At 35.0% G+C, this 144,179-nt stretch overlaps 1 protein-coding gene across 1 annotated transcript; it reads left to right on the forward strand.

The window, feature by feature from the left end:
• Positions 1-43,842: 43,842 nt before the first annotated feature.
• Positions 43,843-98,512, forward strand: Smc2 (structural maintenance of chromosomes 2). The gene is given in 27 exon segments (XM_026380117.2): positions 43,843-43,974; positions 44,780-45,009; positions 45,571-45,720; positions 47,826-47,948; positions 49,333-49,371; positions 50,757-50,867; positions 51,046-51,090; positions 51,891-52,124; positions 59,688-59,837; positions 68,414-68,647; positions 69,460-69,619; positions 70,107-70,224; positions 70,819-70,957; positions 72,379-72,498; positions 74,104-74,308; positions 76,990-77,125; positions 79,057-79,181; positions 80,992-81,185; positions 82,129-82,272; positions 85,577-85,648; positions 85,650-85,698; positions 85,701-85,771; positions 87,978-88,178; positions 90,014-90,130; positions 95,015-95,175; positions 97,260-97,407; positions 98,315-98,512. Coding segments are annotated over 26 exon segments (3,612 nt in total). The 5' UTR covers positions 43,843-43,974; positions 44,780-44,841.
• Positions 98,513-144,179: the final 45,667 nt, after the last annotated feature.

Consider the following 144,179-nt stretch of genomic DNA (forward strand, 5'->3'; position numbering starts at 1 on the left):
AGCTCCCAGCAAACTGGGAGGTGCTAATCGAAAGTGGCCCCCAGCCCCTTCCTGACCAGATTACTCCTCTGGCCCATCTGCCCCTCACCTTTTGGGTATTCCCACCTACATTCCATCACTGCAAGATAACAGAACATGGACAAAAATGCAGGGAAAGCTGAAAGAAGACCCTAGCTATAAAAGAGGGAGGATCTTGCCCTTCCGTGGATTCCACCTCTTGGGTCCCCTTCTTCCTCCGGGGTGAAGTCTTTTCTGCTGTCCTTTAATAAAGCTTCTACTTTCCACTCTAAATGTGCCTCAGTGTGCTTCTCTGGTGTTATACTTCAGCATTGGGGGAGCAAGGACTCATCACCGGTAAACAATAGTAAATAGTTATATATATACATACGGTAATGATGTCTGATTCATTCAACTATCCTTACTATCTCTTTTCCCACTCCCCTCCTTTCTCTCCCCTCTACATAATCTAAAGTAACTTTATTCTTTCCTATCCCTCCCCCTTATTGTGAATTAGCCCCCACATACCAGAAAAAAATATTCAGCCTTTGGTGTTTTGGAATTGGCTTATTTGGCTTAGCACAGTATTCTTCAGCTCAATCAATTTACCTACAAATGCCATAATTTCATTTTTCTTTAAGGATGAATAATTTTCCATATATATATATCACAATTTCTTTACCCATTCATCTGTTGAAGGGCACCTTGGTTCCATAGTTTAACTATTGTGAGTTGAGCTGCTATAAACATTGATGTGGCTGTGTCACTATAATATGCTAATTTTAAGTCCTTTGGATATAAACCAAAGAATGGAATAGCTGGGTCAAATGGTGGTTCCATTCCAAGTTTTCTGAGGGATATGCATACACTTTCCATAACGGTTGCACCAATTGACATTCCCACCAGCAATGTCTAAAGCTTCTTCTCAGCAAAGGAAACAATCAATAACATGAGGAGAGAGCCAACAGAATGTGAGAAAATGTTTACTATATGCCCCTCAGATGAGCATGAATTTCCAGGATATGTAAAGAACTCAAATAAACTTAACACCAAAAAAAAAAAAAAATCAATAAATGGGCTAAGGAACTGAAAAGACACTTCATGAAAGAAATATAATCAATCAACAAATATATGAAAAAATGTTCAACATCTTTAGCAATTAGAGGAATGCAATCAAAACTACTCTGAGATTTCATCTCACCTGAGTCAGAACGTCAATTATCTAGAATACAAGCAACAATAAATGTTGGTGAGGATGTGGAGAAAAGGTACACTCATAAAATAATTCTTAAAGTCTAATGGATCCCCATGATTTCTGCTTTCATTGGACCTTCAACAGTGTTCCATTATTTCATGAAGTACTCTTCTTTCTTGGCACCTACAATACCACTTTTCTTAACTTTTCTTTTCCCTGAATAGTCCTTCTCTTGATCTTCCTCCATTCTACCATCTTCTCTTCTTTCTTCTCTTTTGCTAGGTTGTCTCATCTTAACCCAAACCTTACTGCCCACCTTTGGCCCCATGAATCTAAACCCATTTAACCTACAAAAACTTAAATACAGGTGGCTAGGGTGTGGCTGTGGTAGAGCACTTGCCTTCCACATGTGAGGCACTGGGTTCAATCCTTAGCACCACATACAAGTAAATAAACAAAATAAAGATACTGTGTCCATGTATAACTAAAATATATTTTTTTTAAAAAAACTTAAATGCATGTTTTCCCCATAATATTTATCCTTCTACCTTTCCTAGCTAAGAAATTGGCATGACTACTCACCCAAGTGTTCAAGCCACATGTCTAAACATCACAATTCCTTCTTGTTCATCTTTTATAGGAAGTTTATCAACAAACACTGTCAACTATAACTTCAGAATATAACTCTTCTTCTTCCTGTCTGCCACCATCCTGGAGCAGATAGCCATTACCTCTCACCTGAATAACTGCAATACCTCTTCTACTTATTCTTATTTCCACTTAGTCTCCAATGCATTCTTTACTCATTATCAGCAATCTTTTTTAAACATACAGTCAGGTTATGAGATAACTCTGCTTAAAACCCTTCTGTGTATTTACATTTAATTTATAATGTACATAATTTCTTGATGGCCTACAAGGAGCACCATGATCTTGTTCACATCTGCTCGCTCATCCCCAGCCATTCCCAGCCTTGCTTGCTTTACTTGGGCCAGATAGACGGCCTTCAGTTCGTGAAACCAGCTACCTCATTTCTGTTACAGTGCCTTTCCTCTTCCCTAGAATGTTCTTCTCCTTGATCTTTATGGGGATAAATGCTTCATCTTCTCAAGTACTGCTATCTCAGAAAGAATCTTTAAACATTAACTGATCATCTAACTAAACAGCATTACTCCCTTCAAGTTTGTCATAAAAATACCCTTTCATAGCACTTTTTTTCATTTGTTGTATTTGTGGCTCAAGTTTATCAATGGATTTCCATGTTGTTAATCCAATGAACATTTCTTAACCATCTAGCTCATCTCATCAGTAGCATTTGGCACATTTTATCAGACCCTCTTCCTTGAAATACCTTATATAACCTTCAAGGTATGGTACACTGAAGCCCTCTTTGCAATAGCTAACTTAATTTTCTTGAATTTTCACAATGGCTGTTGTTGAATAATTAGTAACCTAACACCATTCTACCATGGTAAAATATTTATACTACTTACCATTATATTATCAACACAAGACATTTTTCTTAGTTTTCCTGCTTTGCAAAAACATTTTCTTGATCATTCAACAATGAAGTAGCCCAATTTTTAGACCCTTTCTCTTAAATTAAATCTGTCCTCATTCTCCAGGGAATCTCATCCAGGCCCATGGTTTTAAATATCACTTACTTATCACTTCTGAATTTAGGTCGCTAGCCCCAACTTTTCTGTCAAACATCAAATTCCTTCCAATTGCCATGTGAATACACTCATGTCAGTGTGAATCTAAGCATCCAAAACTTAATATTCAGATATGATTTGGTTTGCTCCCTCCCTCCAAATGTGCTCTTTCAAGATTCCTTTCCCTTTGGCCAAACTATTGATTCTACTCCTTTCTTGCTTTTATGCCCCATATTCAATCCATCAACTTTTTTTTTATTCTACTGCAAAATATACGCCTAAATCTTGCCATACATCACCATCTCTAATAGTGCCTTCCAATCTCAAAGTGCTATAATGTGTTGTCAAAATGTTTACAATAGCCTCTTAGTATCCTTACTTTATTGAGAACTCCTGCCTTCCAACAATTGATTCTGCACTCATCAGCATTAAAAAAAAAAAAAAATCCACATGGCTTTCTGCATTACTCAGTGCAAAATCTGTGATCACCAGGACCCATAAGTATGTATCTAATTGACCCTGGTTACCTGTTACAACTTTGTCACCTGCCACTGTCCTTCTCATTCCCTGGGCTTGAGACCCACTGACCATATTGCTGTTGTTGCAGGTTCCAAGAACCCTCCAGTAAGAACCTTTACTCCTGCTGTTCCTCAGACCATAACCCTATTTGTCTAAATATCTAGAGGATTTGTTTCCTCCAATTCTCTGCCAATATGTCTCCTTATTGGAAGAATCTCCCCTACTTACCTAAACACTTTTATTTTTCTTCTATAGCTGTCAATCAAAATATACAATAATATATTAATTATTGTGATTTCCTCCAGTAGTTCCAAAAGAGTGGAGATATGGCCTGTTTTGTTTACTACTGAATTCTGGGCTCTTAGAGAATTCTGACTTTTTGTACTTATTTGTTAAGTAGATGGTAAATTGAAATTTTTTTCATTTACTTCTACTGGATTAAAAACTTCATGAGAGCTTACCAAAAAGATTACACAGCTAATTAAATTATCACAGAGACTATTGAAAAACACTTAGTATACCTGCTTCATTCTTCCACACAATTTTCCCCAACAGAATTAAACATGTCAAAACTGAACTTGTCGTTTGCCCACTGAACTACTAAGTATTTCTAACTTTACTATTTCCATTAATGCAGTGTTATGCTCCCCACATGCAAATTTAAATATTTAAGATCACTTTCCCCTTTTATTCTCTCTTATTTTTGTACCTTATAATCAACAGATGCCAAATTTTAAATTACTACTTCTATAAGAATTCTTTGCCTCTTTATTTCCTTTCCCACTGTCATGTCACTCTGTTCTAATTATCTCACTAGTTTTTACCTCTGGATTTTTTTTTATAACAGTATTGACTAATTAATCACTTGGAATCATAGCTCTCATACTCAAATCATTAAAAGTCCATTAGAACCTATTTTAGCTGTAACAGCCATATAATTATTGTCCAAATGGGCACACTTTTGATAGCAGAAGGGCACAATTATTAAGTACATTGAACCTGCAGGTATGAACTAAGGGTGAATTGTCCAGGCAACCAGGATGCATAGATATTCTTGCACAGGACTATTGTTTGCATACTTAAAAATCAGCTCTCCCTTCTTTTTGAGACAAAAGTACTTTTTCTGGAATTCACTCCTCCTTATCATGATTTGTGGTAAAATTGAATTGTTTTGGCCAACATGGACATCTCATTCCTCTTGTCAGTAATTGATTTTAAAAGAAAGTAAGTGATCTAATTTGAGCCTGTGAAATGTGATGAGGAATCTGCTTCAGGAAAAGAGATTTATGAAAAGTTTTTCTGTATGTATGTAATGATCATTTTGATTTCTTGTGTTGGTTGATGTCTTGTCTCTATTGGATGCATGGAACTTCAGTAGCTAGTTGGCCATCAGGAAGTGAGAGAGCAGAGGGCAAAGGTAATATCCTAGCTTTAGCAGAGAGAGTAATGAAAATAACTTGATTCTCTGATTATATCATAAGATACTTTACTGAACAAACCTGAAGATATTCTGCATCCAAAAGCAAGATACCATTTATCTTGTGTGAGATAATATGTTTTCCTTATTGTCTGAATGAGTTATGATATAAACTAAACACAAATCTCTTTCTCTCTTTCAAGATCATTTATCTATGGCCTTTTATTCCCCTTCATCTAAAACCTACTTCAACACTTATTTTTTAGTCATATTGAAAGAACATAATCTCTTTTTAAAATATTCTTTATTTCTCATGATCACATCTTTGTAGGCTGCCCCTCATTTCAGAAATACCATCTGTTCATTTGCATGCTAAAACTATTCAGACCTACTCATCTCAGATATTACCTCTACATGAAGATTTCCTGATTCCTGAAACAGTACTAGGGACTGAACCGAGGGCACTTAACCACCAAGCTACATCCCCAGCCCTTTTTTATTTGTTTATTTTTAAACAGGGTCTCACTAAATTGTCAAGGTTGGTCTTGAACTTGTGACTCTCCTGTCTCTGCCTTTGGAGTCACTGGGATGTACCACTGTACCCAGCTGCTTCTCTCTTTTAAACCCATGCTGCGATAATTTCACACTTCTCTCATGATGTCAATTTGACTCATGCTATGGTTTTAGGTACAATTCCAAGTCTTTCCCCTATAGTTACTCTTCTTCCTGAGCTTCATCTAACACAGGATTTTCTCATTCAATACCTAGAGTTATCAGTGAGTTAAGTAATATTTTGCTACAATTTACAAGGCATCATACTTGGTTTTTTTCCTTCCTCAAATCATGGTTTTAAATTATAAAATAGAGGAAAAAATAGTATATAGTGATTGGCATATCTTTTTCCCTTGGCAAACACATTTCAAAAAATATGATACTTCTTTTAACACATCTGCCCTAGCTAACTAGCTGGCCACAGTGATTTTATCAGCAGTGTATTTCTACAATGTAAGGCAGGCTCTTTAAAGAGATAAATGGAATCTTGCCATATATGATGCCAAAATCAAAACCTCATTATTTATTGAATTTAAAGGAATCAGGGGAAAGACAGAGAAAGTAGTTTATGGTTCTACTTCTTACTGAGATAAAATGCCTGCACTTTAATGTGTTAATATTTCAATCAGACTTGAAATTCGACTATGCCTGTTCCAGTTCCTTTACTTTAAAGAATTGGATTTAACAGCAACAGAAAAGAAAAAAAAGGAAAAAAGAGTTAGGAAAGGGCTTAAACTGATTGAATGTCTAAGGTATGCAGGCATCATACTCAGACCTTTGCATACATTATCCTAAGAAAAATCCCACAAAGTAGGTAATATTTTTAGTTAATTAATCAATTGGAGATTGGAAAGTACTTTACATAGCTCTCCACTTTATAGTTTTCTGAGCTATCAGAAGCACAGAACAGTGATTAATAGTTATAAGATAACTAAAATTTGAAACCAAGTAATTGGTCAACTACACCCAGGTCACCTTTCCCAAATATACAGATATCTTATTATTTTGGATTAAGTGTTGAAAGCTATGTTTAATATGAAATATGAAATTTTTAGAATGTAAATTAAGGAACTCACAAGTTAGTAGAAGAGGCAAATAGCCATAAAAAGCAGTGGGGGGCAGAGGTGTCTAATAAGACCATAAAGAGTCCCAAAATGAAATGCTATGATGTCTGAATTTAGATTTCCCTAAAGGACTTGGGTGTGCATAGCTTATTCACAAACTGAGGGTAGACAGCACAAGTGAGAGAGTTCAAAGAGGGATATAGGGAAGAGCAGAATGTTAATAAACAGTGCATTAATATACAGAAATTACTATGGGCAACTGACGCTTATTCCCACTGGAAGCTTCTTAGAAATAAAGTGAAATTCACTTCAAAATTCCTTCAACAGTGACTGAATGGGAAAGCTGGGTTTTTATCTACCCATGCCCAACTTTCATTGATTGAGGATTATCTCTGGGAGTGTTATATCCTTTAGCATATAGAAGCTTCCCAGCATACTATGCCCTGCATTGAGGAAAGCCCCGTGGACAGAGAAGCACAGATGTAAACAATGCAATTGTGAGAAATTGCCAGATTGCATATGAACATATTTAATGCCTGTCCATAACTCAGAGGAAATGAAATGAGCAACAACACAATCAGCCATGCTTGGGAATGTAAAGAAAAGAATATTTAAGGAACACTGAGGTAATCAGAACGGGAATCACAAAGGAGATGTTTGTACTGGGCATCAAAGGATGGGTAGAATTTAACACATCTATGTCTGCCAAGAGGTAAAAGAAAGGCAGGAAGGAGAATGGAGTTTTGCTCAGTGTAGACCTACCTTGACCACCCAATTTAGAATTGCACTCTTCCTCTGCACCTTCCCTCACCACAATCCTGATTGCCCTCATTACTTGTTCTCCCTAAGAATTTCCAACACATAATATAATTGACTTGCTTGTTGTATTTATTGTTTACCCTTTATACTACCTACCTCCACTGTAATGTAGGTTCCAGCGCATCACAGATATATCCCAAATGCCTAGAATACCACCTGACACTCCAGAGTCTTTTAGTAAGTATTTATTGAATGAATGGGTGAACTTGATCATTCAGCCCTTGAATTACTGAATGGCTATCGATAAGACTAATGAAGATGAAAAATCTGAAAAGAGAAGGAAGCATGAAAAAAAATTTAATGAATTCAGATTGAATTCACCCAGTCGAATGCCAGGTGCGTTTGAAGCATCCAGGCATGTTTCAGGACCCTGGGGAAGGAGAGGACAGGGAATCAATGCTTGGTTGGCACTCCATGTCTTGGCTGTTTAACTTGATATTCAGCATCATACAGTCGGTACATTTTCAAAGATCTTTTCCTCAGGAAATCATCTATATTTATAGTATTAATATACTCTGGCAGGCACAATAATCTCACATTTTTCTGGCATCATCTATTCTCAAGGGCCTGTAGGCTTTTGTGCTGAAAAGTTATTTCTCTTGTAGTTTTGCATTTACCTCTTTAAACTGAGAGCATCTGTCACAGGAGCTGATTCTGCTTGGCAGCTCCCACGCCCTCATCAGTCCCCCAACATCACAACAAAACTCAGAAAACTGCTTTCCCTGGGATTCACTCCTCTGCCCTCACAGGGCACTGCACACACTTGGTGGCAGAATGAAACCCAGCGTATTTAGAAGTGGTCACTGTCCTTTGACTTTGTGTCATAGGCAAGTTTTAAAGGCAAGATTATTTTTTTAGCTAGTACTGGCAATAACAGTACTTCTTGGTTGATCAGACAGAAGTAAGAAAAGCTAATGTGACAGCCAAGTCTGTTTTGACATTTAAAATTTATACTTGTTTCAAACTTAGATAGATGAAAACAATTTGGATATTTTTTTTAAAAAATTCTGTTGAAGTTTACAATGTGCTAATGATGAAGAAATGGTTTGTTAAGCAGATTAATAGAGCAAAACCACTGTGAGCACAATGCTTAAAGTTGTTGACTAACTCAAAGAAGAAATTAAAGAAATCACTTTTAGACAACCTCAAGTACTTGGGAAGCATCATTTGCATACAAATACCTGGAATGATAGGCTAATAACAACTGTTTTATATATATATTGTGGAAACTATTTCCTTAAAGCATCCTCTTAAAGTAGAATTTCCATATTCTATCACCAGATTTCCTTGAAAGTAAAACAAGTAGAGTTGTTTTAAAATATCATATTCAATCATTTAGATTCATATTTAACTCTGCTTATATCCTTATACCCAGTGAATAAGTTTTGCCAGCAATGTGTTCAAGCAATCAGATTCAAATACCAAAAGAACAAATGGTAAGTCTCAGCATCAAGAAATTCCAGATTTTATAGATTTGCTTAAAAGGGAAGAATAAGTACTGAGTGAATTTTCTTTAAACCAGGGACTGCAGAGCCCCCTCATGCTCAACACAGTGGGAAGTGCCAAGGCCTAGTTCTGATTCCAGGTAAAGCATGCCTTTGAAAGGACCCTTTAGGTGGTCAAGATGCAAGCACATAAAAAAATTACTACCTTTGTGTGACTTTCTTCAATGTCTCATTGTCTGACCATTTTACACTGCTTACTCACTCTACAAAGTCTAGTGTCTTTTCTTCCTTGTAATATAAATGGTAACTTTTATTAGTATTGAGGGGCTCTGTTTCTGCCTCCAATTATGATCCAGAAATCCTCCATATTTTTCTACCTCATGTTAGATATTGTTTGAAGGAAACTTGAAAAATATGTCTTTAGTGTTTCTCTAGTAATCATTGGGACACTTTTAGTTTTCTTTAACTCTATAACTATATAATACTACCTTATGTTATATAAATTCAGCAAATGAGTTTTCTACTGAGAATAATTACATATACTGTAAGGGTCCGGCGGAGCGTCGGAGGGAGAGACCACACAAGAGACTGGCTCCATGCAATTGGCAAAATGGGATTTATTGGGGATCCATTCCAGCGCGCTGGGGCTCCTTGCTTACTCAAGAAGGGAGAGCAGCCCAGAGCCCCGAGATGAGGTCAAGCAGAGCTTAAGTACACTTTCTGGAGAGGGCGGTGGGCTTTGCATACATCAGAACAAATCATCATGAGGCGCGGGGAAAATTGAACAACAACTCTGAGATGTGATTAGCACATTCATTGGCGGGAACCGGCTGGCGCGCGGGGGTGATTGGTCACTCCTAAGCAGGGTACACATTCAAACTGATTGGTTTGGGCCCTGTGACAAACTGCACAGGGCCCTAGGCTAAATGGCCAGTAGGGTGTTGTCTTAACTATCTCAGGAATCTGGGTGTAACAGAGGAATTTAATAATACCTAATCTTTTACATTCAAGCTTTCCAGCTTAGAAACTTTACCCTTTCATTACCAATTATTCTTTACTGCACTATTTTTTAAAATTATTTTTTAGTTGTCAATGGATTTTTTACTTTATTTATTTATTTATATGTGGTGCTGAGGATTGAACCCAGGGCCTCACACATGCCAGGCAAGTGCTCTACCACTGAGCCACAACTCCAGCCCTTTATTATACTATTTTTATTCCCCAAAGAAAATTGTTTGAAAACCCAAGACAACTGGGAAATTGAAAGACATGATAAGGATGATTATGGACTGGGACCCTGGAGTGGATATAGAGGAGCAGAAATCGGTTAAGCTTACACAGGTCTAATCCATTGTGTCTATGCCCAGATTAACCCCAGAATCCACTGAACAATTGAGCAAGGCAATTCAGTAACTTCTGTTTGACTCAAACTTATCTTTACATCTTCATGATGTTGCCTCACCACTGAGATCTCTAAACAGCCCAGAGACTGGTTCTGCTTTCCAAAAACAGTATTTGTGGTCTCCTGTAGGGTGTAGGGGAAGCAGTAATTGCTCTTCATACACGTTTTCAAACCATTCCCTCTGTTTCATTTAGCCCTTCAGCTTTATCCCTCCAGAACTTTTGTACTATCTTATACTTCTGATTCTTTAGGACTTTCCAGGGTTCTATGAAGAAAAAAATCAGCTTAATTCTCAGAGTGTCTTTCTCTTTCTTACTCTGGGAGTCCTTAGATTTGATTTTGTTTCATTTTGCTAAATCAGATACTATTCTACTACCATTTCCACGTTTCATTATAGCATTAGAGCCATTGTCTAGAATATGGGTTTCTGTGTTTTGTTCCATGTCGTTCATAAACAATTGTTCACAGGGAAAAGGAATTGAAACCTAAAATCGAATGTAGTTTCTTCAGGATAGCTGAAATTAATCAAAACAGAAATGGGGGCAATGGCATTCTGAGAAGGGGAAAATATGGTTTCTAAAAGCTACTGAAGTGTACACTTCTGCACATGGTAGGAAAACTAATTTCTCAACCCAAAGATGTACATATCCTAATCCTCAGAGTCTGTGAATGTTACCTTTCATGGCATAAGTGACTTTCAAGATATGATTAAGTTAAGGGTCTTCAGATAGAAAGATCTCCCTGGATTATCCAAGTGGGCCCAGGGTAATCATAGGATCATTTTAAGGAAAAAAAGGAAGAGGCATGTGGAGGGGTGGAATAGGAGATGAGCAAACATAGAGATCAGACAGGAGAAAAACTGAAGAAACCACTTGACTGGCTTTGAAGATGGAAGAACGGGCTGCAAGTCAATGCAGATGACCTCTAGAAGCCGGGAAGACAGAGAACCTGATTCTCCCCTTGAGGCTCCAGTGCAGTCCTTCAAACCCACTGAGGACCTCTGACCTCCAGAATTACACAAGAGTAAATGTGTGTTCTTTTACACCACTAAGTTTGTGGTGTTGCTTCACTGCAGTAATAGGAAACTAATACACTGTATATAGCTGGAAAGGGGAAAGGGTGAACACATGGAGAAATGCAAGTGAGTGACACACCCAGTATATCAATTAAGGCATTTAAATTTATTCCTAAATGATACTAAGAATTATTCAAAAATTTCAAAAGGATGGATTTCACAATTAGCTTTGTACTTTAAGACAATCACTGTAACAAAATTTGAATCACAGATCAAGGAAGAGTCAAAACCAGAAGCAAGTAAACCAGTTTGGAGACTCTCTCCATAATCCAGTCAAGAAATTCTGTGTTCATGAACTAAAATAATCAATGGAAAAGGAGACAACAACCAAAGAAATTAACTTGAAAAGGGGATGGGAATATATAGACTTACACATTTTTACTTGGAGAAATGTCTGACATGACTCTTAACCTCATTTATACCCAAGAATTTAACTAATATTTATAAATTTGCTATTCCAAACATATACCTCTCATCTTCATAATTTCCTGGAGATCTCTTCTCAACTATTTTCTGAACAGTGCCCTCATATTTAAAGGCATCAGTATCAGAAACTTCAACATCATCTTCAATAACACTTGCTTTCTCTTTTACCATGTCAAATTCATCACCGGATCCTGTCAACATGACTCCTCAAATACCTCTGGAACACACTCCATCTTCTCTAACCTCAGTGTTTTTTTTTTGTTTGTTTGTTTATTGTTATTATTGTTGTTCAAACTCATATAACAACCTTTTACTAATTAGTGAATCTTCTTTCCTCCCATCAATTTACTGCACTTGCAAAAGAGACAGGATAACATGATTTTTGGCATCATGTTCACACAGAACACTTATTAGTCAAGAAAGAGCCACCTTTTTTCTCTTTTTAAGTCAGGAAACAAACGCCTTCAGAGGAGGCCTACCTCTATGAGCACCTTAATGGCCAGAAACAAGTCACATGCTCATCTTGTTAACTGCTAACAGGGAAATGTACCTACCATATAAGTTCAGGCTTCTTTAAATGGAGGGAGAAAGGACAGAGTGGATAAACCATGGTTAGTAGGCAATAACATCTGCTGTATCCAGAAATCATGAAATGGTGAGATGATAGCTTTTATTCAGATAGTGGGGGGGGCAGTGTTTTAAATGCAAGAGGCAAACAGTGACATGCAAGTCTTTATTTTTAGGAATGTTCTTTCAGTACTTACTTTGAAAGAGGTTTGAAAAATATGCATACTGAATTCCTAATAATTATATTTACATAAAAATGTAGAAGAATATATCAAGAAAGTAATGCATATTTTATGTTTCAATATGGGAAAAGACATATGCATACATTGGGTATGGATGTAAGCTCACCTATAGAGACCATTTGTTATCGCATGACACATATCCAAAGGGCAGGCATGGTGCATACAAATAATAACTTCATCTCCATATGACAAGTTGTGCATTTTAAATTTGTTTTAGAAGCATAACCTAACACATTCTGATTTATGTATTGATACCATTTATCAACCTAATGGCAATGCAGCAATTATAAAACCTCTGATATCCAAATAAGACTCAATATATCCCAATAAAAGAGGAAACAATATCAGGGTCTTTAAAAACTCAAATTTCAAAGAGTATTATTCCTGGGCACATTCTAAATGTTATTGGCCTCTGTATAATGGTTTAATAGTTCAGTCCTAAGCTGGACCTCATTTTATGTTTCTCAGCCAATATGCTATCTTGTTAATTATTTTACTTTCATGTAAAAGCATTGAACACACTCAACATCTTTGCATGTAGATTATCAATAATAATAAAGCACTATTAAACCAAAAGTGTTCAGTTTTGTATAGCAATTTAACAATACGATCTAACCAGTGTTCATTATTCACAATCATTTTTCTTCATATGCATTTCTCTTGGGTTTGTCTGTCCCAGAATTTATGTTGATAATGAATTATTGAAGACTGATTTTATGTGACATAGGGTCATACTTGAAACTTTTTATGAAAATAACTGGAGATGTAATTTTACATAAACCTCATCAATACAGCTGTCTTTAATCTCTGGGGATAAATAGTGACAAATGAGGCTTACTTTTTGACCACTTTAGCGGCTTCTAAAACAGAGTGGGTGTTTTAATGGAGCTTTTAAGTGGATAATAGGCATTCAGTGAACATTCTGAGGTATGATAATGAGCTCTATGTATGGATGCGGGACTCTATTTTTCACTGTGTTTCTGCACAAGAAAGTATTTTCAATTTATAAAAGAATCAGAAGTCTATTTACATGGCCACTGGGATATGTGCTGATTTCCTTATGCATTTAAATATCCCTATTTTCACACCCACTACAACCATTATTTAGTTTGCATATTCATTTAACTGTATGATGTGGACTTATTAACTGCCAAAGAAATCATGTCAAATTAGGTGTGGATTTTTATTACATAAAAAAAGAGAAAGTACACAATAATACAACATGATCAAAAATGTTTGAATCACAAAATGGTTATTAGAACAAAAAAGTTTGGATAAAAATCTTTCATCCAAGTCTTAAAATTATTGTATTTAATGTGAATGTATTTCAATTACAGGAAACACTAGCTGTGTTTTCAGCATTGGTTTGATAAAAGCAAATCTGGATTCTCAGATTGCTAAACATTACAGAACACATACATAAGGACAGCCAAAATACAGGAGCCATGGAATCCTGGCAAATAGTCAGAAACCCTTGCAAATCACAATGTAGTTAGTGCAAAAGAAAGAGAGGGTAATCAGAGGTAAAAGTAAAAGGTTGACTGCTCTGACAATAAAGTATGCTAATTCCCTAATAAAATCAACAATTCATTTCCTACAGATTAGCTAATGTGAAAGCATATACAAGAATGAAAAATTTATGTGTGGGAAGCCATTCTGACACGTGATTGGGTGGCTCCCGTTAAGGGTCTGAGGCGTTCTGGCTGTGTCTGAACTTTCCCGGCCCTTTCCTGATGAGAGAACCCATCCGTGTGGGGGTGTGCCTGACCACTGACCCTGGGGGGCCCAATCACTGACCCTGATCTTGGAGTGCAGTCCCCCCTCAACCTTCATTGGATGGAATTCTCCCCTGAATCTCTTGTTCCCCAATAAAAAGCTACTCCCAGGCGTGTTCACTCTGTCTCTCTCCTGCTAGCCCTGAGTAATCCTTGCTGCCCTGCTGGGCAGTTAGAGGAGGGAACCAGAGAGGGGAGCCGTCTCTGACCTGGCAATAGAAATAAGGTAACTGAGTCTGTGTGTTTTATTTCAACCTCTTCTAGCTAACTTTTATGCCAAGAACCTCATTAATGAAACCATTGCGCTGGCTGCATGGTGGAATAATGCATTGTATTTCCCACTGTATGTACCTTGTAAAAGGTGGGAATATAATTTATTTAGAACAATACGAACTTTTATGCAAACATCCAAGGATTCTTACCCTATCTTGGGCACTTTCTAGCTATGCAACTATAGACAGAATTTATCTCACCTTTATTCTCTATTTTCTCATTATTGAAATATATCAGGGAGTGAGCTTCGGATTCAAATATGAACCAACTTTATTTTTAGCCCTATGGAGTTCAGATATTCCGAAGAGCCTTTTAAAAGCTTAATAACTAGATCTTCTATATGTGTGTAAAATTTAATACCTACCCTGTTTTTTAAAAAATGACACTAAAACAAAATGTTTTAGTTGTCCCAAGTACAAATTCCACTATTTGGGCTACTATCAGAAGATTATACCTTACACCAGGTGCAGAGAGGAAAGGTTGAAACTAAGAATCCCATAGTAGGTTAAAAAATTTCAGAGAAAGCTGAAATGACTACACATTGGGTAATGGTGTCAAGCTACCAGGGAAAGCAAATGTAGATTGATTCTAAGGGAAGGCATACCAGGAACAGGCACTCAGGATTTCCACAAGCTAAGATCAAACAAATAGGAGCTCACACTCAATGATAATAAAACAAAAAGGTGACATGAAAGAAGATCCATAAAAACAACACATTTCAAACTCATTTTGATGCCAGCATTGTTTATGACAAAAAGAGATAAAAGACATTACAAGAAAATGATAAACTGAAATTCCTGAGCATAGACTTAAATAGCAAAACATTAGCAAAATGAGTTTGACAATATTGTATTATGGTGTCCTATATATATATGTACAATATACATTGTATTTTATATCCCATATGCATATGTATTTGTGCCTAGAAGACTACATATAATTAAGACATCAGTTTACGCCAATTTTATCTCTTGACTCAGTACACTCCCAAACAAAATCTCAACAAGATTTTCATAGATATAGACAAGTTAGTTCTAAAACTTACATTAAAAAGCAAAAGCACTATATGATAGCCTAGTATTTTGAAGAGTCAAAGTTCATATACTCATACTACTCAATTTTAAGATTTAGCATAAAGCTGCAAAATCAGGACAGTTCATAATGATAAAAGGATATATCAATGGAACATAATAGAGATGCTAGCTTCAAATATATGTATAGGTAGCCTACTGATTTTGACCAGAAGGCAAAGAAAATTAGTGAGGAAAAAAGGAGTAAAATCTGGAAAGACTCTGTAGTTTAACATTCAAAACTACAGCATATAAAAAGATGGAAACCTGAAGGAGAGGCTAAGAGAAAAAGAATAGTGTAACATATGTCTAGTCACAGTTATGGAAGGAGAGACTAGAGAATACATATTTGAAAAGTGAATAGTGTTTTCTATTGATAAAATATGAGTCCACACATATATAGGGAAACATATATATTCAAACATGCTAAGGAAAAGACATATATTTTGTAATGAAACTACAGGACACTAAGTTAAAACAGGATATTATAAAAGCAGCTGGAAATAAATGATCACAAGCAAACAACAGCAATCAGTGTGACATAAGACTCTTTAATAGTAACAATGGAAGTCAGAAGAAAGTAGAACAATGTCTTCAAGGTGGAGTATTAAGAAAAAAATGGCTCTTGACATATCTGGTTGATATAATTGACTGCCAGATTTCTGCATGATACAACCAATTTTATCTCTTGATAAATGTATTAGAATGGGAATACAGTTTATTTAGAAACAACATGAACAACACCAAACAATTCCCCCATACTTTAGTTTATAGAAGCAAAGTTTTATATTTTGATTGCATTACATATGGACTGTAAGTTGACATATTGTCATCATTATGTGATCCATACTCAAGGGGAAAATCCTTATTTCATGCATTTCTCATGACGGAAGGAAAAGAGCAGATGAACGAATTATCTCTTAAAGTGTCAGCTAGGCCTGGCGCACATCACCCCTGCTTGTATTCTAAAATTCTAAACATTCTATTGATTCTATTGGCCAACAGATCTAGTTGAAAATATGGATATCTGTAGGATAGGGAAGTATATTTCTCCTACAGGGAGACATAGAGCCACAGCATTTGTATGGCAATGAGCAAGGATACACACACACACACACACACACACACACACACATATGTATTCTCTCTATATATATTATATTTTTTGTTTTTTTATATATAGTGGCTTTGTCTCTTGTCTTCTATTTCATTGGTCTTCAAATAGATGCATTATTACCACAAAATTATATTTAATTCAACTCCTGTTTTGCTTTTCTTAGTGTGACCACTTTGGCAATATTAATTCTGCCCATCCAAGAATGCAGGAGGTCTTTCCATCTTGTAAAGTCTTCTTCAATTTCTTTCTTCAGTTTTATTGTAGAGATCCTTCACCTCTTTTGTTAGATTGATTCCCAAGGTTATTTTTTTTTAGGTTCTTGTGATGGGATATTGTTCTTAATTTCTTTTTCAGCAGAAATAGAAACATAATTGATTTATGAGTGTTGCTCTTATATCCTGCTATTTTGCTGAATTCATTTATCAGCTCTAGAAGTATTCTGGTGGAGATTTGGGGGTTTTCTAAATATAGGATCACATAATCTACAGACAGATAATTTGAGTTCTTCTCTTCCTATTTGTATCTTTTTAATTTTCTTCTCTTGCCTAATTGCTGTGGCTAAAGTTTCAAGAACTATTTTGAATAGAAATGGTGAAAGTGGGCATCCTTGTCTCATTGTTGTTTTTAGAGGAAATAGTTTCAGTATAATGTTGGCCTTGGTTTTGTCATAGATAGCCTTTACAATGTTGAGGTAAGTTTCTCCTATCTCTAGTTTTTCTAGTGGTTTAAAACATGAATGGGTGTTATACTTTGTAAAGTACTTTTTCTGCATCTATTGAGATGATTATGTAGTTCTTGACCTTACCTCTATTTATATGGTGAATTACATTTATTGATTTCCATATGTTGAACCAACTTTGCATCCCTGGGATTAAAAACCTACTTGATCATAGTGTGCTATACTTTCAATGTATTTTGAATGCAGTTTGCCAATATTTTATTAAGAATTTTTTTTCATCTATGTTAATCAAGAATTTTGGCCTGAAGTCTTCTTTCATTGATATGTCTTTGTCTGGTTTTGCTTTCAGGGTGATACTGGTCTTGGAACACAGAAAACTCAACACCACAAAAGCAAATAACCCAATTATAAGATGGTCAAAATAACTAAACAGACACTTCTCAAATGATGAGACACAAATAGTCAACAAAAACTTGAAAAATGTTCAATATCTCAAAATCTGACCCCAGTCAGATTGGCCAATATCACAAATACAATAATACGTGTTGGCAATGTTGTGGGAGAAAAGTTACACTCATACATTATTGGTGGGACTGTAAATGAATGCAACCACTCTGGAAAGCAATAGGAAGATTCCTCAAAAAACTAGGAATAGAAACACCATATGACTCAACTATCGCACTCCTCGGTATACATCAAAAAATTTTAAAACCAGCATACTACAAAGATGCAGCTGCATCAACATTTATAGCAGCACAGTTCACAATAGCCAAGCTATGGAAACAGCCAAGGTGCCCTTCAACAGTTGAGTGGATAAAGAAGTCATACACATACACACACACACACACACACACACACACACACACACACACAAACACAGAAGTATTACTCATTCATTAAGAAGAATGAGATTATGGCATTTGCTGGCAAATGGATAGTACTGGAGACTATCATACTAAATGAAATAAGCCAGTCCCAAAAATTCAAAGGTCAAATGTTTTCTCTGATATGCACAAGTTAATCCACAAAAAGGGGTGGGGGAAGGGAGTGAGAATCTCATCAAATAGAGGAAAGAGCAGCAGAATAAATGAAAGGGATTGAGAGGGTAGAAGGAAGGTCAGGAAAAAGGAAGGCTAGTGGAATGAATGTGACCAAACTTTCATATGTACATACGTGAATATAGCACAGTGAATCCCCAAATCAAGAATATCCACAAGAAACTAATAAAAGAAAAAAAAAAAACTAAATGAACTGCAGAAAAATCTGCAAAGTAGAGGGCTGGGAACAGTTTGAGAATAAAGGAGGGAAGTGCTTTTATAATTAGAGAAAATTATAATCCATGCTTTTGTGATTATGTCAAAATGTATCCTAATGTTTTATATAACTAAAAAGAATTAATTAAAAAACAAGGAAGATAAAGCATTTCTGTAAATAAGCAATTACACTGATATTAGTAAACTATAAAGAATCAACCTGTATATACCTCCACGTTTTGACACAGGAGTAATGATTCTGTTTTTTTGTTGTTGTTGTTGTTGTTTTCTGTTTGTAGCTTAAGAAACATCATATCAACAATGAACAAAAGAAATAGAAAATTTTGAAACAGCACCACCTCAATAACAAATCTTTTGATTTCCCATTTTATGTTCTACTGATCATAAATTAACATGTTTCTGTGTTTACAAATGTATATTTTAATGTGTTTTTCTTTACATATTATAAAATTTTTTTATATATTTCCATTTTTTATAAATTTTTTATTGGATGGCTTATAGTTCACAAATTGATATTCTGTTAACTACTGAACTATTACTCGGTTTTCAAACATTAAGTTACTTTCAGTTTTTCACCACTAAAAGGAAGTTAATTATTGGTATTCTTGCATGAGATTTTTTTTTCCATTTGGAGCCTCTACAATAGCAACAATAGGTCAAAAACCTGAACAATTTCAATATGCTTTGCAATTTTGTTTTTTAGATTATTAAAATTTATACTCCCAGTAGTATACAAGAATGGACCAATTTTGACACACTCACTTATTCTTGTATGCTAATTTAATAGTTGTAAAATGATACTTTACTTGATTTTACTTCTTTAATAGTCACATTGAATTTTGCTCCATAAGTGATTGTTTGCAGGTGAACTCATTATTCTCTTCTAGACTATATTTCTCTCATGTAAGGACTCCTAAAACAATAAATAAAGCATGAGGAAAGCTGATAAGTTAGTAGGGGGGCATCCTACTGCTCTTAAAGTCACTTTCCAATGTTCTGGTTCATCTTCAACTATATATGAAAATGATTTGTATTACACTTCATTCTTAACACAAATTCACTTTTGTGATACTGAAACATGATATCATTTTTGCATCTCATAGGGGAAATAGGAATAGCAATTAAGATAGGGAGGGTGGAACTTCAGGCTCCATGATTGTGTAATAACACAGGTGTTTCTATTTAATGTACTAAGAAATCATATAAATACAAAGAATCTCTGAACTTGTTAATGAATCTGTTCTTTTTTTTTTAATTTTTGTTTTTGGGTACCAGGGATTGAACTCAGGGGCACTTGACCACTGAGCCACATCCTTAGCCCTATTTTGTATTTTATTAGAGACAGGGTCTCATTGAGTTGCTCAGCACCTTGCTAAATGGCTGAGGCTGGCTTTAAACTTGCCATCCTCCTGTCTCCACCTCCTAAGCCGCTTCATTTTTAATTGCTACTATGCATTAAGTATGTCAAACATTTTTATATGTCTTATCCCTAAGTCTCCCAACAATACTACAAAATATATATTTACCGTCTCAATCCTATAGGTAAAGAAACTGAACTCAGTGACTGCTAATAAACTCAGTATCTTATGAAAGTCCATGAAGTAAATGACTAAGCTGAATTTTATATCCAATGTTGTCTTAAACATATGACTATTCACTCATTTAATCATTTAATTTTAGTCATTCTAAAAGATAAGTATATTTACTTCTCTAAGCACTTAATTTTTATAGACATTACACTTGACATTAGTACATTTTAATCCAAAACATGAATAAAGTATAATCCAAATAAGCAAAATACTCAACTCCTGGTTTCTGATTGAAAACAAGGGTTTTATCTTTCTGTAAATTTTCATCCAAATGAGTGAAAGACCAGTATAAGTGGAATTCACTTTTTGAGCCCAATACTGTGATGTATCAATTGTACTTTCTGAGTAATAAGTTCATTTGCTGTTCATCAAGCATGATTTTCACCTTCTTCTTTCTGATCCTTAGTTCATTTTCAACTGCAACCTCACTCTCCAATAATTAAGGGTCTGGTGCAATAGATACTTTCTTTATGATAGCTTTCTTAGTTACTTCAGTCAAAGTAACACCAATATCTATGGAATAGTTGCATGACTTTGTTTCATGCTTTTCTACTTTATTGTTTGTATTCCATGTAGTATAATAAAAATAGCATGGGTCTTGAAGTCATACAGGTGTGATTCAGCCCTAAATTATGTCACATTTCTAAAGATTGGTGTGGCAGGTAGCTGTTGCTGTGTAACAAATTACCCAAATTTTAACAAAACATTAAGTATGTTCATTGCTCCTAAACCTGTAGGTAAGCTACATGGTTCTTCTAGTCTTGGCTGGGCTTAGTTGAGCACCTGCAATCAGCCTTGCATTAAGGAGGCAGCACTGCTGATCTTGGCTAGGCTCTTTCATGTGCTTGGTGGTTGACTGACAATAAAGACCTAGGGTGATCTTAGAACAATGCAGATGTTTTCCATATAACTTATCATTCTGCAGAAATACAGTCCGTGCTTTTTCCACATAGCAGTGATAAGATTCCAAGAGAAGGTGAGTGGCTTCTCAGGGCCTAAACTCAAAATGACAGTCATTTCTGCCACATTCTTTTGGTTAAAAAACTGATCGTAGCTCATATCCAAGTAGCAGGAAAATAAAATTCACCTCTTTATAATAGAAGATGTCAAATATCAACATAAATGCTTATCTAAGTTCCTCTATTATTATGAAATTAAATGGAATACTTGATTACAACATCCTTAACAAATGCTTTGAATTTAATACAAACTCAATATTTGCTAAATTATGTAGATTTTTGCCAATAAAGATTGTGTGGGTCTCTAAGAAATAACAAATTTATGGATTATAAAAATATAGACTTTATAGGAGGATTTTTATAGTTCTACATAAACATTAGGCTTCATTTTGACATAATTATAAAAGCATGGAATATAATTTGCTCTTATTCAGTCTCCAGTAGTTCCCCTTTCCTCACCCCTGCCCCCTATTCCCTTCTCTCTATTCTATTGATCTTTCTGCTATTTACTTATAGTTTTTGTCTTTTAATTAGTGTCTTGTGGATGTACATAATGGTGAGATTCACTGTGGTATGTTCATATATGTACATAAGAAGTTTAGATCAGATTCATTCCACTATTCTTCCCTTATCCTGTCCCTCCTCCCTCCCACTCAATCTCCTTCCTCTATTCCACTAATCTTTTTAGAAAAGGTTTTGAAACAGATTTTTAAAAACTTTTAACACAAATATGCAAACAGATGCATTATTACCACAAAATTATATTTAATTCAACTCCTATAAAATATATAGCAAAATAATACTGATGCTAAAAACCATAGCAACTTTAACCATTTTCCTTCAAACTAGTGAGTTTTTTAATTTATATTTTTAGTCATATATAAGAAGTGGATACTTTAAAAGGAGACATTTGATCATATTCAATATATAATTTGTACAGGACCATTATTTAGGACAATAGATTTTATTTTATCAGAGTAAAATAGAGCATATAAATTCTGTATCACATGCTGGGAGAAAATCAGTATGGCTACACACTTCTCATGCTTCAGGGATTTTTACTATAATAGAAATCTATAGGAACATAACACCTTCGAACTTCAGTACCTCAATGTGTCATAGCAGACATGGTGAGAATACATTCCCCTGAATTTTTACTTGCTGAAATAAACCGCATACACTGTGTACTAGTCAAATAAATATGCTGACTTTATGTATAATTTTAGAAGCCACTTTTTCTTGTCAAAGAGCTTTGAAGTAATAATCTGCATAAGCCAGTATGTCCACTTTATAAATTGCTAAATTAGAGCAAATTAAGCAGACTTATGTTTCTCTATGTAGTAAAATTCAGAGCTAGGATTTGGGTCATACAAAAATGGGTACGATTTCTCTCATTCAATGAGAGAATATAATGTTCTGTGATAATGAAATAAAAATTTCCTAATCTATTACAATTTCATATGTTTCATAGAGCCCTGAAATAGTATTTCAGTGCTTTTAACATTTAATTGGTATTTTACTTTTTACATATGTCAAAGGCAATTTTTTTTCTTTTTGGAACCAAACAAGAGATTGAATCCAGGGGTGCTTTGCCATTAAGCTGCATTCTCAGCCCTTTTAATTTTAAAAAGACAACAATATACCCTGGCTTGAATATGCTAAAGATAATATTTAAGCTTTGAAAATCAGTGTTGCAAAATTATAAAGTAGTTCATGAAACTAAGACAACCATATAGAATAATATGATCAAAGTCATATTCTCAGCCCCTGTGATTCTCATATTATTATTCCATACCTGTTTAAGCTATAGTTGAAGTTCTAAGTCATTTGTATTTTCATTATCTTTGCTCTTTCATAGAAGTAATCCACTCTGACTAATTCAATTATTGTAATTTATAGTTAGGTTTTCTAATATTTAATATTTTATTTATCTATAAGTGACATATATTATTTTGCTAAACTTCTAATAAGTGTTATTATTTTTCAAACTGCTTTGTTTTATTTAACTTTATATATGTAAGCTTCATCTATATTGATAGGTGTTTCTCTGGTTTGTTTATTTTGACTGCCTTATTTTTAAAACATTCTATTTCATGCCTACATCACACGATTTATTTGTTCTTCTGTTGATGGGTATTTTAAATGCTTCCAAGTCTTCTCTTTTTTAAACAATGCTGCCATAAGCAGTTTTGAATGTATTTCCTTTTGTATGCCTGTAAGTTTCTCTGCTGAGCTGTAGAAGAGATAGATACATTTTCAACTTTAATTGATATGACCAATATACAATTTATTAGCTGTGCATGAAATATTATGTTATCCACATTTTACCTTCTAAAATAAGTTATATACTTTCTTGTTATATAATGATACCTATAGCCTACTGTGATTCTATTTTTCCCTCTGGACTCAGACCTCAACATAGTACTATACTGTGATACCTGTCAGATTCTCTCCTCATCTACATCATGAGTCCTGATTATATAATAAACAGGAAACTTATTAGCTCCTCCTCCATGCTTCAAAGCAAGAAAAAAATTTATTTTGTAGGAATTAGAAATCCGGAAGGTTGGGCTGGGGATGTGGCTCAAGTGGTAGCACACTCGCCTGGCATGCGTGTGGCCTGGGTTCGATCCTCAGCACCACATACAAAGAAAGATGTTGTGTCCGCCGAAAACTAAAAAATAAAAGTTAAAAATTCTCTCTCTTCTCTCTCTTTAAAAAAAAAAAAAAAAATCCGGAAGGTGAGAACAGGCACCTCTTTCTGCTCCTATATGAAAGAAATATTTGATTAAAAATTGACTATTATATAGGTAAGTCCTCTGCAAATAGGCATAAAAAGTTCAAAGGGCAAGATTCTTGTTGTCTCATAGCCTGAGATTTAGTAGTTAAATATCTTTAGCTCTCTACCATAAATTCTTCTAGAAAGCCTAGATGGGGGGAATGGGGTTGTGGTTCAGCAATAGAGCACTTGCCTTGCACGTGCGAGACCCTGGGTTTGATCCTGAGCACCCACATTTAAATAAATAAATAAATAAGTGAAATAAAAAGGTATTGTATCCAAATATATATATATATATATATATATATATATATATATATATATATATATATATATATATGAAATCCTAGATAAGTAGGTAGGTAGATACATACATCCATACATATGTACTTACATACATCCATACATATATGATAGATAATAGAAGATAGATAGATGACAGTTAGATCTTTCTATTTCTTTATCAATTTCTGTATGTATACTGTACCTATTTCTGTATATATACTGAAAAACTCATCTTGTCTTTAGAATGAGCTGCCTTTAGTCTTTGAGATCTAGCTTAAGATCTAGCAATTTTTTGCCCTGCTCCACTATTTTTCTCCAAAGTGATAAAGTTATTTGTGCCTACTTCCATGATTCTGATCTTCCATGTAGCATCACGTTTGCCTAGCATGGTAGCAAAATAATAACCTCTCTGATTCCCAAGTGTTTACTTGTTACAGCAGAGGCAACTATGAATCAAAGAAGGAAAGTATTTTCTCAATACAGCTAGAAAGTAGTAAAGGTTAGAATGTCACTCATTCTTTCTTCTTCTTAGCAAAATGTTCTTTCTACATACAATTTACTCTAAATGATTCCTTTTAGTTTCTCTAGTTTTTCCTCTTAGGTTTTATTGGTATTTGCTGGACAAAATTGGAGCTCGAAATGCATTCCTAGAAATAATGTTATATAAACATGAACTTTAGCCTAAGCATTATATTGGTCTTCTAAACACCACATTCTATTCAGGGAAACATTCTTCCCGCCTGTTGAGTCTCACAGCCATAGAATGTCAGAATAAACACAGGCCACCACAATGTTGGCTCAGCATTCCAAATGAGACAAGGTCGAACTACACAATTTAAAGAGGTTGTTACTTACCCAGCATCCTGCTGCTAGTGAGGTGTAGAAGCACTATCATACTAAGGTTTCCTGATCGTAACAATAAACATTAGAAGAAAAATCAACCACAAAATCCTATCACACAGAGATACCTAATCGTAAAATATCATTGTCTATTCCTCTAAGTATCCATTAAAAAGAAAATGGATAAATTGTGGTATTAATTCAGCAAAAATTACCATAGTCGTCCTGGGTTTAAATTCAGTTTGGGCATTTATTAGATATTTTACATTCGGCAAGTTCATTACTCATCCTGGGAATCAGTTTTCCCTGTCTGTAAATAGGAGGAAATAGAGTTGTTTCCAGGATTAAATGTTGTAATATATCTAAATTTTTCTGCCAGGTATCAGTTTTTAAAATGGTATAGCTATTATTCTGTCTAAATAAGTGGAAATATAATTTGTGCTTCATTTATAAAAAAAAGGAAATATGTATTTTATATTTTATAGGTATTAAATCCTATTCTATTTATGCGCACGCACACACACACACACACACACACACACACACAGATGTATATGACCTAATTTTTAAAATATGTGTTACATAGGAGAATTTTGTGCTTCTCTTCTCTTTTTTTAAAGAAGATCCATCAGATCAATCAGAAATTTGGGTTATGTTGATGAAAATCTTATCTCAGAAATTGACGTCATATAAGAATGAGTAATCCATCCTAGGACAGTCAATGCACTGGAAGCATTTACATCACATATGCACTCACTCCCTCCTTAGTCTTGTGTCATCATATTCAATATGCACATTACAAATCACAAAAACTGACGAGGTATATAAAATATCACCTTATTGACATGTAAAAGAACATTTCTGTTTGAATATTAACAATATGTAATGTACAATCATTTAAATTGGGAGAAAATATACTAGAATGTTATCACTGTTTCTCTCTGGTTTTTTAAATATACTTTTCTATATTTTATGAATTCCTACAATACACAATAATACCATCACAACCAGAAAGTTTATCAAAAATGAAGAGATGTATTCTTCCTTGTAGGAGTTGTTTTTATCAGAAACTAAATGTCTTATTTATTTATTGGTACAGGTGGATCGAACGCAAGGGTGCTTAATCACCAGGCTACAAACCTAGCCCTTTTTATTTTATTATTTCATTTTATTTTGTTTTGTTTTTAAGACAGGGTCTTGCTAAATTGCTTGGAGCCTCTCTAAATTGCTGAGGCTGGCTTTGAACTTCAATCTGCCTACCTCAGCCTCCTGAGCTGCTGGGATTACAGATGTGCACCACTGTGCCCTAAATATCTTTTCTAACTGATGACCAAGACAAATCTTAGGGTGTCCAGTTTAGGCAGAATCAATGCATTATAGTTTGTCACAAGTTAGACCACATCTCTCTGTTTTTGCTTGTGTTGCTCTGACTGCCTGGTGTCTCCTTGTCTCTCTTGCCTTCCACCATTCCATTATCACCTAAACATATTTCTAGACACAACTTGTTTCTCCTCCTAAATTAAAACTTTATTAACCACTCCTATTTTTAGGACCCATTATAGCTTGAACATATATTCGTCATAATCCTGAAGCATTTTTCCGTGATTCATGAAAAAAGATACATATTTTTCCATGTGTGCAACTGTACCATGAGATTAGAGGCTCTGTCTTATTGTCTTTGTTTAACCGCTACTGAATAAATAGGTGCTCTGTGAATACGTGTTGCAGATAAAAAGGAGGGAGAGAGAGAAAGAGGGAAGGCAAGAAGGAAGTAGGGGCAGTTGGGGGAAAGTAGGAAGGAAAGGAGGGAGGTAGTAGGAAAGTAAGGGAGGGGAACTGGAAAGTTGGAGGAAATAACCAAGTAAATGTTTGGTGTTGTATAAATAATACATCCATCTCATGTAGATTTGAAGCAACCCTTTGAAATTATGTGGAGCAAGTTTACCAATATTTTTCTATTCATAGACATAATTGCACAAAAAGCTGAAAAATTAGAATTAAGAAAAAACAGGCCAAATCCAAAACATTGTGAAACTAATTGTGGCCCCTTTGTCCTAATATAATTAGTAGCATCAGTGTAGCATTTTGAAATGTCATAGTGATACCTCTGGTTATTGGTGGCAAGTTTTGTTTCCTCACATGTTGAAGTTTGAACATTAGAGAAGCACTCGGAGGCAAGCATTACAGCAGGGTTTATTTTAAAAAGGGGTGACAGACTTCTCCCAGGAAGGAGAAGGAGGCCATAGCTGGTACCCTAGTATCCCAAGAGACTGGTTTTCTGCCCTTTTTATAAGTCTTAGGCTTCCTTTGTTCTGCCCTCTTCTCCTTATCTCTCTCCTTCCTGCATAGTAGGCCTAAGAAATGTTCCTGGGATGGCCAAAAGATGGGAAACAGGTGGGCTGAAGGGGGAAGGGCTAGATGGTGCAGCCAAGGACACATTAACAATCCTTTAGCTCCCTGTAGGGAAGGTCAATGCCTGGGACAGTTTACCTTGGCAACCGGTTGGAGCAGGAACAGGTTTTTTGTTTTTTTTTTTTTTAAGAGAGAGAGAGAGAGAGAGAGAGAGAGAGAGAGAATTTTTTTTTTAATATTTTATTTTATTTTTTTTTTTAGTTCTTGGCGGACACAACATCTTTGTTTGTATGTGGTGCTGAGGATCGAACCCGGGCCTCAAGCATGCCAGGCGAGCGCGCTACCGCTTGAGCCATATCCCCAGCCCAGGAACAGGTTCTTAATAAGGGTAGAGGAAGGGCTCTGAAAGAATCAACACTTCAGGGGTTGGGGAAACAGCTCAATTGGTTGAGTCCTTACCTAGCATGCACAAAGCCTTGGATTCAATCCCCAGCACTACTTTAAAAAAAAAAAATCAATACTCTGGGGACTTACTCAAAATTGGCCTCCTGACCTGATTTTACCTATCTTTGCTGACTTCCTGTCTAATTCTGGCTTCAATATTACTTTCCAAATATATTCCTTGCTAAGTCTTATAGGAACCAAATGACCTAAATATATTAATTTCTAGTTTAAAGATGAAAAAATGTGAAGTTCACAAATGTAAAGTGACCAGCTTATTTCACTTAACATGGTAGTCTCCAGACCCATTCATTTGCTGGCACATGCCATAAAAACATTCTTCTTTATGGCTGAGTGATATTTCATTGTGTATATATACCACATTTTCTTTATCCATTCATCTGTTGAAGGGCACCTAGATTGGCTCCATAGCTTAGCTTTTGTTAATTGAGCTGATATAAACATTAATGAAAATAACATGGTGAATCCCACTAATATATACATCCATAAAAATGAGATCCTAACTAGAATAAGATATATTCCATTCTTGTATAATTATATCAAAATGGATTCTGCTGTCACATATAACTAAAAAGAACCAATATTTAAAAAAAAGAAACTAAATTTTAAAAAAGTACATAAAAGAATAAAAAAAGAAAAGTTACATTTCTGAGTTTATACAGCTAAAGATGGCGTTTTGGTAATATGTATCTCAGTTGTTTAATACAAATCAATCTTATTTCTTACTTGTTTTTTCATTATGTATTAGCCAACAAAAACCATATATTTTAGATTCTAAGCAACCTAGCTGATAGAGAATCCATCATGTGAAACATTGGGTAAAAGGGACAGAGAGAACAAAAGTATTTCATGCCCTCAATGAAATGTTCTACTTGCCACTTTTGACACTTGCCACTTTTACTAAACAAATGTTTTAGTCAGAAGTATTCACATGGCCCCATCCAACCACAAGAGGGCCGAGAAATACAATGTTACCATGTGATTGGAAGTGGGGAGAATTGGAAATATTTGGCAGTATTTCCACCTAGTATCTGCCATTCCTGAATGAGAGAACTCAAGTACCTTCTTGGTTCAAAAATATAATTAACATACTCTTAGAATTCCTAAGTTATGAAAGTTCCTAAGATAGATAGCTAGATCTCAAAAAATATATATGTATGTACACACACACACACACACATATGCATATATGTGTGTGTGTGTGTATATATATATATAAATCAAGTGATATGTATCAAAAGAAAATTATGTCTGTGGTTTAATTTGATTTCTTATTCAGATATCAGCCTGTCTAAAGCAGAAAATTGTGCATCCTATCCATCTGTATGTGTTTAGTCCAACTCTATTTACAGTTGGAGTTAAGATACACACACTTCTTCCAATAAAGTAGTGTCAGACTATAGAAAGGAATGTTTGAGCTTTTGCAAGAAATTTTCTTTAAGGAATTTGTACAAAAAAGAAACTGGACTCTTTCCATATGAATTTTTTAGTTTTATTCATCCCAACCCAGGTATGATTGTACACAGGTTCAGGGAGAATAAATTAACTGCTTTGGAATGCTTCTTTTTACAAATGCACATGCCATGCTTCATAAGTGAAGAAGAGTTTTCATGTTGGCAGTGATGCTGGCTCATGCCATTATAAGCCACTGGAAATAGTGCCATTATGATATCAAATCCTATAAGTAGTTCTGGAGGTTTTCTGCTGGGAAATCCCAATCAGATTAGTGACAGTGGATGTGATATAAGCAAAGTTCAAAAAGGGGCTGGTAAAAAGTAAATAGGTATGATAGATAGAAATGGATTAATTGCCAATCATTGACAGCCAGTGAATGCAGTCTCTACTTAGAGCAGACTGTTATCTTCTTGAAGAAGCAGCATCTCTGAAGAACGATTGAATTTGGTGGCTATGTGATCCTGAATGGGTTGATACAATTAATTCATTAACTAATTTCTTCAAAAAGTCATTCATTATGAATATACTGAGTCCCTATTCTATGCAAGTTGTGGTCCTAAATTTTTCTAGGTGTTGTAGAACACTAGGTAAACAAATGAATTTTCTGCTTTGACAGAGCTAAAATTTAGGAGGAGGAAGGAGAAAATAGTTAAGTAGATAAGTAAATAAATCACATAATTTCAGGTATTCAAAACTAAAAAAGATCTGAAAGAAAAGAATCAAGGATGACTTTCAGATTTTGATGCATGTTGGTGCCATTTAATATGGAAACCAAAGGGTTTCATAAAAGCACCCAAATCAAGTGTTTGCTTTTAGAAAAGAAAATTCTTTAGATGCTGACAAGATATTGATGGAAATGTGGATTAGGTAGTTGGACACAGTAGTCTGGAGCTTGATAGATAAGTTGGAGCACAGTAATGAGTCTGCATTACAACAAGCACTGAACTGGGGGTAGGGGTATTGATAGTGCCGCCTGGAATAAAAATAAAAGCAGGCAGCCAGTGATTGCCTGAGTTGATTTTCAGTACATATATCCCATCTCTTAGATAGTACGGCTGATGTTTAAGGGCAGGCTGCTCCGAAAGAAACTAGAATTGTTGAAAAAGAATGGGAGAACTTGAAGCTAGCAAGAATTGAATACTAATGTTGATGTGATTTCATTGATACTACCTATGAATTAGTAAGGTCTGAGATGTTTGGATAACAGATGCACAAGCAAAATGCTGTACGATTGCTTAACAGTGTCCCAATGTGATTATTGATAATTTTCAATTTATAATTTCACAATTAAAACTTGTTGAGTTCTAAGGATTTGTGGATACAGTAAGGTATAATGGAGAGCACTGGATTTAGAACTAAGGGTGGTGATCCTACTTCAATGAAGATCTTATTGCTTCAAGGGCTAGAAGTCCTATTGACCAACAACCTTCAGGTGTCAGCGCCCCCAGGATTGACTTAATTGTAGAGATTCATCTTTCCAAGATCACATCCCTTCTGGAGGGGCCCCATATCCAATGATGGATTTATGTGGAAATGCAAATGCTGGGGCAGGCAGGTCTAATCTGAGATCACTCTGCAGGGTTGATTGTCATTAGGCCTGGATCAAAGCTCAGCTTGTCCTTCTGCTCAGGCCTGCTGCCATGCTCACCTTCACAGGTGTTGATGTCAAGGGCAGTCCTTAATAAACATCCTGCACTCCGAGTTCTGTCTCTGTACCTGCTGTCAGGGAGCACAACTCACAATATGAAAACCAGAATTCTGTTTCATTATTGATTGCCTGTAATCAGGTGAGCAAACTTTTTGACACTTCTTCTATCAAAAGGTAGAGTCTTCATCCCCACCTGTAAAATTAGTGGGGCTTTATTATTGATTCAATGAACAAAGAAATGTGGCAGAAAAGGATTCTGTGTGGTATGCGACCTCTGAGGCTAGGGAATAAAGGGCATGTGACTTCTGCTGGTCCCTTTTGGAAACTCACTCTGGAAGACTTTTGCTACCATGTAAGAAACCCAGCTGCCATGTAGCCTGAAGCTTTCACAAAGACCTTGTTGTGAGACCATAAAGAGGGCTGTGCCTGAGGAGCTCCAGCTGTTCTAGCTCCCAGATGTTCACATTATTCTGGGCCATGCACCAAATATGTGGATGGAGCCTTTAAGGAACCCTCAGCGTTAGCCAGCACCTGCTTTCAACTACATAAGAGACCCTAAGCAAGAATTGACTAACCAGACCAGGCAATCCTCAGGTGAGTAAAATAAATAAGTTATTTTTTAAAGCCCTTATTTTAGGGTGATTTGTTCATAGCTGTAAATAACTGCAGCAATGATTAAATTAGTTTACTTCTTTCTGTCTCAATTTCTCTATGATATGGAAATATTTTACCAAAACCTCCTGAACTCCTCTTACTAGCATATTATGGAAATAACATTAACAGTATATGTAAACTTGCTTTATAAGCTGCAAGAGGCATTAGAGGTGCAATTTATTATAATTACTGCCATAAATCCTCATTAGCTTGAACAGATTGTATAGAATACCAAAAAGCACGGTTGCTAATCTCAAGGAATAACGATATTATCTCTCAGTTTATAATAATTTATCCTAACCATAAAATGTAAATAGAAGGGTCTAGAATGGGAATGGGAAAATGGAAAACAAGTGGATTTAAAAGCAATAATATAATATTTATCTTTCTTGATCTATCTTTTCTGTACAGCTCATATCAAGTGGATATGAGTATATTTGTAGAAGTATATTTGTAGAAGGCATAACTTGGTCCTTTCTCATTCAAACATAGAAACTTGGTTCTTAACAATGATCTCTTTTACACACATTAAACATTGTCCCTACCCTCTCTTCTCTTTGTTCTCTGCTTTATATATTTTGAGTATCTGTATCTCCAACTAGTATAAATGTCATTAAACAAACAGTTCAGGAATTCTTCATAGTTATGCCTTTACAATACTTTGTAAATAGAAGATAATCAATACATGTTTATAAAATAAACTCCAAAGAGAGCAAATAAGTCTTGAAAGATATCAGAGAACCAATGATTATATATTATTAAGCTATTTTTAAATTTAATTGAATATTGAAAACTTCACTACCAATTTAACCTGATTTTTCTCTTCATTTTTTTTTCTAAGTTCCAAGATTTTCCCTTGGTCTTTATTAGTGCAATCTGTCACATATTCCAGTTCCCTCTACCCCTGCCCTTGTAGACACATATTGGGATTAAACTTTCTGAGCCCCTTGTGATGAACAGTTGTGGTAAATTATAAGTTTAAGTGATATCTGTCACTTTGGGTGGAGCATTAAAATTACAGTTTTAAGCCCTCCCAAAATTCTTGTTCTTTATGGAAGTGATTTGCAAGATACTAAGTAGTAGTGGTTCCTTAGTCTGGCTTCTTTCATGACTATAAGCAAAATTACCTTCTCCCTCTTCTGACCTGAAACAGACATTTGGCATCAATAAGAAAAATAAACTATGATTACTTTTACAACCTTCAGATATGTTCATGCCCCCTAAAGCATAACTTTCTGAAATAGCCTTACTGATAAGGCTATTTAGTGGCCAGAACTGATGGAGAAGTTTGACAAGCTTGAGAACAGAAGAATCATAGCTCAGGCACAATTTCTCTCCTTTCCAGCGCTTTCTCAGTAGAATCTAAATTGCTTTAGTAATTCAGCACTTAAGTTGAAATACCAAATTGTTACCATAGAAACCACAAGCCAGCACTTCTAATGACTGAATCATATGTACTCTTTAAGCTCTTCAAATTCCACAGTAAGTTCTGTTAAAATTGTGTCTCAAGTTACATTCTAGAGTTGTCATAGGTAAGTTCCTCAGAGAAAAGATTTCGAGGCAGACATTAGTATGTACAAAGTTTAATTGGAGTACCATCCAGAATACTTGTGATCTAGTTCAGAAAACATAATTTGTCAGAGGGGAAAGCTGAAGCATGATGCAGTCAGAACAAAGGCCTCAGTTGATGGTGTAGGGAGCTGTTAGGAGAACCTTATTAGCTGTCCTTGTTGAAGGTAAAGGCTTAGGCTTTTGTGTCTCTGCTTTAACCAGTTATTGGATATGGGTTACCATAGGAGAGCCATGAAACTCATATAGGCAGCCTTCTTCAGTGGAGGGCAATGCCTGGGAAGGGAGTCATTGGTGGGTGACATCAGCAGCCAACACACCTGCTACCTAGAGGACACTTATTTCTGTCCTGACGATGATTCTACATAAGGGAACACGGCACCTATTATATAAGTAATATACATTTCCAAATAAAATTATGGGCAACTTTCGGTTGAAACCATTATTTCAGTTTTTGTTTGCCATGATCTGTCCACTTGAACTGCTGTTTCTGTTTCCAACTATTAAAAGCGTATCTCACCTTAAGGATTCAGCTCAAACATCATCTAAGAAAATCCTCCCAGGGTGTTTCTTCTGTGGACATTCTTGGCACTATACACTGATTCTGTTTTATAGGCTGCTTTCCGTGAGGACAAGATCCTCTAAGTGGATGGCTGTGGGGCTGCTCCTCAAATCTGAGGCACCGAGAAGCTAAGATGGAAGATGGTAGGGTCAGAGAAAGGGTAACCTGAAGGATGAAGATAGGGACACTGTAGGTCTCTTTTCTTTTTCTGGAGTCCCACATGGATAACACCAGGATTCTGAGTCCTAGAGTATTTTATAGTCCCATTAATGTCTTCTAAGCCAGATTCTTCCTCTTTTCACAATACTTTATAGATTATTTCCCCACTATTATTCTTGAAGCTTTAGTAGTTTTTAAGAATCCTATTCTTGTCATGACATTGCTTCAGAACTTTATCAGGTCATTTCAGTTTCTTCTCAGAGCTTTTTTGTCTCCTGCCCTTGACTCTATCCTCATTCATGGCTGAAGTCTGCATGGTAGTCATAGTACTAGTTTTTGAGGAACCTCACCAAGGGAGAAGGCAATATTAGGTAGTCAGAGTCTGGGTTGTCAAGTCTTACTGTTATTTTCCACAGAGTTTATCTCTACTGTTTCACTTTTCATTTTTTAGGGAAGCAATTTCTTTATTCATTCCATTAAAATGATTTGTACACAAATTTTATTTCTCATTAGACCTTTAGTTACTAGAGATATAACGTAAATTTAGGAAAATCACAAGAAACCTTAATTTGCCCACTTGCAAATTGAGTGGCCATTAATTCTGCCAGTGCCCCTTCATCTGTAGAACTTGATAATTTTATGGGATGTCTCAATTTTGTAAAGGTTGAGAATACCTTATCTCTGGTTTCCATATTAGTTTGCTGACAGACATGCTAAAATACCTTTTTTGCTACCATCAAGTAAAATTATTACTCTGACAGACCAGAATAACTCAAAGTAAAACAAAGAGAAATTTCACAAAGGCAATCATAAGGAACTCAGGGGCAATTTGACTTAAAGCAGCTTGAAATTTTAAGAGAAAAAAAAAATGTACTCTGTTTTCTCATTTGCTTCCTGTTTCCTCTTTAAGCACGTATACTCTATCTCCCCAAAGATTTCCCTCTAAACAGAAAAACACATTACACAGCTTGACCTGTAATTTAAATCCCAATTAAGCTTCCAGTTAGGATATGTCTTCATCATAAATCTGTTATGAGTCCCCTAGTGTTTTGCTAAATTCCCTTATCCTCTTAAACAGCATGATCCCAGTTTTCGTTTCCCTACACATAAATGCTGAATTATAGCTTATTTATTAGTTTCATGAATAAGACTAATTTGATTGCCATTTGCAGAGAAATTCTCACCAGGTTATTATACTCCTAGATCCCATTAACAAATAAAAAATATACAAAATAAAAATTACCTCAAATTAGTCTTCCAAGTAGCATTGTTGGCAACAGTTCTTTGTATAAAAAAAAAAGATGCCACTAAACAGAACTACAAGAGTGCATTATAGTTATACATAATATTGGGGTTCATTTTGACATAATTATATATGACTGACATATAATTTGCTATTCTTTAGTCCCCAATACTTCCTCTTTCCCTCCTCTCATACCTCCCTATGTTCTTCCTCAACTCTACTGATCTTCTATTTATTTATAGTTCTTTTTAAATTTGTGCTTTACAGATATACTTAAAGGTGAACTTCACTATGATGCATGCACTCTTTCTGTTCCCCCTGCTCAGCACTGCAACTTATGCTTAATGCAATCTGTTTTAATAAATATTTGCAAATCTGCCTTTTTTCCTATTTACTCCTAATGGTCATTGATTTTTTGCCGCAGTCTGGCTGGGCACTGAATCACGAGCCACTCAAGCAGGAACAAAACTTTATTTTTGAAAATGCCGCCAATACCCAGTACACGTCTGGGAAGAAACCGGTCCACCCACGCGGTGGTGTTCTACCGGAACCGGGGACCAGTACCTCCCCCGGAATTCCCTCCTACTGTACTTCCCCAACCAATGGGAACTCTCCAGGAGTCCCATAGCAGGCGGAGGTGAACAGCAGGAGTCCAATATCCATATGAATGCAAATCTTAACATAATCATATCATCTCAATGGCTAGCTGGCGTCACCTTACAACCCAAAGTGCCATGCATCATATTACTTGGCTGTGGCTCTTAGCAATTTTTCACTAAGCATTCACTCCTTATGAGTAGTACTTATAGAGGTTCAAATTTCATGTTTTTGCCTGAAACCTGAGTACCTACTATAAATCCAAACTTGACTGAGAATATCTAAACATCTGTGAAATGGGTCAGCTGGGGTTTCAATGACTTAAGGGCTTCAGGAATCACATGGGAAGGACAGTTACTTCAGGCATCAAGACTGATAGCTACTCCTATACAATTATTGTATATGATTACTGTAAAAATATGCTTCATAATCAACAAGAGCTGATATCTACTATAATATAAGCTGCATACAGCAGAAATTTGAGGTGTTGTCCACTAACATTTTAAAGCCTCAATGATTTGTTGAATGGATGGACTTTGCTCCTACCTCTGCTTTATGCTTAAAGTCTAGTGTCAAGATCCAACTTATTTATCTATAATAATAACAAACTTGTATTTCATGAAGTAACTCAGGGAAAAATGTAGAATTTGGTACACCATATGTCAATATCTTAATCAATAAAATCATTACTATTAATAATAATCTCAAATAAGATAACTCAAGTTAAGTTTAAAATAAAACATTATTTTAGATCCTTGAAGAGCAATGAAAGGGAAACTGTTTAAAATATGTGTGCATTGTTCTTTCCCCTAAAATGTAAAATGCATTGTTCTTTTCCCCCTAACTTTTAGGCACAAAAAGCCTTGTTTTCACAAAGTCATCTGAATGGATACTCAAGTTTATACAAACATACAGAAATAGTTCTCTGTTGCAGTAGAAATATTCTAGTCATGTAGCAGCAAGTAAACCACTTAATATTATAATATATTGGTTTTAGTGTAAATAGTTGTAGTCTATTTGTTTTAAAATCACATTTCTTTCTAATCATTTTTTTTTAAAGCAGTGCAATTCACAAAAGCCACGTTATGGAACCAGCCCAGATACCTGTCAACAAATGAATGTATAAAGAAAATGTGGTATATATACACAATGGAGTTTTATTCAGCCATAGAGAATAAAGAAATTATGCATTTTGCTGGTAAATGGATGGAACTGGAAGAACTTCATGCTAAGTGAGATAAGCCAGACTCAGTCAAGGGTTGAATGTTTTCTTTTGTCTGTAGAAGATAGACCAAAATAAGATGGTGTGTGTGTGTGTGTGTGTGTGTGTGTGTGTGTGTGTGCGCGCCTCTCGCATAAATCCCATGAAAATTGAAGGGAGATCAGTAGAGTAGAGGAAGGAGCTTAAGGAAAAGGAAGGATAGATAGAAAAAGGGAGAAAGGGTGAAATGAAATTGTCCAAATTATTCTGTGTGCATATGTGAATATGCCACAGTGAATTTCATCTTTATATCTATAAAGCACTAATTTAAACAAACCGTAAATAAATAGCAGGAAGACCAGTAAATTAAAGGAAGGGGACCAGGGGAAGGGATGAGGGAAGTGAAAGAGGAAATTCTTGATATTAAAGTGGAATGACTTGTATTCAACATGTTATAATTATGTCAAAATGAACCCAAATATTATATATAACTATAATGCACTAATAAAAACATTTAAAAATCACTTGTTTCTTATGTATGTATCTAGACCATACTGTGCTTATATATTATTACTTATCTTTATAAATTATGTATTTTCCTTATAAATTGTCCGTGGGAGATTGGGAGAAGGTACCTGAAAATGGCAGAAATATCTTTGACATGTGATCATCATCGCCTATAGATAAGATACTTAAAGACAATCAGACTTGGATTGCTGAAGTCCCACCTGAACTCCACAGTGAACAACCCATAAATGCCAGTTAAGAAAAAAAAAAATCCTCAATCTCTTGGATATGTATAGATGCCATCTATTATGGTCTGTAAGACCCTTGGGACTCAAAGGAAAAATCAAAGCCTTAGGGATTTCCAAGTATAGGCAGACTGGAAAGCAAAAAGTAACAGACAGCAATTTATGAATTTCCCATTGCTCACCTACCCATAGTGAAGTGGAAATCAATGTTTGGAGAGGACAGAAAGGAAAAGGGAAGGGAGTTAGTAATCAAGGTAATCCTTGAGTTTCTATTCATGTTAATATATTTGATGGAGTATGCAAGTAATTACTTAGGAATTTAAATATAACAACAAAAAAATAAATAACAACAAAACGATTATCAACTTTTATCTGAAAAACAACTTTCATCTGAAAAAAATTGGAGAATGGGTGTCTTCTGGTTTGTAAAGAAAAACCAACTCTATATTTGAATGTTCTTGTAGTCATTCATCCTTTTAATAACACTGATGGAGCACAGCTGTGTTGGGAACTGGACTTGATGCTAGATCTCCAGATACTAGGAAGCATTGAGCAATGATGTCAAGATGCCTGCGGTGCAGACAGGCAAACATGAATGAGTGTGTGTATGTAATAAAGGAGCACAAAGGACATTGACAGCAACTAAGGGAGTGATACCTGAATTCTAGTTTTTTCAACTTGAAACTAAAGTTGCTCCTATATCATATCAGAAGCTTGTTTGTACTTTATAGTCCAACAACAAAACAAACAACAACAACAAAACATGAAACACAAACAAATGAAAAAAACATGACCTGAGAAAAATTATATGGTGCTGAGAACCCTCTGAAGCATAGACCTGAAGATGTATTTCATGGTACATTCTTCAGCCTTATGAATTTCACAGTAGTAATGGTATTAGATACAAACATTATTTTTCTTCAAATTGACTTCTATTATCATGTATAACTAAAAAGAATTAATAAAAATATTTTTCTGGCAGTTGTTTTTAGAGTCTTTAATGTTAGACTAATGAGAAATGATCACTCCCATTGATTTACTGAACCTGAAAATATTGATTATTTCTGGAATATATTGTGCATCCTAGCGTTCAGCATTTTTAAGTCTTTTTTTTCATTTCTATACTGTTTTTTTTCCCTTCAACTTAATGAGAAAGTAGCAAATGAACCCACTGAGCTTATTCATATTCAACTAATATTTATTGTCTGCTATGTGAGGAACTGAGGTGTATCACAAAGATATGTCACAATAGGAATAGAGGTCAGAAAAATGTGGATAAAGGTTAAAGAATTACAGAAGAGACTATAATTTTTCCAGAATGGGTCAGACTTTGGAATTAAAATAGAAATAGAAATACACATGGACGATGTGGAAGAATGGATGAACATTTCAAAGTGCAGAATGTGCAAAGGCAGAAATAAATGTTTCAGGTGTAACAAAGTTAAGTTACACCTTAGAAGGTTAAGATGATAAAGTTAAGATGACTTCTGGGCATCTCTTGGACAAAATTTTGCTAATTCTTGCTTCATTAAATGTTATTTTCTATTCCATTTTCTGTGCAATCTAGGCTAGATTGCCTTTCACTTTTCTCTTTCTCTGGTTATTGTCTTCATATATGTCTTTTACATTCTACTCTAAACTGCTTGGAGACAGGTTCAAATAGTATTTCTCTATTTGTCTTTGTGTATTTATTTATCTGGTAAAAGCTGGATTAGGTGAAAAAAGAAACCAATTAGAGGAGGATCAGACATGCATACATGTTTTTGAAATAAAAAATAATTAGGAAACACTATGACAGTGTGGACAACGACATGAGAATAAAACTTGAATGAGGAGCTAATAATCATTCCCATAAAAGAAAAGGATAAGACAAAGCAAAAGAGAGAGAAAATGGGTAACTTTGGCTATAAGCCAAGGATAGCTGGAAAAACTGAAAGAATAAATACTATATACATAATAATATGAAGATGTTTCACGAATAGTGTACAAAAATATTTTAAGAGCTGGTACTAGACTTCTTTAGAGAAGTAATTACTGGTTTTTAGAAAAAGCTACTTTGAATATAGAATGTGAGAAGTATAAGCAAGAATCAGCAGGAACAAAACAAAGATCATTGATACTCTATGAAAAAAATGAGAAGATCTCCTCTAATGTGGTTGATTCGACCTCCCTTTATAAACTCAGAAATGCTGGAATAAATGTAACTATTGTTATGTAAACTATAAACCTAAACTACTAAAAAAACAATAAAAAAGGAATTGTCAGTGACAGAAGAAAATTAAAAAATTGGGAGTAGAAAACAGAAATTGACACTATGGTGGCTTTCTAAAGCATTTCTCACTATGTTATGAGCCTCAGGAGCTACCAGGTGAGTACTGACATTTTTACTGTTGCTGTTGTTTTGGTGTTGAGGATTGAACCCAGAGCTTCTTGCTTTTACAGCTCAAGTACACTCTAAACAGCTAGTAGCCAGGCTTTATGTTCAAACACAAGTCCTTGAGCATTGATGAGGCAGAGGAATTGCAACCAGGCCCTAAAGAAGTGTCAGCTACTGATATTATAGATATGCTACCTATTTAGCCGAGATAAAAGGCAAAGGACTTTGTTACTTCAGATAGGGAGAATATCCTCTAAAATGTACCTGTGAGAATACAAAACTTCAAAACTCTTGCAACTCATCTCAATTTATAACATCTGCATAATTCAGAAATCCTGAGCTGAGAACTTATAATTTAAAAATGCTTCAGGATCTTTAAGAGCCAAAGAACCTTGGCAGAAATAAATGTACAATTTCTCAAAAGGGATTCTTTCACAGCTCAAGGCATCAGAGATTTCCATAAACAAAACAACCCCACCGAAGATCACCACATGAAGAAATAAATCACTATGAAAAAGATTCAGAAAATGTTGTAAAAGGGAGATTTAGGAATTCAAAAGCCAGGAATAACAGAACCACCTGAAAAAGAAGACTAAGTATTTAAACCTGGTTAGAGAGGCAAAATAGGCAGCTTCACAAAGAGCAGAACACATAGTTTTATTGAAAATAGTATTGTCATTGAAATTAAAATGCATGGTTCTAATCAGATCCCATGTGTTAGCAGATATAATCTCCTCCTTTCCTATTCCTTATTTTAAATTATGCTTCATTGTGTTTCTTTAAAAGTTTGTCAAGTTATTTTTGAAGAACCAAAGGTCAGACAACATGGTAGTAGAAATGAAATATTCAAAATGTGCTAATCATTTCACTTTAAAAATATGAACTTTCTATCATTTAGCAATTCATCCCCTTGAATTTAAATATTCTCTCCACAAATGCAGCAACCTTTCCTTTTTCTGCAAGTCCTTTCATTTTTTTTTCTTCTGTGTTAAGTTTCAGGAGGAGAGGATTGACTCCTGACCATATAAGAGCTGCTTCAGTACTCTGAAATTATAAAAACGTATTTAGGGAAGAAGGGAATCCCTCCTAATGCCCTGGAGTAGAAGACCAAATTTTTCTCTGAGGTCCTGATTTATAGCTTTATCCAAGTCCTTGTAATTGCTGCTGACTCCCACATAACAACTAAGGCTCCACTAGCTGCCCAGATTTCTTGACAGTTTAACTACTGCCTGCCAGTGTTGAGGCTTTCAAAACTTTTTATCCATGATAATGAAACAAGAACTGCATCTATTTTACAGTCTGTTTCTACCCTCACTCCAGCAGGTAGCACTGGCTTTGTGCCTTTGTGTTCTTTACTTACCTGTAGATATCTGAGGATCCAGTTATAAGTCAGCTATTAGTGATTTCCTCAAGTACCTCTGTACCATATTTAGCAGAAATTCCTTAGCATATCTAGCATGTACTATATGTAAAACAAATAGATATCTCTTTATTTTAAGCAATTTTAATAGTTTTGATGGGAGCATTTAGATGTGTGCATTCTTAAAATACACAAAAGTCCTTATCCAGCAAAAGTGCATTTCAGTATAAATCTTCATCCATTTGACTTAAGGAGATCAGTTACTATTAATCTACCAAAATAGTTGTAAAGGCTAATAATGTTTGTCTTGATTTATATTTTTATCCCAAAGGATAGTTTATTTCACAATATTAAAATCTATATTAGGATATGCTAGTAGGTTTAAATTCTTTTTTCAGAAAAGTAATAAAAAGGTACAGAGCTGAAAGTAGATGTATAAGATTCAATAGAGCCAATATAAGTGAATAGGTGTGGAGATGCAAGAATCAGGGAGGACAAAGTGAATTAAATTGATATTAGGCCACTATCCATCGTTGACATTCTAGCACAAGTGGGTAGTACATCAAATTACATAAACGAGTTATTTCTTTTTATTTTTTGGTAGTTGTTGGTGCATAAAATGCCTTTGTTTTATTTGTTTATTTTTATATGGTGCTAGGGATAGAATCCAGCGCCTCACAATTGGTAGGCAAGTGCTCTGGCACGGAGGCCCCAGTTCCATAAGTTCTTTTTAAAACAAAAAATCATAAAAATCTTATTTTACTTCTTTAAACTGAAAAACAATTTCAAAACATAGGCTCATTTTTGGTAGTTTGAAACTGGTTGAGATTTATTGCAAAGCCATTTCAGGGCTGAGAAGGCAATTTAATTCATGTTCTAAAATACATGGTCTAAATAAATGTGTTGTCCCTCCCCCCACAAGTCCATATATTGAAATTCTGACTTCCAAAATAACAGTGGAAAGTGCACCAGTGAAAAAGACTGGAAAGCATTCCTCACCACACACTGACTATAAGTTCCTAGTTCTTGACTTCCCAAGCTTTCAGAACTGTGGGGAAATCAATTTCTGTTGTTCATAAAGTAGCTAATTTTGTTATACCAGCTCAAAAGAACTAAGGCACTCAAAAATAGTATGTTGGCCATTTTTCTGTACCTTGCCTTGAATAGCACCATAACCATTTTTAATCTAAGCCCTTTCTAATTCGTTAGCGTCAATGTGCTCAAGTGAGTACAGCTGAAAACCATGCTTTTTGTTTTTAGTAAAGAACAGTATACACTTGTAACAGTATCATTTACCAGTAGTACTGGATTCTGTAAATATTTAAGAACACTTGCTCTGCAGCTAGACTGCCTGGGAACAAACCCATTTCTCGGTTAACAGTTGACTAACCATTCTGCGACTGTTTACACATCTGCAAAATGAGAACAATGTCAAGCTGGCACCGGTGCAGGCCTCTAATCCCAGCCACTGCGTCAGGTGCAGCAAGAGGATCACAAGTTTCAGGCCAGCCGCAACAATTGAGACCCTCAGCATCTTAGCGAAATACTGTCGAAAATGCGCCCTGGGATTCAATTAAAACAGTTTCAGGAATTGCATAGAGTCGCTAATTCGTGTTTTTAAACGCGGAGGATCACGGCCTGACACACTGAACTCAGTAAGCGCCAGCTGTACTGAAGGACCTCCAATAAGACTTCCTGAAATGCTAGGCCTTCCATTGTTTATGATGACATAGTTTTTCAGGGTAAGGAGATGAACAGTAGGCCTAGCACCTACTACCGCCTCGTACAATTTTTCCGGGCTCAGAGCGAGTCCGTGAGCACTGGATTCCCCAGGAGACTTGGAAAGTTCAGGTGAAAAGGCTCGCCATTCAGAAGTCAACCAGAGGCCCGAAAAGATCAGCGCCTCCGTGGCCCAACAAAGTACAGCTTCCCTGTTCCCAGAAGCTGAGCAATCGGAGGAGAAACTAAGGCTTGTAACATAGAATGACAACAGACGATTCACTCTCCTGCGCCGCAGCTCTCAGACTTAAGCACTACAGAATCCCGCTAAACTCCGCTCGCAGAAGGCGGAGTCTGCAGGAGGCAACTTTGGGGCGGAAGGGGCCTGAGGCGGGGCGGGGCGGGAGAAGCATGAGGCCCCCAGGCAGAGGCTTGGGGCTGCCCAGAGTGCGCCGGACGCCGGTGTGAATATACACCTCCTTGTCCTGTAATTCCCGGGCTCAACGACTTTGACGAGCCATAAATTCCACTATCGAGATTCTCTTTCCTATCGCCCTGTCACTTTGATCATTCGAGTGGAGGAAAAAGGTGAAACTCCAAATTCAGGCAGATCCTAGCCGCCAGCAGAGGAAATAAACCGCAGAGATGGGGTCCTTTGCTCGCGCCGAAATTCAAAGACTTAAATAGTTCCGGCGCGGGTGCTGTAAAAGGCTTTGGGATAGTACCTGCTATGGTAGAGTTTGCCTCATAGCATCCAAAGCCTGGTGCGGTTATCCCCTTTCTCCGTCTTCGTGACCCGAGGGAGTTTTGGTGGCGCCCCAAGCACAGGCGGCCTGAGGCAGTGCCGAGGTAGGTGCGTATGCGCGGCCGGTTGGGCCCGGCCTGGTATCCTGGGGGGAGATGGAGCAGGAGGAGGGCGAGTGGCCAGAAGGGACCACAGCGATAATTAGGGATAAAGACTGGTTCCTATCTAGGCTTGGAATGGGGCTAGGAGGTGCAGAAAAAAGCTGTCGGGAGGAGAGGAAACAACCTGAGTAAAAGCAAGAAGCTAGAAGATGCGAGATTTATCTACCCTGTTAAAGTAAATACTTGTTGATTTTCCCGACCCTCAGAGTCAGACACTATTCGGAAATGCAGTGATGGACTTAGGCGAACATGCTACAGAACCTTGAATTGTGATTAGTTGGGTAAACGAATGCTGTTTTAAATGTTAACTGTAAGTGCTATGAAGGAAGAAGAAAGCCTAAACAGGATGGGTAGAGGTGCTCTTTTACATAGGAAGACTCCACCCAGCAAGGTAATATTTGTGCATGATGGCAGTAAAGAGCAGAGTGAACCATGCCACCATCAGAGAAGTATGTTGTGGGTAAAGAGAATGGGATGTGAAGGATGTGAATCAGTAGTCCTTGTTAGAATATGATGAAAGTGGAAGGCAAGCTGTAAAAGTAAGTACTAGTGGTCATTAACAGCTTAAATGGTTTAATTTCCAAGTAGAAACTATCTTTTAAAGTAGGAGAATGATACCTTTATCAGATAGGGTGGTTTGACAGCTGTTTTATTTCTGTTACCCTGTCATACCTGTTTTAGTTTCTCTCACACATTATAACTCTAGATTTGCGGTTCACTTAAGTGGTGTTATTTCTGTTTTGTACAGATCTGGTTTTGTTGTTTGTTTGATGCATCACAGAGGTTTACTGGCTCAAGACGGTATTGAAAATGCATATTAAATCAATCATTCTCGAGGGATTTAAATCCTATGCTCAGAGGACTGAAGTTAATGGTTTTGACCCCCTCTTCAATGCTATCACTGGTTTAAATGGTAGTGGTAAGTCCAACATATTGGACTCCATCTGCTTTTTGCTGGGAATCTCCAACCTGTCTCAGGTAAAGTGCAAACTTTCTGATTTATGTGAATTTAAGTTTGGCAAGGGAATCCTCACGCAACTTTGGAGACTCTTGCCAATGTTTTCTTCATTTGCGTTGTTTTACTTAATGTGAATTATATCATATGTTAGTGAAGCCCCTTCAGGAAAGCATTATTACTTTGTTGGAAGAGAAAATGGAAACTCAGGCATTGCTTAATGTGTTTGGTAGTAATACCCAAACTCAGGCATTTTGACTTTAAGGCAGTATCACTCCAAAATCTCTGTTTGTCCCCTCTAGTGTTATAATGCCTTTTAAGGACATACTAATGGATTGAATGACAAGTGAAATTCATAGGCACTGTCTTCCCTTCAATCTTGCAAGTTAACTTTTGTTAAGAATGAATTAGAAAGTTCAAAGAGTTCAATCAGGAAAGGCACTCATTGAGTTGTTGCCCATTGTCCTTCCTTTCCTTGCCGGTGTATGCTACTGCCTATCCTTATTCATGAGTGGGTTTTCCAACTGTAGTGCTGCTTTATAATATAGGGATTTGTAGTTGATACACTTTTTCTTTTGTTACAGGTTCGGGCTTCTAATTTACAAGATTTAGTTTACAAAAATGGGCAGGCTGGAATTACCAAAGCCTCAGTGTCGATCACCTTTGATAATTCTGACAAAAAACAAAGTCCTTTAGGATTTGAAGTTCATGATGAAATCACAGTAACAAGGCAGGTGAGTGATTATTAAATATTTGGATACCGTAAGAACTCTGGTGGTCTGATGCATTACTTGTCAATATAACTGCAAAAAGTTCTGGAGACAAGCCAGGTGCAGAAATGCATGCTTGTAATACCAGTGTCTTGGGAGGCTAAGGCAAGAGGATCGCAAGTTCAAGACCAGCCTCAGCAACTTAGTGAGGCCCTAAGCAGCTTACCAAGACCCTGTCTCAAAGTAAAAAAAGGGTTGAGGATGTGGTTTAGAGGTAAAATGCCCCTGGGTACAATCCCCATACCAGAGAAAGTGTTGGAGACAAGGTTTATGAGCAAAACTGATGCATCGATACTGAATCAAGTCCTTAAGAGTAGTTTCCTTATAAGGTCATGTACTGCATAACCTCAAGTCAGTCAGTGATGAACTGCATATGTGATGGTGGTTCCATAAGATTATATAACCTAATGATGATGTAGCTGACTTAGTTTAGTACACTCTGAAGTTTGCACAGTGATAAAATTGTCTAATGATGCGTTTCTCAGAAAGTATCCCAGGTCATGTGATTCTTAATGATATTAAAATTTTGATCATGCAAGTTCCACCATTAACTAAGAGGATTGAAAGAGATCTGGAAAGTCTTTCATCCATTATAAGAATTTAACCATATCTGAATTGTAAACCATATTTCAATCCTTTCTGGCTATATACTTAAATACTCCAAAAACCTGATCTTGCTATCTTCTAAAATAACCCATTGGACCAGTCTTGTTAAAAAAAAGTTATTTAAAAATCTGATGGAAATGTGAAACTGTCTTATAGTTGTGTACTTTAATCTTGGTGCTTAAAAACAAAAGTTTTGTTTTTTAAAATTCCATTAATTCACACTTATTCTCTATCTTAGAACTATGTCACTGGTAGATACTCTCCTCTATTTTGATAAATGCCTATGAGTAAAAAAAAATTGACTACATTGGGACAGAATCTTACTTTGTTATTGGGCATTCATCAAATAATATCCCTTTTGGAATTGTTCTTTTTTTTTTTTTTTTTTTTTTTTAAGAGAGAGAGGAGAGAGAGAGAGAGAGAGAGAGAGAATTTTTAATATTTTATTTTTTAGTTCTCGGCGGACACAACATCTTTTTTGGTATGTGGTGCTGAGGATCGAACCTGGGCCGCACGCATGCCAGGCGAGCGCGCTACCGCTTGAGCCACATCCCCAGCCCCTGTTCTTAAATTTAATACTAATCTACCTAATTTTAACTGTCCTCATTCAGATGTCTTTACCAAAATTTACCTAAAGTCCTTGCCAAATTACTTAGGAGCAAGCATACTCAGTTTGTTGTTCAGATATATTAATATATGTACTATCAATCTAACAATCCTGTCAGGAAAGACATTTATTTAATATTTATTAACATTTATTCAGTATTTATTAATTTCTTGATGTGTACTGAATGTTCTTGAATACATTGGAGTATACATACAGAAAGAAATATGAGATAAAGATCTTGAATAAAGGCCTCAGTATCTAGGGGGTGAAACAATCATATCCAACATAACAATTTAAATGCTATGGTAAAGTATGAACAAGCCAGTTTCTGGCATGCCTTGTTCTTAATGAAGCCATGTTGAAGCTCCATGGCTGTCTTTAAGTGGCCAAAATACATGTCTTAATTCCTTTTAAAATTTTGTCAGAAAATGATGCCAAACCACTTGTATAGCTTTTAAAAGTATCTGACTTCTTTTCCCTTTGAAAAGTAGAGGAAGAGGAGTTCACCTTTGAGTGTGAAACAGAAGGAAGACCAGGAAAAGAAAGCATGTTTTATACTTTCATGGAAGCATAAAAGTAGAAGTGATCTTAGAGATAGTTCAATGCAGGGGAGGTTAAGAGAATTGTGCATGATTACATAGATAGTTAGCAAAATTCCCCGAATTAGAATCTAGTTGTTCTGAATATAGTTAGTAATTGTTTTGACCATGACACACTTTTCAACCATTTACTTGGGATTGATTTTGTTTATTGTTAATTGGATAGAACAAATAAATGTAAGGTAATATTTGTAATTTATCATTTTAGAAAAAGTTGGGTATATACATTTATGTTTTTAAAAATGCTTCGTTTTTAGGTGGTTATTGGTGGCAGAAATAAATATTTAATCAATGGAGTGAATGCAAACAACACCAGAGTACAGGATCTCTTCTGTTCTGTTGGTTTGAATGTTAATAACCCTCACTTTCTCATCATGCAGGTATTTTGTTTGTGGTCCTTATGTCTTTCATAATGGTTTTACTATTTTTAACTATTGCAACAGATGTGCCTTTCTTTTTTTATTTGTGTTTATTGTTTTTATTTCCATTTTTAGAATTGTTATTTACTGTGTTTGGGCACCTTTTAAGAAATACAGTTAGTTAATTGTTAATGATGTTTTCTACCATACTATGGACATTTGAATTTTAAAGAATGTCTAGAAATTATTTTTCTTGACTTATTTTATTACTCTAAGGACAATAGCTCTAATGGTAGAAATGCTATCATTGTGTATTTTTAAGTTATTGGGTTAAAGCATCTTAATATTTATGGTATAAAAATCTGAATAATTTTTCTGTTTAGAAACTCATGTAAATGAAAAATAAGGCTGATACTATCTTGCACTTAACGTTTCACTTGAAATCTAGCTGTCTTTTGAGAGCGTCCTAGTAAGGTCACTGGCAGGACCCTAATGGAACCATGTGTTTGTCCATTTTATGTTGCTGTACCAATACTATAGACTGGATAATTTATAAACAATATAAATTTATTTGGGAAGTCCAAGAGCATGGCACAGGCCTCTGGTGAGGGTTGTATCATCCTCCCAACATCATTTATTCCTTCATAAGAACATAGTAGAAAATAAAGTATGACATAATTATTTCTTAATACATCCTACCTCTAAACACTGGGTTGCTTAAGGGAATAAGTTTCCAACACACAAACTTTGGGGAATATATTCAAACTGTAGACCAAAATAAAAATATTTTCATTACATATTAGCTTCAAGACTGAAAATTTATTTCTTGTGAATATGTATCCTAACAAATTCAATTCTGGGAGAACTGGATGTGCAGATTTTTGTTTTGTTTGCTTTTAGTAATGAACAGATTTAATGTTCTGGCATTGAAATAAAATATTCTGTTTGAGGTGTACAGGTTTGTTGTATATTTAGTGAGGGCTATCAAAAAATCTAGAAACGTTCACAACTCTGCTAAAATCTATATACATACTTAATCTGTTGTAGAATTGTATACTCCTATAATTTTAATATTAACTATCTCAGAAATGAATTAACTGTGAAACAAACTGAATTAACTGTGTTTCAGTTAATTTTTAGTTAATTTAGTTGTATCATATAATAACTCAGGTAATTTGTATCACTGATAATATAATATTCCACAATAGCACATTTTTAAAATTCTAGAATTATAAAGTTCCTTTAGTGTCATGCCTAACAAAAGTAACATCTTTTCATGAAAAAATACCTCCTTATTTGGTATATTGAGATATAAAGAAGCCCCCCTACAGATAAATATTGAATGCCATTAGTTCACATTTTATAATTTGTTAGTATTGTAGTAATTTTGTCATTTTATTTTCAGGGTCGAATTACAAAAGTATTGAATATGAAGCCTCCTGAGGTAAAAGTACCATTTGTGGGTAGTAATTAATTATAGCTATTGTTTCAATCTTCTAGGAGACAAAATTTAAAAATAATTTTATGCATTAAAATTCTTGGAAACATTGTTTAGTGATTATAAAGGAAGTTGTTTGTTGAATATTTAGCACTGTACTCAATATTAAAAGAGTTTTGACAGCATAAAGCAACCTTGCTCAATTCATCTTCCATGTCAGGATTAATACTATAGAAAAGCTTAAGAAAGAGCCAGACATGGTGGTGCATGGCTGTCATCCTAGCGACTTAGGAGGAGGCTGAGGTAGACAGATCACAAGTTCAAAGCCAGCCTCAGCAGTGGCAAGGTGCTTAGTAACTCATTGAGACCCTGTCTCTGAATAAAATACAAAATGGGCTGGGGATGTGGCTCAGTGGTTGAGTGCCCCTGAATTTAATCCCTCGTAACCCCCCCCCCCCAAAAAAAAGAAAAGCTTAAGAAAAAAGATTAATTTGCAATTAGTTCATTTTGTAGAATAGGTTATTTAGGGCACTGAGACTTAATTTTCTCTTGGAACCACCTTGAAACAGTTGGTGTGAAGGAATGAATATTATATATATATGAACAAAGGCTTTTCAGATTTTTTTTTTTTTTTTTTATTGAGAAGAGCCAGTAAGATGGATAATTGATAATACTAGTCTATTTGAGTACAGGACATGCTTATTTTCCATAGATAACAGCTGAGGGGTAAAATTGCTAATTTGAAATCTATGAAATATATGTTATGTAGCATGTTCCAGGAAAATTGCCATCTTATAAAATTATGATTGATTCATATTTTCCTTTTTCACTGTGCTTTTCACAGCATTGTTTTGTTTAATTCTCAAGGCTGCTGTGAGACATTGTCAGTACTCTGGAGGCAAGAATTGAAGCACAGAGGAAATTACGTTATATGTAGTAGTCGTTAACACATGTGCCACAATTGGAAGGCTAATGTTGTGCCATACTTCAGGCTTGTTGGCAAAGTAGCTGAAGTCTGACTTTAAAAAATTTTCAATAGAAACTTCCTAAAATGAAAGAAGAAAGGGGTGTTCTTTTATTTTTTACTTTTTTTAAGTGTGTAATTGAAAGGAAAAGGAGGAATTATTGGCTTCAATTTCAGAAGAGAGAAACCTTGGAAACTTAGTGTATAGCAGGTTTGACTTTAGAATAGGAGTGAGGCCAGAAATGTTTCTTGAATAGAAGAGTTGTGGTTAATAGTTACATTTTTATCTGATAGCTTATGATCTTTTTAAGCTCTTATTTTGGTAAGATGCTTAGGGAGGTCAGTCTGCAAATGATATAATTAATTTAAGTTCCAGTGAGATGCATTGTTTGGGGCTCTTATGACATTATTATTATTGTCATTCCAGATTTTATCTATGATTGAAGAAGCAGCTGGAACAAGAATGTATGAATACAAAAAAATAGCTGCCCAGAAAACTATAGAAAAAAAGGAGGCTAAGCTGAAAGAAATTAAGACGGTAATTAAATTTGTATAAAACATTTTTGGAAAAGAGTACCCTTTTGCATTTGGAGTTTCTGCTGTAAAGAGGGAAATATTTTTTTCTAATCAGTTTTTCAGTGTTCCAGTCTACTTTTTAAAGTTTTGTTAAATGGTATTTGACAAACTGAAAATACTGATATTCCTCTGTTTTTCAGATACTCGAAGAAGAGATTACTCCAACCATTCAAAAATTAAAAGAGGTATGTATTTTGTGTATAAGGAGAGCCAGTTAGAATGTTTCTTACAATTGGTGATGTATCCAAAATTAGGCAAATAGGGATGAAGTGTATACTGTTTCTTGGGGATTTTCCTTGAGAAGAAATAAGGAATTTAAGTGCTCCATAACAGCCTCTGCTTGTAGAAAGTATGTATTCTGCATCTCTTAAGTCATGATTTTGGACAATAATCTTCCATTGCATTGGAAAATGATATGCTAGATTTTAATGTTTTATTAAAGAGGAGTAAGTGCGATTTTCCTGGATAATTAAATGTAGTACTATAGTACTGTAAAGTAGAACTTACATAATCGATACTGGAAAAACTGAAAAATTATGATCTTGAAGGTATCCCCTTGATATGGATAATCTTTCGATATCTGTTAATATGAACAGGCCATTTAACCACTCAGAATTTGTTTCTTCATCTGCACATTAGGTACTTAACTATGTATCACTTGATGAATTTCTAGATTGTGTATAGAATTCTTATTACTGCCAGTTTTTGAACCATATGTCCATATTTCCTTGTTAATTCCAATTGTCTCATGTTATATTAAAAAAATAGGTCACATGGAATTCATTAGAAATGGTATAAAGCTATCTAAAAAGGCAAGAGTTTTGATATTATTTAAAATTTCCTAAAACTAAAATGCCATGATCATTTAAGACAAAAATTTATCATATCATGTAATGAGAAATTTGAAACATGATGCTGTAGTTTGATTCTTTCCAAGTTTGTTTTGAAAATTATGAATTTTGAATTATTCTGATTTCTCTTTCAGGAAAGATCTTCCTATTTGGAATATCAAAAAGTAATAAGAGAAATAGAACATTTGAGTCGTTTATACATTGCTTATCAGTTTTTACTGGCTGAAGATACTAAAGAGCGCTCAGCTGAGGAGTTAAAAGAAATGCAGGATAAAGTTGTAAAACTTCAAGAAGCATTGTCTGAAAATGATAAAAAAATAAATGCACTAAATCATGAAATAGAAGAATTGGAGAAAAGAAAAGATAAGGTCGGAACATATAAATTGTTAAATTACTCTGAAAAAAATGTACAATAACCATTTAAGATTTTTTTAACCACTGACCCAGATCTGCATCTCTTTTTATTTTTTATTCTGAAACAGGGTCTAACTATTAGTGGCTATTTAGGATTTATTAGGCATTGTTCTTTTTTTTTTTTTTTTTTTTTTTTTTTTTTTTTTTTTTTTTGATTGTAAATCTCTTTTTTTTTTTTTTTTTTTATTGGTCGTTCATAACATTACATAGTTCTTAATACATCATATTACACGGTTTGATTCAAGTGGATTATGAACTCCCGCTTTTACCCCGTATACAAATTGCTGTATCACATCAGTTACCCTTCCATTGATTGACATATTGCCTTTCTAGTGTCTGATGTATTCTGCTGTCTGTCCTATTGTCTACTATCCCCCCTCCCCTCCCCTCCCCTCCCCTCCCCTTTTCTCTCTCTACCCCTTCTACTGTAGATCATGTCTTCCATTTGTATTCTCTTGACTTACCCCTCCTTACCTCTTATATGACAATTTGTATAACCCTGAGGATCGCCTTCCAGTTCCATGCAATTTCCCTTCTCACTCCCTTTCCCTCCCACCTCTCATCCCTGTTTACTGTAAATATTCTTCTCAAGCTCTTCGTCCCTACCCTGTCCTTGTTTACACCCCTTATATCAAAGGAGTCATTTGGTATTTGTTTTTTAAAGATTGACTAGCTTCACTTAGCATAATCTGCTCTAATGCCATCCATTTCCCTCCAAATTCTATAATTTTGTCATTTTTTAATGCAGAGTAATACTCCATAGTGTATAAATGCCACATTTTTTTTATCCATTCATCTATTGAAGGGCATCTAGGCTGGTTCCACAGTCTTGCTATCGTGAATTGAGCTGCTATGAACATCGATGTAGCAGTGTCCCTGTAGCATGCTCTTGTTAGGGCTTTAGGGAATAGACCGAGAAGGGGAATAGCTGGGTCAAATGGTGGTTCCATTCCCAGCTTTCCGAGAAGTCTCCATACTGCTTTCCAAATTGGCTGCACCAATTTGCAGTCCCACCAGCAATGAACAAGAGTGCCCTTTTCCCCGCATCCTCTCCAGCACTTATTGTTGTTTGACTTCCTAAAGGCTGCCAGTCTTACTGGAGTGAGATGGTATCTTAGGGTAGTTTTGATTTGCATTTCTCTGACTGCTAGCGATGGTGAGCATTTTTTCATGTACTTGTTGATTGATTGTATGTCCTCCTCTGAGAAGTGTCTGTTCATGTCCTTGGCCCATTTATTGATTGGGTTATTTGTTATCTTATTGTCTAATTTTTTGAGTTCTTTGTATATTCTGGTTATTAGGGCTCTATCTGAAGTGTGTGGAGTAAAGATTTGTTCCCAGGATGTAGGCTCCCTATTTATCTCTCTTATTGTTTCTTTTGCTGAGAAAAAACTTTTTAGTTTGAGTAAGTCCCATTTGTTGATTCTATTTGTTAACTCTAGCGCTATGGGTGTCCTATTGAGGAATTTGGAGCCCGATCCCACAGCGTGTAGATCATAACCAACTTTTTCTTCTATCAGATGCCGTGTCTCAGATTTAATATCAAGCTCCTTGATCCATTTTGAGTTAACTTTTGTGCACGGCGAGAGATAGGGATTCAGATTCATTTTGGTGCAAATGGATTTCCAGTTTTCCCAGCACCATTTGTTGAAGATGCTATCCTTCCTCCATTGCATGCTTTTAGCCCCTTTATCAAAAATAAGATAGTTGTAGTTTTGTGGATTGGTTGCTGTGTCCTCTATTCTGTACCATTGGTCCACCTGCCTGTTTTGGTACCAGTACCATGCTGTTTTTGTTACTATTGCTCTGTAGTATAGTTTGAAGTCTGGTATCGCTATACCGCCAGATTCACACTTCCTGCTTAGTATTGTTTTTGCTATTCTGGGTCTTTTATTATTCCATATGAATTTCATGATTCTTTTATCTATTTCTACAAGATATGCTGTTGGGATTTTGATTGGCATTGCATTGAACTTATAGAGAACTTTTGGTAATATCGCCATTTTGATGATGTTAGTTCTGCCTATCCATGAGCAGGGTATGTTTTTCCATCTTCTAAGGTCTTCTTCTATGTCTTTCTTTAGGGTTCTGTAATTTTCATTGTATAAATCTTTCACCTCTTTTGTTAGGTTGATTCCCAAGTATTTTATTTTTTGGGGGGATATTGTGAATGGAGTAGTTGTCCTCATTTCCGTTTCAGAGGATTTGTCGCTCATATACAGGAACGCCTTTGATTTATGCGTGTTGATCTTATATCCTGCCACTTTGCTGAATTCATTTATTAGCTCTAATAGCTTCTTTGTAGACCCTTTTGGGTCTGCTAGGTATAGAATCATATCATCTGCAAATAGTGATAATTTAAGTTCTTCTTTTCCTATTTTTATGCCTTTAATTTCTTTTGACTGTCTAATTGCTCTGGCCAGTGTTTCGAGGACTATGTTGAACAGAAGTGGTGAGAGAGGGCATCCCTGTCTTGTACCAGATCTTAGAGGGAATGCCTTCAATTTTTCTCCATTCAGAATGATGCTGGCCTGTGGCTTATCATATATTGCTTTTACAATGTTGAGGTATGATCCTGTTATCCCTAATTTTTCTAGCGTTTTGAACATAAAGGGATGCTGTACTTTGTCAAATGCTTTTTCTGCATCTATTGAGATGATCATATGGTTCTTATTTTTAAGTCTATTGATGTGGTGAATAACATTTATTGATTTCCGTATATTAAACCAGCCTTGCATCCCAGGGATGAATCCTACTTGATCATGATGTATAATTTTTTTGATATGTATTTGAATCCGATTCGCCAGAATTTTATTGAGGATTTTTGCGTCAAGGTTCATTAGAGATATTGGTCTGTAGTTTTCCTTCTTTGATGTGTCTTTGTCTGGTTTCGGAATCAGGGTGATGTTGGCCTCGTAGAATGAATTTGGAAGTTCTCCCTCTTTTTCTATTTCCTGAAATAGCTTGAAAAGTATTGGTGTTAGTTCCTCTTTAAAGGTTTTGTAAAACTCTGCTGTATACCCATCCGGTCCTGGGCTTTTCTTAGTTGGTAGTCTTTTGATGGTTTCTTCTATTTCCTCTATTGTTATTGGTCTGTTTAGGTTGTCTATATCCTCCTGGCTCAATCTGGGCAGATCATAGGACTCAAGGAATTTATCTATGCCTTCACTATCTTCTATTTTATTGGAGTATAAGGATTCAAAGTAATTTCTGATTATCTTCTGTATTTCTGAAGTGTCTGTTGTGATATTGTCTTTTTCATCCCGTATGCTAGTAATTTGGGTTCTCTCTCTTCTTCTCTTCGTTAGCATGGCTAAGGGTCTGTCAATTTTATTTATTTTTTCAAAGAACCAGCTTTTAGTTTTGTCAATTTTTTCAATTGTTTCTTTTGTTTCAATTTCATTAATTTCAGCTCTGATTTTAATTATTTCTTGCCTTCGACTTCTTTTGCTGTTGTTTTGCTCTTCTTTTTCTAGGATTTTGAGATGAAGTATGAGATCATTTATTTGTTGGTTTTTTCTTTTTTTGAGGAATGAACTCCAAGCAATGAATTTTCCTCTTAGAACTGCTTTCAATGTGTCCCATAGATTCCGATATGTTGTGTCTGTGTTTTCATTTAACTCTAGGAATTTTTTAATTTCCTCCTTGATGTCTTCTAAAACCCATTGATCACTCAGCAACCTATTGTTCATTCTCCAGGTGATGCTTGCTTTTTCCTTTCTTCTTTTATCATTGATTTTCAGTTTCATTCCATTATGATCAGATAAGATGCATGGTATTATCTCTACCCCTTTGTATTGTCTAAGAGTTGCCCTGTGACATAGTATATGGTCTATTTTTGAGAAGGTTCCATGTGCTGCTGAGAAAAAAGTGTAGCTACTTGATGTTGGGTGGTATAGTCTGTATATGTCAATTAAGTCTAGGTTGTTAATTGTGTTATTGAGTTCTATAGTTTCCTTATTTAACTTTTGTTTGGAAGATCTGTCCAGTGGTGAGAGAGGTGTGTTGAAGTCTCCCATGATTATTGTATGTTGGTCTATTAGACTCTTGAACTTGAGAAGAGTTTGCTTGATGAATACAGCTGCACCATTATTTGGGGCATATATATTTATGATTGTTATGTCTTGTTGGTGTATGGTTCCCTTGAGCAGTATGAAGTGTCCTTCTATATCCCTTTTGATTAGCTTTGGCTTGAAATCTATTTTATTAGATATGAGTATGGACACTCCTGCTTGTTTCCGCGGTCCATATGAGTGATATGATTTTTCCCAACCTTTCACCTTCAGTCTATGTATATCTTTTCCTATCAAATGCGTCTCCTGTAGACAGCATATTGTTGGGTCTTGTTTTTTGATCCATTCTACTAGCCTATGTCTCTTAATTGGTGAGTTTAAGCCATTAACATTTAGGGTTATTATTGAGATATGGTTTGTTCTTCTATCCATATTTGTTTATTGATGTTACTAAACCTGATTTGTTATCCTCTTTGACTACTTTCCCCCCTTTACTGTCCTACCTCCCATTGTTGGTTTTCAATGTTGTTTTCCATTTCCTCTTCCTGTAATGTTTTGCCAAGGATTTTTTGAAGAGATGGTTTTCTAGCTGCGAATTCTTTTAACTTTTGTTTATTGTGGAAGGTTTTAATTTCATCTTCTAACCTGAAGCTTAATTTCGCCGGATACACGATTCTTGGTTGGAGCCCATTGTCTTTCAGTGTTTGAAATATGTTATTCCAGGATCTTCTAGCTTTCAGAGTCTGTGTTGAGAGATCAGCTGTTATCCTGATTGGTTTACCCCTAAATGTAATCTGCTTTCTTTCTCTTGCAGCTTTTAAAATTCTCTCCTTATTCTGTATGTTGGACATCTTCATTATAATGTGTCTAGGTGTGGATCTCTTATGATTTTGCACATTCGGCGTCCTGTAGGCTTCTAGGATTTGGGATTCTGTCTCAATCTTCAATTCTGGGAAGTTTTCTCGTATTATTTCACTGAATAGACTGTTTATTCCTTTTGAATGGAGCTCTGTGCCTTCCTGTATCCCAATGACTCTTAAATTTGGTCTTTTGATATTGTCCCATAATTCTTGGATGTTCTGCTCATGGTTTCTTAGCAGACTTGCTGAGCTGTCTATGTTCTTTTCCAGTTGAAATACTTTGTCTTCATTGTCTGATGTTCTCTCTTCTAAGTGATCTACTCTGCTGGTAGTATTCTCAATTGAGTTTTTAAGTTGGTTTATTGTTTCCTGCATTTCTAGAATTTCAATTTGTTTGTTTTTTATTACCTCTATCTCCCTGTGAAATTGATCTTTTACTTCCTGGATTTGTTTGTCAATGTGATCTTTCATTGTCTGATTTTGCTGTCTCATGTCTTCCTTGAGACTCCAGATCATCTGAAGCATATATATCCTGAACTCTTTATCTGATATTCCATCTGTTGCAGCTATTACCTCTTCTAAAGTTGAGTTGACCTGCATTGCTTGTGGACCTTTCTTTCCTTGTCTTTTCATACTGCTCGCGTTTCTTTCTCCTTGGTGCAACTGTTGTGTTTTGAAATTTACCCCCTATTTATTTATGTTGCTCTTGTATACTTGAAAAGTCTCCCTTGCAGGTGCGGGCGGCGGCTGTGCCCCTACTCCAATTGGGGTGACGTGTCTACCACGCTGGCGGCTCTCTGGGCCTGTTCCGGGAGTGGAAGGCGGCTCTGCTCTGTCCCTATTCCAATTGGGGTGTCGTGACTACAATGCTGGCAGATCGCTGGGCCTGTTCCGGGCGTGGGCGGTGGGCTTGGCTGGCGGGATTCCACCTAATGGCAGTCCCTAACCTCCCTGCTTGCTAATTAATGGCTTCTCTGAGGCGCCACACCTTCTGTAGCTGCGGGGCAGGCCGCGCGAATCAGTTGGCCTGGATCTCCGGGGTCCTGCTGCTGGCTGTTTTGATGTTGCAAGCTGTTGGAGAGTGGTGGTGTATTCTTCAGCTTTCCCGGATGGTGTCCACTGACTGCCTGGATGGAGTGTCCGCTGTTTTGATGTTGCACTCTGAAGGAGAGTGGCGGTGTATCCTTCAGCTTTCCCGGATGCTGGCCGCTGACTGCCTCGGTGGAGTGTCCGCTGTGGGGGATGGGACTGTACCGCTTCCTTCCCCTTCTGAGAACCCGTGCTCGGCCCAAGGGTCCGTGTGGGCTTGGCTGGTGGGATTCCACCTAATGGCCTTCCCTAACCTCCCTGCTTGCCAATTAATGGCTTCACTGAGGCGCCACGCCTTCTGTAGCCACAGGGCAGGCCACGCGAATCAGTTGGCCTGGATCTCCGGGGCCCTGCTGCAGGCTGCTGGGATCCCTGGCACTCTATCACTTTGATTTTTTCTGCTTGCCCCTCCCCCAGCGCTGGCTAGCCAGGTTTCCTTTTGGCTGCTACTGGGAGGAGGGGTTGGAGGTCAGGTGTCTCTGGTTTCCCCCTGGCCTGTATGGAGGCTCAGCTTGATACTCCCTCTCCCGGCAAGCCTAGGAGAGATTTTATGCGAATTCCCGCTGTCTGGGGGGTGAGCTGAATGACACCGACCTGTTTTGATGTCGCACTCTGAAGGAGAGTGGCGGTGTATCCTTCAGCTTTCCCGGATGCTGGCCGCTGACTGCCTCGGCGGGGTGTCCGCTGTGGGGGATGGGACTGTACCGCTTCCTTCCCCTTCTGAGAACCCGTGCTCGGCCCAAGGGTCCGTGTGGGCTTGGCTGGTGGGATTCCACCTAATGGCCTTCCCTAACCTCCCTGCTTGCCAATTAATGGCTTCACTGAGGCGCCACGCCTTCTGTAGCCGCAGGGCAGGCCACGCGAATCAGTTGGCCTGGCTCTCCGGGCCCTGCTGCAGGCTGCTGGGATCCCTGGCACTCTATCACTTTGATTTTTTCTGCTTGCCCCTCCCCCAGCGCTGGCTAGCCAGGTTTCCTTTTGGCTGCTACTGGGAGGAGGGGTTGGAGGTCAGGTGTCTCTGGTTTCCCCCTAGACTGTATGGAGGTTCAGCTTGATACTCCCTCTCCCGGCAAGCCTAGGAGAGATTTTATGCGAATTCCCGCTGTCTGGGGGGTGAGCTGAATGACACCGACCTGTTTTGATGTCGCACTCTGAAGGAGAGTGGCGGTGTATCCTTCAGCTTTCCCGGATGCTGGCCGCTGACTGCCTCGGCGGGGTGTCCGCTGTGGGGGATGGGACTGTACCGCTTCCTTCCCCTTCTGAGAACCCGTGCTCGGCCCAAGGGTCCGTGTGGGCTTGGTTGGTGGGATTCCACCTAATGGCCTTCCCTAACTTCCCTGCTTGCCAATTAATGGCTTCACTGAGGCGCCACGCCTTCTGTAGCCGCAGGGCAGGCCACGCGAATCAGTTGGCCTGGCTCTCCGGGCCCTGCTCGCATTGTTCTTAATGTAGGATAATAAAATGGCTTATATAATAAGTATTTTATATAGAAATACAAGAAAATTAAAGGATGAATATATTTTAAGTAATTTCAGTTGTGTTTATTTGATTATAGGAAGTTGGAGGTGTACTCCGATCTTTAGAAGATGCTCTTGCAGAGGCTCAACGGGTTAATACTAAATCTCAAAGTGCATTTGACCTCAAGAAGAAAAATCTGGCAAGTGAAGAAAACAAACACAAGGAGCTAGAAAAAAATATGATTGAGGTAAGCAAAAAAAAAAAAAAAAAGCTTTAATATAATTCTAATGTATATTTATTAATTGTGTTAATATTTAGTGTCTACTATGAGCTAAAAATAATTGTTTGAACTGGAGATATACTAGTGATAAAAATGGTTAAAATTCTCAGCCTTGTGGGTCTATTTGGGAAAATGATTGTAATGAAATAAGTAAGTAAAATATATAGCACGTTATGTAGCAGTAACTGATGTGGAAAAAATATCAAAGTAGAGGAGAAAGTTTGGAGTTTAGGGGAAGGAGGACATAATGTGGTATTTTAAATTGGCTAGCTATGAAAGTATGAAGTTGCCATTAGCCACGGTGGAGAACAGAAAGAACAGGTTTACATGAGGAAAATAAGTGAGCATAAAAGGCTTGAGATTTCCTGTTAGAAATCTTGAGTGGTGATGTTGATTAGGTAGTAAAATATATGAATATTAATCCAGACAAATACAGATTTGGGCATCATTAGTATCTAAGTGATATTAAAATTCATAAGACAGGATAAAACTATCAAAGGTATGCGTATAGATAAGAAGTTTGGGCTGGGGATGTGGCTCTAGCGGTAGCGTGCTCGCCTGGCATGTGTGCAGCCCGGGTTCAATCCTCAGCACCACATACAAACAAAGATGTTGTGTCCACCGAAAACTAAAAAATAAATATTAAAAAAAAAAAAAAAAAAGAAGTTTAAACTTCAGGCAGTGCACTAATTCAACATGTAAGTTGGGGTACATGAGGAAGAGTGAGCAAAGAATGGAGAAGATACAAAGAAAATCATGCCAGTTGATAAGTTGACCTACAGCCCAAGTGAAAAAATATTTCAAGGAGAAATAGCCCTGAGATCCTGATAGAGTGTGTTCATACTCCCACAAAATGACAGCAGAAAAATACATGTATGGATATAGAAAACTCTTGAAAAATTTTCTGAAAAGGATAAAGAAGGAGCTTACTGAAGGGTAATATAGAAGTAAGCTTTTTTGGGCTTGATTTTATAAAGAATAAATTATACATTGATGGGAAAAAATTTGGTAGTCAAAGCAACATTGGTGATTCAGGAGAGAGAAATTGTTAAATTCTTAAAACAAGCTCCCTTAGTAGGTGAGAGTAGGATAAAAACTGGTGTGCAGTTGGAACAGGTAGCCTTTGCAAGGGGCAGAAATAGGTCATTCCCAGACAGAAGAAGAGTCAGTATGTACTATCATGCAGGCAGATGAATAAGTGTGTGATAGAGCTTTTGGAAGTTCTCTTAAGTGTGATTCTGTTGTCTCAGTGAAAGTATGATTTGCCTTTCCTATGGGAAAGAATTAACTTATTTGAAAATAAAATATTTTTATTGTAATATTAGGTATTACTTCATGTAAATACAATTATCAACTTAAGAAACACGGGGATAAAAATTTAGACAAACTGTCAAAGCAGTATGAATGTGTGACATAGCATTTCTGTTTTGGCTTCCAGTAGCTGAAATCAGTTCATTATTTCCTTTTCTAATCAGGCTAATAAAGCGCTAAATATGTGGACTTGCCTTGATTTGGCTGATTTTTCTTTAATTTTGCCAGGCCCTTAAGTTTCAGATAGATATACTGATTGTTCCTCTTTCATCTCCTTTTCTGTATCTTTTTATTCTTATTGATCTCTCAATGTTAGCATGCCACAGCCTGGAGTACAGACATCTTTACTTCTTACAGTCTCATTTTAGCCTAGACATTGTCTACAAGTTGATGCCTTCCAAATCTAAACTAGACTTAACTATTTCCCTGAACGCTGTGAAGAAGCAGGCTGTGCACTACTTATCAGCTTGTCTGAGTCCTGAAAGAACACCCTCATACACAAAATACTACATGAGGTTTGTTTATTGCTTATGGATAGTCAGCAGTGGACAACAAAAGCCTAGAATTTATTGTGAACTAGTTCCCAAGGCTCAATAAAGGTTCCCCAGAGTGGATGGGATCTTATCCACCTCTCAGCCACCTTAGGAAATAGCCTGTCCTAGGGTGATGCATGGGACTGGGCTAAAGAATTGAAAGACATTCTATTTCTGGGGACAGATTGGAACAAAGCCCTGAATTTTCCAGCCAGTCCCTTCCCAGATCAGGACGTTGCATGACCATCACATTCTTAAGAACTATAAGCCAGAAAGAGGAAAATTGAGTTAGTCCAAGGCAACCTGGAAAACCATCATGCAATCCTCCTGACACAGATAATCAACCCCCTGAGCAAAGCTAGTCCATTTCATATACCGATGGATCTCCCAAAATTTAGAGAAGGAGAAGGTTTGTCTCTTTGGGTTGATGTGTAATACTTTAACTAATACACAGTACAACATTGTGAAGCCATAGCCAGAATACATTTCATTAGGAGACTGCAACAAGCAGGATGATCAGGGCTGGATGGAGCACTGACCCAGATTAGATCCTGGGAATCTAAGCACTGAGTTGCTGAAGAGGTCAAAGAAGGATCCTGATGGTAATACTACTATCTGCAGCCCGTGGGCTTGCTTTTGGGTGTCTTCTACTTGGGCTTCTACAATATCTGAGGTCTCTATACAGATACACCAAGAGATGTGGTACTTGAATACACTTCATTCAGCTTATTAAAAAGTTTAGATTGTCTAAAAGGCGGTTGAGATGTCTCCTTGACTGCCAAGGCTGGGAGAGAGGTGAAGGCAATATCTGCCATGGTTGAGGATAGGTTTCTTCTCATTTTCTCATGAGAATTACTTCTGTGTGTGATAAAGCATATAAACCCAGAGTGGTTTTATACTTCCTGGTAGGTCCCCTTGTAAGCCTGACATTCAGCCTTAGGCTGATGACTCAATACTGCATCTCATTCCTAGGGGTGATATCTAAGGGCACCCCAACCACACCCAGTGTATAGAATCCCACTGTCTGTGAGCTTTCCAGACATGCCATTGAACATCATTGGTTTGGTTAACCCCTAGACTGCCCACAGAGAAAGCTGTAGATTTGGGATATACACCCTTTATCTCCATTTTATTATTCAGTGGCCCACATATGGATATGGGCCTCATTCATGACCTAACTGCAGAAGCTCACTTTCCTTCATACAGAATTGTTCATGAAGCTCCTGCACATGGGATTAGCACAAGGCCAGTTATTGTTTTTGTTATTACTACTAGGATATTTAACCATTTAAGCATGCTGCCTTAAAATACCAGCCCTTTTTATTTTATTTTTTAATTAATTAATTAATTTTTAAAATTTTTTTGGTACCTAGGATTGAACCCAGGGGTACTTAACCACCGAGTCACATCCCCACCCCTTTTTATTTTGTGACAAGATCTTGGTGAATCATGTAGTGCTGCCAAGTCGCTGGCCTCAAACTTGCTATCCAGCAGCCTCAGCCTCCCAAGCTGCTGGGATTGTATGCATGCACCACCATGCCTGGCCTAAAATACCAGCCCTTTAAGGTTTTGTTAGTTTGGGTTGTGACATTTTGCTACAGAGTCAGTTAAGTTAAAATGGATTATTTCTGGCTCCTTTCCATGTAACTGGTGATATAATCTTTCTTGGTAAACCAGGGTATGGAGTCTGTTGGTATACACTATGGGGTTAAGAATGCTGGTAAAGTTTACTACTTGTAGGACCAGAGGGTCACGAAGGTCTGTGACAGAAGAAGGTCTGCAATAGCATATCCAACATTTTGTTAGGTACCTGCAGTGGCCATAGCTTAGTTCTGTGCAGCTGCCTCCTGTGGAAAAAGCATTTTAACTGCCTCTCCACCCCCATTACTCTCCACGATCTTGAGTGTTTTCTGCCTATCAGGGGTTAAGCTGAGTTGGTATAGTTATGTGCCCCTATCCTCTATGAGCACCATTGCCCATGTGGCTTTATCCAGACTTCAGTTTTAATCAGAAGATGGTTATCTGTTAGCCTAATGGTGGTCACCAGTCCATTAGGGGAGATCACATACTATACAAACTTGATGTGTCTGATCACATTGCTCTATTCAACTGAAAGGATCAGATGTACTTGGTCCTATCCCTTATACCTATGGGATCCTGTGGAGAGGAGGCACCCCTGGGGAAGTATTGCCAATTTAGTTAGGAGCCCCTTTCTGAAGTAATATGGCAGCTAATCCCATAAACCACACATGATGCCTGGGACATTTACTCCTAAGTGAAAAGGGAACTGGTTAGCAACACTAATATTGAGATTTCATAGGTGCAAGAGAATGCTTGGTAAAACAGATTGGGATTTCATAGGTTTATCCAAATCAGTTGTTGCCTGGTCTCGCTCTACTCCTATTAAGCTCAGTATTTCTCAACATGCACTGCAGTGTTGTGTTTCTCTAGTGCTGGAGTACTTGTGTTCATACTGTCTTAGTCAGAAGGTCATACTAACTAGCAGGACATCCAGATGTCTGTCAGTTGTTGCAAAAGTCATCTGTTCAATTAGTCGGTTGTTTCATTACTTGTGAATGACAGAGTACCTGGAAAGTCCATTAATATTCTGCGAGAGAGTGCCTGTTGTCATCTTGCTTGTGTATTCAGGTATGTTCCTTGGTCAGACTTGACATTGGAAGGGGTATTCAAAAACATAATGTAAGTTGTTTTCAAAGATGAATGGCTATGGTAGCCTTCATTGTCCATGTGAATAAGATACATGTCTCTTCAAGCAGCAAGCTGTTGATGTAGTCCTTGTCCCTGTATAGGGGATCCTTTAATAGTTTATTTGCCATTCTCCTGACCAGATGGCTAGGCTAATAGCAGTAGCCCATGAGTTGGTGAAAATATAGCAGGATGGTTTGGATGTTACTACTGCTTGTAGTTTGGCTCATTGGCAGAATATCCAGACTTCAGTCTTAATCAGAAGATGGCCATCTGTTGGCCTAATGGTGGTCACCATCCTGTAGATCCTTTGGGCTTTGTTTCACAGATCCTTCAGTAAACCATGTCATTCTCTTAGTAGGTTTATCTTCAAACTTAGTCCCCAGATAGCCAGAGGAGGAGCCAAAACATTCCCCTATAGGTCACTTGGTCTCTTCTGGTAAGCTTAACCATAAGCTAGTTCATGGAGATTGCTTGGCCTGATCCTGAATATACCATTTTCATTTGAAAATTGACCTTGAGCCTGCCAAATTTATTGATGGGGTTTGTAAGAACCCAAGTTAAGAACATGCAGTTCAGGTCTCACAGTCACATGCGGTGATTCAGCTTTAAGGTATTTATTTAAGGTGTTTAATCTTCACTAGTGCATGTTAGCAAGCAAGTTACTCATCAAAAAGGGATATATATATTTGCATCATGCAAACTATATGTCTCAAAATCCAGTAGGCTAGCAAATCCCTGTGGTAATTTTTTCTTGCCACAGACCCCAGTCCGCATACATGGAGACTGAAGGTAACTTGTAATTCCATCTGGCTGGCCAGCTAAAGGTTTTAAAAGCAGCACTTGGGCCATGACATGTTGAACTACTTACAAGGTTTGCTTCCAAGAGTCCTGCTCAATATTGGCAGTTTCACTGAAGTGGTCAAAAGAATACTCATGTGATGCACCATAATCACCTAATCACAATAAATGGCACCATAATCACCTAATCATAGTTGTGCTATGCCTAAGTGGCATATCAGCCATTAGGCTTTCTTCCTATATGTGCCATCAGGGTGAAAAATTCTTGTTAAATTATATTTGGGATACTTATCTGACTTATTAGTCTCCATACCTTGAATCCCTTTTTGACAGTGACACTAGCTGGTGCTTTGTAATAGAGTAGTTTGTAATATTTTTGTCTGTAGCAGATTTTGAATTAACAAAGTTATGCCCTGTTTTCTACTTAGCGTGTGGTGGCACTTTTGCTAAATAGCTATTGGGTCTTTGCTAGCTTCAGAAGTGATTATGCCCCATTGTTATGACTTGAGTTCTTGGCTATGAGGGAACATGTCCTCATAGGTGATGTTTTGGGCCACAAACAGCCAAAATGTCAAGGTGAATAATGTATTCAGCAATGGGAATTTGGTCACTGGCACCCAAAATGATCCACAACCAAGGGCCCCCACCCACAACCAATAAGCACCTTGGCTCACTAGATTCATCCCCAAATCTCCTGATATAATCAATTTAATTTTTCCCCTAAGGAGATCTGGAAATACTGTCATAAGTTTCCAGTATACAAGAAACCCTGAAAAGTTGGAATTCCCTTATCTTCTTGACGGGAGTATAAGGCCATTGTCCTCCAGTAAGCCTCTGGAGATCTTGCTTCCACTCTAAACTGTACTGTTTAGTGGTTTAGATCTATAGTGTACCTTTATCAAATCAACACTTTAGTCAGGATGTATAGGGGTTCCCAGCCTTTCTGCATATCTGTCCCCAATATACTATCTATTTCTGTGAAGGCCTGCATTTTTTTGTTTGTTTGTTTATTTACTCCCTCTCACCTGCCTCAGGGTTCATCTGATTACCCATTTCCTGGGGTCTCTGTCATTTGGCATGAACAATTCATAAATACCCCCAAATCAGGGGATCATGTACTGAACTGCCTCATTTCTGTATTTCCCTCTGCTTTAATCCATGCAGCCAGCTTATTCCCATCTATAAGAAGTGACCTGTGTCCCACTTACCGTGCCTCCTTTCCCATAAAACATCCAGGTGTATGTCCAGCTCTTAAATTTCCCCTTACTCTGCCAGCTGGCTTGCATCTCTGCTGTGAGCTGGGTTTTGAGGGGTTGGGAGTGGTATGGCCACTCTAACTTTGGCAGTAATATAGACTGGACCCTACTGAATTGTGCCAATTTTTATGAAACAGGTTTATTGTGTACCTGATTACCAACTTCTCAGTGTTCAATAAATAGTCATATACTTAGTAGATATTCATAATAATTTATAGTAGATATTATATAATTCATAATAGATATTCATACAAGTTACATAAAGCAAATTTATTATTTACAGATGGGTAGTAATTGACAGTAGAATCCTGGGATTCATGGTGGGAAAGCTGCCAAGGGCAGATGGGAATCTCATGTGCATGCCCCACTCAACCTAGATCTAAGGGACCCCAGAAAGTAGCTTGCCTTGAGATTTATATCAGGGTGAAATTTATATCATATCACCACAAGGTGACATGAGTTGCTGGGTTAAAGCATTAAAGATATTTCATTTCTAGGCTGGAGGGTTGGAGACTAAAATAGAGCATAGGCTATTTAGGCCCTTTCCTCCCTATTTTAGGATGATGTTGTTCTAACACATTCTATGGTTATTTTTGAGAGCTACATCTGAGAAAGGGAACTGAACTGGATCAGTCCATCGTCACCTGGAGAATTGTTCTATAAACTGCAGATTCATTTGTTCAACTAGCCACTTAACATTTTTTTTTCAGATGAGTAACAAAAAGTATACAATTTAACATATCCACAATAGATGTTATATATATAAATATATAAATATAAATTTTCCACACCAATGTAAATGTGAATTATTGTACTTTCCGTATGTCAATAAATAGCACCATAATCACCTAATCACTTAGGCCAGAAATCCTAGGGTCCCTCTGAATTTCCTTTTTTCTCTGAAGCTCCTTAATGAGTTCATCAGCAAATTCTGTTGACTCTAAAGTATGTGCAAAATACAAGCACTTTTTATCACCTCCTTCAAAGTCATGTGTATAATTAAATATAAAGCCTGTATTATGTGTTTCATGCTATTATATACTCTTCATGCTATGACTCTTGGCTCCCTCTTAACAATCTTTTTCTCTGCTGCAACTGCAGTTCTTCAAATGCCCAAACATGTTCTCAGGGCTTACAGGTACAGTGTTCACAGCTATTTACATGATCACTTTTCTTCATTTAGTTTCTATTTAAATGTCAGCAGATTCCCTTTTTCTTAATTAATAGTTGCCCTCAGTTTCTTTCCCTTGACTTTGCTTTATTTTTTGCCATGCCTTCCACCTTAGAATATATGCTCCCTGAGGATAGGTCTTAGTTTGTGTTTTAAATATCTTTGAACAATACTCAGTATATAGTAAACACCTAATAAATATTTTTTGAACCATGAACTATTCAAGTAGCCCCAAATTCCTGGTCATTTTTAGTAAACAAGATAGCTAGACTTTTCAGTGCTATTGCTGTCTTACATCATGTCAGATGTCTGTTTAGTATCACTTAAGAGAGGTTTTAGTAGTTCTTTCCCCACAACTATTTAATAATTAAATTGTGTGCTCCCTTAATACTTTATAAAGTATGTTAATGTGTACACTCTTACTTCTAAAATCTCTGCTTTTAACCTTAGTGTAGGATGGCTGTTATTTCAACTCTAAAACTTTAAGGACTATGTTTAGTTTCAAGTAGATTATTTAAATGTGCAATCATTTTTTAGCCCATTGTTGCCTAGATTTTACTATTACATATGGGATGAAAATATTTCAGGGAGTGAAAGAGTTACATCCCCCAAACAGCAAAGTTCAGAATGGGAATTCAGTACTTAAAGTTATAATGATGATTTTCCTTGTTATTAAATTTGTTACAAAATTTAATGAAGAGTATTTGTGTATAAATATATATTCTTAAAATAACAATATTTTTCAATTTGAAATTTTCCCTGAAGGACTCTAAAACTTTAGCAGCAAAGGAAAAAGAAGTTAAGAAGATAACAGATGGGCTGCATGACCTTCAAGAAGCAAGTAAAAAAGATGCTGAAGCTTTGGCTGCTGCACAGCAACACTTCAATGCTGTGTCTGCTGGCTTGTCCAGTAATGAAGATGGAGCAGAAGCAACTCTTGCTGGTCAAATGATGGCCTGTAAAAATGATATAAGTAAAGCTCAGACAGAGGCCAAACAGGTAAGTAAAGACATTAAGCACTTTGTAGTTATGTTAAAAAATGTTGAAAATACTCAGTTCAATGTCAAGAAACTTATTTACACTATTCAATCACTTTGTATACCTATTACAACAAAATTTAAATTTGTTGATTGTTAAATATTGATGATTTCAGATTTTCAACCTACTATAAGACATGAATTGCCATAATTGAATTTGTAAGTGCAGTAAATAACTGTTCATTTTATAGCCTTGTTTGGAATATTGAAGGTTAGTCATTTCTCATTTTTTTTGGCTGTAATTTATTTGTTTTATTGACATCATAAAGTTTAAGTCTTAAGCTTTAAAAGGTAAACAAAACTGTTCTCTCTGCTGCTTTACCATTTCTAGTTCATAAAATATTATTTTTCATTGCTCAGTGCAGCTCCTTTGCTGTTACTAGACAATACAAGATACACAAATACAAATATGAACACCTAAGTGGAAAGGAAGGAAACTAGAGTTAAGATTTCTAGCTTTCTGATATGTTTTTAATTTAACCAGTTACTAACAGTATTTGTCAACTTTATTAACACCCTTGTCATATTTTATAAATATTAAAAATGTGGACTTTAATTAGAAATTATTTAATAACTTATATTAATGATACTATCTCCAAGTAATTGAGGAGAAAATACTGGGAAGTGACTGATCTTTTGAAATACTATTTCATGACCCCAAAGAGTTACATTTTCAGTGCTAAGGTCTCTTGATTGAACTAGTTGAACTCCGTGGCCATTTGATTGCTAGCTCACTGTGTACCTCATGTAGTCTGTTACATTTTTCTATGACAGGCCCAAATGAAGTTGAAACATGCCCAACAAGAATTAAAGAATAAACAAGCAGAAGTTAAGAAGATGGATAGTGGCTACAGGAAGGACCAAGAAGCTTTAGAAGCTGTAAAAAGACTTAAAGAAAAACTTGAAACTGAAATGAAGAAGCTAAATTATGAAGGTTTGCTTTAAAGACATGATAATCAAATCATTAGGAGGTAGTGAATATTAATAGAAACTGATTTAAAGGAAATAAGCAAGTAAAAAACATTTTTTACCGTATTAACAGGTATTAGTATAAGTATTTATAAATACAATCACAAAAAATCAAGTATTAAAGATCTCTTTGAATTTTCAAGAACTCAGTATGGAGAATTTTTTGCTTCAGTCACTTAAAACTCAGAAATGTCATTTGTGTATTTTTATATTAGTAAGCATTCAATTCATGTGTTGTTTCTTGAAATGAAAATTGCATTATTTATTGTTGGAAATAATGTCTACTTGACATTTGATAGAAATTTGAATGTTAAGAATGCTTCTTTATTTAATATTTATCCAAAATTTATATTTCGCTTTTTAGAAAGCTTTGGAAATAGAGGTTGCTTATATTTTCCTTAACATTGAAGAGTTTCTAAAACTTTGTATTAATGTACTTATGATTTACTCAGAAAATAAGGAGGAAAGGCTTTTGGAAAAGCGCAGGCAACTGTCTCGTGATATCAGTAGATTGAAAGAAACATATGACGCTCTCTTGGCCAGATTTCCCAATCTTCGATTTGCATACAAGTAAGAGATTTAGACCTTGCATTTTAGTACAGTAATAACAAAGATATGTTTTTATTTAAGCTGAAAGACCACCTAAAACTTTTGTTAATACCAGGATTTTTGTATGAAATTTCTTATAAATTGCATTTTCTTTTTTGGTATTGTATCTTTAAACATTTATTAAAATGTTTCACACATCTGTAGGGGGGGAATTCTTGGGCAATTTAATGGTTACTCATTTCACTAATCTTGAATTAAAACTCAAATGAAGGGAATTTAATATAAGTTCAATGTCTTTCTGTCATTACTGTTAAATATATACATTTATGTCTTATAATTTGTTTTGTTATAAGGGTTTTATTTATGAGTAATCATATAATACAGAGTTTAGAACAGCAGAATTCTTAGTTACATTGAAAACTAGTTGAAATAGATTTTTTGATTTAAAAACAGTGGCTGACTATCACCTGGGACATTTAAATTTTTTTGTTTTAGTAAAAATGTAATTTGTTTTCATTTTAGTTTAATATGCTGCCCAAAAGAGCTTTTAACTAGGAAAGTTTAAATTTTTCTATTTTGTTGCCTAAGATTAATTTTTCTCAACTTTTCTGTTAGGGATCCAGAGAAGAACTGGAACAGAAATTGTGTGAAAGGACTTGTAGCTTCTCTGATTAGTGTTAAAGATAGTTCTGCAACCACAGCTTTAGAACTGGTAGCTGGAGAACGACTCTACAATGTTGTAGTGGATACAGAGGTAAATTAATTTTAATTAAAGTAAAATTTGAAATAGGTGTTTTGCTTGAAGAATCACATACTGCTACAATAGTTGGACATTTTTTTTTTTTTTTGATGTTTTAAAATTTTCTCAGGTCAGTTATATCTATATGATGAAATTAATGACTTTTTTTTTTTTTTTTAAGTATTGGAGACTTGTACATGGTAGGCAAGTGTTCTACCATTGAGCTACATTCCCACCCTTTTTTAGTTTTTATTTTGAAACAGGTCTCCCTAAATTGCCCAGGCTGGCCTCAAATTTGTAATCCTCTTATTTCAGCCTCCTGAATAACTAGGATTACATGCATGTGCCCCCATACCTGGCTAAATCAGTGACTTCTTGATAAAGTTTCGTGTTTACTCAGGAACTCAGAATGCACATTGCCAATCATAGTTTTTAAATTTTTTTTTTCCCCTGTGCAAATTTGTGTTGATTTAAATTTTTTAAATGATCTAGGAATAACCTTTTTTAATGTCATCCACCCACCCCCATATCATGGTTACATTGGATTTACCTGCATTTTTCATTTCTCTTTTTTTCTCTTTAGAATGTTCTTATTTATGTCAGTGTTTTATAATAATTATTATCAAATATAATTCATTGTGTTTTTTACATTTTATGTTTTTTGATGTATTTGTAACATGTGTAACATTGATACATACGCATAGTGCTACTATAATCAAACTTACATATCTATCACCTTGCATGATTGCCTTTTTGTTTTTCCTATGGTGGTAGGAGCACCTAAAATCAATTCTCTTGCCCAGTTTTTTACAATCAATATAATATTAACTATAGTCCTCATGCTGTATATTATATTTCTAAATCTCTACACTTACTTATCCTGTATAACTGCAAATATATACCCTTTGGCCTACGAGCTACTTCTTTTCATTTCCTCCCCTCCCCATCCCTAGTAGCCTTCTATTCTACTCTAATTAGTTACATTTCTTTTTTGTTTTATTTTTATTTTAAGATTTTGCACATCTAGAAATTACACAGTATTTTCCCATGTCTGGCTTGTAGCACTTAGCTTAAATTCTTCTAGGTTCTTCATGTTCTTGCAAATTGCAACATTTACTTTTTTAAGGCTGAGTAATAATTCATTTTATATATTCTTAATCTTTTCATTTGAGATAGAAGATTTAATATGTTAATTTTTCTCAACTTTTCTGTTAGGGATCCAGAGAAGAACTGGAACAGAAATTGTGTGAAAGGACTTATAGCTTCTCTGATTAGTGTGAAAGAGAGTTCTGCAACCTGTTGTAGAACTTGACTAATAATTATTATCAAATATACTAAACTGTTACTTCACTATGGATTCCTAAACTTGTATTCTTTCTATTTTAATGAGTTTTTTTTTTCATTAATTTTTTTTAAATTTCAAATTCTTGTTTTAGGTTACTGGTAAAAAGCTACTAGAAAAGGGAGAATTGAAGCGATGTTACACTATAATTCCACTCAATAAAATTACGGCCAGATGTATTGCTCCAGAAACTCTGAGGGTTGCTCAGAATCTTGTAAGTCTTATTTTATGTCATATATATATATATTTAATCTTTTTTTAACGTAGGCATCAATTTGGGAGGATATAGTCATATAGAACCACAACATTTTAGTTTTGTTACCATTTAAAAAAATTAAGATAGAGAAGACTTATTATTGACTCATGTGCTATTAGATGTCAAGAAAAGTAATGAAGACACTAGAATAGAAGAAATGAAGGCTGGAACTCCCTTTGATACTTTAAAAATTAGTATTAAGTCAAGTCACATGACTATTAGGTGATAGTGAAAATTGCATTCCTAGTTTCTGAATGGGTAGAATTGAACTTTCAGAAAATTCTGAAATTCTCCAAGATGTGATCTGCTCATGATAGTAACCATTATGGAAGGCATCCATAATTCTAGATTGCTATTCAGCCCATTCAACTGCTAAAGTAGATCTGAAGTGTGATGACAGTTAATAAGAAAACATATGTATAAGGAAATATTTAAAAAGTTGTTATGATGTATAATACTTAATTATGAAGCTAATCAATAACATTTAGCAGCAAAATTAGTTTGTTATTGAATAGGCATTTGAAGTGCATGAGTTTAAAAGACAGTTCTATAAAACCTATAAATAACATTTGTAATTAAGATATTAAGTGGATATCTACTGTCCTTATTGAAATCAAGAAGTTTTCAATGAAAATTATTTGAAAATGTTGCTATATTGAAAAGTGTACTCTCAGAAGAGGAAAGATGAATGCAGAGTAATTGAAAGATAATGTTTTTTGGTTTGTACTTTCTTTATTTAAAAACAAATCAACATGGGATTAGGAAGTAAGTTTAGCCGTAGGTCAAGTTCTTATGTTAAAAGTTAATTGAGTTTTCATGTAACAGCAAAAACACTTCTGAGATCCTATATAGCCAGACCTGTTGAATGGTAGCTAGTACGTAAAAGCAAATAAGTGAACACAATATTAAATAGAGCTGTCTTTGTTGTCAATTCTGCAGCTGTTAGTAAGGGATTTAAGCTTTTTTTTTTTTTTTTTTTGAAAAGATGAGCAGAGGTTGACATTCTTAACAAAGATTGTATAAAGGCAGTTGGATCAAAATAGAAGACTGACAAATCCTTTTTTACTCTCATTTATTAAATATGTTTTTATTTCTATAAGTGGTCATTAACTACTTTAATATGTTTAATTTGAATGAAAAAATATTCACTGTGTATCAACCAGATTACTAATGATGGAAAACAAAACATATATTGTATTGATCTAAGAGTTTAAGAAACTTGTGTTTACTTAGTGCATTTTAGATTTAGGAATTTGGTATTGGTTCCTTCTTGATAGAAATTCTCCTAATGTTTGGTAGTTTAGCTAAAGATTTTTATATAGTAATAGATCTTTCAGTGTTTAAACTTTTTTTTTTTTCCTTTTTTTGACAGTACTAGAGTTTGAACCAGAACCATATGCTAGGCAAGCATTCTATTACTGAGCTATACCCCCAGCCCTACAGTTACTTTACTAAACTTGTATTACTTAAATCTCTATATAGTATTTCTTACTATCTTCTAGAATAATATTTGAAAGGAAAAATAGTAGGGTCTATACGGCATATCTATTCTTTGGCTCATAGGTTGGTCCTGATAATGTTCATGTGGCTCTTTCCCTGGTTGACTACAAACCAGAACTTCAGAAAGCAATGGAATTTGTCTTTGGAACAACATTAGTTTGTGACAGTATGGATAACGCCAAAAAAGTGGCCTTTGATAAAAGGATAATGACTAGAACTGTAACTCTAGGAGGTGATGTATTTGATCCTCATGGAACATTGAGTGGAGGTAAGTTTTGTATCTTTGTTTTTATAGTTCTGTATAGTAAATAGGATGGGGCTTTCTGGCTGCCCCCCACTCTTTATTTTTAAAATAGGGAATAGTAGAATTGAGATTATTCCCAGTCTTTGATTATAACCAATTCTAGCATCTAGGTTCAACACTTAAGATCAAATATATACTTATTTCCAAAGCCTTAATTAATATAAATCCAAGGATCAAATTTAACCTTTAAATACTGACCATGTGATATTGGGAAATTATACAGTGTCATACTCCTCAGGAGCTTTTGGGTATTAATCAACTTTATAACTTATTTGTGTCAAATCTATTCCTATTTATTCTTGCTTTTTGTCTTATCAGGGTATTTCAGTCACTGGAATATTGATATTAAGATGTTCTTGCTTGCTTGTTTCTTATCTTTTGCCCATCTGCACTCAAGGAAAATGAAGTCCTTTAATTAATTTTTTAGCCTAACCACTGTCTTTAGGAAACTTGTTAACTCACATCAATGATGCCACTGTTCCTGTTAAAAGTAAAAACCTTTAACATAGTTCCTTAATGCCTAAGGCAATTCTTAGTGAATATCTTCTTGTTCTAATATTTGTCGTATCAATTTTCTATATCTGTATCAAGTGATAATATAAGAAATAGGGAATAATACTTACTCTGTATTAGACAGTGTTCATATTGTTTTCTAGTACAGTAGCAACAAGCCATATGTGATTCTATGTTAATTAAATTAACTTAAAATAATTTCCTCACTTGCACTAGTCACATTTCAAGGGCTCAGAAACCACAAACTGTAAATGGGTAATTGGACTATGCATATATTGAACATTTTTATCACTTTATAAAACCCTATTATTTGGGCTTTAAATAATTCATTTAATCTCTAATAACAGCTATAAGGTGGGCATATTACTATCATCTTCAAAATGCAATTGAAAACATTAAGACAAAGTGATTAAATAAATTGCTAATAAATAGCAAAACTTGGTTTTCTAATTCAGTAAGTTTGATTTCACAGTTTGTGTTTTTTACTTTTTACCTAGTAGGCAATATAATGCCTCTTGAGATATTAGTGAGTTATTATCTTAGTAGACCAATTAAATGAATTCCATGTTTAAGTATCAGATTCCTCAATGTGAGAAATAAAAAGGCTGGTGGTCTATTTCCAGAATGTAGCATTTAGCCTTAAATGTAAAATTGGGATGTAAGAATGGCAGCCAGAATGGAAATAGAGTAGGATGGAAAGTTATACAATAGCACCATAGCCTATGGATGTGGCAGATCCAAAGTCCATGTACCTGAACAGCACCTTGAGAAACAGGAAATAGAGGAAGGGGTCAGTGTAACCAACAGAGACAGAAATCTCTCTATTGAGAGATAGTAACTTAGGTAAAGAAGTAAGAGCTGTGTACATGTCAGAATGCATTCACCTCAAGAAGACTTTCCTGCCACAATGAACCAAGGGAGGTGGGAACAAATAAAGGTATAATAAAATTCCTTAAATAACCCAGTTAGCCATTCTGAGCTCCCCAGCCTGTATAGCCCTACCATTTGCCCTCCCTTTATATTATATTTTTACAATTTTATATTTGCCAGACTTAGTTTGGTAGTATACTTTTTTTTAAAGAGAATTTTTTTTTAATATTTATTTTTTAGTTTTCAGTGAACACAAGATCTTTATTTTTTATTTTTATGTGGTGCTGAGGATTGAACCCAGCGCCCCTTGCATGCCAGGCAAGCACGATACCGCCTGAGCCACATCGCCAGCCCGGTAGTATACTTTTTTGCAGAAGTAAAGTTCACCTTGCCGAGCTACTTCTGACTATGTGTCTGATTCCTTGTGGCACTGGGTATTTCTACATCCAGTACACATTGAAATGACTTGTCTCTGTAAATGGAAGATAAACTTAGTATGTTTATTAAATATCTAAAACAGGAGAAACTTTTTAGATCTCATTTATTTAGATGTTCTTAAAAGTTCCTACTTAATAGATGGCAGGTATGTAATCCCATATCTTATTAAGGTAATAGCATTACTAGTTGACCTAAGCATTCTTCCATGAAACCAACAGTTTTCTTATCAATGGAATGATTCAAGACTGATGATTATGGGCGCTTGTACACTAACGTAAATTCAGTGTACTCTTTTGCTGTGCTGTATCAGAGCTTAGACCAGATTATGATGTGGCAACAAATAACCCCCAAATCTTAATACCTTACAATAGTTTATTCCATAATCATATTACATTTACCCTGTGCTGTGTGTTGTTTTCATTCTGTGATTCATACTAAAAGAGAAGTAGTCCCTATCTTGAACATGCTTTTCTCGTGGCTTAGGGAAAGCAAGTGGTTAATTATGTGTTGCTTTTTAAAACTTATTTTTAGAAGAGGCAAATTTCCCATTATATTGGCCAGAGCAAATCACATTACCAACTCCAATATCAGTGAGGTAGAAAGTGGGCCTTGGGAGGATAGGCAGTGGTTATTTAGAATAAATAGTATACCACATCTACTTAGAACTGTTTCTTATCGGTTGTATGTGTTATTTAGTTTTGGTGATGGAATGAAATCTGTATCTTTGTAAGTTCACGAAGGATTTCCTGTTGAATTCTTTCCATTATAATTCTCTTAGGAAATACTTTATTGTTTAATAAACTATTTCATTTTGTCTCTATCAGGTGCTCGATCCCAGGCAGCTTCTATTTTAACCAAGTTTCAAGAACTCAAAGATGTTCAAGATGAGCTGAGAATTAAGGAGAGCGAGCTACAGGCTCTAGAGGAAGAATTGGCGGGTCTTAAAAACACTGCTGAAAAGTAAGACTTATGTTTTATTAAGCCATATATGTATCTCAAAGATTTGTGTGGCAGAAAATGATACAAAATTTACTTCTGTTTAAACAAATTCATAACTTTGGTTTTGTTTAAAATATTTGAATAAATTGAGAGTCAAAAGGAATGTTTTGCAAATTTTAATTAAGCAAAAGGAGGAAATAAAGGTGAAATACTCTGCTCTCCCTACTGATGTACACTGTTGGTATACTCTTGGGGTTGTTGAGGAAACCCTTAGGTATTCTGGAGTCAGATATCATAGGATACTTGAGTTCTTGATTTTATCTTACTCGAAACAGTGGAGCATGAATCAGGTGTCTGCACTAAGTTTAGCAGTATTCTGGCTGTCCCAAGATCACTAGGTTGCTGGAGGAGGAAGTAAAGTTCATGTCAAGGAGTCAGCTCTAAGATTTTAACGTTCCCTTACAGTGTTTCTTCCGTGTGAGTGTAGATAAAGGTATGCATGTATACTCAGCAGTACTTCTTTTCAGTTATAATTTAGGTGTATGCATATTTTCACTTTGTAATCTTTTTTTGTCACTTAACATTTTCACTCAGTTACATATTTGTTGAATGCCTTCTATATGTACCATGTACTCTTCATAGCAGTAAATCTGATAAATCTCTCTTTATCTAGTTTAATTGTAATTTTTTTTAGTCTCTCTGAAGACAAATAGGAAGTGATGAAAACATTCAGAATTCACAGTATTAAATAAATGTAAAAATCTAAATATATGTTCAATTTGGGGGAAGGGTACATTGATAGCATTTAATTTTTGAAGTTATCAACGCTTAAAATGATAAAGACTCTTGATATTGTATTATGAAAGAAATTTTCATATTCAAATTGGCCATTTCAAAATACAGATAGTATTAAAACGGCCTCTTTCAGATGTCACAAACATGTAAAGCCTTCTTCATTTACATTTAGTAACAAAAATTAACAAGAGAGTAAATGAACTTTTTCTGTGTGAATGATGCAACAAAATTTTTCTGTGCCATGCAGAATCTTTCTCAAGGCAATGAGTTCAGTTACATTTGGCTTGGATCTGTTAATTTTGTTCAGTTTTATTAGATCATTTGTTCTGTGACAAATGTGGCACTGAAAGAAAGAAAATAGATTTAGAAAAATATAAGACTATAAGCATCAGCTAAAGCTATTCTTTCATATTGTGTTAGGAAATCTGTACATTTTTCTTCAAATGTCCATCTCACATTTTTTACATGTCTTGAAGTTACTTTAATTATTGGTGAGCAAGAGTTTCAATCACAAATATTCAAGATAGTGTTAATATTTTATGAGTTGTTTCCTTTTCCCTCAAACTTCATCAATTTCTAGTGACACGGTAATCTTGTGACTTATTAACTTAAAATTTCACTACAACTGAAATAGCCAAATATCTTCCAAAGAGATGGCTAAGCTATCAGAACCAAGGTAGTATTACAGGATTTGCACAAGGAAGTCCATTACTGATGACTAAGGTGTATTCCATGTTTTCATAAACTGTCTCATTACAAAAAGGGGAATATTAATATTATTACTGTTTAAAAATGGGAATAAGTAGGTAACTTTATTTTTGAAACTTTATGTAATTTTAGGAATTGTCTTATTTTTGTGGTAAGTATTTTGTGGGTAGTTTTAGGTATGAATCAGTAGGAGAGATTATTTGTGAGAAAACTTATTTATTCAGAAGTTATTTTTTATTATTATTAAGACTATTTTTATAACTAGTTTAGTGACCAGATCAGACTTGAGTAGATGCCCCTGAATCTTGAAAGTCATCAACTTTTCTTGATAACTAGTTGTATCTAATATTGTTTATAATGTATGTGAGTTTATCTTAGGTGAGAACCCGATTTTGAATGCATGTCTCGTACACCAGGAAAAACATTTATTACAAACTTCTTTTTCTAAGGTATCGCCAACTAAAACAACAGTGGGAGATGAAAACAGAAGAGGCAGATTTGTTACAAACCAAGCTTCAGCAAAGCTCATATCACAAACAACAAGAAGAATTAGATGCCCTTAAAAGAACAATTGGTAATATCAAAATATTTTGAGCTTAACATGTTTATGTTAAAATTCTTTACATTTTGAAGATTCAGTTATATTTAAGACACATGTGGGAGCATTTTTTTTTTTTTTTTCATACCGAGGATTGAACTCAGGGGCATTTGACCACTGAGCCACATCCCCAGCCCTTTTTTGTATTTTATTTAGAGACAGGGTCTCACTGAATTGCTTAGCACTTCACTGTTCCTGAGGCTGGCTTTGAACTCAAGTTCTTCCTGCCTCAGCCTCCCAGGCCTCTGGGATTAGAGGCATGTACCACCATGCCTGGCTTATGTGGGAGCATTTCTGTAGATTAAATCCAATATGGAACTTCAGGGTCTTAGGTCATCTTCATCATATGTCACCAGAATTTTGTCCATTTTTAGCACTGTTCATTTCCACCAGTGGCATGTGAAAGTATTCATTTCTTCAGATCATTTCTAGACTTTTAAAATTCTCTAGTCTGCTGATTGGGAAGAGATAGCACATCAGCTTTTTAATAAGTATTTAATTTTGGGATCTATTTTTGTATGTTTATTGTATGTTTATTGCATTGTTGGGTTTCTCCTGTGAAATTTTCTGTTTCACTCTTTTCATTTTCTTCTGTTATTTTTTTTCCTCATAATTACAGTTTCTTGTAAGTTATGTGCATTATAGATGTTGTTGTCTTATTATCTTTTAACATTGTTTATAGTATTTTTGTCAATATAAAAGTTTTTAATGTTAATTGTATTCAGTTATGGCCATCCCCCTAAATAAGTGCAAACATTAGATTTGTATGTGAAAATTTATTTTTGTCATTCCTCCTACAATATCCACACACCTGTTTCTCCATTAGTATTTTTATTCTGCAATGAAAAGTAGTGTAAAATACTGTTTCGACATGGCTTCTAGAGTCACATTTGCATCTAGGACCTAACACTTATATGTTTCAATTGTTACATTAACATTTCCATTCTATCTTGTTTTTGTTACCAGGGATTGAACCCATGGGCAGTTAACCACTGAGCCACAACTCTAACCTGTTTTTATTTTTTATTTTGAGACAGGGCCTTATTGAGTTGCTCAGGGCCTCGCTAAATTACTGAGGCTGGCTTTGAACTTACAATCCTCCTGCCTCAGCCACTTGAGCCATGGGATTACAAGCATATGCCACCAAGCCCATCTTGCTCTTTTATTTTTTTAATATTTTTTTCATACTTTATCCAAGATATGTTCTCACAGTGTTTCTCTAATGAGAGGTTCCTTGAATGTGTATAAGTGGGCATTTAAAATCACTGAAAAATACCATGGCTGTCCTATTAGTTCTGGTTTTAGGAATTAGGTATATTAAAAATATGAACTGTGGGACTAGGACATAGCTTAGTGTTAGGATGTGTGTTTTTCATGTATGAGCCCCTACACACACACACACACACACACACACACACACACACACACACGTTTGTATATGTAAATTATATGTATATGTATGCATAGATACATAAATGTACACATATACACACGTGTATATGTATGTATATATGAATTGTGATCTTTTTGGTAAGTTACTCAAAAACTTAAAAGTAGGTAAGTTGTAGGTAAAATTGATGTTACTGATTAGAAATAATTTCATAGATCTTTAGATAATTGAAATATGGCTCTTATAGTATTTGTTTCACTATACAATCTTTAGAATATGGTTATAATAGTTAATTTTTTTAAACTCTAGCTTCTCATTTTTCAGGCCATTTATTATATTAAAAGTTGAATTTATAAGTCTGTCGATAATTGTTAATTTAACTACTTTATGATCCAGAGGAAAGTGAGGAGACCTTAAAAAACACCAAAGAAATTCAAAAAAAAGCAGAAGAAAAATATGAAGTGTTGGAGAATAAAATGAAAAATGCAGAAGCTGAAAGAGAGAGAGAACTAAAAGATGCTCAGAAAAAACTGAATTGTGCAAAAACAAAGGCAGATGCATCTAGTAAGAAAATGAAAGAAAAACAACAGGTAAGCTTTCTTGAAATGGAACCAATCTTTTAAAGTCAACATAAAGCAGAAAATGGTAGAACATCATGGATTGACATTATTCATTAATATTGATCCCCAAATCTAAAAGTGAGTTGTGTTATTTAGGAGTTTGTAAGCCAAAGAAAACCCTGTAATTGAGTGTCTCATGTGAGTTTGGGGTGCATTAACTTACAAATTTTAGGTAAAGAACAAAGTAGCCTCTTAGTAATTGCTTCTTTCAGGAGTTTATGATACAGTGGAGCTGTATCATATCAGAGATTCAGCAAGTTGATGTTTCTGTTTCATAAGTAATTACATGAATGAAAACAAAGTGTGCTGTGTTTACATTGAATTGTAGACTTGTGGTACTTCACAGTTTTTGAATAGTATCAGAGCTGGAATTTGAACCTCTCTTTTTGTCTCCTAATACTAAATCTTTCCTATCATTTCCATCCATCTCTACCTTTCAATTTTTCTTAACCTAAGATTCTGTTATTAAATAGCAGCACAAAGTATTTTCTAGTGAATTGAAAGTTTATAATGGTAAAGAGAAAATTAAGAAGATGACTCTTTTTCACATTGATTAATTTTGTTTAAAAAAAACTAATTCATCTGTTAAGTAGAATTTTGTATTATTTTCCTTATATGAATAAAAAGACAAAGGAATCAATACAGTTATTTAAATTCATAAAAATTAGGGATTTATAATTTAAATAAAAATTATAATTTGTTCCTCATCTTTTAAACATGAAATTATACTTCCATTTTCCCCTTTTTCTGGGGAGGCAATTTAACATGTGCTTTTGGTAGTTGAGTCGTTGATAACTAAGCTGTTGACAATGAGACTACTGTTAATTTTTAGCCCTATATTTATTTGTCAACAGTTAATTACTTGTGTGAATACCTATATATTGTGTAATACCTATATATTGTGTTTGTTTAGGAAGTTGAAGCTATCACTTTGGAGCTAGAAGAGCTCAAGAGAGAGCATGCATCCTGTAAACAACAGCTTGAAGCTGTAAATGAAGCTATCAAATCCTATGAAGGTCAAATTGAATTAATGGCAGCTGAGGTATCTAAAAATAAGGTAAGATTTATCAAATTGGAGAAACTGAGATACACGTTAGTTTTTCTGTCTTTTCACTCTTGTCACGGTTTGAGCATACAGCAAAAAAATGGCGATTACAGATCCAGAAAGAACCCTGAAAAAACATCAATAATTGTTCAAGTCTCAGTCTACTCAGAATACAAAATACACACTAGTTTGGACAAGCAGAGTTTAAAGAAAAAAATTATTAACTGTAGAAGAAGTTTGGGATGGAGGAAATTGATCCCTAAGGTGTTAGGAGAATTCTTAAAAAATGAAGAAACAACAAAAAGAGGAAATAGTCCCTAGGGCTGAGGAACATATTTGATAAAGAGCCCCATTCCACTCAGAGGGCTGTGGACCAGATCTAGTTGCAGAAGGCATAGCTGTGGCCCACCGGTGGTGATGTTTTCTGAGATGTCAGCAGCAGCTGTCCACAGTGAAGTGCTGCATGTATGTGGTACCTACTTGGAAATAGATTTCTAAAACACTGACCACAAGATGGTGTCCATCCTGGAGAGCTGTGAAGCCTAGTACTATGAGGCCAGATGCAACTGCTTTTGTTAAAAGCATGCTGGAACCAGCACAGAGTCCCTTCTTCCTACACTGTCCTTATGGTAACATTTACTGATGAGGCTTAGTATGGTTGCAGATGGGAAGGGAGAAATGTTCCATTCTCAGAAGCAGGATAATGAAGGGTAGATTTTGAGTTGAGGATTTCAAATGTTATAAAGACATACTGTTACCTGGAAGTCAGTATTACAACAGTCTGTATTAGAGACTGCCCTTCATGAATAATGAATATGCTCTATCACTTTTTGTGGAATATTTAATTCTGTTGATTTCTGTTTGTATTTTCCTTTTTGTAATACCACTTTCATTATCAAGGTTTCTTTCATCAGCTATCGATATTATTTTTTATAAGTAGTATATCTCATTTGAGTTTCATGTGAACTAAATGTACATGGCAGTCAACAGGGGACTTTGGTTCATTTACAAACACTTCCTCTTTTGTCAGATGCTTCTATATTTTTTACGTTTTTCCCCTTGAGATGATTGTTTTGGAAAACGCATTTTCCTCTTGGTTTTAGTCTTGGCTACATTCAATGTCTTTTTTGTTTTTAACACATTTATTGCATAAATAGAACAATAGAATAACCATTTTAACTACACTTTTTGATTATAAAATCACAATTCATCTCACTTAGTTTTGTTAGTGATTAATGTTTTTCTATTTCTATTCAGTTTTCTTTTTTGCTTTCAAAGTAAACTTTTTGATTTTATTTTTTTATCTCATTCTGTCCCTCTATATTTTCTGCTAACATTTCATCAGCATCATGTTGTAGAATTTTTAAAAAGGATGTATTAGTTTTCAAAGAGAAATGTGAAAAAAATCCCCTCCTTTCTTAATCTAAAAACCAAAATCAAAATGTGAACATAATTCCATTAAGAGGGTATTTGTTTCTTTTTAACAGAAAACTATAAAATGTTCTCACTTAGTTTTTAAAGGTTGTTCATTCAGGTTCTGCATTATAAATTATTTCCTTTTGCTGATAGGAGTAAATAATCACACTTGTGGGAAGCTAAAAAAAAACAAAAACTACCTACCTACTAACTAATCATATTGAGATAAACAAGACTTGAAACTTCATTTCTGTTCAGTCTTAAGTGATAGATTTCCTTTGTATTTTTCTACCATTGTAAAAAAGATTGGCAGTCAAATCTGCTGTATATTCTTTACACTCCAGATAGAAGATAATCTTTGTAAACATGTTTTTGTCAAGTGTAGTTTTAGTTAATAACCCTTTGTCTTTATTTATTTCTTTTAGTTAGCAGAGTTTTATTCACTTCCTTTTTTTGTTCTTGGAATGTTTTTAAAAAGCTAAAATATCTTTTTTTTATTTACTTTTTTTTAGTTATAGATAAACACAATATCTTTATTTTTATGTGGTACTGAGGATCGAACCCAGTGCCTCATGCATGGTAGGCAAGTGCTCTACCTCTGAACCACAACCCCAGCCAGCTAAAATATCTTTTGAGGTTTTAAGGTGAATGCCAGAATTTGCCTTCCTGTGAAAGACCTCTAATGGTACAATTTAGGCAGGAAATTAAATCATACTGGGACCATTTAAGATCCTGACATGGAGCATTTTTTGTTGCTTAAAATTATCTGGTTTTCTGATAAGTATGCCTAAAAAATACCTGAACTTTTACTGGTGTTTGTAAACTACTTTAAGGAGGTCTGTTCTTCCTTAGAGTTTTTTGGCAGTTCGTTCTATTTACTTGTTTTTGCCCTTTGTTTTTCCTCCAACCTAAATATAAATTGAACTAGGAGTTTTCTGCTGTTGGTGTTGTGTTTTGTTTTCTTGTTGTTTCAAATACACATTTGTGTGAGTTTGGAATTATATCTTTACCCAAAAGGATATTCAAGATCTAGGAGGAAGCAAAGGTGTTTGTGAATATTGGTACAGTAAATCCCAAGGACAGTTAGCATTTCAGAAGTTAAGCAGCCCCAACTTTGATAGTAGTGAAAGTCAGGTCAAGAAATTTTTTCCCTGGGTGTGGGTGGCCCACACCTATAATCCCATTGACTTGGGATGCTGAAGCAGCAGGATCCTGAGTTCAAAGTCAGCCTCAGCAACTCAGTGAGACCCTTTGTCTCTAAATAAAATACAAAAAAGGGCTGGGGATGTGGCTCAGTGGTACAATGCTCCTGAGTTCAATAAATGGTATAAAAAAAAAATTTTCTTTGTGCCATAGGTCTCTTCCTTCCAAAGCAGCTTTCCTTTCTCTTCCATTTCTCTGTTTTGACCCCTGTTTTGATTAGAATCAAATGCTGTGACTTTCTGTTACCTTTGGTAAGATCCAGATGCTTTATATTACAGAATAGAGAAGGAGCAAGACCCAGCCTCCCTCTCTTTTCTCTGATCTTTGCCCTTCCTGTCATCTGGGAGTCTGTTACATTATCTTCTTGTTAACTACCCAGAATATTACTTTTTTGAGAGACCTCACAGGTCAGCTTCCAGTAGTCCCTCCTTCCACCCAATTAATACCATCTACACTATATTCATCAATAACTATTTTCTGTATGAACATTGTTCCCCAGCCTGTTTTACTTCCAGTGGTAATCATCCCTTTGTCCTGTGTGTCAATTCATTGTCATCTTAATGGGGATATAAAATGTAGAATATTAGATAACCATCTGATTGTAATCACATTGACTTCTTGCTAGAAGTCTGTCAGACAAGCTTTTAGTAAAATAAAAACATTTACATTATTCTTTAATTTTTTTTCTTTCTTTTAGGAGTCAGTAAATAAAGCTCAAGAAGAGTTGACCAAGCAAAAAGAGGTGATAACAGCTCAAGACCAAGTAATTAAAGCTAAATATGCAGAGGTGGCAAAACATAAGGAGCAAAACAATGATTCTCACCTTAAAATTAAGGAATTAGACCATAATATCAGCAAACATAAAAGGGAAGCAGAAGATGCTGCGGCAAAGGCATGTTTGTGTTTATTTTTATCATTAATAATCAAGTTTTTGTTTCTGGGTCATTGAAAAAATTCTAGTATACTGCTCAGTGAAAACCTTTATATAAATGGCAGAACAATAGCCTAACATAATTTGAGCACACACTATTTTAACTGCTTCTCAACAGTACTTACTTTCAACAAATGTCACAGATGTTTTATTTTTAAATTTAATTTCAGATATTTGTTCCCTTCAATAAGATGTATTTATTTAATGTTTAATGGTTTCCCATGTGAATAACTGCTTTTATCTCTAAATATTGATAGAACTATTAATGTACTGGAATGATAAATATTTCATTAACTTTATTTCAAATTCAACTTAAAAAAATTCAGTGAAATAAGTATGTATATATGTATATATATGTATGTATGTATATATACACACAACACACGGACACATATATAGGCATTTTTAAAAGAATTAATTGCCTTTCACATGGTCTTATAAAAGGATCAGTTTTTTTCAGTTTTATTAAAAAATCTGATGTTTTACAAAAACAGTTATTTTGAGATTATTCCACAGTTTTTTGGTCACTTTTAAAACTTTCTTTCTGTGTTACAGTACCTTAAAGAAGAAAACAAAATTTTGCAGAAATTTGTTTAGTTGAAAGGCTACATCCATATGGTCTTAACTATTCATCCATTATCTTTTCCTATGAGTGTATAATACCCTGCTGCTTTTTTCACACATGGGATCTTTTTAAGCATCCTGAAAGAAGAAAAACTTTAACTTCAAAAGAATCATCAAGAACATACAAAATAGTCTTTCCACCCTCTGAAAGAATTATAGATGCCCATATAAGTTCACTTCTTGGCTTAAAAAAAATCATAATCTTCCACTTCATTACTGTTGATTTCTTTTTAGCATAATAGTTAGTGGTATTGGAATCACTGAGATATTACCGATACCAATATTACTACTAATCGTTTTTGGTAATTGAAAATGTTAGTATTTGTGATTGCTGGGGGTTTTTTTGTGTTTGTGTGTTTTGGTTGTTGTTTTGTTTCTGGTTTGCTATTTAGGGGATAAAAGGAGGTATTTGCCAGTGGAGATGCTAAAATCTTTGAAACACATTTTCTTTGAAAAACATTTAGGCATGCCTGTTAATAACAGCTACTATACTGGGCACTGAAGATATAAGAATGAGTAACACCTATGGAATACTTTCACAGGACTTAAAAGTCAGCACAGATGATAGACTTTTGTAAATGATAATTTTGCTTTAGGGCCTAAGGATAAGCATATATCCATGAAATTAGTGATGGTTGACAAGTTGATAAGGATTAGATTCTACCATTTAGCATGAATCTTAATTCTTATAGAAGAAAGCCTTTAATAACTATAATTTGAAATTTTTTTCATTGTATTATATGAAGAGGTATTAATACTGTGAAGTATTATACCGAAGCTAGCAGGAATAATAGAGAGTCAACATTAGGGCAATTTTTTTTCCTCAGACTTTAATCTTGATAAAATTATTACATAGTCAGAATTAGGCTTCCATGATTTTACTAAACCTGTGACTTAAGCATTTTGCAGGAATTTTAGCTCATCACAAATTGTTTTTTGAAGCAATAGATTCAGTTTGGTAAAATCTGAAAGAGTCTCTCTAAAGGAGCCTGATCTAATTTACCTTTTGTTTTAATGGAAATATTTTGTGTATGTACTTTAAAGATCTTAATCCAAAAATCTTAGTCAAAACAAAGGCACATTAAAAATACATAAAATTAACCTTCAGATTATATAAGGTATCTATGGAACATAAATGAATTTTTTTTTTTAAAGACTGGGGTTCCTTCCCCAAAATATCTCATTATGTATATATAAAAATATTCCAAATTATTTTTAAAAACTCAAAAACACTTCTGGTCTTAAGCATTTTGGATAAGTGATACTCAATCTGTACCTTGTAAAAATTTCTGTGAGTTGACTCCTCTTCTAATGCTAAAGTAATAGGAAGATCTCTTTCTATAAGATCTGTTGTTTCTTGACCCTGTGCTCTAGGTAAAGATATTCATTCTTATTTCTGTCAATGGTGAACCTCAATTTTTCAGATGATTATTGTATTTTTTTTCTCCCGAATATTTGATTTTAAGTTAGTAAATATTTATGAAACTGGTTTATAAATGTTTTTTAAACAATCATAGATCTTTCTGTTTTCATATGTGGCTAGGTATCCAAAATGTTGAAAGATTATGACTGGATTAATGCAGAGAAACACCTCTTTGGCCAACCTAATAGTGCCTATGATTTCAAAACTAATAACCCCAAAGAAGCTGGTCAGAGACTTCAGAAGTTGCAAGAAATGAAGGAAAAACTAGGAAGAAATGTCAATATGAGAGCTATGAATGTACTGACAGAAGCTGAAGAGCGAGTAAGTCAATTTCCTATGGATATCTGAGCATATTAGAATGAAGTAGCATTGATGGCTCTGTATGACCTCTATGAAGTTATTTCATCCAACTTTTGCTTAATGCCCTAGGTACTTTGTTTTCTATTTCCCTTTTTCCCCCTTTTCTTCATTTCTTATGACTTTATTTTTTTACCAGTTGTTTTTCTGTTCTTCTATACCTTGCACGATATTTCCATTGTTTTTTGCTCTTTGCTGTAAAGATGTAAGTAAAAAACACTTACAGATCCCATTAATTGCTTAGTTCTGGCATAACCACTATTTTACTACTCTCTAAATCAAGCAGCATCTTCTAGGTCGTAATGCTCTTGATTACTTAATAGTTATCCATTTCTCCTACTCTTGATAAAACTCTAGAAAGGGAATTTTAATGTCTCCTAGTAATGAACTTGGAAAGTCTTGCCACGAGAAAAACCCTGTGGGAACCACAGTCCCCACTCTTTGGGACACTGTAGGAAGAGGCAATCTTAGAAATTTTGTGTTAATGTCTCATACTTTCCTTAATTCTACAAAATTCTGTTTAAATTTTATATTAAAGTAAATTGAGAGATCTGCAGAAGTGATAGTGTGTATGAGATGGTTACTCCTAAGAAATTTTGTTATATGTCTTTAAAAAAATATATTAATGACATTTCTGTATATAAGCAATCTGTTATTTTACATGCCAAACAGGATAATAGTGCAGGTGCTGTGATCTTCTCTATAAAATGCTGGTTTTCATTTTCCTACACTATGGCTTTAAAAGTGTGGCATATTTGTGGAAGGAAATATTTTATCTAAATATGAGCTGCACACTATTGTAGAATTTACATACTTTTTGAAAACAATGATACCTAGGCCTTTTTTTTTTTTTTTTTTTTTGGTAAGAATTCATCAGGTCTTTTCTCCTTATCAGAGATGAAGACTCTCTTGTTGATCAGCAGATGGCTTTTTTTTTTTTTCTTGTGGTTTTTTTGGTCTGTTCATGTAAGAAATTACATGGACATATGCAAAAAAAAAAAAAAAAAAGATATAAAAATACAAAGAGGAGGTTGGCCAGTAAGGACTGGGACAGTGAGAAAGAACAAGACTGGCTGGAGTTACTAACAGAGAATATGGAGTTTCCTTGAAATGTGCAGCTTAAAGGAAAAATGAGTTAGGAAGCATTTTAGAATGTTTTAAGGCTGTTCATGATATAACTATTCCACTGCAGCCTCCCTCAAAGGAAGAGATGATGTTTGAATTACAAGTCCAGGCACCCATAATGTAGATACAGGAAAAAGCATTCTAGGAAAAAAAACAAAAACAATGAAGAGAATAAGTTTATCATGTTCAAGAAGCTGAAAAAAAAAATAAACATATGGCTAGACTCTGGGGAAGAGTCTGATGCTTTAAAGTCAGAGATAAATAATAGCCAAATTTTATTATTGTGAAGAATTAAAATTTTACTTATGTTATTTCTAAGACTTTTCCTTTTTATTCAGAACATTTACTTGAGTTTACATATGACACATTTTTCTTTTTGCTTTGATTGCTAGGAAGATAATATAATAATAATGGTTAAAATATTTTGAGAAATATTCCTAAAAATTCTCACTTCTAATAATTGAATTTTACTATAAACATTTGGGTGATATATTTACTTTACTCATAATTTGGTTTGCATTATAATTCTTAGTACATTGTACCTTTTGGTAAATAAGATTGTATGTATTATATTTAAAATAATGAAACCTCTTATTCCTGAGTGAATTTCAGAATATGGAGGAAACTTTGTATTTACCGAATATGCTTAAAAATTATGCTTTTTAATCTCACAGTATAATGACTTGATGAAGAAGAAGAGAATTGTAGAAAATGACAAATCCAAAATCCTTGCAACTATAGAAGACCTTGACCAAAAGAAAAACCAAGCTCTAAATATTGCCTGGCAAAAGGTATTTGAGCCCTAAAATGTTTTCTTTCATTCTTTATGAGTCAAGGGTCATCATTAGGTATATATTCTAAGAGGAATTTGATATTACTAATTGTGTTTAAATGAGGCCTATGCTTACGCCTTAATTTAAACTTAATAGACTTTAAATGCATTTTATCTTTTTGAACTTGACTGTTTTTGTCACTCCATCAATTCGGGTACTATGGTTCTTAAGCTGTATTAAATCCTGATTTTCTAGCTTTCTCTATTTCTTACTATTATCTTCATTTACCAGGACAGTATTACTTTTGAAGGAGATTCTATTCATTTTCTTTACTTCTTAGGAGTCTGTAGGCTTTTAACACATGGAAGAAACCTTGGATGCTATTCAATTTCTGTTGTACTCCACTCAGCTTCTGCTTGAAACTAGAAATAGTCAATATCTATTTCACATGGTCAAAGCTCTACTTATTGAAACCAGAAATTTTCCAAGGATGTTTCCAATTCTACCATCTTCAGCTTCTCTTGTTAAGACTAACAAAAGTCAAGTATTAGTTCTTAAACGTTTCCATAGCAGTTTTTTTAAAAATATATTTTCAGTTGACATAATTACAATATGTAGTGATCAGACCCAGGTAATTGACATATCCATTACCTCTAACATTTAATATTTCTTTTTGTTGGAACATTCAAAATCCTATATACTAGCAATTTTAAAATAATTGCTGTCAATCATAGTTATCCTGCTGTATATAGAACATTAGAATTAATTCCATCCTGCTGTACTCCTTATACCCATTAACAATCTTCTCTTCATCCATCCTTACCCATATCCTTCTAGGTTTCTAGTAACCACTATTCTAGTCTTTCCTTCTCTGAGATCAGATTTAGCTTTCATATAAAAGCCAGAACTATATTTGTCTTTCTGGGCCTATTTCATTTCACTTAACGATGTCCTCCTATTCCTTAGATGTCAGAATTTTATTCCTTTTTAATGGCTGAATTAATATTCCATTTATTCATCAACACATACCTTGGTTGATTTCTACCTAAAAGTTTATCAATTTTTTTTTTTTTTTTTTTTTTTTTTTTGTTTCTTTTTTATTTTTAGAAGCTGCCATTTTTGTATTTCTTTCCTATACTAATTTGGGGTTTGGTTTTGTTCTTGCATTTCTGGTTCCTTACAGCACATCATTATGTTGTTGGAATTTATTTGTTTTTGATGTAGGTACTTCCTGTGTAAACTTCCTTCTGAATACTGCTTTTAGTTATTGGTATGTGTTTATATTTTTCAGTTTTCTTAAGAATTTTTTTGGGGTGTATTCCTTTAATTTCTTCATTGACCCATTAATCATTCATGAAATTCTTTCATTTGTATTTGTACTATTTCTAAAGTTTCCCCAGTCATTGATTTCTAGTTTTATTGTATATAGTTAGAGAAGATAACAAATCCAAAAATCACAGCACGCTAAGACTTGTTTTGTGACCTAACATATGGGCTGTCCTGGAGAATGTTCTTTATAATGATGAAAAGAATATGTTTTCTGCAGTTATTGGATGAAATTTCTATAACTCTCTGTTAGGTTCAATCAGTCTCTGGTATGATTTAACTCTGATGTTTCTTTGTTGATTTTTTTTTTTTTTTTTTTTGGTCTGGATGATTGGTACATTGATGAAAGTACAGTGTGGAAGTCCCCATCTATTATTATATTAGTCTCTGTTTTAGATCCAATCAATAAGTGTTGCCTTATATAATTGGGTGTTCCAGTGTGGAGTGCTTGTATATTTACAATTGTTATTTCCTCATGTGAAATTGATTCCCTTGTCATTATATAGTAACCTTGTTTCTCTTTACAGTTTTTGATTTGAAGTCTGTGTTTTCTGTTAGAAGTATACCTATTCCCACTTACTTTTTGTTTTGATTTGTATGGTATATCCTTTTCCTTCCCTCTGTTTTCAATCTGTGTGTCTTTACTGGTGAAGTCAGTTTCTTCAAGGCATCATATTATTGGGTCTAGTTTTGTTTTTGTTTTTTAATCCATTAGCCAGTCAGTATTTTAATTGGGAAATTTATTTAAAAATTCAAGGTATTATTGATAAATGACATTATACTCCTGTTAATATTTTTATTTTTATGTTCATTTGTATATCCTCTGTTAATTTATTGTTCATCTTTGTGGTTCGGTGGTTTTCTGTTTGGTAAGATTTTTGTTTTTGTTTTTTTAATCACATTATCTACTCTGTTAAGTTTTAAAATTTTGTGTTTTCATGATTGTACTTCCCATTCTTTCACTTCCAGTGTCGAACTCTAAAGCATTTCTTGTAGGTCTGATTTGGTGATGAATTTCCTCTGTTTTGTCTCGAAAAGTATTATATTTATTATAACCTTCATTTCTGTTGAGTAGCTTTGTTGGGTATAATGTCCTTGGTTGACAAATTTTTCTTTCAGGACTTTGAATAAATCATCTCATTCTCTTCAGGTGTATAAGGTTTTTTTTTTTTTTTTTTCAACAGAGAAATCTGCTCTTCATTCAATGACTTCATTTTTTTCCTCTTACTGGTTTTAGAGTTCTCTCTTTATCTTATGCTTTTAAGAGAACCTATTCTGGTGAAATCTATTAGTAGTCCTTTGAGCCTACTGGTTTTGGATGTCCCTGTCTTGGAATGTTTCAGCAGCTATTCTGTTAAGCAGGTTTTCAGTGTCTTTTCCTTTCTTTTTTCCTATGGGAACACCTATACGGTGAATGGTTGCTCACTTAATTGTGTCCCATAAATCTCATAAAGTTTCTTCTTTTTTTGTCTTACTAGATTCTTTGACGAGCCCTATCTTTAAGCTCAGAAATTTTTTCTTCTGCTTGGTCTAGTCTGCTTTTTATACTCTAAACTATATGTTGTATTTATTGAGTTCTCCAAGGTTTATTTTATGCTTCTTTTATGATCTTTTTACTGAAATTTTCTATTTGTTTAATGAATTATCTTCCTAATTTTGTTGTATTGTCTATATTCTGTAGTATCTCATTAAATTTTCTTAAAAATCATTTTGAAGCCTTTTTCAACTACTTCTTGGATTTCCTTTTCTTTTGGATCCATTGCTGGACAGTTATTATGTTCCTTTGGGGCCATCATGCTAGCTTATGCTTTTTTATGCTTTCTGTGTCTGTACATTGATATTTGTGCATCTGGTGGATCAATTAATTGCCTATACCAGTTTATTGGGCGGATTTCACAGTGTCAGACTTTATCCTAGCAATGTTTCTAGGAAGTCTGTAGGATAGGGTGTATTGAATTTGGTTTCACATGAGTGTCTTGGTCTGTTGTTTGTGTACTTTCTTCAGTTGAAGTCAGTGTAAGTGTTGTCTGTCGGTGTCCAGTAACCTAAGCTACAGGAGTTGTGGGATTGCATTCACTACTGGGATGCAACCCATCTAGGTAAGATAGATTTTTCTGGTGACTGGGCACAGTGTGTCCTGCCGTAGGTATAAGCATCAGTTTCTGCAGGATGTTTAGGGTTGCTCTGGTGGGCAGTTTTAGTCAAGGCACAGCTGGTACAGCATCAGAGATGTGGCACCTGTCATTTTCTGAGGATCAATGAGGTGGGCATAGGTTGGTGAAGTACAGTATGCCCAACAGCAAATAGGACACTTTTCAGTAGCTCATACTGGTGGGTCCAGATGGGGGACCCTTCAGTGTCCGTTGTCTGCATGATTGACTTTATAGGGAAACTGAATGGCAACCTGTGCATCTTTTTCCTGGGACTGAAGGATGTTGGGTAATCTGACTGGTTTGCAGGATTGGTAAGGGCAGCTGCCTGTTTCACAAGTGGCCTCTTTCTACTATCAACTTCTACTGTGTAGGATGTTACTTAGATGAGCAGTTGCTCTTTAGATGTTGTTCCTTAGTTAAGGCTGTATTCAGAAGTGCTGCTTGTCACCAAGAGACTTCCTAATTATATTTACATTTCAATTTTGTGTACATATAGTTGAATTTGGAGATCTCCCTGGAGAACATGACTGTCAAATTCTGAAGATTTATTTTTGCAGGAGGGGAATATGGGTTTGTATGTATGTATACCCTCAAATTTGCTTTAACAGTTATTAAATCTCGTCTTTGAAGACAGGTGGCCAAATTCCCAAATCATTGATTAGGTGTGTATGCACAAAATTTTCCTGTTACAAACTAGAATTCTGTCCCTAAATTCCTGTATATAGTATCTTACTGTAGCAAGATAGGGGAATACCAAGTAGCTTTCTCATCTTTTTTTTCTTTTGGAATCTAGTGCTATTCCTGGCCCATCACACCTATCCTTTTTGACTATGAGATGAGGGATATAGAAAAGAATCCTTTAACATCTTCAACTGATCTGGTCCTTCAATTTTATTTCTTCTTTTCTCCAAGACTTCATCTTGCTTTACATAGGTATTTAGTTGGTGACCCTTGACCCATCTTACCCTATTAATCAACAGGAGGAAAAAAATTTACAAGGGAATATTTTTTTGTTGTGTGTTTGCTTCTCCATCTTTTGTATTTTTCCCCCATGTGAAATAATTGTGTTTTTCTTGAGGATTCTTGTAATATGTTCTATAAAAGCATGAAAACTTTGGAATAGAAGTAGAAATGTACCCTCTAATTTCCTCCCTGAAAGTTACGGTATGTCTTAGTAAATTGTTTTAGTTCAGGTCCAGATATTTCTGTCTTTATGGGCCAGCCAGTCTCTGCCATAGTGCTAACAACCATAGACAGTTTCTAAATGAATGGACATGGGCAGATGTCACGTGAGATAGTTAGCCAACCTCTAAATTAAAATAACATATAACAAAATGGACCTGATGAATATCATGTACATATACAAGTAATTAATCCTTCTTAGAAAGCATTCTGATGTTTTAATATGACTTTTTTAATCCAGGTAAACAAAGACTTTGGGTCTATTTTTTCTACTCTTTTGCCTGGTGCAAATGCTATGCTTGCACCACCAGAGGGACAAACTGTTTTGGATGGTCTCGAGTTCAAGGTTGCTTTAGGAAATACCTGGAAAGAAAACCTAACTGAGCTTAGTGGTGGTCAGAGGTGAGTAACCCTTTACAATATTATAATAGCCCATTCTCTTTATTTTATTGTAATCCTTCATTTCATTACCTTCCAATTTTATTTGAATTTTGATTTGCTTAACTACCTTTATATAGAGAACTTAAGAAGCTTAACATAAGTTTATTAATTTGGTTGGACTGATTGATTAAATTAGTAGGCAGTAAAGGAGAAGAAAGAATAGGCAACTAGAAAATTAAATAACATATGAAAAACAACTTTTCAAACATGGGAAAAATGAATAAATAGTTAAGGACTATGAAATATGAAAGAGGAAGCTGTAGTACTGAGCCTTGTGCTTACCCTGACTTTCTCCTTGGTGGCAGTTTCTGGGTATCAGAAGCAAGGAGGGGAACCCAGTAGAGCTCAGTATTCTAACTAAATTGAGGAGATATCAGTTAGAATTTTGGGAAGTCCAAGAGAATACACCTTAGTATTAAGTCTAGACTGTCCCTGAAACGAAGGCCACTATAGACAGACCCTAAGAAACTTGACAACGACCTTGAAAGGATCAATCGATCTGCATGTTATTTAATTGTTTGTCAGAACAAAGTCCAGTTCTCATTTATAGGAAGACAATAAAATTAACTCACTATTCAACCTCAAGGTTTCCTTGAAAATCAAGGAAATGTGATGCTAACCTAGAGAAAAATCATCAGTAGAAACAGACCCAGGAATGACAGAAAGTATGTATCTATGAGACAAGTTAGATTATTATTTTTTTTCTTATGTTCTTGAGAAACAGAAGGAAGCTATTAAAAGGAATCAAGATAAATATCTGTATATACAAACATACCTGAAATGAAAAATTCACTGCATCGGATTAACAGCAGATTAGACACTGTAAAAGAAAGATAAGCAAACCTGAAGGCATAACAACAGAATTTATTCAACCTAACTAAGAAATTTTAAAAAACTGAAAGAAAGGGCTAGGATATGACTCAGTAATAGAGTGTTTGCCTGGCATAGGCAAGGCCCTAGATTTGATCCTTTGCACTGTAAAAAGATAAACAAATCAAAAGGGGAAAAAAACAGTATCCTGTGGAGAGATGCCTGATGTACATATAACTGAAATTCTAAAAAGAAATGAAGACGGAAGCCTGTGTGTGTATGTGTGTGTGTGTGTGACACATATATATATGAAGAAATTAAGGCCCCAAGGCTTCCATATGTGATAAATTCTGAAAGCCACACATCTGTGAACACAGAGCCATACACACAGTGGCACAGCAAAGCATATATAAAGTTGCTGAAAACTCATGATTAGGAGAAAAATTTATAAGCAGCCAGTGGAGAAGACATATTATTTGTGAATAATAAAGATAAGGATACAATGATTTTAGATTTCTAAAACTATGCAAAACAGAAATTTAGAATATCTATGAAGTGCTGAAAGAAAATGCCAACCTATATAATTATTATGAAACAAAAAATTCTTCACACTGAAGACAATTTATATACTTTTTCAGACAAAAGCTGAAATAATTTGGTACAACAAACTATGCTAATGCTTATCAGAAGTTCTTGGGCAAAAGCAAAGTGATATTAGATGGCGCCTTCTGTCTACGTAAAGTAAAGAAGATATTGGGGAAAAGATGAAATGTGGAATTGAAGGAAGTTTCTCTGAACTTAACAGTGACTCAGAAGATCAGCATACTGATAGAAACTGCATGGGAGGATTAGAGGAACTCTAGACAGGGGAAAGGAGAGGGAGGGGAAGGAAGGGGGAAAGGGAGTAAAAAAGACGGTGGAATGAGATGGACATCATTACCCTAAGTACATGTATGAAGACACGTATGGTGTGAATATACTTTGTATACAACCAAAGATGAAAAATTGTGCTCTGTATGTGTAATATGAATTGTAATGCATTCTGCTGTCATATGTAACGAATTTGAGTGAAAAAAATTTAAAAAAGAAATAAAAAATGTTGCATTTGAATCTTAAAGATTTTTTTGTATGACTTTTCAGATAAATCTATATTACTATTACTAGATTGCAGACTTCTTTCTTTTTTGCTAAAAAGTGGTCAAATTTTGTCTTTTCTTCTGCCAATCTTCTCTTAGGTCTTTAGTCGCTTTATCATTAATATTGTCTATGCTCCTCTTCAAACCTGCTCCAATTTATATCTTGGATGAGGTAGATGCAGCCTTGGATCTTTCTCATACCCAGAATATTGGACAGATGCTCCGTACTCATTTCACGCATTCTCAGGTAACAATCAGGAAAAAAAATGTCTCAATAATAGTTTGAGTATTTGGTTTTCTAAATTCTTTAGTAGGTATCCAATGTTAGTGAGATGTTTAAGTTTGAAGGATACTGAAGTATTTTATGTCTGTTTAAATAAGCTTGAGTTCAATGGTCATGGAAGGAAAAAAGTTTTGGGGTCCCTATAAAGAAAGAACCAGACATTAAAATTGTTGATTGTAGCATAAAGGAATTTAGAATTGATTCTTGATGTAATTATTATCTGTTTCTAGCTGACATAGGATACATAATCTGAACAGAACTCTTAGTATACCCTTAACAGGAAAATCAGAAAATTGTGTGGTATTCAGTGGGGTAACTTTGTTTTTTTCTGCCTGAAATCTGAAGAAAAGTCCCTTGAAGTTAAGAATAGTTTATTTTTATTGTACTATTGCTATAGGAAGTGTGTCTGCCAAATACAATTGCATAAATTATGCATTGTACAACTCTGGGGGCTTCATTTATCATTGTTTGTCATAGATTATTTATGGTGGCATTTTTGGGACATAAAACTGGTGTCTTTTCTTAATTATATACAGTTTACATTTGGGCTAGAGATGGGGCTGTGGAAACTTGTAGCCTTGTTATTATTAAAGTATATATAATAAAATTTTACTAAGGCAGTTACATCTAGGAGCAGAACAAAAGCAGCAACAGGCTGTCAACCATCAGGAAGTAGTAAAGTTGAGCAGCGAAGTACTCGGGGTAACATTGAGACTTCTAAAATCAAATGTGGAAACTAGTCTAATATCGATATTTTTTTCTTGGCATGTAAGGGCATGCATTTTCTTGGAGTCAAGTATTGGGATGAACTCTTTCAGGAATATTACAATAATTTTTTAATGCTGGCTTTTTTTTTTCCTTTTCCCTTAAGTTCATTGTAGTGTCCCTAAAAGAAGGTATGTTCAACAATGCAAATGTTCTTTTCAAAACCAAGTTTGTGGATGGTGTTTCTACAGTAGCCAGATTTACTCAAAGTCAAAATGGAAGGATTCCCAAGGAAACAAAATCCAAAGCAAAAGGACCCAAATGAGCATATGATGGAAGTTTAAAATGCAAACCTGCACCTTGACCTGTTTTTCAAACATAATCTTTTAAGAACTTGGGATATAATTTGTTTATATAATGTTATTTTGTTACTTAACTCATGTTTTTTCTTCCTTTTTATTATCACTTATAAATGAGCAGATTTCTCTTTTTCACAATTAACATAACTCTGGTCCAATTAGTGTGGTTGTGATTTTATATCTATCAACAAATGCTTGTTCTTAGTGCAAGTTTTTTTAATGTGTTTGTATTAGGGAGCCTGAGAATACCTAGTTGGTAGTAAATTCTATATGTAAAAGCAAAAATATAAAGAAAAAGATGAAGTTAAATTACAGGATAAATATAGCTGACAGTCAGCTTTTAATTAGTTTAATTACTAAAGCAGTATTAGTGTATTTTCTATTGCTGATAAAAATCATTTAGGTAAGGAAAAATTGTAAAGCAAGTAGCTGAACAACAAAAGGAACACAAAGCTATTATGCATGCACCAAGCTATTTGAGGATAGTCTCTTGTGGACACAAGGCCAGATCCTGGGATAGGAGACAGATGTTGAAATGATTTCCCATTTTAATGATGTTGAAATATCATGTTTTTGTATGTACAATAATTGGTTTCTGCAATCATAGTAGGTTTTTTATTTTTTTTAAGCTTTATGAGTATTTAAATGGAGTTTGGAAAGAGGTGTGTTGTATGGTGCTTTCTGTGGGTTTATGTGCAGTCTCCCAATATATTTTCAAAGATTACTGGTACTCTTTAATATTCTAATCAAGGACCTGCTGGTGAATGAGAGTTTAAGACCCAGTGGACTAAATCAAATTGATCTTTCTCTTGAGTCTGATAACTATGAATAAATAGATCTATCTCTCCTACTAAATTACTCAAGAGCTTGATGATTATCATAATTCTTGGTGCCTTTTGCTTTCCATTTCAAAGAGGTGAGACTAAATTCCTTTAGAATTGGAAAAAGAAAGTTATTACACACTATAAGACTACTATCTATTTTTTTATTATGTCTTTGTACAATGCCTAAACAGTGTCTCTACTATGAATCCTACATGTTTTGATGTGATCTAATCTTATTGTGGATGAATTATTTGGGGCCATATCCTTTCCTGATACTTGAGCCTTAATTCTTTAGTTATTATCATCCTTTCCCTGATAATAGGCTCATATTTCCTGACCCCGGATTTAACATTGCTCATTCTTCATTCTCTATACATATCTCAGATGTTTTAATAATATCCAAATAACTGATATTTGGGGACAGATTGGAAAGGATTTGATCTAGAGAGAGTTCTGTCTTCTGTGGAAGGGAAAGGAGATAAAGCTATAAATACTGAGTTACAGAAGGTCCAGTATCACAGGTAACAGACCTAGAGTTTAGAATACTTTTGTGAAAGGAAACAATCTGTTGACCAAAATAGCAGTATCCATTCCCACTATCACCAAAAAGTATACCAGCAAAATTAGTCAGTATTATTTATTTTAATATTTCTGATTAAGCAATTATAAAATGGTACCTGATTGCTATTTTAGCTAGCATTTTAACAATAACATGGGGTTGAATATTTTGCCATTATGTACTGATTTTCCTTTCCTGTGGTACAATTTTCTGCTTGTATTCTTTCTTGGTTTTTGTCTTGTAAATATTCTCACTATGAAGATTCTCAAATATATTAAATTTTTGTGAGTAGTGTTGTTCTTTAATTAGAGGGAAGACATTAAGGGAAATGGGGACATTTATTTTGTACAACTACAATTGATCAAACACTTTTCATTTGTATATATTTTCATATTTATTCATAATAACAGTGAGATAAAAACTGTTCTCAGTATTATATAATTGAGAAAAGTTGAACTTGCTCATGGTGATAACAATAAGAGGCAGAGCCAAAGTGTGGATGTGGCAGTTAGTTCCTAAAACCTGTGGATATACTATTTGAGTATCCCTTATCTGAAATTCTTTGTACCAGAAGTGTTTCTGATTTTGGAGTATTTCATAGACTACTGGTTGAGCATCCTTAGTCCCCAAATCCAAAATGCTACAAAATCTGAATTTTTTTTAATAATATATTTCGTTGTCAATTAATCTTTATTTATATGTGGTGCTGAGAATCACTCCCATTCCCACACACATGCCAAGCAAACACTGTACCACTAAGCCACAACCCCAGCTCAAAATCTGAATTTTTTTGAGAATCATTTAGTTCTCAAAAGGTTTTAGATTTTTAAGTTTAGGATGCTTGACTTTGTTGACATCTTGAACATTTACATTTATTGTTCAGACCTAGATATCCCTGTGAGCAATATGTAAAAATATGTAAATATTTTCAAGAACTTGAAACATTTAAAGAAAGCAATTCTTATTGCTGCCATTTTAGTATATTTCAGGGAAGCTAACAGCAAATGCAAAGCAAGATTTTAAAATTCCTCTTCCAATATGGTGTAGTGATCTATTAAGCCAACACATCAACAGATAATAAGAGATTATGGACCAAATAACCAAAAAACAACTGTGTGGTACTTAAAGCTCTGGGAACTTAAGCAAAAGTTAGAAGATTATAGATGGGAGAGAAAATTTGGAGGCACAAGCTAAATTTAATGTTTTAGCACCTTTGACCTAATTGATCCTGGCTGGATTGCCATGATGCAGCTGTGGGACATTTAAATGATAATAGAAAATGTACTGTCTTTCCTAACTACTGAACTAAAGGACAAGCACAGATGCTGATGGTAAATGAGCTGGGCCTAAGCGATTGACTCCTAAACTATGGGGTTTTGCCTACTTCAGTGGTTCTGTAGTGTTGGTCAGAGAGATTAAAATGATTAAATCTTTTAAATATGCTAAATATTCTTAATCCATACTATTTCAAACTCATTGTTTGCCTGCTTACACAATGGGGCATAATTTGTCTCTATATTTTTGTCTTTGTATGAATTGCATACAGGGGAGAACTTTGAGCTATAAAAGAGAATAGATGTGACTAGGTTTACAACATCTTACTTAAACAGAATCCATTATTGTTCTTCAGGTTTAAGCAAATTTTCCAAAGAAGTACTCACCCACCCCCATAATAGATGACATTTTGTAACATCTACTAGGAGTACAGCTGCTTTTAAGGCAGGTAGGATCATTAATTCTTGTTCCACACCAAACTCACTGCTTTTAACCATAGTGTAGCAAATAAGGTTTGTGATTTTTGTTGGGTAAAGTAACAGCATGTTCTGATGACATTTTTACCTAAGAAAATGAAAGGCACTGAAGAAAAGATACTTTGTTCATCAGGATAGTCATCACAGCTGCAAGCAGTGAGACTTCAAATTATGTCTATGGGGTTGAGAAGAGCCAGGTGACATGAGTTTCTGGCTCCTACCAGAGTTGTTTTATGCTATCACCAGAATAGTTTGTAGGAAATGTATGACCCTAAAAATATTCAAATAAAGTTTGAAAGTTAAAAATACTACTTTAGACTAGATTGGTATAGTATATAGTCCACCTGTGTGTCTGTTTTTTTCCTGTCTTACAGTGCCAACAAAAATGGAAATGGACCAGATATTGGTTGTTACTCTAGTTATGAGAGAAATCCATGGGAATGATGGCTTTCTATTTAGATAATTGGAGTGTGGTGCAGGGTGTTCTAAAGATGATGTTACTAAAAGTAAAAAGTAGTCATGAAAGTTAACTCAAAATTTTAATTTATTCTGTATCTATATAGGTCTTACGATTTGCCAACTATTGATAATAATATGTATTCTCCAATACATACCTTTCCCACTCCTGTACCCTAATCTCCAATAGGGAAAGGACGGTCACTGTCTCCTTTAAGTGTAAACTCAAAATTTTAATTTATTCTATATCTATGTAGGTCTTATGAATTGCCACCTATTGTCAATTGTGTTAGCACTTTAAAGGAGACTGTGACTGCCCTTTCTCTATTGGAGATTAGGGTACAGGAGTGGGAAGGGTATGTCTTGGAGAAGAAAGGGAACAAATACTTGTAATACATTATAGTAATTAATATATAAATGCATTGAATGCATATATCAATAAATGCAAAAAGGGCTGAAAAATCACAAAGATAAGAGGCTGGGGTTCTGGCTCCGTGGTAGAGGGCTTGCCTTGCATGTATGAAGCACTGGGTGGGTTTGATCCCTCAGCACCATATAAATAAATAAATTAAGGCATTGTGTTATGTACAACAACAACAAAAAAATTTAAAACCACAGAGGTACAGTTATTTTGGGGGGATGGCCGGGAGGGGGTCACGGGTCCCAAACTCTGAAGCACTCAACCACTGAGCCACATCTCCAGCCTTATTTCTATTTTATTTAGCAATAGGATCTTACTAAGTTGTTTAATGCCTCACTAAGATGCTGAGGCTGGCTTTGAACTTTCAATTCTCCTGCCTCAGCCTCCCTAGCGGCTGGGATTGCAAGCATTTGCCATCACACCAGGCCAGAGCATTTTCTTTGAAGAGATTTCATAAATTGGTCTTGATTGACAGGTGAGTTTGGTGATTTATTAGATTATGCAGTTATAACACTGTTAGAACTATATTATAGTTGTTGGTTCATGCATTCATTGAATAGAGGTACTTGCTACCTTATATGTTAGATTAAAAATGTGAGAATTTTAAGACGAATGGACAAAGTATTCTGAAAGATTGACAGTCTAGTTCAGGAAATTCTGACTTCACAAATTTGGGGATAGGTATTTTTTCCCCTTTTGATTTGTAGATCTTAGTCTAATTTCTAAATACAGTTTGATTTCAGAAAATATATTTTGAATTCTTCAAAAATTTTTTTTTGTATCCCTGAATAGTAACTTTTTGTTCCTTTAACTAAATTCAGCCTCATAATACCAATACAAAACTTGTCATTATAGCTTAAAAAAAAAAAAAACACAGTTACTAGATACTGACACAGTGTGTCAGTAACATTTTAAAGAGAGAACACATGAGGATTCTTAAAAGAACACCTACTTGATAGGACCCACATGGGTCCTCTTGCAGCCCTGGATATAAAGAGTAATACAGCTATCATCTACTGACAGTAGATGAGTTTGCTGATGAGAAGATGTTGTGATAGTATGGAGAGAGAATACCTTTTAAGCTCTGGGATCACAGGTGTGTGCTATCATGCCTGACCCACCATGCTCCCCCCCCCCCCCAATGCATGAACTATCTACTTAATACTTTTATGCAAAAGCAGCAACATTGTAACACCTGTAAATGTCATGATGAACTTATAGACACACACCTGGGGAAAATAGCTCTGCAAAGACAGAGGCCATAGGGAGGTTGGATATGAATGAGCCTAAGACATCTTTATATGCCCCCAGCAGAGTGGGAGGATGGCTCAGACTAATTTATAGTCAAGTAGGGGTTTTGCTTATAAAAATGGATTGGATGATCTGTAAATACTCAACACCCTAGTAGCTGATAGTGAGAAGGCAGTACAGCTTAAGTGAGCAAAAACCCACCATAGATTCAAATCTCAGTTCAACCAGAGACTAGATGTGATCTTGATACATGTAAGAGTTTACGTATACAATCCCCCATATAAGGGACACTGTTGAATTTTAAATAGCATGTGTGGAGTGTGAGGAAAGTGTTTCCTGAGTAGGTCTTGCTGTTCAATCCTTGTATGTCTTCAAGGAAACCTAGAGCCATGACTGACATTTGGCCAACCCCTGGTAATGTGGCCTTTGAGTGTTGTTAAGTTAGTGGTTGACCATGATGTTTTATATACCTGGAGAAATGGGCCATGTCATTTCAGTCTGTCAGGATTGCTTTGCACATACATCAGCATACTTGATGTGTGTCTGGTTTCATCATTGGGACCCTAAGTTTCAGTGGCTGTGACTGTCATGTAGCATGATGTCTCTTGTGACTGGCTCTCAATAAAAGCCTCAGGCCCAAGAGCTTAAACAGTTTTCTCTGTGTGTGCAGAGACATTCTTCACATGTCCACATACTTAAAAAAAAAAAAATACCTTTTAAGCTCTAAAAATTACAAATTAGTATGCCTGTCAGTTTTACAGATACTTTATCCTCACTTAATCCTAGCAACAATCATGTAAAGTAGGAGGACTATTCCATTTTATAATATGTGCTGCAACAGAGGCAGGTGAAATAACTTGGTCAGGAATGATAGGCAGAATAGAGAAAAGTTTTTTTTTTTATTATTAGATTTCATTATAAGAACTATTTTAAGTGCATCATAGTGTTGTAGTCAGTTTTCTTGTAACATGTTAGAATTCACAAGTTGTGCATAAGAGCATGCAGATGGCATTGTATAATTTATGAAATGTGTTAAAACTTTGCTAGGAAATAATTCTAACAAGACTAAAATCCTTTAACATTTAAAGAGTCATTTCACTTAGGAAGAAAAACTAAGAGATCCTTACCACTTTGTAGTAGAAATGCCAAACAATTGCATTTAGTCATAAGTAGGTTAAATGAATCATCCATCAGGCAGAACACTTAAAAGTCCTTGTTATGTCAGGGAGTAGTGAAGTTATTTAATGCATGACAAGAACTCAAACTACAGGATAATTTGCAGCCATCCAAGTAGAAATAATCTAATAAGAAAGACTATTATTCCTTGCTGTTTTTTTTTGTTGTTGTTTGTTTTCTTAAAAGTCATGACCCTAATTTCTCAGTAATGATTTAATACTCAATATTTTTGTGAGATTTAGGAAAACTCCTAAACACTTTGAGACTGAAGTTTCAATAAAATTGAAGTACACTTACTTCATCCTTTTTCTCCCACTTGTAACAACTAAAATCCCCAGAAAAAAAATTCATAATGCTGCTAGTGAAAACACTGAAAAGTAAATAATAGCATATTTGGTAAGGAAGTTAAAAATGAAGAATAACCAGTAGTCTTGAATTTTCTCTTTTGTTCTCCCATATCTCTCACCTTAGGTTTTAGGGTAGCACAAATCAGTGTGAACAGAAAAATGTCCAAGGGGAAAAAATATATTTATTTTTCTGGTCAGAGGAAGAGGAAAAGGGGCATTTAGAATAGTTGTGCAGAAAATATTAAAAAAAAAAATTTGCCGGCCCAACCCAATACAGGCTCCAGAAATGAAGTTGTACTTGGATAGGAATGATAGCAGTGGTAGCCATATTGGTACCTAAAACCTTGAGATAAAATCCTTTTCTGATCAGAAGAACTTGGAAAAGACATTACTGTGATACTAAAAGTGTGAAAAATTCCAGTAATTTTTCTTCTTTTCTCTCATTACTTTGCTGCCATGTAGACTGTCACAGAAATTTTGGGCAGTATGGGACACTTCAGCTTACTAGCCCAAAGACTGTGGAAAAGAATCTTGGAAATAATATGGAAAATATCAGACAGGAGCAATCTATCATAAGAGCAACCTTTAAATCTTATATAAGGTCATGTGCTCAACCATGAGCTGCCCAAACCTAGCACTGGCCTGAGATGCTTTTAAAAAAAATAATTTGTTTTAATTAGTTACACATGACAGTGCAATGATCTTGACATATCATACATTTGAATCAGATGGGATATAATTTCTCATTTTTCTGAGTGTACAGGTTGCAGAATCACATTGGTTATCCAGTCACGTATATACACACAGCAATAATAATGTCTATTTTATTCTGCTGTCTTTCCTTTCCCCCTTCCCCTCCTCTCCCCTCCCATCACTTCTCTACCCAATCTAATGTGACACATTTTTTTCCTCATATCATCATATATGTATTTTGTGTAATGATAAGGGTCTCCTTCCATCTTCCATGCAATTCCCTTTCTCCCTCCTTTTCCCTCCCACCTCTCTTCCCTATCTAGAGGTAATCTTCTCATGCTCTTCCTCCCTACCTCCTTTTGAGTCACCCCCCTTATATCAGAGAAGACATTCCGCATTTGTTTTTTGGGGATTGGCTAACTTCACTTTTAGCATAATCTGCTCTAATGCCATCCATTTCCCTGCATATGCCCAAGTTCCTTAATAAGACACCTATAGCACAAGAATTAAAACCAAGAATCAACAAATGGGACGAATTCAAACTAAAAAGTTTTTTTCTCAGCAAGAGAAATAATATGTGAGGTGAATAGGGAGCCTACATCCTAGGAATGAATTTTTACCCCTCACACATCAGATAGAGCCCTAATCTCTAGAGTATACAAAGAACTCAAAAAGTTAAACACCAAAAAAACAAATAACCCAATCAACAAATGAGCCAAGGACCTGAACAGACACTTCTCAGAAGAGGATATACAATCAATCAATCAATATACGAAAAAATGCTCACCATCTCTAGCAATCAGAGAAATGCAAGTTAAAACTACTCTGAGGTGCTTTTCTACTGTTAGATCCTTGATAGGCACAAATAGTACTGCATACATTTTAGAAACTAAATTGACATCTAAATTACAGCCCACAGAAGCCAGATTAACACTTAGAACTGAATCCAATGACATAGCTGCTAAAAACAGCCAGCATTCTCTGAGGAATATGATAAAACCTAAATCTTAGTATTTATTAAGTTTGGGATACAATGGAACATTACATAATATACCCCCCCCCAAAAAAAATCTCAAAGATACTGGAAAATTCAGATGCTAACTCAGATGTCCCACATGTTGGAATTATCAAACACATGGAAGCAGGAATTTTAACTGATTATAACTGCATTTCATAGAGTAAAAGCAAGCATTTTTCATTAAAATGAGAAGATTGAAATTCTCAGCAAAGACATAGAAACTATAATAGGGGAAGGAAAGGAAAACAAAATGAAGTTAAAGGAAAAAATATAAAAAATTTAAAAATCATTTGCAAAATTGATATAACAGAGAAAAGAAGTAAGTTAAAGACAGATCAGTGGAAATTTTCCAATCTCAGAGAAAAAATCATGAGGGAAAAAAACTGAACAAAGCCTTATGGGCCTATGGGATAATATTAAAATATTAATCTTAACACCAGCAGAAGCTCAGAATGAGATTAATGCAGAGAATTTTATCTTAAATAGTGGCTTAAAATTTCCAAACTTTGCTGAAAAACATAATTCGACAGATAGAAGGAATATTTGGCAAAATTTTAAACAAGATAAGTACAAAGAAAATTACATTCTGATAGATAATGAGAAAAATCTTAAAGTCGGCCAGATGAAAGTGACATGTTACATGTTACTCATCAATTTGAGTGACCTTGGATTTCTCCTTAGAAATTAGGGTGGCAAAAAAAAAAAAAAAAGTGAAACAATACAATTCTGAGAAAAAAAGAAATTCCTACCCAGAATTCCCTCTGCAGAGAAAATAGTATTCAGAAATGAAGGACACAAAGACATTCTAAGATAAAGAGAATTCATCTTCAGCAGACATTTCATGAACAAAGTTGTATAAGCAAGATGATATGAAAAAGAAACTTGGAACTTCAGAAGGATGAACAAAAAATAAATACATAAATGTAATATCCTTTTCTTTTGTTCTTGAAAATATGTGTAATTATGGAAAACAAAATTTATAAAGTTGTTTGATGGAGTTTTCAATGGGGTTTCCCCCACTACTCTCCTTTTTTTTTTTTTTTTGAGACAAGGTCTTGCCAAGTTGCCTTGGCTGGCCTTAAATTTGATCTTAGTTATAGAAATGTTCTCCAAAGCACTCTCCATCCCACTTAATCAGCCTTCAACCTGTCATAGCCATGACCAAAATTACAAGTCATATTGATATATGAATAAGCATGTTTAATATGGATAGTGTTACATTTGATAGGAAGAATGGACTTAAGACTTTATTTTGAAGAATTTGTGAAGCACCCCTGGGTTAAATACCCAGTACCACAAAAATACACAAAATATTTAAAAAATACCACAAAAATATTTTTTAAAAGACTGAAAATTGTGTTAGTCAAAGAAGAGCTCTAAATTTCATTTGGAAGGAAGTATGGAGATTCCTTGGAAATCTGAGAATGGAACCACCTTTTAACCCAGCTATTCCTCTCCTTGGACTATACCCAAAGGACTTAAAAACAGCATACTAATAGGGACACAGCCACATCAATGTTTATAGCAGCACAATTCACAATAGCTAAACTGTGGAGCCAACCTAGATGTCCTTTAGTGGATGAATGGATAAAAAAAAATGTGGCATATATACACAATGGAATCTTACTCAGCATTAAAAAAGAATAAAATCATGGCATTTGCAGGTAAACAGATGGTGTTAGAGAAGATAATGCTAAGTTAGCCAATCCCCCCAAAAACAAATGATGAATTTTTTCTCTGAAATAAGGAAGTTGACTCATAGTGGGATAGGGAGGGAGAGCATGGGAGGATTAGATGAATTCTAGATAGGGAAGAGGGGTGGGAGGGAAAAGGAGGGGGCAGGGGATTAGCAAGGATGGTGCAATGTGATGGACATCATTATACAAAGTATATATATGAAGTCTTGAATTGGGTGTCAACATACGTTTGTATACAAACAGATGAAAAATTGTGGTATATATGTGTATTAAGAATTGTAATAAAAAAACAAAGTACATGTATAAAGACATAAATTGGTGTGAACATACTTTATATAGAGATACAAAAAACTGCTCTATATGTGTAATAAGAATTGTAATGCATTACACTGCTGTCGTGTATTTATAAAAATAATAAAATCAATAAAAGTTTAAAAAAATGAAATTCTATATTTAAAAAAGATTGAAAATTGTCTTTGTCTTTTGTAGAACTTATAAATATTAAGAAGCTAGTTACTTTTTTCATTCCTTCTTTTTACGTAGTCTTTATTTCCTTCCCTCTTGTTCATATCATTTTAAGTTCTTTCTTCCCTTTCCACCTTCCTTGCCCTGTCATATATAATATATATGACAATTATAAAATACGGTAGAGTTTAAATAAGAAGGCTGAAACATCAGTTGTGTATACTGAAATATCTATAGCAACCACAAAAAATAAAGTCTTAAGTCAAAAGCCATGCAGGTTAAAAAAAAAAAGGAATAATAAATCATAATCCAGAAATACACACAAATCAGGAAAGAGGAAATTGAAAAAAAAGAAAAACAGAAGCATAATGAGAACACAAAATGCAGATCACAATTCAAACATGAATAATTACATTCAACAAAAAATTGTCTAGACACACTAAGACATAGTTTTTTTCAGATTCAACTAAAAAAGATCCAACTATATGCTAGGATAATAGTGCACTAGGGAAAAGCAAATGAGCAAATATTTTATGTAATGATGAACACAGGACCTGAGCTGTGTTGCTATATACAGACCTAAAGTATCATAACAAATTATTAAAATGGGGGCATATGGAGGCTACGTAATAAATAAAAGGTTACACAACCCATATAGTGGTGATTTTCTCCAATTCCAAAAATATGTATTTTTGTGGTACTGGGTATTGAACCCAGGGGTGCTTCACAAATTCTTCATCCCCAGCCCTCTCTCTCTCTAGACATCTCCCATACCCCACTATATATACATATATATATATATTTTTTTTTTTTTTTTTCTCTCTCTCGTATTTGAGACAGGGTTTTTTCAAGTTGCCATGGCTGGCCTTAAACTTGTAATCCTTTGGCCTCAGCCTTCTGAGTTGCTGGGATTCTAAGTGTATATCATTGTGCATGGCTCCAAATATAATTCAATAAACATGCTTGATAATGGTCAAGCAATACATTGATTCCTTGACCTGTGGAATAAAAATTATCATGTGAAATTCCATACGGAAACCTCTTGATGACTGCAAAACTCCCAAGACAACAAAACAATAAATAATTTCATATCCCATGGGGCAGGCAGAAATTAGTGCCAGTCAATTTACACAGGGCATAGGTTAGTGGCGCACTAACCCTATGCCCTGTGTAAATTGGTCTCTATAAAAAAAATACAGATGGATCTTGGAAAATGACATTAGACTTTGGTAATCCTAACCAAGGAGTAGCCCTTATTGTAGAAGCCAGGCCAGATTAGGTATCTTTGCTTGAGTAGATTAAAACAGTCTTAAGTAGATAGAATATAGACATGGATTTATCAAATGTATTTTTTTCACCATTCTCAAAATAAGGGATCAGAATTTTTTTTTAATTTAAAATGGAAAAGAGACATTGTATGTTACAGTGTAACTTCAACATTAAGAAAATTTTCCCTTCTGGCATCACAATATGATGCGATATGCTCTGGACGATATAACCATTTGCAGAATACCATGTCAATTCACTATATCAGTGGTAATTAGGCAAAATGAGCAAGAAGTTGATGGCATATTAGAGATCTTATTATGAAATATGTATTCCAGAGGACAGAATATAAAAACTACAAAGACTGAGGGGATGTCACATCAGCAAAATTTTAGTGGTCCAGTGGTCATGGCGTTCCAGGATATCCCAGAATAGAAGATACATTTTTACAACTTGCACCTCCCATCACAATGAAGGAAATAATGCCTCTTAGGCCTCTTCAGATTCTGACAGCAGAAAATTGAAAAATTGGGGATAGTGTGTTGACCCATACACAAAGTGACATGAGAACTTCAAAAGTGACATAAAACAGGAAAAGGCTCTATAGGAAGGGGAGGCAGCCTTGCCAATTAAAATATGACCAGGCAGATCATATTGTTAATTATACCAAACATCGACCTTGGAAAAATATAGCATTGGCATTTATGACCATCACCAATGGAAAATTCACAGCACAATCCCTAAGGCAAGGCCATGCCATTCATAGCAGAGACTTTAATCTTTTCTGAAAAACAACTGTTGAGCTATCAAACCCTTCTAGAGTTGTAGCACCTGAGAGTGGGATACAAAGTAACCACATATCCTCATCTGTCCATCTTAAGTTAGTTTTATCAGACCCCCCAAGTCATACAGTCAGATGTGCCTGGCAAAGATCCATTTTAAGATGAGAGTGGTACATCAGGAACTGAGCACAAGAATCCTATCAGTGAGCCCTAGCATCTCACATAATCCACCACTCTTATATAGCACCTTTCCCTTAAGTGACTATGTGAAGGGAATCACTATGACATGTCCACAGAGAGGAAAAGTATGAGATTGGTTCATAGATGAGCCAGTTCAGTGTTAGCTGATGCAACCTTAAATTGAAATAGCTATACTATGAGTGTCCTTGAAAGATTCTCCCAAGTAAAATTATCCCAAAGGGCAGAGATTTGAGTGACATACCTGTTCATCTACTTTGTGTGGAAAAAGAAGTGATCTGACTTTAGAATATATAGTCTCATGGGCAGTAAGTGCCCTGGCTACTTAAGGGCTTATATAAAGATGGAAGACTAAGCACAATCAATCCTCAGAAAGAGGCACATAGATAGAAGTATGTGGGTGAACACAGAAGTGGGGACTGAGTGTGAAGATCTTTTTGACATGAAGATTCCCACCAGAGTACATCCACCAGTGAAGACACACCCAATAACCAAGTAATCCACAAGATTCTATCAGCTTGCCTAGCACTAGCACAATATGCATAAAATATAAAAGGGTCGATGCTTTGTCCATTAGCAGAGGTTTTACTTACATCACTGAGATAATGGTGCTGCCTAGGGGTAACTAGCATGAAGGAAGGCAAGGAGTTTCAGCTGGGGCTCTGAGACCAGCTGCAATGACTGCAGTTTGTCACTAACTGTCTTCTTCTATATAACATAGTTTAGACAGACAGAGCAGACTACTGGAATCCATAGAAGTTGCTCCCGATTATACATGAAGAAGTAGATTTGATTGATATAAAGGTTGGATCTGTTCAAAAGAGGATTTTTGCCAGAGGTTGGGAGTGCTGCTGGCCGACAGCCTGTAGCTCTCAGCTGTTCTAAGGTCAGGTTTAGCTGCAGAGTCATTTTACTCAAGGTAGTATCACATCCCGAGGAGGTCCATATCCAGCAAATGGTCAGTAACAGTGTATAATGTCCATCCAAACCCAGCTCAAGAAAACCTTGAATGAATATTCTAACTCTCGAGCAATTTTGGAAATAGGCCGAAGCTGTCATTGGTCCTGCCTCAGAAGTTGGCTATTCCCTCTCATCAATCCTATTTCCTTTCCTTCCCTTCTACAGAAATTGTCCTTAAAAGAATTCTTTAATGAATAGTCAGAAAATTAAATTCAGTGTCAGAGTCTACTCCCAAAGGGACCCAATCTATGATAATAGTTTACACTCAGTTAAAAATTTTCTGTTTCATATATTTTTTATTTTAAATTATCCTTGGGTAATTCCATGTCATTGTCATCTTCTTTTCTAGAACAGAGAAATATCCAGAACTAAAGTATCACTGGCCATCTACCTGGTTACTCTATGTTGTTTTCCCCTACAATATTCTCAAACTCTGCCTGTGTTTGAATGGTTTCAATGGTATCAAGATTAAATAGTAAAGCACGACCCTAATGTTTACAGTGTCTTCCTATGATCTGTTTTATTTATTAATCCACTTCCATATGACAGGTTCAAATAAACAAAAGCTTCTAGAATGTCCTCTGCTCAGTTTTCTTGAGGCTAAATGAATCCAGTTTCCTCCACCATTCCTCATGGTTCAAGACTCCTCACCATCATAGTTCTACCTCCTCTTACAAACTGTCTAAACTACTCATTGTTTAGTATAGGGGCATCTCTTAGTTTATTTAACTTTCAGACAAAAACATCTTGTCTAGGGTGGATTTTAAAACAAAAACAAACAAAATCATATATATGGACTTGCAAGATAGTACTTCAAGTTATTTAATCCTTTCAAGTACAAATTTACCTAAAGTATCCAAACATTTTGATTACAGCCTCTTCCTCAATTATAATGATTTATCCATAAATGTTATAGTGGGAATTCTGGACCCTTTGTACAATTAATATTATTTATTAATGGTATCATTACTCTGTGAGATTATTTGATAAATCAGGATTAATTTGATTTTTCATTATTTCAGTTAAAAGTGAGCAACTGGTCCTTATTCTGATTGGCATCACTAATTACTGTGTGGGATTCAGCATTCTGTGCTCAGCTTCAAGGACAGCAAAAGGGTGAACAAGCTGCCAATTTGACTGACATTTCATGTAAATGACATGAATCAATACATCTCTCCTACATGGCTCATTGAAAATTATAATTGCTATTTAAAAATGTATACAAGCCATGTATTATATTGGCAGCATGTGTTTTGTGGATTGAGGAACACATGACAAGAAACAAGCATCTTTACATTGCTAAGAAATGAGGCTCTGGATATATTAAAACAGAATTTTTGAGAATTAAAATTGTCCACTTTAGTGAGAAATTTTAATAATTAAATTCTATATTTAACTGAGTTCCATAGAGGGCTGTAATCCACATCCTTTGATAACTTAAATGGTAATTTGGTTTAGAAACTGGAATGATCTCAGGCTTATGTCAGTAGGAATAAAAACTCATTAAATTAATTCCCAGTTTCTAATTTACTTAGGAAATTATTAATGTTGAAAAGATTAGTTGGGAAGAAGATTGATGAGTTTTCTCATGGAACACCGAGGTTGTAAAAAGTCAACTAACTGATTTATCATTTTTATATTGTTTGTACTTCCCATCTTAATGAACAATTTGACATTTGGTTCATTCAATTTTTATTATTTAATGGTTCACTAGGAGAATAAACTTCCTTAGAATATCTGTCTTTGGTGAAGAGTTTGTATTTGAGTTGGACAGAAGTCTGAATCCTACCTTTGTTCCCTGTTGGCTATGTGACCTTAGTCTAGTTTTTTTAGTTTCATTAGCTAATTATTCTCATGTGTAAAATGGGACTGGTAGTAAAACTCAACTCATAAAATAGTAAGCATTATATGAGGTAGAACACCCACACATGGTAAATGTTCTCAAATGGTAACTATACTTACAGGAATTTTACTGTAATTAGTTTTCTTGGGATTCTAACACAGATCTTCAATAATACTTGAAGAATAGTGATAAAGAAAAAAACCAAAGACCATGTTTTTTACTACTTAGCACAAAACAATAGACTATCTTGTGGAGGGAAGATTTTTGATAACTCAAAGAGAAAAATGTAGTGTATTTGTCTTTTGGTCTTCAGGAGAAAAATCTAAGTAGACTACATTTTATTTTATTTTTTAATTTTTTTAAAGAGAGAGTGAGAGACAGAGGGGGAGAGAGAATTTTTTTTAATATTTATTTTTTAGTTTTGGCGGACACAACATCTTTGTATGTGGTGCTGAGGATCGAACCCAGGCCGTACACATGCCAGGGGAGCGCGCTACGGCTTGAGCCACATCCCCAGCCCAATACATTTTAAATATTTGACTTGAAGTAATCTCAAAATGAGAAGGAAAGGAAATGAATATTGAGTTATTTCTGTGTAGCAAACTGATAAGTATTTGTTCAAAAATCAGTATCACTATAATTTTATCATTACTTTAATAGTAACGATAGCTGCTGTTTATTAAATACCTATTTTATGCCATGTATTTTACATATGCTACTTAATTTAATCCCTACAAGAGTTCACAATATACTGATGAGAAAATCAAAGCTTTGTTTCTTCAATTTGTCCCCAAATGATATTGTTTGTCAATGTTGGCATGAGAACTGAAACTCCCTTCTAACCAACAACCTCAAAGGTATTACTGTTTCAAATTGCCTTACTTTGACTTACATTAGCACAAAACACAAAGGTGTGACCTTTTGACAGCACTGCAGAGACCACATTGAGGGAATGGATATATCTCTGGCTATGTTCCAACAGATGTCAGGGCCAGCTCCTTGATTTTACAGATGCCTTGAACTTTGTTCAGTGTTTATAAGGCACGACTCACCAGTCATTTAGGTGATTCTATAAAGAACGTCTGCAGTTGCTATAGACTTTTGATGGCAACAAGCTTATTCTAATAATTGCTATAACCAACTATAATCAGTGCTAGCATCAACTAATAGCTGCTTCCAGGGAGCTACCATTCTTGCTGAGCATACTAAAACTCCTTAGTCAGTGAAAAGTTTTGCCTCTAAATAGTCCTAGAGGGCACATATGTACAGTAGAAACTATGTCTTATGATTTTCTCAGGTGCCTTTTCTTCAAATAGTTGTCTTATAACTGGGAGTTTTTTTCTCTCAATATACACATGATGCAAACTTTACTAGCAAAATGAGCTTCAAGCTGTTACACGGTTCACCTGGAATTTCTCTTATGGGGACTCCTTTTCCACAACTCATAGACTGAAGATTCAGTCTATGAACAACTTTAAGTAATGGGATACTCTAAATAACGGGCTACTTTTCCTGGTTTTGGTTTGGATATGTGGTATCCCCCAAAAGCTCATGTGTGAGATAATGCAAGGAAGTTTATAGGTGGATGGACTGGGTTATAAGAGTTAACTTAATCAGTGCATAATCCTTATCTCTGATCTGCATTAATGAGGTGGTAACCCTAAGCAAGTAGAGTATGGCTGGAAGAAATGGGTCACTGAGAGTGTGCCTTTGGAGTTTATATTTTGTCCCTGATGAACAAGGTTCTCTGTTTCCTGCTTGTCATGTTCTGAGTTGCTTTTCTCCTTCACACCTTTCTGCCATAATGTTCTGCCCCACCTTGGGCCCACGTGTATGGAGTCGACCATCTATGTATTGAGACCTCTGAAATGGTGAGCCAAACAAACTTTTCCTCTTCTAATTGTTCTTTTCAGGTCTTTTGGTCACAGCAACAAAAAATCTGATTAAAAACACTTCCTTACCATGGTATCTCAAAAGTGAATTACAGAATTTCTGTTTCAAAATAAATATTAAAAATAAAATATTGACCTCATAACAAAAAGAAGCATTTAATCAATTATAGGTGCCAAGTAAATTTACAGTCTCCATAACGATTTGGACTTCTGGCAAGAAGTATCAGTATATATCTATTGGGTTAAATTTACAATGTTTTCATTCTAGATCAGGAATAATCAATGGCACCAAGAGATACACTGAGGTCTCACAGGGGAAATTCTGTTGAAAGAACACAATATACACTATGAGAATAATATCTTTCTAAGTAATAAAAAAAAATGGCCTAAAGCACCTTTACCCGTTTCTTATCTGAGGCTCTGAGATCTCAATTGTGAAAGATATTTCATTTTGGAGAATAAAAAGAAAACATTTCAGAAGCTCTAGTGAGTTCAAAGGAAAGGTCACTGACTGAGGTAATCAAGGTGAATGATGCTTGTATGATGCTTGAGGCCCAGATTGAGGACCAGAGGGACCCAAGGTTTACTGATTTCAAGGCAAACCTAATAGCTTAGCCAGTGAGCTGGAATGTCAGTTGAGACTTGCAGTTTATCAGAGGCAATTAGTTCCCAGTGCATGATTGTGAAATTGAGGAAGAGAAAGATCTGTTTGCCAATGGCTTCCTGAGAAGCTATTTAAGCTAAAATTTACATCATAGCATTCTCAGAGATTTCTCACTCTACCTTTATTACAGCCTTACTACTGACCTGTGACTGGAATATTTAAAGACTGCAATAGGCTCCTTGAGACAGGAGGACACTCTTTTAGGTTCAGGCTAGAATCTCAGTTCAAGTTTGTATGGAAAAAAATTAAAAAATAAGATCAAAGAATTTTGTAACTTCAAGGCACCTTAAATTAAATACACATCCTTCCTTGTGCAGTTAGCCACCAGAAAGGATTATTCTGTATCACGGGTTGGCTTGGAAACTATGTCTTTTCATTTCTACCACATTTTTTTTTGGTAGTATATGACCTTGCCAAAAGGAAATGTCACTGAAAATAGAAACAGGGGACTATAAAGAGCAGGGGCTCATTGGGTGTGATGACAAATTTTTCCTCTGGTCAAGTACTATTTTGCTAGCATGCTGTTATTTTAACAAACATTTATTGTATTCCAGTATGATCTGTCTTTATCCTCACAATACTCTTGTGAGGTAGACTATTGTGAGGATAATAGGATTGTATTGTGAGGATAATTGTGAGTAATTATTCCGTTGTTTGATGAAACTGAGGTTCCAGGAGAGTAAATAATTTTCATCAGGAGGATAAGGTAAGAGTCCAGCCTCCATATCTTTTGATAATTAAATCTAGTGTGTTCTGCCTCAATTCTTTAAAATTGGATTTTTGCCAGTAGGTAGGACCTGGCTACTGCTGTCCTAAGCAGCTTGTGAGGGAACTCTAGAGTTGAAATATCAATTCAGAGTTTTTATAAATTGAGGCAAGGCTTTCGGAGATTTGCACCCTGGAATTGATCACCCATAATGGTCAGCTACAAGCATTGGCTGATGGCTATTCTCAGGAACATTAATACATGAAAACAATATTTTCAGTGCTTCAATGTTTCTATATCTTTACTGCTTTTGAGGCATTTTCAGTGATTAACACCAATCCAGGAGGCTGATGATTTATAACTGTACAAAAGTGCAAATATGGATTACTAAACTGAATGGCTAAGTGAGGACTTTAGCAGAAATTGCTTCAGATAGTTCAAAGAAAGTGATTTTTCCAAAACATCTGTGGTTCTCCTTTGATGTAGTAAGATGCATACTTCTTATATAAATGTTGGGTTTGACAACTCCCTTCTCTCTCTGGAAAAAGACGTTTTATTAAAGGTAAGGTTATTCAAATTCATCATCTCAATCCTGTTTTTTTTAAAAAAACATTTAAATGAAAAAAATTGTATATATTCAAAGTATTCAGCATCATGATTTTATATAAGTATATATTATCTGCTGATTGCCATAGTAAATTAATTAACATATCCATCAATACCTTTACCATTTGTGTGTATGTGTGTTATAAGGACACTTAAAAACTTCTCCCTTACAAATTTCAAGTAAGCAATACAATATCATTAAGTATGCTCACTATTTGTATATTACAAGTTGCCAAAACTTATTGATCACATAACTGAAATTTGTACACATTGACCAGCTCCTTCCCATTTTCCCTACTTTCCAACCCTTAGCAAAAATCATTCTATTCTCTGCATTTTTAGCTTCCACAGAAATGATATCGGTGTTTTTGTTCATTTTATTTCACTTAGCATAATGCCTCTGGATTCATTCAGGTCACAAATGACAGAATTGCCTTTTATGTCTGAATAATATTATATATATATAAATACCATACCTCCTTTATCTGTTCATCTGTCACTGGACATTCAGGTTGTTTCCATATCTTGGCTATTGTGGATAATGCTGCAGTGAACATGGAGGTGCAGCTATTTCATTGAAATAAAGATTTTATTTCCTTTGAATATATACCCACAAGTCAGATTTCTGAGTTGTGTGGCAGTGCTATTTTTTAATTTTTTAAGGAAACGCTATACTGTTTTCCATAGTGACTATCAATTTGCATTCACACCAGTGAAAAAAGTGTTCCCTTTTATCCACATCAGCACCAACAACTGTTAACTCTTGCCTTTCTCTCTCTCTCTCTCCCCCACCTCTTTCCCCCTCCCTCTCCCTCTCCCACCCCCCTTCATCCCCCTCTCTCCTATCCTCCTCCCTCCTCCCCCCTCTCTTTGGTATCAGGGATTGAACCGAGGGGCACTTGGCCATTGAGCCACATCTCCAGCCCTTTTTATTTTTTTATTTAGAGACAGGGTCTCACTAAGTTGCTTTAGGGCCTTACAAAATTGCTGAGTGAGGCTGGCTTGAAATTGCCATCCTCCTGACTCAGCTTTCCAAACCACTGGGATTACAGGCATGAGCCACCACACCCAGCTCTCTTGTCTTTCTTAATGACAGCCATCCCAATAGGTATGAAGTGATATAACATTGTAGGTTTGATTTCCATTTCCCTGATGATTAGTGATGTTGAGCATCTGTTCATATATTGTTCACATCAGCCATTTGTAGGTCTTCTTTGGAATAATGCCTAAAGATTCGATGCAATCACTCTCAAAACTCCAATGAACTTTTTTGCAGAAATAGAAAAACAATCTTAAAATTTTTTATGAAAGCACAAAAACCCTGGAAGAGCCAAAACAATCTCAAGAAAGAAGAACCAAGCTAAAGGAATCACACTACCTGATTTCAATCCATATTACAGAGCTAAAGTAATCAAAACCATATAGCACTAACTTATACACAGGGCCAGTATAATAGAATTGCAAGTCCAAATATGAATCCATACCCTTTACAGTTGGTTGATTTTTGACAAAGGTGCCATGAACAGTATAGATTCCATTTGACCTGATCACAGCCATCTTTAGTTGTCACCGTAATGACTATACCTGAGTGACCCTGGTTGATTTTCTCTGCATGATTTCCCAGTATTCTATAAACAAACAAAAAAAATGTTGTTTGAATGGTATTTGGAATTTTATGACCAGATTCTGGCACCAGGAATATATCTGAGGTTGTGCCCAATATTACTAGCTCCTGCATCAGAGTATAACCCACATGGTCTTGTATTTCTTCAGGAAAAAGCAGGATTAGCTCCTTCATGGTAGAGGTAAATTGACTCCCAGTAGCAATGGAAACAAAGAATCAAAACTAAACCAGACATAAAGACATTATTTTGGATTAGAGAAAATTACTTGAAAACTACATTTAAGTAGATCCTGAGATGAGAGATGTGAGAAGACAAATAAGGATTGTTCAATGAATGATTCATCCCTGCCAAGAGGGTGTATATATGTGTGTATGTGAAATTTTGTCTCTGCAAAATAAAATGAGTGTAAGTTTGACTGACTTTAGCAGGGAGGTATTCCTTTATTTTTCCAAGTTTTATAAAGGTTACTGAAGTATGGCACAATTTTGTAATTTATTTGATAACTGTTTATTGAATATATTGTAAAAGAATTCGTGCTCCAAATTTTAAGTCAAATAATCTGAAAAAAACAACTCATCTTCTTCCTTCTCAGTTTGTTAAAAAACAAACAAACAAACAAACAAACAAACAAAAAACCATTGTATGAGAAGTTAACTACTATGTATCAATGCTGTGGGTTGAATAGGTTAACAGAATTAAGGTGTCTCTCTGGAAATGAGTATTATAATTTTAGCAATGGATAAAAAAGCATAGAGAGAAGGTGAAACATTTTAGTTTTCAGAAGACAGATAATATAACAGATATAAGATATATATATATGACCTATCTAGGGACAATTTTATATATATATATATATATATATATATATATATATATATATATATATATATATAAAATTACAGCACTGAGATGCTCTTGAAAATCTTTGAATTTCATGGACTCATTTGGCTTATTTATAAGGGGAATCTCCATCCTTAAAGGAGTTTACATGATAGAGATAGTAAAAGAGATCATAATAAAGTGGTTATGGAATAATCTCTGTTTCTAAAGAAAGTTCAAAGACAATCATATTTATAAGACTGTCAATGAGAATGAAACAAAGGTGAGAATTAAGAACAGGCTGAATCAAAATGACAAAATGTTCAAATTTATTTATATTTAAAATACATTTATCTGATTATAAAATAATATAGCTTGTTATCGAGTATTTTGAACAAAGCATAGAGATGATATTAAAAATGATTGATAATCTTATAAGCCTTTTTAGTAAAGTGCTTATATACATAAGTACTGTATATATATAAAATTTTTAATATTTTACCTTAATATGGAAATAGGTAATGGGAGAAATAACAGCTCATATAATTACTGTCTTTGTTTCTCCAAAAGTTTGGAGAACATGAAGTTATTATTATCTCATTATCAGTCTGTGTGACCTATCATTCTCAAAGAATTATTGGAAGTGTTATTCTCACCTCTCAACTAAGAATTTATTAACATAAAATCTGATGTTATGGATTTTTTTTGTAGGAAATTGACCATTATATGAAATGATTTTAAAAATAGCTTATTAAAGATGCAGGCATCAAGTGAGTTTCACCTCATTGGTCTTTTTTTGTTTAGAATCACTTGCTAATTGGAAATTCAAGGATAAAATCTCTGGAGATAGAAAAGTAATTGATCTAGAATTAGACTAGGCTCAACATATCTGAGATTTCTTTGATTGATTCTCATACTCTTCAATCTTTCTAGAACTAATGTTGTTATTCTCTATTTTCCAGAAATATAATGTACACATAAACAATGTATATTGAGCATTATTACAAGTTAGTTTTCATTTTATGGAATTTTAAAACATTGCAATATGTGGAAGTATTTTTTTTTTGACCAAAAGAAAGCTCACAATCAAATAAGTATCGTAATTTTAGTACTTAAAGGACGTCTGACTTGCACTTTGGGTTTAATCTTATTCTGTCCTTATTTTCCTATTTTCATTTCTCTTTTTCTCATTTCTTTGTATATTTTATCTGGTTATACATAAGATTATCCAGAAGTTAAAACTCATGTTCTACTAGTTTAAAACCACAATAGTTTATTTATTTTTTTTTTTGCTTATGTACATTTTGTATTTGTACAGGACCCTCCCTATCCATGTGTTGCTCAGCTCAGCCACTCAAAGTTCCACCATGTATAGCTGCTTTGTTTAAGTTGATGGTTTCTTTAGTTACTGTAGTAAAAGAGATTAGAATGATACACATGCTATTTTCATTGTATCATCTGGAAAATGACATACTTGTGTTTACTCTTTTGTTGTTTCATTGACCAGACTGGTTGGAATGCCTAATCCAAAAGCAATGGAGTCAGACAATTTAAGGATTCAAATGGAATATTTACTTGGTGAGCGTACTGTCTCGTCTCAATGCAGTTTTGACAGGATTTTGAGAAGTATTTTTTAGAATGAGACTATAAAATAATTAAGAGTGGTAATGCCCAGCACATGGCAGCCCACCCCAGCACACTGTGCCACCTGTGGTTCCCTATTCACCAAAGTGTGACTCCATAGCCCAACATCAAGGTACCCATAGGCTTGACACTGCCATCACCGACAAAGTGGGACATCACTACTTCTATCTAGGGACAACAATCAGAACCTGGTATAATGTCATCAAGGTCCCTATGGGCCCAGTTGCTCCAGGGGCATCTCTACCAGGGGTGCTAACAGTCATCCTGTTGCAGAGGTAACAAGGAGCCATGCATAGGGTCATCTCTTTCTTGTTTCTCCTACTAACAGCCAACTTCTTTTGATTACCATTTCACTAGTCATATAATATACCTTTATATTCTCATAGCCTACCTCATAAACATCACAGCCTATTTCCCCCTTCAACCATTAGAAACTGTAAACCATTATGCAAACATATTGACTATGTAGTAGAATATAATCAAATGCATCATTTCTGTTTATAGTGACAAATATGTAACTGTCAAAATAGAAGCTAATTGATTTATGGTTGCACATTGGGTACATTGGATGCTGTAATACCTATAAAGGGGAGGTATTGGTAACCTGTAGCGGTACTATAAGATAATAGGGTAGAAGCTGCAATACCTCAGATCTACACTACAAGAGAGGAAGACACATAGATATCATGAAAAAACAAGGGAGAGATGTGCCCCAATCAAACCAAGATACTACAACAATAGAATCCATAGATAGCACAGTGGATGAAATGTCAGAGAAGGAGTTCAGAATGTACATAATTAAAATAATCTGGAAATTAAAGAATGACCAATGTGAGCAGATACAGGCAAAAATCAATAACTCCGACAAAGAGAGCAAATACAATCAACCCTTGATCACACCAACAAAGATATAAGAGAGCACATATAGGTAGAAGAGATTTTCCTCAAGAAAGAGAGAGAGATTCTGGAACAAAAAAACAAAACAAAACAAAAAACCCCAGAAATCCTTGAAATGAAAGAAATATAAACCAAATAAAAAAACTCAATAAAAACCATTACCAACAGAATAGATTACTTGGAAGACAGGACCTCAGACAATGAAGACAAAATATACAATCTTGAAAATAAAGTTGACAACACAGTGAGGGTGCTAAGAAACCATGAACAGAACATCCAGGAATTATGATATAGTATCAAAAGACCAAATCTAGGATTTATTGGGATAAAGGAAGCTCAGAGATTCAAACCAAAGGAATGCACAATCCCCTCAATGAAATAATATCAGAAAATTTCCCAAGCAAGAAGAATGAATTGGAAAATCTAATACAAGAGGCTTACAGGTAATGAAATGTACAAAATTACAACAGATGTATACCAAGACACATTATAATGAAAATGCCTAGCATAGAGAATAAGGATAGAATTTTAAATGCCACAAGAGAGAGAAATCAGATTACATATAGGAGAAGACCAATTTGGATTTCAGCAGATTTTTCAACCTAGAACCTCAAAGTCAGGCAATCCTGGAACAACATATAGCAACCTCTGGAAAAAAAAATGGATGCCAACCAAGAATCTTATAGCCAGCAAAATTAAGCTTCAGATTTGATGATGAAATAAAAACTTTACATGATAAACAAAAGCTGAAAGAATTTACGGCAAGAAAGCCTGTACTACAGAACATTCTTGGCAAAATATTACACAAGGAGGAAATGAAAAAATGAAAATCTGCAAAGGCCCATCAAAGGAGAAACCAAGTCCAGTTAAATATAAGAAATAAATGAAAATGATGGGGAATACAAATCTTGTCTCAATAATAATCCTTAATATTAAGGGCCTAAACTCACCAATCAAAAGACATAGACTGGCAGATTGGATTAAAAAAATAAAAGACCCAAGAATACGCTGCCTTCAAAAGACTCATCCCTGAAGAAAAGACATCCACAGACTAAAAGTGAAAGTTTGGGAAAAAATATACCACTCATATGGTTTGCAAAAACAAGCAAGATTTTTCATCCTCATATCAAATAAAGTAGAATACTCCTTAAGGGAACTATATGTCAACAAGACATAACAATTATAAATATATATGCCCCAAACAATGGAGCACCTATGTTCACCAAACTCTTCACAAGTTCAAGAGTCAAATAGACCACAACACAATAATTCTGTGTGACTCTAACACACCTCTTTCATCACTGTATAGAACTCCCAAACAAAATCTAAACAAAGAAACCATAGAACTCAAAAGTACAATCAATAACTTAGAATTAACTGACATATATATAATATTTTATCCTTCAATGAGCAAATGCACTTTCTTCTCAGCAGCACATGGATCCTTCCCTAAAATAGACCATATCTCATGCCACAAGCAACTCTTAATAAATACAAAAAATTAGAGATACTACCCTGCATTCTATCAGATCATAATGGAACGAAATTAGAAATCAATGATAAAATAAAAAATAAAAGCTACTCTAACACTTAGAGACTAAATAATATGATACTGAATAAACAATGGGTTGCAAAAGACATCAAACAGAAGATTAAAAGATTCTTAGAGGTGAATGATAACACAGATACAACATATCAAAATCTCTGGGACACTATGAAGGTAGTACTAAGAGGAAAGTTCATTGCATGGAGTTCATTCTTTCAAAGAAGAAAAAGTCAATAAATAAATGACTTAACACTACAACTCAAAGCCCCAGAAAAAGAAGAACAAATCAATACCAAAAGCAGAAGACAGAAAGTAATTAAAATCAGAGCTGAACTCAATGAAATTGAAACAAAAGAAAAAAAATTTAAAAATGACAAGACAAATAGTTTGTTCTTTGAGAAAATAAAGTTGATGAACCCCTAGCCATGCTAATGAAGAGAAAAAGAAAGAAAACTCAAATTGCTAACATTCGTGATGAAAAAGGAACTATCACAATGGAAACTCAAATTGCTAACATCCGTGATGAAAAAGGAACTATCACAATGGACACAACAGAAACACAGAAAATAATTAGTACTACAATACAATAGAAAATATCGAAGGCATCGACAAATATCTAGAGTCATATGATTTGCCAAATTTGAATCAGGATGATATACACAATTTAAACAGATCAATTTCAAGCAATAAATAGAAGACACCATCAAAAGCCTACAACCAATAAAAGCCCAGGATTGGATGGATATACTGCTGAGTTCTACAAGGACTTGAAAAAAGAACTAATACCAATACTCCTCAAATTATATCATAAAATAGAAAAAGAGGGAACACTCCCAGACTCGTTCTTTGAGGCCAATATTACCCTGATTCCAAAACCAGACTAAGACACATCAAAGAAAGAAAACTTCAGAACATAGATGCAAAAATTCTCAATAAAATTCTGTCATATTGAATACAAAAAGATTGTGCACCATGATCAAGTGGGATTCATCCCAGGGATGCAAGGTTGGTTCAACATACAGAAATCAATAAATGTAATTCATCACATCAATAAACTTAAAGATAAGAACCATATGATTATCTCAGTAGACACAGAAAAAGCATTCAACAATATACAGCACCCCTTCAAGGTCAAAACACTAGAAAAATTAGGGATATCAGGAACATACTTCAACATTGTAAAAGGTATCTATGTTAAGCATCATTCTAAAAGGAGAAAAATTGAAAGCATTCCCTCTAAAAACTGGAACAAGGCAGGGATGCCCTCTTTTACCACTTCTCTTTAGCATAGTTCTTGAAACTCTAGCAAGTGCAATTAGACAGATGAAAGAAATTAAAGGGATACAGATAGGAATATAAGAACTCAGACTATCACTGTTTGCTGATGACATGATTCTTTACTTAACTATACCAGAAAACTTCTAGAACTAATAAATGGATTCAGCAAAGTAGCAGAATATAAAATCAACACACATAAATTAAAGGCATTTCTGTATATCAGTGACAAATCCTCTGAAAGAGAAGCTAGAAAAACCACCCCATTTACAGTAGCCTCAAAAACAAACAAAAACTTGAGAATCAACTTAACCAAAGAGGTGAAAGACCTCTATGATAAAAACTACAGAACGCTAAAGGAAGAAATTAAAGACAACCTTAGAAGATGGAAAGATCCCCCATGTTCTTGGATAGGCAGGATTAATATTGTCAAAATGACCACACTAGTAAAAGCATTATTCAGATTTAATGCAATCTCAATCAAAATTCCAAGACATTCCTCATAGAAAGAGAAAAATCAATCATGAAATTCATCTGCAAAAATAAGAGACCCAGAATAGCCAAGACAATCCTTAGCAATAGAGTGAAGCAGGTGGCATCAGAATACCAGACCTTAAACTATAATACAGAGCAATAGTAACAAAACATGGCATGGTATTAGCACCAAAATTGACCTGTAGACCAATGGTACAGAACAGAGGACACAAAGACTAACCCACATACTTACAGTTATCTCATTTTAGACAAAGGCACCAAAAACATATGTTGGAGAAATGATAGCCTCTTCAACAAATGGTGTAGGGAAAACTAGAAATCCATACACAATAAAATGAAATTAAACCCCTATCTCTCAACTCAAAGTGGATCAAGGATTTAGGCACTAGAACAGAGACCCTTTGCTTACTAGCAGAAACTGTAGGCCCAAATCTCCAAAATGTTGGGTTAGGTCCGGATTTCCTTAATAAGACTTCTATACTGCAAGAAATAAGATCAAGAATCAATAAATGGAATGGATTTAAACTAAAAAACTTCTCAGCCAAAGAAACAATCACTGAGGTGAATAGAGAGCCTAGAGAATGGGAGCAAATTTTTACCACATGTACATCAGATACAGCATCAATCATATATAAAGAACCCAAAAATCTTAACAAAAAACCCCAAATAACCCAATCAATAAATAGGCCAAGGAACTGAACAGACACTTCTCAGAAGATGATATACAATCAATCAACAAATATGAGAAAACGTTCAGCATCTCTAGCAATTAGAGAAATGGAAATCAAAACTGCTCTAAAATTTCATCTTACTCCAGTCAGAATGGCAACTATTAAGAATACAAACAACAATAAGTGTTGGCGAGGATTTGGGGAAAAAGGCGCCCTTGTTTGTTTGCTGGTGGGACTGCAAATTGGTGCAGCCAATCTGGAAAGCAGTATGCAGATTCCTTGGAAAACTTGGAATGGAACCACCATTTGACCCAGCTATCCCTCTCCTCGGTCTATAGCCAAAGGACTTAAAAACAGCACACTACAGGGACACAGCCACATCAATGTTTAGAGCAATACAATCACAATAGCAAAATTGTGGAACCAACCTAGATGTCCTTCTGTAGATGAATGGATAAAGAAAATGTGGCATATATACACAATTGAATATTACTCAGCATTGAAAGAGAATAAAATCATGGCATTTGGAGGTAAATGGATAAAGTTGGAGAATATTATGCTAAGTGAAGTAAGTCAGTCCCCCAAATCCAAATGCTGAATGTTTTCTCTGATATGAGGATAATGATCCATAATGGAGATGGGCCAGGAACATGGGATAAGTTGAGGAACTTTACATAGGGCAAAGGGGATGGAGGGGAAGGGAAGAGGCATGGTGACAGGAAAGATGGTAGAATGAGACAGATATCATTAACCCTAAGTACATGTGTGAAGATATAAATGGAGTGACTTTACTTTGTGTACAACGAGGGACATGAAATATTGTTCTCTATATGTGCATTAGGAATTAAAATGCATTCTTCTGTCATGTATAACAAATTAGAATTTTTTTAAAAAACCTTCCTCAGTCTCAACAAGGAGTGAAAGCCTAACACATGATAATACTTGAAGAAATTCTGACGCCATTACATGAAATTAAATAAACCAGACATAGGGACAAATACTGGATAATCCCTACTATTCATTTCCCAGAATAGTCAAATTTATAGAGTATAGAATGGAGGTTGATGGTCCCGGGGTAGGAGGGAATTGGGAGTTATTGTTTAATGGGTAGAGTTTTAGTGAAAATAAAGAAGTTTTGTAGGTGAATAGTGGCAATAGTTGCACAGCATTCTAACTGTACTTAATATCACTAAACAGTATACTTAAAAACTGCTAAAATGGCAATTTTTATGGAATTCATATTTTATCACAATAAAAATATTTTTTTCTTCAAGTATACAGACTATAATTTAATATCTAATGCTACCCTGTCAACAAATAATCTCAAGCTTATACTAACCATGGCTCTAATTCCAGTCCTTATTCTAACATAGGCCTAGCTTATGAATGAATCCAAAAAGGCCTTGGATGGATTGAATATGGTGATTAGTTTAAAACATCGGGGTGTTTGGCTTAAATTCTTTTTGTTAAAGATTTTCTAGTTAAATCATTATGCAAAAGATAAAAGTTTTTGTCTTTGCTTTTTTTTTTTAACTTTAGTAATTTCTTTCATCTTTCCCTTACGGTACTCTCTCTATGAAGGAAGGAATATGAAAGGTTTTTTTAAGGATAATAATGCTTATAGGTCCATTTGAAATTGTGATGCCAACCTTATTGTTTTCTACATTGAAGTCTTCAAAAAATTCTGTGTTCGTGTTGCAGAATTTTACAAGTTTAATAATAGTAGGCACACATCACATATGGAATTAGAAACGCAAGAGAAAGAGAATGCCATGAATATATAAATCCTTTTGGAACTTGGATCAATCCTAGTAAGAATTTTGACTTTCATAATTTTGAGCATTGAGGGACACAATGTAATTTTTAGTCTCGAAGGAACAGAGCGGGAATCCCCAGCTGACATGAACATTAGTTTCCAGAGCGGAGCACCTAAGCTTGAACTCCACTGAGAACAGTTTCCTACCCAGTGAAGAAGTATTTTAGGGACAATTACTTACTCTAAGAGGGAGCATCCAATAGTAAACACAAAATAGGCTTCGAACCTACCTTCTACCCTGTTTCTTGCCAGTAGTCACAAATACTTCAAAAATATTGTATGTTCTGAATTTTATTTCTCCTCTTAATTAAAATAACAATCATAAATGTAGTTATACATATGTAATGAAATGGACATATAAAATATTTATGACTCTTAAAGCTTCCAAGTTTTCTTTGAAATATCACTTATTAAAAATAAAATTGATATTAATTAATTTTTTACATGCAATCTTAATTCTTTGGTAGTAGGAATCCTAGAAGCAGCAACATGGATGAGTTAAACCAATGCCCCCATAGATTCAGACAAAACTAGACTACTACAAATTGTGTGGTATTAGGAAAGTCATTGAAACCTTTTTGCCTTTAAGATTGCTATAATATAAATGTGGTTTAAAAGTACTGGGTCTCATATCTCAGATTTCTCAATGAATTGTTATTTATAGTAAAAATAAAAGTGGTAAAGTATCAGTCATTTCTTATGAATCAGCCTAATCAATAAATGCATAATAAACACTTTACTGGTTTAACACTGTCATTGCTCTCAAGAGATTGCCTATGAGCAAGGGCATGTCTGCATACAAACAATATTAATCTAATGACAGAAGTGCTGTAACAGAGACACATGCAGAGTAACAGCATTAGAGAAGAAAGACAAGCCATGTTAAGCGTTTGTTAGCTCATCAAGAAGTGTCGATTGGGGCCAGGAGTAGTGGCACACACTTGTAATCCCAGTAGTTCAGGAGGCTGAGGCAGGAGGATTGAGAGTTCAAAGCCAGCCTCAGTAACTTAAGCCGTAAGCCATTCAGCTCTAGCTATCTCTGCGATCTCTAAATAAAATATAAAAAAGGGCCAGGGATGTGACTCAGTGGTTGAGTGCCTCTGGGTTCAATCCCCAGTTACCAAAAAAAAAAAAAAAAAAAAGAAAGAGAAAAGAAAAAAAAAAAACTGTTCAAGAAATGTCAGTTGTTAGTTGTTGGTGGGCAACTAATATAACAAATATAACTTCTCCATAGAGGGAATGATATGCCAAGTGATAGAAAAATTAAATTAAAAAATGTCATGTTTAGAAAAGCCCAGGAACGGACTGGGGTTGTAGCTCAGTGGTAGAGTGCTTGCCTTGCACACCTGAGACCCTGGGTTTGATCTCCAGCACCACATAAAAATAAACAAATAAAAATAAAGATATTGTATACATCTACAACTAAAAAAAAAAAGAAGAAAAAAGAAAAAAAAGAAAAGCACAGGAACATAGAATATGTAAAAGAAAGGGTAGCTTGAAATGAAGTCATAAATATAGAGAGAATGGGGCTAGAGACCACATTGTATATCATACTAAGGAATTTTGACTTTTACTGAAGGCAGCTTGAATCTACTGAAGGACTGGTGTAATGGGATTCGACTTGTCTTTTGCAAAGGATAAAGGAATTACCTTGAAGGAAATACTTGATGTTTTAAAGAAGAGAGTTTCTTAGATACTTTTGCATTCCCTTATAATGTGGAGAGATCCCTTAAACTCCACACAGTGAAATCTTCCAATGATAATAATCAAAAATTATAATAATCTAGGGAACAAAAGACATTTATTGGCATAGTGTAGGCTAGATCTCTAATGCTAAGAGGAAGAATAGCTGGAATGAAAATATTTGCCATGGTTTGAGCTTGTCCCCTGAACCTGGTACACTGACATTTTTGGAAGTTCTTGCTTTATTCAAAAAGAAATATTGTTGTTGGAAAATTAATGGTGAGATGGGAACTTAGAAGTTTCAGGGACTAGACTTGTTTTCTATGTGAGAATTTTCTTAACATTTAATAAACTTGAAAGTGGTTATTGAGTCTTGTACTTGAATAGGCCCTTGAGCATCTAATTTATTCTTAAGACAGATCATTCCATTAAAAAAAAGGGAAAGTGTTTTGCTGCTCTTTGCTTATTTGCCACTACAAAGGACAAAACTTGAAAAATGGAGAAAACTAAAGTCTGCTTATCAACCTCAAATAGAGTGTTTTCAATTTTAAACTAAAATATCTATAAAGATACATGACTCTTCATAGTGAAAAAAAACTTGCTTAAAACTATAATGAACAATAACCATTCCAATCTTCTAATATCTTCATGCTTTCAAGAGATGTTAGCATGAAAATAAATCTCTGTAATTGACCTCTTTTATGGAAGAGTTTAATAGAAAGAGTGAGAATGGAAGACTATTTCAGTCTTTGCCAGTTTTTCAGTCCTGTTTGGATAGTGGGATTAATGAATCTTTGCATACATAGGTTCTGAGGACGCAGAATCAAGAAAGGCCAATTAATAGCTCTGAATAGTAAAATAAGGGGGATTATATGGCATGGGAAAATCTGAGGATGAACATCCAGCCTTATCCTTCATTAAAGTCTGCAACATGTGAAATGCTTTGTGTTACTAATGATTTAGACCTTTTAAATCGCATTCCTTTAGCCTTGTTAAAATTTGAAAATTCCTCTCAGTATCTGGCAATAATGCATGTTTTATTCATGGTATAACATAGAGGTCAACTAAAGTAAGCCAAGATACGAGATTGAAATGAAATTTTCTCAAAAACAAATTAGTACTATAAGATCCTAAAATTTATTGTCAAATTTCTCTTGAAATTCAAAGTGGTATTATGTGGAGCTGGGTTTCTTTTTTTTTTGTTATAAATCCAAGTAACAATTTTATTCTAATCTACAGCACAATTTTTACATACATTTTAGTGGTTTTTGACAGTGTAACTTTTAAGCAGATTTTTAAATCAATCTACAAAAGTTCATATGTTAAAATAAAATATACACAGTAAAACAACAGGCATCCAGATGTTCAGAATCATGCAGATAGAGGTGGTCTGGGTGGTGATGTCGTGGGTACCTTGCCTAATTAAGAACTCATCGGCAAACATCAGTTCTATTCCCCTATAATTTACCAAAATCATAGAGTTCTAAACATACACACAAAATAAACTCTCTTTTAAAGCTACGCCAGTACAAAATTTGAATTAATAAGCTAACTATCAATTCAACAATTCCATTGAGCAAGTGCATTGCTAGAAAATAGGCAGTATTGGCACCCAAACTAAGGGCAAGGTTATTTCATTTCTTACAACACCAACAAGAGAGGTTAACCAACAAAGCAACTAACACATTAGCTGTAATACAACACACTGAGGAAAAACAAAAATAATATATAAATACTACTCCATTGAGCCAGGATATAACTCATGGACTACAGATACAAGTTTCTACCTGTCAAACAATGCTTTAAATATTTTTGTAGTTTAAAAAAAAGTATATCGGGAGATGCAGAGGAAAGGCAGAAATGTGAATTTATAATCTGATTTCACAATTTAAAAGGAATATCAAACTAATACTATAAACTAAGTGACAGTGACCTAACCTGTTGGGCACAGAACAGGCAATACCACTCTTCACTGTAATTCATAATGCTCTTGAGAAGTTTTCAGCGGATGGCCAGCTCAACAATACTAGCATAACACATAGATTACTCATCCACTGTTGAAAGAGACCCTGAAGAAAACATGGCAAAGGCATAGAGAAAAGTTGGATCTTTTGAAAAAGTTAATGATATCAAAATGCTTTTCCATCACTGGTAAGCCAAACTGTGTCAAGTGTATGGCCCAAAGCAGCACTGAATTCAGAGTCAGAGGTTGGCAGAAAAGTTTGGAAAACTGCAGTTTTTAAAAATTGGCAATTTTTCCACACTTCATAAAACTATCAGAAGAGGTATAACGTTTGTTCATTTGTGGAATGTTGACTGCTTGCTGCAAAAATTCACAACATGAATGAGGAACCGCAGAGAAGTAGGTCAATGAAGTATTTTTTAAAAATTTACAAAAAACTAAAGTTTCTATTTAAAAAATAACCATGTTATGCCAAGATGAAACATGGTAAAAATTAGTGTAAGTTCTGTTCATGATTCTTTACACAGTGAATGGGAAAGTGATAGAAAGAATTTTTTTTCTTACAAAGGAAGTTTTGTTATTGCACTGACTTTTATAACATGACCTACTAATTTAGAAAAATCATGTAGTAAAATCTGTAAAATTAAAATACAAAATTCTGGTTTGTAAACATCAGTTGGCCAAAGTCTATCCAGAGTCCTTCATGATAGTGGAATGGAATGAATAATGAACTCACTGCCTTATTTGTTTGCTGTGAGGGGGGAAATCTAGAACTCAGCTTTTAACCTTTCACAGTAATTATATTCAAAAGATATAAAGAAAGTCAGTGCATTGCTTTTTTTTTCCCTGTGCAATTTTCAGCTCTTACCCCACTCCCAAGTGCTACAGTTGAGATAATACTGTTTGGAGACCTATTCCAGACTGGTCATAAATGTCGAATAAAGTCTGCAGGACTTTGGTATAAGTATTTCCAAATGGCGTAGTAGTGCACAGCAGCTGCTGTGGCCACAAAGAGGTTTCTCCATGCCAGGAGAACCATTCACACGGTAGTCTATCAAGGGTGTCCAACAACAAAAATGGGTACTTCTTCTACATCAAGCATTCTCAACACAAGCAGTATCACCCACAAGAAAACAAAAATTTGTTCATGGGGGAAGAATACCACAACAAAACAGTTCTACTCTAGAAAATGGATACACACACATAATTTATAAGCAGACACGTAATGCATATGTGCTATTGAAATTTTATGAGAAAATAATAAGGAAAAAGATAAACATGCTCCTTAAAGCTTTTTACTATTTTATGTTTGCATATGCTATGACATGTATGGCATCTTATGGTGTTGTGTAACGCGGTGGCACTGAGTGGGAGGAATTATGACTCTTATGAGTCACACGGAGTCAAGAAACACATACACAAAATTGTTCACAGAGAAAAGATACACAGGAGACTTTGGGTGGTTGTCTGCTCATGGCACTAAGCAATTGAAAGGGAATAGAGTTCAGTTCTATGATGTACAGGAAATACATTTTATTGATCTGTGTTTATTCTAAATCTCTTTGATCTGCTTCTAAGATCTATCCTCTCTCAGTCCTATGTCCCCAAAGTCTATAATCTTCAGAATGCAATTCCCATTTCTCCTCAGTTTAGTTCATTTAATACATTTACTGCAGGACATGTTTCTGACCATTAATGACATTTTTCCTGCTTTCAGGAGGGCTTCACAGAAGAAATGGCTTTGAACTTGGCTTTGAAGAATAAGGTTATGATTAAATCAGGAAGAGAAAGGAAGGAAAGATAGTTCAGACCCAGGGAACAGCATGTGCAAAAGCAAGAATTCAGGGGCATAAATTGCATGTTCAGAGTTAGAATGAAAGTTTGTCCCAATCACAAGGGGGGATGAGCAAGGCAGAAAAATATTTGTGAGAATTCACTAGGACTTCTTCTGCTCTTTTGGTTTCCTAGGGAGGGGAGATTTTTTTCCTTCATTTATAGTAAATCTGTTTCCTCTACTTTTTAACTTTGATCCTGAATATTCTTTTCCTTGTTTCCTAAATCCTCATTAAATAGCTTTTGGTGTCTCAGGGGAGAAAAATCTCTTTTGCATCAACCAATAATTTTTGTAGTTAGCCTTAAATTTATAAAGACAATGCATCACTAATTATGTCACTATTCAACTAGTTAATCATTGAAGCAAATATTTGGGGGGCATCTACTTTGCATCTTAAGCCCCAAGAATTAAGAAATGAACAAGTTATTTACCATCTCTAAATTTTACCTATTTTCACTTTTAAGATGAGAATGATTCCATCTCACAAGATAGTTTTGCAAATGAGGTAGTTCTATATTGTTCTTGTGCGGGTTGCTTTCCATTTGTTGTCTCTCTCCAGACTTGGTCCTACCATTCTCTGTCTTTCTCCAAGCTTTTCTGTGCCCTAGGGCAGGCCCCTTACCCATTACCTTGCTCATCATCCCTGGAAGGCTACCTCCAATGCTGCTAGTCAATACCAGGGACCAGAGGAGACAGGAGGAAAGGAAAAGCCAACTGGTCAACCTTTGTTAGGTTTTCTTTGCCCTGGTTCTGGCACATTACATTCTGGTCTCCTTGATTTCTGATGAGAGATCACTGTTACTCAAATGATTTTCACTATATATGAGCTGTCACTTCTTTCTTGCTGCTTTCAAGATGTTTTATCTGTCTTTAGTTTTCAAAAGTCTGATCATGATGTGTCTTGGAAAGGGTTTCTATAAATTCATCCTCTTTGGACTACATTCAATTTCTCAGACCTTTTACCAAATTTGAAAAATTTCACACCACCAACCTCTTTTCCTTCTCTTTCTGGAACTCTGATAGTATTAATTTAGATCTTTTTTCATAGTACTACAAGTTCCTGAGGTTCTATTTCATTTGTTTTTTAGGTTTTTTTTTCCCTGCTGTTTGGGTTAATGTCTGCTATTTTATCACCAAATTTTCTGATTTTTCCTCTTTTTTATTCTTTAAACCCATCCAGTGAGGTTCTATTTCAGTGATTTATTTATTTTTTGGTTCTAAATTTCCATTTTGTTCATCCTTATTTCTTTAATTTCTTTGTAGAATCTTTTATTTTTCCTGTGTCAAATATCTGTAATTATCCTTTGTAGCTGCCTTAAAATCCTTGTGAGGTAATGGCAACACCTGTGACACCCTGATTCTGTTACCTGTTCTTTTTTGTTATTGTTCAGAATGAGATCTTTCTAGTGCTTTGTATAATGCATGATTTTTTAAAAAATCAAAACCTGGACATTTTATGTATTCTGTTAATGAGATAATGGATCTCATTGACGTCGATTTTAACAGTCCTAAATGGTGAGGGAAGAGACGAGGCCCCATACTGCTACTACCAGGCTGGGGTGACGGTTTAGGAAACAATCCTTCCCTTCTTTGACATTCCAGGGCAGCAATAGTGGTGCCTTGTTACTGAGTGCTGATGAGATGTCAGGCTCCCTATTAGCCCTCCACTAATGGCTCCCTGACAGGAAAGAAGAGGGTTATCTTGTTATCTGCCCCCTGCCCCACCGGGGGATCTCCATGGATACAACAGGAGTAGGAGAGAGGAGGCCTTTTTAACCACTGCATGGTGGTGAAGTTTGGCTTCTGACTTGTCTTCCTCTGATATAAGCAATGAGTGAAAGAGTTGCTGTGCTGCCATTAGTTAGGGAATAGAAATGTAGGATTCCTGCATGGCCTCTAATGATACAGAGAAGTAGGGTTCATTACCACAGGGTGATGATAAAGTTCCCAGATCCCTGTTTCATCTTCTTTTATACCACCTGGGCTGGGCTGGAGAGCAGGGGGTTAGGGAGGAGGGCTTCTTAGCAGCCTGATGAAAGTGTAGTCTTAAGTTTCCACTTGACCTATGAGAATGGCATAGTTGGCATGGCTGTAATTTTTTTTTTCTGTGGTGTTTGTCTGGGGTAGGGTGGTATTATCTGAATGTCTTCTATCTTGCTTGGTTGCCTCTCTCCTGGTGATTTGGCTAGACAAGAATATTTGATTTTCTTTGGGGATTTCCTTTTCTGTTCGTATTGGTGTTTCAAGGTTGCCAATTTCTTCATCTTTAAGTCTGATATAAATGAGGGAAAAAGAAAACTAGGAAACTGCTATTTTATTCTTTGGGTCTCATAGTCTAGTGGGCTTCTTTTTTTCTTTTCACTCTTTAGAATCATCTTGTGTTTGTTTTGCACATAATGTTCAGGGATTTTCTCAATACATAGTGATAGGAATAGAGATAAAATGCATTTATTCCATATTGAAAATGCTGATTTGCCTAGACTCAGGTCTGAATTATCTTTTTGCCCCTTCTCTACTGACTGAACTTATTTACTTAGATAGAGAGCATCTCAACAAACCAAGAAATAATAGGGAATGCATATGTATAAGCTGCAGGGATGGCAGATCCTTTTCCAGAGAAAAGCCAGGGACCTTTTTCTGGTGACCTTCTATGAAGTTAAAGACCTTCCTTCTGTGGGTGATATGAGTGAGAGTGTGAGGGCAGAATATTTTCTCCTAATACTTTCAATGGAACACAGTTCCTATGTTTATAGTCAGCCCTAGAGTCAAGACTCATGGGGTTAGGGCCTTGACTATTATGAAGAATTGAGTATAAAAGATTTAATTTCAGACTTATATGGTCTGAACAAGAAAGTGCTTTTTTGGAAATCTGTGTTCATGAAACTGTATGTCAATGAAATGACAGTCATCCAGATTGTGCTAGAAATTGTATACCATTTGGCATTGCTGGAGGCATAAAATTGTATACTATGCCTTTATACCATAGTCCTTCATGTATGTTATTGTGATATTCTTGCCCACCACTCTTACTTGATCTGGGACATAAAAGCATGGTTCCTGAACTGCTTCATGCCTGAATGCACAAAGGCTATTCTCTTTTCAGAATATCAAGGTAAGGAGGGTCTAGGGAGACTATTCCACTCTGCAGCTAGGCTGGAAGAAGGAACATAAGAGTTGGTGGCAATAATTAAAAATGGCAGTGATTCAGTAAGAGATTCTAACACTTGTAACAGAGATAAAGGCAGAACTTGGAAAAAGAAGGGACCTCAAGCTCAACACTGCTTAAGTTCAAAAGCCCACCTGATGTTCTTCCTTAAATACCTGGAGCTGTCTTACTCTCGAGCTATTCTAGACAAAAAGTGCATATTTTTGAATACCAAAGTAGGTAGGAATTCATGAGATTCTCTCTGATCTGTACTTAACATTATTTCAGGAAATCTCCTCACTGAATTTCTATAATCATGTTTTCTGTTTCAATTTTCAGTTACATAAAGAACATATGCATTGTTGCTAAGTTGATTCAATTACAGATCAATTAAAAATAGAAGTTGATCAAATTATGTTATATGAATGTACAAATATGCCACAATAAAATTCACTATTCTGTGTAATTATTAGGTACCAGAAAAGTAATTAAAAAATAAAAATAGAATAAGCTCTTGTTTGTTTTGGAAAGTTGAATAAATGTGACAGAGCTGATCAAATGCGTACATGTAATGTTTAAAACTGTGCTTGGCTGTGAAGTTTCCAATACCTCTGTGTTCATTATAAATTAAAACACTGCTGAATAAAATGTAAAATTATCAAATATATTTTTATAGTAATAAAAAAATCAATATTTTAGGCCTGAAAATCTATGACAGTAGCAAACAACTTATCTTCTCAAAGGAGCAACATGTGTGATGGGTTTTTCCCCCTTAATGTTTCCCAAAATAGGAATTTATTATTATCTAATGATTTCAGTTTAAGGGCTTGAAATTACTTAATATCTATATATAACATCTGTGTTTGTACCATGTATTAATTCTGATAATCTTTCACTCCGATTAAATTTCCCAATTAATTTGCAATGTAGCTAATAAAGATATTCATGAACAAAAATAAACTAATTTGCTTACAAAGGTAAAAATTTACTGTCTAATAGAAGAAAATGAGATAAAAATCTAAAGCTGCCCAACATCTAATTCCTTATTTCTCTGATATTATTTCCTTCTCTTGCTATAGCCATTGTTAATTGTTTGCTCTGTATCCTCCAGTGTATTTGTGTGTGTGTGTATATATACATACATATACATATTGTATAAAATATTATATATTGTATATTGTAACTCATATATTCACATTCACATTTTATATAAATGCTATAGTATTTAATGTACTTTTAGTCGGTCTGTCTTTTTAAAATTCAACAACAGTACATAGAACTCTTTCTCATTCTTTAAAACAATTTAATGATATTAAATAGAAGAGCCATTCCTCCATTCCTCAGTGGACATTTAAGTAGTATTACTTTTGTTTTTATGCACTCAATCATTCTATAACTTTTACTGACTTCCTATTATGTGCCCAAATCTCTGCTAGGTGCTCAGACTAATAGTGAGCAAAATAAATATATTCCCAGACCTCCAACAGCTCGACTTCAAGTGTAGGGAACAGATGAAAAGAAGTGAATCCATAGTTAAATGACATAATTTCAAATTTTGTTAAAGGGCATGAAGTAAGCAGAGGAAACCAAGATAAAGGGTAATTGGAGGACCCACATTAGTTAGGGTATTCAGGAGAGACCTCAATGAAGAAGTGATATTTAAGATCCAAAGCACCAAAATGTACCCATTTGAAAACTAGAGGAGAGGATACCAATGTATAGATGTGCTGTGGCAGGAGCTGAATATTTCATTCGTTGTAAATAGCACATTTTTAAAATCTATTCACCCATAAATAAACATGTGACTTGCTTCCTCCTTTTGCCTATTATAACTATGAACATGAGTAGAAAAACATCTCTTAGAGATCATGCTTTCTTTTGTATGAAAACTGCATTTGTTTTGATCTTGATGACAGCTTCAGATTCTTATACTGCCTATTGCATGGTATCAATTAGGGATCATGAGAAGGAGGACTCTAAGGTGTATGTAGTGGGAGTGTGATGTCACAGAAAACTCAACAGACTATGAAGTCAGCTTAGCCTAAGATTCTATACTAGTCTTTTGTAGCTTTTAGTTCTGGGCAAGTTCACTTTCATGAATCTCTGTTTTCACATATGTGAAATGGAATGTGTGTGTGTGTCTGCTTAACATATCACAAACCTGTTGTGAGAATAAAAATGGGAAAATGTAATGGAAGTACTTTATACTGAAAAGCAAAATGTAAATGCAATTATAGATAATAGTTCAGCAACTCTATTTGAAAATAAGTGGTCACTGGTAAGTGACCATTAGTAATGTTTATTTTTGCCTTGGTTTTGGTAGATTTATCTAGGTATAATTGGCATACATTAAGCTACACATGTTTAAAATGTATAATTGGTAAGCTGTGGCAAAAGTGTACTCTCAGAAACCATCATTATAAACATGATGAACAAATTCATCACCTGTGAAAGTTTCCTCATCTCCAAAATCCATGCCTAGCACACTGCCTTCAATAAGCAACTGATGGTCAGCTTTCTATCTCTATTGATTATTTATAGAATTATTCAGTATTTACTCATTTTTCTCACAGCATAGGGTTACAATGCCCCAGTTTCCCTCATATTCATTAAATAGTGTTTTATGACACTATCTGACTATTCTGACTTCCCAGATAAGTGATCAAGGAGAGAAAAAGGGGCTCAGAATATCTCAAGACAGACTATTAACAATGTAAGAATTTATTGCCATTATGACCTAAATTATAAGACTATCTGAATTATATTTTAAAAATTATTTCTACTAGTACTTGATTATATAAAATAGTGGCAATCATTGTGACATTCATACATGCATATAACATAATTTGATTAATTTAATACAGTAGTACCTCCCTTTTCCTTCCCTTCCACCCTTTCCCTTATTCCCTTCATCAACTCCGTGGTCTCCCTTCTATTTTAACATGGTCCCTCTCTCCTTTATTTTCTTTTTCCTTTCTGGTTCCCAGATATAAGAGAAAACATATGACCCTTGACTTTCTGAATCTGGCTTATTTTGATCAACCGGATTCTCTCCATTTCCATCCACATTCCTGAAAATGACATGATTTCATTCTTCTTTACGACTGAATGAAACTCCATTGTGTATATATACACCACATTTTCTTTATCCATTCATCTGTTGAATGACATCTAGGCTGGTTCCATCATTTGGCTATTGTGAATTGTGCTGCTGTAAACATGGTCATGCATTTATCACTATAGTATGTTCAGTTGCTTTTGGAGAAATACTGAGGAGTAGTATAGCTGGGTCATTTACCAGTTCCAGTCCTAGCCTTTTGAGGAACCTCCATACGAAGAGTGGTTCTACTAGTTTATAATCCCATTAACAGTGTATAGGTGTTCCTTCCCTGTCCCCACTGCCACATCCTCACCAGCATTTTTTACTGTTTGAATTCTTGAGGACTGCCATTCAAATTGGAGTGAGATGAAATCTCATTGTAGTTTTGATTTACATTCCTAATTGCTAAAGATGTTGAAAATTTTTATATATTTATTGGACAACTGAATTTCTTATTTTGAGAAATGTCTATTTAGCACATTTGCCTGTTTATTGATTGGTTTATTATTTTTTGGAGATGAATTTTTTGAGTTCTTTATGTATCTGGATATTAATCCTCTGTGGGAAGAGTAGCCAACAAAGGATTTCTCCCATTATGTAGGTTCTCTCTTATGCACTTGTTTATCTGAATCATTTTTAACATTTTAATCTTACTTTGATATTAAACATAGAAAAGGAGATAAGCTGATAAGAATACAAAGGAGATAAACTGAAGAGACTAGAGTACGAGAATGATCATTGTACTTGAAAGAGCAAAAAGAGTGGTCATTAGTAAGTAACAGACTAAATAAGTTACAACCAAGGAAATAAATACTGAGTTCATTGCAATTTAAATATTAATATTAAAGATGAACACTGAAAGAATAATTTCCCAATGTAAATAGTGACTGTATTTGGATTGGTGGTGATGAGAAGGGTTCTTCTCATTAGAATTTGGATTTTCTATTAAAACCTAATATTTTCACTGAAAACAGAAAAATGAACTTTGCAAAACTATCTCTGAAAAGCATGAAGAACTATTTCATCAGCCAGGTCAGCCCTTAGTTAGGCATCCAATTTAAAGACAAGCACAGAGAAACGTTTACAAGGGATTATATATAAAAATATAAAAGTAATTTTCTCTGTTGAGATCTGAGTTGTACTTTTTAAATATATGATCAACATTTATTTTCCACAATAACCTAATATCAGTGGTAACAATAAACAAAACACTTTTCATTCTAAAAGTAAAATAAAATGAAAAAAAAAACCCTGCATTTTAGTCTGTACCTCAGGTAAGTCAATGTGTTAGAAGATACTTCTGTACCTTTGGATTATGATAAAGAAAAAATTTAACTACTTCTGGTATAATAGTGAACATGTCCATGTCTCAAGCTTCTAATTATAATTGGTATTAAAAGATTCTCTAAATATAATGGTTATTCTTGTCACAGAAATGCCAGCAATTGTCACAGCATAGGAAATCAATATCAAACTCTCTAATTACTGTGCTAAGAAACTCGTTCATTGTAATGAATTCTCTAGTGTTATTGAAGGACTAGTGAATTTAATAATAGTATCTATTCATAGTCAGGTATTGACCTCAAATTGCCAGGTCATTCAGGACAAGAATATGGGACAAATGAAGTTAACTTGCTAAAGTAGTAATGAGTATGAATAGCCATCTTCTATTTCATTTAAATCCATAAAAGAATTTTAAAATATATCGAACATGGGAAGACATTATAAAATGAATAAAAACATTCTGCCAGAGTCAAGAATTTGAAAAGGTATAAGACTAAATAAAAGCCTTAATCCTTATTGAGTAAGGCAAGGAGGGAGGTTTTAAATTTTAAATTATTTTTTGGCAGATAGAAAATTTAACGATGACAGAAAGATTTTTAGAACTGAATGATACATTCCTGAGAGTCCTGAGGTATCTAAGAAATAATATTTTCAAGGATAGGAATCATTTCTTAATTATCTTGAAATCTCACCTTTTAACTAGTGATCAGCTAAATGCTGAATAAATGAATTGTGGAATTATTGACCAAAATGCCTGATCTTCTTAGTAGGTATATGGTACTGTTCAGAGGTTGCCAATAGCATTAATGTGTTCTCTCCTCAGTCTTCTCTAATTGAGCTTCCATTTTTCCCATTCCTCTGCTTTTGTCATCTTCCCCAATGCTCTTCAGTTTATACCAAACCCAGTGGCCTTATTTTATTCCATCCTTTAATAGTTTCTAATAGACCAGATTGCTCTAATTTTTCCCTGAGATTCTTTGCTTTGCTTCTTTGGTGCAAGATTACTCCTACCAGTCTCACTGTCCTTTTCCAGTCTTCTTTGTTGGCTCTCTTGCAATTGATCTGTGTTAGTAGACTGCAGCAACCATGATTGGTTCATTGTCCTGTTTTTCTCCACTCATGCTCCCTTGATCTCAACTAAATGCTGATGACTCTTGTCTGTAAATTTACGGGTCTCCTTTCTCCCCTGAGTCTGAACTCAGTTATCCAAGTGCCTACTTGACATATCCTGGTTGATTTCTAGAAAACATTTCAAACACAGAATACCCCAAAGAGAAGGTGTGATTTCTGACTCTGCCCCAAATAAATATCCCTTTACACCACTTCCCACCCACTTTCTTGAGCCAAGTACATAGGAGTCATCTTTAATTCTTTCCTTCCCTTCATTACCTCACAACCAACCCATCTTTATTTCATGCTAGTATTAAAAATATGTATTAAATCCTTTTTTGCCTCTAGGTTTCCATTGTTCACTTTGGTTTAAGCCATTATATTATTCCTGTGCTAAAAAAACAAAACTCTCCTTATTGGTGCCCTTGTGGCTACTCTTTCCATCTACCTTTATTCCAATCTAGTTTCTTTAAAGGAGGAAATATTCAAAGATATTGTTGCTGTGCTTAAAACATGATTTTCTACTTTGCTTACAATAAAATGATTCTCAATAATGCTTCCGTATGATCCTGTTTCACCTTCCCAGCCTCAACTTTTAGAGTTATCTCCTTTATTATGCTCTGTAGATCTACTGGTACCTTCTTTTTGTCATATTTTCCAAACCCGATTCTACCATGGAATATTTGCATTTGCTATTATCTCTGCATAAAAGATGCTATCTTCTCCGACTCCCCTGTTCAGGACAGACCTCTATCTTAGAGATTAGATGTCAATTTCAAGGCAGTTTTCCTGATTACCCAGCCCAAAATTCCTTCCATCACTTTCCAGTTATTTTTTTTACAACATTATATAACTCTGGTTTATAATTGCATTACACTTATTTTATATTTATGTAATTATTATTGAAAATTATCTCATTTATTCTTTAATTTACTTATTGTCTAGCTGTGTGGCCAGAATTTAGCTCCCTGAGTGCCACAATTCTAATAAGTTCATCTTCCATTTCTATTACACTGGTAGATTTTATCATATTTATTTGCAAGAAATCTTCATACATGGTGGAATCAGGAATGAACAGAGGGAGGAGACATAGGAATAGGAAAGACACTGGAATGAATCTGACATGACTTTCCTATGTACATAAATGATTGTACCACAGTGAATCTCAATATTGTGTATATCCACAAGAC

Source organism: Urocitellus parryii, chromosome 4 (assembly GCF_045843805.1).
Source record: "Urocitellus parryii isolate mUroPar1 chromosome 4, mUroPar1.hap1, whole genome shotgun sequence".
Lineage (NCBI taxonomy): Eukaryota > Metazoa > Chordata > Mammalia > Rodentia > Sciuridae > Urocitellus > Urocitellus parryii.